Source organism: Vipera berus (genome assembly GCF_964194415.1).
Source record: "Vipera berus genome assembly, chromosome: 2".
Lineage (NCBI taxonomy): Eukaryota > Metazoa > Chordata > Lepidosauria > Squamata > Viperidae > Vipera > Vipera berus.
In genome coordinates this window covers 66,027,424-66,171,602 of record NC_138203.1, presented here as the reverse complement: position 1 = coordinate 66,171,602, position 144,179 = coordinate 66,027,424, and the positions used below count along the sequence as shown (strand labels likewise).

Here is a 144,179-nt window from a genome sequence, read left to right as displayed (position 1 = left end):
ACTTTATTGGAAGACCACCTTAATAGAATGCTGCTGGTCTCCCCCCACCCTTTTTTATAGCCTGATAAGTTAAAGTCCTTTCTGACTTTACTTCTTTGCCTGTAATGCAGCTGTGGACTCCCCCCACTTTCTCTAATCATTTCCTAGGCAGCATTACTTTTCACTCACCTCCATCTCCCAAGGTCATTCGCACATACCAGAAATTTATTAAGTGCCATTAGAGCTTCGGTCCAGTCTTAGAAACTGTATATATCTTCTGGATGATCAGTATGCAATTTTGTCTTTCAGATCTTCCAACAGTGCATCTGTTGCTGCTGTAATCTTCATCTACCTTGCTACTAGTCATCCTTTTCCTTTCTTTCCTTCCATCTTTCCAGCCTCATAGACTTCTTGAGAGAGGTAAATCCTTCTGTAATATATTCAAAATATGATAATTTGAGCCTGGTCAATTATGTCTCAAGTAAGACCATTGTTGAACAATTATAGTTCTATAATTCATCAGATTGCTGTCTTGACTATTAGTGGTGTACTCAGGAGTCTTCTTCAACACCAAAGTTCAACAATGTCACTGCTCTTTTTATCCTGCTTCTTTAGAGTCCAGTGTTTGCCTCCATAGAGGGGAAGCCATTGCCTGCACAATTTTGGCCTTTGCAGTGCAGACCTCTAGTAGCATATGAATATCTGTTCTGTACCAGCCTACTACCGGCCCTGCAGAAAAGGCAGGGACAACCCCTTTTACAAAACGGCAAGAGGCTGGAACTAAGCCTGCCAAATTTATTAACATAAAACAGAGCAAAGAGAGCAAACACGAACCATGAAACAGGAGCTATTCAAACGGTTGCCTTCAGCAAATCAGCCCTCCCACACATTCCCCTTTTAAACAGTTCAGGGCGTGGCTTCTCTCTGCCTCCTTCCGAGGTGCCCCATTGCCTTCCTCTGTTTACTCCTGATTGACTGCCTCCTGTGTCGGGCGTCCTTGAACAGGGCCAGATGTGGGTCATCTTCATCCACGCTGTCAGGCTCACACAGCTGGGTCTGCATCGTGACCAGATGGGAAGGGCCTGGCTGAGGGCTCTGCAGAGCCTCAATACTATCCTCAGCAAGGTCTCCAACACCCCCCTCCTCCTCCTCTGAATCATCCGACCCAACTGCCAAACCCACAGGCTGACCCTGAATCACAACAATATATTTTGGCTTCCAGGTGCTAGTCTGTCGTAGTCAACATCGTGACTGCTGATTATTTTGCTTTGGAAAGCCCATCCTAAAAGGCAGAAGCTGTTCAGCTCTTCAGTATCTTCATTGTCAATGCTAACCCTGGATGCTGGATCTGTTATCATTAGTTTGGTCTTTACATTTAACGTTAATCTTTTTTTTTCCTACTGTGATCCTCAACTTTCCGGACTAGACGGTTTTGCTTATAGATTATTTGCATTTTCAGCTATCACAATATCATCATTGGCACAGTACAGTTTGTTTTTTTCTTCCTCCACACATCTTCTTGCAATCCAGCCTCTTTCTGTATACAGGTAGTCCTCAACTTACAACAGTTCATTTACTGACTGTTCAAAGTTACAACGGCACTGAAAAAAATGACTTATGACTGTTTTTCACACTTACGACCGTTGCAATATCCCCATGGTCATGTGATTAAAATTCAGATGCTTGGAAACTGACTCATATTTATGATGGTTGCCATGTCTAGGGGTCATGAGATCCCCTTTGTGACCTTCTGACAAGCAAAGTCAATGGGAAACCCAGATTCACTAACAACAGGGTCAATAACTCAATAACTGCAGTGATTCACATAACAACTATGGCAAGAAAAGTCATAAAATGGGGTAAAACTCATTTAACAAATGTCTCACTTAGCAACATAATTTTTGGGCTCAATTGTGGTCATAACTATATTGATCATATTGTTTGAATAAATAAGGGAACAGTATGCAGCCTTGTCTCACTCCTTTGCTGATCTGGAGCCAGTTTGTTTCACCATGTTATATCTGTATTGTGTATAAGTTCACATAAGAACAATGAGATGTTGTGGGATTCCTGTTCTTTTAAAAGACATTCCACATCTTCACATGATAAACACAAGCAAAGGCCTTTCTATAATCTAAGCATTAACTTCCTACTGTATGAAATTAAAGGTAGTTTATTTTCTTTGGCATTAGTACTGTATCTAAACTAATCTTTTCCAATCTATTGGTCACTGTGTCATTCTCCTTCACTATTTCTCCTTCTGTTCTTTGCCATATTTGTGTAGATGTTCTATCAATTTTTTAATGACTGGTCTAATTTTGTCTTTTATACTAGAAGTGCTTGTAAATAGGGAATATCTTCTACAGAATCTTTAACATTGACATCTCTATTCTGCAGAATTTCAATATACTTCCATTTTTATTGGCTCTTTTTTTTAATCAGTTACTACCACAGATTCTTCTCTGTCTCAATACATTGTCTGGCCAACTCGTAGCACATCTAGGACAACTCCCTGCAGCCAACTTGCCCCAGCCAACTCATCACAGCCACCTCACCATGGGACAACTCACTGCACAACAAGAGTTACACCAATATCAAAGAAATGGTGGAATAGAATAATGAAAGAAAGAATGCAAAAGGAGGGACAAAATGAAATGTGAATGACAAAAAATAAAATATTTTTAAATGATTTTAAATAATTAAATTTAATTGCTGAATTGTCCCATGGTGAGTTGGTCCGTGGCAGGTTGGCCGTGGCAAGTTGGCTACAATAAGTTGAACGTGGTGAGTTGTCCAACTCCACTCCTTTTTTCAAGAAGAATTGGCTTTGGAGCTGTTAAGAGAGCATGAAAAAGCTTTTGATTTATTTATTTTTCTTTCTAGAAAAAAATAAGAACTCAAATAATTATGATTTACATTTTACCACAATCAGAGGGATAGAGCTAGGTACTCTATAAAACACATTTGCTCAGATAATACCTAACATTTTTATAGGACACAGTGTGAAAGAGGTAATAGTACTTCAGAAAATTTACAAAGATACATAGAAATCCATTTTTAAAATACTGCTGGATGGATTTTTTTAAAAAAATCTCATAATTACAACCATCTTAATTAGAATTAACTTGGCTCGTACAGCCAAAGTAGAAGCAGTTTTGGTCTATGTTTCTTTGTATAAAAGCATTCACTTTGGAAAGTTTGAATATCTGTGAGAATATCAAATGTGATGCACATAAAATCAGACATATATAATGAATGCAGTATATAAGATGTGTGTGTGTGTGTGTGTGTGTGTGTGTGTGCTCACACATGCATTCTGGGTGCTTCATTATTTCTAAATCAATTACTTTATCACCTATGTGCATATATTATTTGGATTTACTATCTGCATTATTTTCTAAAATACTAATCAGCCCAGGAATACACAAATCTCTGAGGAGAAATAATTATCTTTCAGGATAAAATTCTCAGATGATGTGTTATTTAGCAATGCAGCGCATCAGAAATGAACAAGCTAAAAATAATTTTCCTTCCTTACAGTGTTCTTCAAAGTCCACAATCAGAATTACTCCAGTTGGTATTCTGACCTCATTTTTGCTACTGTTTGAATTGGCTGACCCAAGTCAGTCTAACATGCATTAATAAAAAACAGCAAATTGGGGGGGGGGAGCATAGCTATCTTTAGTCCAGTCAGCTATTCTTCCTCTCTTGTATTAAGCTTTCCCCCACCACCACAACAGCTATGAAGTTAAGCAGATGTATTATTAAATGTGTGCATATTGCTCTGTAATTATCAAACACTATTTGCAGAACAAAAAATAAGTAAAGAATCCAGAATCAAACTGGGTCACTCTTTTGAGGACAACAAAGTCCACATTCTGGATAGAAAGGACCATTGTTTTGAAAGAAGGGTAAAAGAGTACATGTATGTTAGAACTGAACAGCCCTCCCTCAACGGGTTGGGAGGGGGAGGAGAGAAGATTTGAACATCACCTACCAGTATCTCCAGTGTACAATGCAGTCCTTTTGTGAACTTTGTGAACCTTGTGAACTCTAAAGCTTCCTCCTTCCGTTATGTATTCAAGATGGACAGTGAATAATATTTACATGTTACTTATATGTAAGGGTGTAGGTCTATACATATGTTGTATATAGTATGTTTTAAATGTGTTATGTATGTGTACACTTTACGAGGAAGCAACCAAATTTCATTTTTAATGTGTGCCATTGTGTCCACTGGGGAAAAAATGACAATAAAGGTCACCAATCTATCTATCTTTTGGCTGTTGCTACAAGATTCCACACACTGATTCAGGTGACCCCTGAGGGCACAGATAAAACCCCAAGTAGCCTCAATGGCTCTCAGAGAGTGTTAAGAACAGATGATTGTGCAAAGAAGCACAATCCTTCCATTTCCCCCCTCCCCCCCACACCCACCATTCTATCAGAACCTATCCTTCTATTCCACCTCCCACACTATCTCAATTGTCAGTATCTTCCATCTCCCCAGTGCTTCCGGGATGGGAAGCGAAACATCTTTTTTTTTCTTTCTCCTCAAAAAATCAGTGGAGTTGCCTTTTCAAACAACAACAACAACTTTGAAACAATTATGGCCTGGATGACTGATAATCTTCATAGACACTTGAATCAAACTGGTTTTTTTTATTGCCTGGCAGTATACTGACACTGTGGTGTTGTTGTTTTTTCAGATCTGACACACCTGAAATTACACTGAAATAGAACAAAATAGTTTTCTGCCTTGTAGTCCTTGTTTCTCTCTCTTTCTTTGTTACCAAAAAGCTGAGCTGCCCTCGTGTTTATGAGATACCCGACTATATTTCAATTCTGAAATTTCAATTTTTGTTTTTAGCTTTAGCACAGCTGAAGAGCCACTGTTTGCATCACAGGCAGCATATGTAACTAAAATCATCAACAGCAATATTGGTGACCCTTTGAGAGCTGTATGCAATGAAATTTCATTTTGATGTATGCCAATTGGTGTACATTCAAAGTGACAATAAAGTTATCATTATCATTATCAATAGCTTCCACAACTTTTGCTAGACATGCATAACTCTGCATTAAAAATAGCAATATAACAGTCAGCAATTACGGCTTGTGAAGTATACTTTATGGTTTATGTGATACCTAATTGAGGCTAAACATACGGCAGCTCAATGTGTCACCTGAGCATCACACAGATAACCTTGTGCACAATGAGTGCATTTCCATTAAGTACCTATATTACATTTGCTATTACAGGTTGGAGACAGAGATTTGCCAACTTTCACAGAGTTTCAAGTCTGACGATAATGGTTTTTGTTACAAGTATTAAAAAGAAAATCAAGTAACTGATGTTCAAATCCATACGATTAGTGCTCCTTTGACACCTCTCCTGTGATTATTAGCAAGAGGTGAGGAATCTTTCACCTCTGATATTGAATGTCGGTCCAATTCTTACTATAAAAAGAATGTAACTTTTGACTTCAGTCATCCTTGGAAAATTCCTGTCGGAACAGTTTGCAGCTTCAGCAAATGTAAATTCTTGAGAACTGACACTTGAGAAATTATAATTGTAAAAATAACAATTTCACAAGCTGCCAAGCAAGGTTAAGGATAATGAAAGGTTAGACTTTTTTTTCCACCAACCCAGCCAAAAAGGTTGAAATTAATTGAAATAATCATTGCCATGAGGTTAGAGCAAAGAGGAAAGATTAGAAGGATCTCCCAGACAAAGCATACAATAAATTTGTGCCCAGTTTGAAAGAAGGCATTAGATGAGACAATCTAGAAAATTCTATGAGTATTGTATTTATGCTGACTTATACCAATTCTCAGATAGTATAGAGCAGAGGTCTCCAACTTTTTTGGTCTGGCGGCCCAGAAGGGAGGCAGGCACTGCTGTGTGCATGCACACAAATGGGCTGTGTGTCTGCACATGCAAAAATGAGCCCCACATGCGCACACAAATGGGCCACATGCAAGCGCATGTGCACATGCAAACGGGGCTGTGCAGCCTGGAGTGCTGCAAATGGGGCAGCGCTAGCACCAGCAGGATGCTTGGAGCAGCACTAGTGCTGGTGGGATGCTCAGAGCAGGGTGGTGCTAGTACTGGTGGGATGCTCGGGGCGGCACAAGTGTGAGTGTGTGGGGGTGACTGCACGCATGTGTGTGCATGCACTGGCCATCTCTTCACACGGCCTGGTGGCCAAGCGGCCATGGCCTGGTAGTGGGCCATGGCCCACAGGTTGGGGACCCCAGTTATAGAGCCCAAACTGATTTCATATTAAATTTCTGGTAGTATAGTAGCCCATATTATAGTACTCATACTTATTTCCTACAGTACAGTGATATCTTGGTACTCAACTTTTTTGAAACTCATCAGGATTGATACTCAGTGCATTTTGAATGAAATTTTTGTCCCGGTACTCATTGTTTGTTTGATACTCAATGCACAAGATAGAATTGGTTGGTGTCGGCTGCCTTGTGACTCACTACATTAGTCCTTATGGGAAAAAATTGTTTGGTACTCATCATTTTTGGTACGCTTTGTGCCTTCCAGAACCAATTAAGGATGTGTACAGAAGTACCTTCAGTGATGAAGCACCCACAACTTCTGAAGACAAACTGTTCCATTACTCACTTGCTCTCACCATTAGGAAATTTCTCCTTAGTTCGAGGTTGCTTCTCTCCTTGGTTAGTTTCTTGTCTTGCCTTTTGGTGCTTTGGAAAACAGTAGGAGCCCCTTGTTGTTGTAGGAGCCCCTAAAATATTGGAACACTGCTATCATGTCCCTCCTAGTCCTTTTTTTCATTAGACTAGACATACCCAACTCCTGTAACTCTTCTTCATACATTTTAGCCTCCAGCCCCCTAATCGTTTTTGTTGATCTTCTTTGCAATCTTTCCAGAATCTAGACATCTTTTTTGTATTGTGGTGATCAGAATTGGATGTGGTATTTCTAGTGTGGTCTTACATTTGGAACTACTGTATACACATGCTCATCTAGCTGTCCCCTAAGACTAATTCTTAAAAAGTATTCTTAAAATACTTTTTAAAGGTTTTTTTATCTTTTAAGTATTTTATTTTAAGCATTTTAATTCTTAAAAAAGGAGGAATAATATGATAAAGATTCCGTGGTTAACCAGCATTCTAGTGTGTGTGAGGGGGGTGTAACTTGAGACTTTTCCTTGGCTGCCGATGCAATGGATGTGTGCTCTGAAGTTCAGGCTTTAGACTATAAGTACTGTATTCTAACTGCAAAGTAAACATGTGAATGGGAAAGTGGTTTAACCAATTTTATCTAGTCCATGTTCTTAAATGGATTATGTCATAATCCTACTGAATTTTAAGCACTGACTGCAAGGAGCAGCAATTAAATCTCTTTACTAGAATAATAAATGTTAATTTAACAAATGAAATAGGTGGATAAAATGAAATCTGCATGTCTCAACGCAATATGCTAGGTTACCTATCTTCTTTTCACCGCCCTCTGCATATTTTGTACGGGAAGAAAGATCCTCTGAGTCATGCAGTAAATCTTTGTTTATTGCTTGCTGTGTTTAAAAGATACCGAGCTCCAGAAAAGCAAAGAAAATATTTACCCTAAGTTAATATGGCAATGGCATGTGTGAATCACATTTCCTTTTTCAAATGCCTGATGCTCTTTGGATACTTGTTATTTAAGCGTCTGCAGCGTTATGAAGGGCTTCATGCAAATCATAAACTTTTCTTTTAAAAGAAATATTTCATCCACTTCTAGAACCACAATCTTAAAAAGAGATTAAAAAAAATCAAAGATAAAACAGAAGGCTGACTATTTAAAGGCTCTTGTTTCATGTAAAGGATAATCTGCTGCTTAAATTCTAAATATTTGGCATTAAAAAAAGAAAAAAATCCATAATATTTGGAAAGCATGTATTGGAGAAATAAAAATCAGTTTTCCTCCTAAATTAAGTACCAATGAGGAAGTGAGATGCGTGGTTTGAGCTGACATTATTAAATGCAGTGAGAACACATAACAGGGAAAAGAATAGGTGGAAACTGTGCCCATTAGAGCCTTTACAGAGTTACACCTATTATACCAGTTACATCCTGCCCTTCTGTACAGTCATGCCCTTATCATTCATAGCTGAAGTACTGCAACTTGTGATAGATGAAATGCCCTTGAAGGTCCTTGAAGTTAAAACAGGAACAGCATGGGGCTATTTAGATAGTTACGGACATATCTAAAGTCAGCCATCTAACACGTCTGCCAATAGTAGAAGTGCTGGCAACCATTGAGCATCCAGATGTACTTGAAGATATTAGTTATGACCTCTGAAGCAAACGAACCTGTTGTCCAGTGATGTTAGGGAGAGAAGGCCTCTTGAAGGTTTCATCGCCAAGGATTATTTCTATATACAAAGACATGTCAGGATCTTCTCAGTGGTGGCCCCACTTTTGCTCATACATCCAAACCAATCTGCCTGCTCCATTTTGACAAGCCTACAAAAACTTCGGTATTTAGTAAAGCCTTTGCCAAATCTTAACCTAGGCCTTATCCCATGGCATGACAGCTTTATTACAGTATTACTTTTCTCTTTTGATTTTTCTACTATTTTAATGCATTTAAATTAAAAGTGCATTTAATGTACATATATACATTAAATTGTCATTATCATCAGCTTTTCAGTAATGTCGGACCCTTGGCCACTCTCAGTTGCCCTCTGATCCCTCTGATTTCATTACTTCTTTCCGATCCGCCATGGTCATCCCAGTGCCATCAATGGATACTAGAGCAGATACTTCTCCTTTGTCTGCTGATCACTCCCAGCATGATTGACTTTTCAAGTGAGTCAACATGCATGATATCCTTTGTTTGACCATCTTGGCTTCAAGTGATATTTTTGGTCTAGGATTTCTTTGTGATTTTAGCAGTCCATGGCATCGTAATAGTTGTCTCCAGCACCACAATTCAAAGGCATCGCCCCTTCTCCTATCTGCCTTTTTCAGAATCCAAGTTTCACAGTCATAAGTAGCAATTAGAAAAAAAATATTGCATTAATATTGTATTTGGTTAATTTCCACTCTACCCTTCCAGATATTATTCATGCCAGACACTGTAATTCTTCCAAGTGCTATACATCTTCTGATCTCAAGGCTGCAGCCACCACATTGGCTGACATTAGAGCCCAGGAAGTTGACTTCCTTTATTGTTTTGATGGTCTCATTGTCGATCTACACTCTGACCTGTGTGTTCTCTGCAGTCATCATTATCTTTGTTTTCTTGATGTTGAAATGTTAACCTTTCTTGATATTTTGATGTCTTAACCTTTCTTCATAACAGGAAAATCCTAGTAATAGCTGAATGAATAACATTTTAAAAATGCAGCATAACAAAGCTTTCAATTTCTTGTTTCAAAATTCAGAATGTAAACTCTTTTAAGAGGGATATTGTAATAGCAATAGTGTATATGCATGCATCTGGGTGCAATTTCTTGAATTATATGGATAGCCATGCTTTCCATTCCCTAATTTCAAAAATCAAAGTCTACCATGCCTGCATTATTTTTACCATATTGAATTTGATATAAGTCTGATATTTGTGTGAATACATTTTCCTCTCCTGTTTCAAGATATGTAGATATTTCCCACATCATGTGAACCAATAATATGTATTATCTTCAGCTGTACTCTAGTTCAAAAGTAGAAATAAAATATTGTTTTGAAAAGCTCCACTTCAAACAAAGGCTCATGTAAGCAAATTGTCATTTTACATTATTTGAATAATAGGGAAATCAGAAATACTCCTAACCCATCAAAAAGCAGATGTAGAGGAGAAAGGTCTGACAGCTGATGGAGAAAAGATTGCCCAGATAAGAATCCTTGCTCAAACACCCTTGTTTGAATAACTGAGCAAGTAGGTGATGAGTGAATAGAGGAAACCAGAAGGGACATAGGTGATACTGCTTACCTGCAGGGAGAAGTGGGGGAACCAAGCATACTAGAAAAAGGCAAACTGGTCTAATGTCAGGCCCAATATCAAAGATGACACTGTGATACCAATTGAGTTCAGTTCTTTATTTGCTTATACCTAATAGACAGAAAAAGGGATGCGGTGGCTCAGTGGGTTAGGACGCTGAGCTTGTTGATCAGAAGATCGGCAGTTTGGCAGGTCGAATCCCAAGTGCAGCGTAACAGAGTGAGCACCTGTTACTCATCCCAGCTTCTGCCAACCTAGCAGTTCGAAAGCATGTAAAAATGCAAGTAGAAAAATAGGGACCACTATGGTGGGAAGGTAACAGTGTTCCGTGCACCTTTGGCATCTAGTCATGCCGGCCACATGACCACGAAGACATACTCGGACAAACGCTGGCTCTTCGGCTTTGAAACGGAGATGAGCACTGGCCCCTAGAGTTGGAAACAACTAGCACGCATGTGCAGGGGAAACTTTACCTTTACCTTTAATAGACAGAATCTTACCAGACTAAAGCTACATAAGCTTCTAATCAAATAGATATACCCTGAGAGATTCTAGATTGTGGCTAGTCTGAACCTCTTCCTCTCTCCCTTATCCAGCTCAGGACTATGCAGTCTTTTGTTCTGGGCCCTTCTCTGGAATGTGCTGTCTTTCCCCTGCTATTGCTGACATTCCCTCATATTTGGTCTTCCATTATGCTATAGTTGCAAAGAGTTAAAAGAAGACCAGTTGCCATCATTGTATAAATATATTCATGTTGGTTCTCAAAGAAAGTTCAATGACTTTTTGAAGTTTAGCCTCATTATTAAATGGAGGCAAATTTAACTTATAATGAGCCAGGAATATGGTAAGTGCTTGAACACAATTTTATTATTTCTTTGATGGTGTATATTTTTTTAAAATGCCCAATAGCCCTAGTTGGGTTTTATTAATGTGTTTTAACCTACTTTTTAATGTATTTTAACTTATTGTAAGAGTTGTGGGCATTTTGTTTAATCTTTTTTAATTTTTTAATTTTGTCTTTTAACATATACTGCCCTGTTCACCGCCCTGAATCCTTCGGGAGAAGGGCAGTATACAAATAAAATTAATAATAATAATAATAATAATAATAATAATAGTTTTCTGGATGCTTCAATATAACACATCAAGAAAGCAAAGCAAAGCAAAATGCAATTCAGATTAAAACATATACATTAAAATAAAATCAGATGCACAATAAACTTGGTAGCATCAGGGCAGTTACCAAAATTTAAAATTATATGAATTAAAACAGGAGTAGAATACAATTAAAATACCCTTGCAGAGCTTGGGAAACTATAAAGGTGTTTAACTAGTGCTGGAATGATGCTTATGTGGGCACCAACTGAGCTTTAGAGGAGGGGCATTCCAAAAATAGGGTTAGGGTTAGGGCCAGCATTAGGGTTAGGGTCACGGTTGGGAGTAGGATTGGGATTGGGATGAGATTGGGGTTAGGTTTCAGGTTAGGGTTAGAATTACATTTGGGGTTGGGGTTGGGGTTAGGGGGCTAAAGTTTGGTGGGAGGACCTGAAGAAGATTTAATTTCAAGATCTTAAGGAGGGGTATGTCCATCTGAGTGAAGCTATTGCTTTAGGTAATCTGGTCCTAAACCACCTTCAAGAGCTTCAAAGGTCAAAATCAGTACTCTGAATTAGACCTGGAAATGATGGTGAATAGTGACATAATATCATCCTATTAGCAGTTCAGCTGCTCCGTTTTAAATTAATTGAAGTTTTCAGACTGTTGTCAAAGGCTACCCCACATACAGCACACACCCTTACAGACTTGTCTAACCAATCCCCAAGTGGGCTTTTTAAAAGCCCAATATTTGTAGCTGCACAATTGTAGTTCTAAAGCCAGACCCTGTGAGCAGGAATCCAGAGCGCAAGAACTTTGAACTCAGGTATAATTCATTGACACCCCCGCACACACACACACACACACACAAAGGGTCAACACAAGTATCCAAAGGCTACCGACACCTTTGTCTACAAGGCTGACAACCAGCATAAGGGTAGAATTACCACACTTCAGTCCAACTTGACACCCTTAGCAAAACAGAAAAGTACTTCAAGGGTTCAGGGCAAGATTTTACAGACAGAACCGTCAGTCATCCAGGGAGTGTTTTTTTTTTTAAATTTCAACATCACTTTGAACATGTCTACATAGGCTCTTTGCCCAGTGCCAGAAGCAACTCTGCACTGTATAATCTCCTCATCGGTATTTGGCTTCAGAGTTAATTTATTTCTTGCTTTGCTGCAATGCATTTAGAATGGCAGAAAAAGACTTTTTCTCCCCTTTTACAGCCATGAAACTGCTGAGTCTGTGAGGTGGCCATTTTCTTATTGGTGCTCTCTCTCTCTGCCTCCTGGCCCCTGTCCAGCTACTGCCTCTGTGTCAGTTATAGTGCTGTTATCACAATCATAATTTTTCCCCTCATAACAACAGCAGATTTTTTTTTAATTTACCAAATGCATGCCAATCTATAAAATACAAACTGTTTTTTAAAAAAAGATTTGGAAGAAAGAGGAATTGCCGACCATAGAAGAGTGGACTTTAAAGGTTTCCGACCTGGCAGAGATGGCGAAGATTTCGGCCTATTTGAAAGATCATTCGCAAGAACACTATATTATGGAATGGAGAAAATGGATTGAGTTTATCCAGAACAAGTATAGGGTTAAGAAGTTTTATGTAGCATTCGAATAAGTCTTCTTTCGTTTTTTTTTCTTTTTTATTCTAGTTTTTTATATATAGTTAATATTGTTAAGGTGTGTCTTATCCTATATAAGCTAGAGAGTAATGGATTTTAGATTTTATAGTGGGTAGTATATGGTTGTTTATGATTGCCTTTTTATAGATATATACCTTGTATTTAGCTCTGGGAAGTCGGGGGGGGGAGGGGGGGATGGAGGGAGGGGAGGAGGGAGGGAGGTTGGGGGGAGGTAGGGGGGGGAGCAGGGAGGGGGAAGGGGTTTTTTTTAAAGGAAAACTGTATTTTAAAACTTTTCAATAAAAAAAAAAAGATTTCCCTATTGTTTGGGGTGGGGAGAGAGGACTTTTGCTGCTCTCATGTGTATAATTGTTATGGAGACAGGACAGTGATTGGATTACTTTTTTTTTAACATCCTACCATTGGTCAACTGAATGTGAGCACTGATTGGCTCATGGTGATCCCTGGGAGTTCTCAGGGGTTCTAGGTCAGCAGAAATGCAATACTGTAGGTCCAAGTTACTTTGTGAGCAATTAGGGAGCAGAAATGGAAATGTTGCGTGCTTTTTGCCTTAAATTAGGGGTGAAAAGTCTTCTGCTATCCAACACCAAATCTCATTCCTGGCCTCAAAACTTCCCATTTTCCATTGCTGAAAAACTAATCTCCTATTTTCTTGTCTGCTGGGATCACAAAGTGCATACATATGTAGTAAGGCTAAAAGAGGCTTATCGTATGTAGAAAGCAAAAAATAAAATCCACATCTATTAAAATGGGGAAACAATCCCAAATCCTGCCTTAACTAATATATAGCACATGGTACAACCCTGCCCACCTAGCACTGTGTTTGCCTAAAAGTAAGTATCTCTCCAGCCACACAAAATTAACCGTTTTTGTGTTGTGTAGAAACAAATCTAACAGGTTAAGTAGTCGCCACATGTATCCCTCCACGTTTTTCTTGCAAGGCCAGTATTAAAACATACAAGCACACTTCCTTGCAGGCTTGCAATCCTGAGTTTGTGCAAGTCATAGAGTTGGTAGTCAACGAAACTCATAAATGTTCATAAGGTATCTTCTGATTGCGTTTATATTTAGCTTTTAAGCAATATTTTATGACCCTTTTCCTTTTGGCCTCTTTCTTACTGGTATTTACTTATACATGCAATCCTCTTTGCTCAACAAATGACATGAGATGCCAGTGACATTAGGTTCTTATCATATCAGCCAATATCTTCCTTCAGTTTATATCTTCCTTGTGAAAGAGCTGTTCTATTGGGAAAAACTTTTGACAAGCTGGGTGTATAAAGCATATTTTCTAGATCCTTGTCACTCACATAACCTAATGGAAGCCAGTATCTTTCAAACTTCAATACCATTAAACATACACCAGCAAAACAATATTCAATTTTAATAATAGCTGGAATTTGTCAAAATCCCAACAAAGCAAAATTGTTTTTGAAATGCTTGAAATTATGAAACACTCAGAAGAAATGTTCACCTTAATTCAGGGCACCCGGTGCAGGTTTTTGACTCCAGTTAGTAATCCAAAGATATAACGTATCCTGTAACCACAAATAAAATAGATGATGACTCAGCAGAAATCAAATACAAGCAAACGCTTTCCTTCACTCATCTGTTCTAAGGCTTGTGGGATCTGTTTATTCATTCCACAAAATATATGTTGAAAGATTCAACAGGAGTTGGCTGCCATTCAGGAAGACAAATGTAAAGGAGACTCATTTTTTACCTCACTTAACCTTGAAGGATTGGCAATAAAAATGGGGAGAGCAGACGGTGTGGGAAATTCCAGTCAATGAGATTTTTATATGAGATTTTTTTTAATACATGTAAATATATATTACACACAGAGAGAAAATTTTTACATGGGGACCCTTATCTATATGTAGCTGTATGTAGTATGAACTCATTGGATCCAGATGTTTGTGTTATATATATTCAACACACACACACACTCCCCTCACAATTATAAGGAATCCCCGGCAGCCGTTGACAGCCGTCAAAAGGCTGCCGCGGCATTCCCCCCTCACACTCGTGGCAAGCGGCCGATTCTGACAGCTGTCAAACTGCCGCGCATGCGCAGTACACTGACAGCTGTCAAACTCCAGAGAACCGCGCATGCACAGTTCAGCCGGAGCTGTCAAAGCTGCCAGCTGGCCCCGGCAACAAGCCGCTAACAGCCGCGCCTACCTTTAGCCGGTCTCCTTCTTATTGGGCGTCCTTGTTAGGCGGGAGAACCCCGCCTGTTTATTGGTTCTTGATATTGTTGTTGTTGTCCCTGTTCACTATAAATACGGGGGATTCCCGGCGGTGTTTCGCCTGGGACCTCTGCCCAATAAATGTTTTGTTTGGACCGTGCCTACTGTCTCCTGTCGTCCCTCAAGACAGTCCACCTGGCGACGAAGGTGGGATACGGGTCTGCTTGTTAGCTGAAGTCACTAGCTGAAGCCACAAGTGAAGGAGGGAAGCCGTCCCACCAGCCGACACCGCTGAAGTCACTTGCTGGTCGGGAGAGCCCTCCACGCACACCACCCTAAGCAGACCCGCGGACCTGACAGTATGGCCAATCTTGGGCATGTCCGAGAATTCGATGTCTCCCAGTCCGAGGGCTGGGAATCACATCTCGGGCAAGTGGTGGGTACCTCCTCGTCAACAACATTGTCGAGGATCGCCCCAAAGCTGCGGCGCTCCTCTGCCTCAGCGGCCCGGCAGTCTATGATGTCGCCGTAGGGCTCTGCGACCCTGCTCCGGTGGCTACTGTGCCATACGCCGAGCTAGTCGACCGCCTCAATCAACACTTCTTGCCGAGACGGTCCGAGTTGTACTGGCGCCTGAACTTCGCCCACCAGTACCAACGACCAGGCGAGCCAGCCAAAGTGTTCATAGCGACGGTCCGACAAGCGGCCCGACGCTGCCGATTCCCGGACCTCGAGGACCGCATAAGGGACCAGGTCATCGTCGGTCTGAGAAACCTGAAGCTTCAGAAGAAACTCATCACTAAGCCGACGATGGACCTGGCCGAATTAACAATTGAAATAATGGCGTACGAAGATAGCCATCGGGAAGACGCGCTGCCAGCGGGAAATCCCTTCACAGGGTCAGTCCACCACGACTGCCCTAGAAATGCCGACCCAGGAACGGCCGAGCAGAAGACCGAAGTGGATGCCATCCGTCTGAGACCGGCCAACCCCCAGGCTCGCCGTGAGGGTGACAAAAGACCAGATCGTACGGCCGGAGGCTCAAGGGAGACCACCAACCGCTCCAAGTGCGCCAGCTGCGGTGGCAACCATGCCAGGGCATCATGCAAATTTCGCAATGCCAAGTGCCACGGCTGCGGCAAAACCGGCCACATTCGCTCCGCCTGCCGCAGCACCGGCCGCGAGACCCTTCACGACCTGGAGGCGGCCCTGGAAGGTAATATGCCCTCCCCCAAATTGCCAGGGAAGTCCCTATGGTCATCTGTCATGACCACTAGCACGGACCAGGGGCCCTTAACCACCAGCTTTATCCGCCCCAAAATTAAAATTCAGGTCTGGATTCAAGGAATCCCCTGCGAGATGGAGGTGGACTCTGGGTCCTCAGTCTCCATTCTATCCTGGGACACTCTACAAAGAATCGCGCGTCAGTGCAGACGCCGGTTCCCTATTACCCCCTCAAAAATTCTTCTAGCCGATTTCCAGGGCGCCCCTATCAAATTAAAAGGGGTAACTAGGCTCTCTATTAATTATCAGCAATTCCAGGGAGAACTAACAGCCCAGATCGCAACAGGTAACCAAGCCAGCCTCATTGGCCTTGATTGGTTCGAACCCCTAGGGATAAAAATTACGGGCGTGAACCACTCTCAGCCTCACCAATTACAAGCCGTCTGCCAACAATACGCAGACGTTTTTGACGGGTCGCTGGGGAAATTCAATGGCCCCCCCATTGACCTAAAACTAAACCCAGAGGTCCTGCCCATCAGGATTAAGGCAAGAAGAGTCCCTTTCGCTCTCAAATCTAAGATAGAGGCAGAGCTCGACAGGCTAATTGGACTGGGAGTCATAGAACCCACGGAAGGGGGCACTTGGGAAACCCCCATAGTCACCCCTGTCAAGCCTAACGGGGAGGTCCGCCTCTGCGCGGACTATAAAGCCACCCTGAATCGTGCTTTGAACCCCCACGCATACCCAGTCCCAGCTGTCAGGGACGTGCTTTCCTCTATTCAGGCAGGCACTATATTTGCCAAATTAGACTTAGCCCATGCATTCTTGCAGCTGCCAGTCTCAGAGCAAACGGCCAATGCCCAAACCATAGTCACCCACCACGGAGCGTTCAGGGTGAACCGCCTGCAGTTCGGGATCGCAGTAGCACCTGGAATATTCCAGGAAACCATGGAGCGAACCCTTAAGGGAATCCCTGGGGTCTGCCCTTACTTCGATGACGTGCTCATCGTGGGGGAATCCGAGGAAATACTAGCTGACAGGCTGCGAGAGGTGCTTCAAAGATTCCGCACCGCCGGCCTCAAATTAAAGAAAGAAAAGTGCTCCATAGGAGTCCCTTCCACTGAATTTCTTGGTTACAAAATTGACGCCAACGGAATCCACCCCACGGATTCTAAAGTCAGAGCCATCAGGGCAGCACCACCCCCCCAAAATAAGGCAGAACTACAAGCCTTTTTGGGTCTCATAAACTTTTATCATGCCTTCCTCCCCCACAAAGCTTCCATAGCAGAGCCGCTCCATAGGCTTTTAGACAAAGGAGCCCAGTGGCTCTGGACCCAAGCCCACGACGACAGTTTTAACAAATTAAAACAACTCCTTTCAAGCAAATCAACTGTCACCCACTACAAAGAAAAAATGCCCCTCTGTGTCACTTGCAACGCCTCTCCCTATGGCATAGGCGCCGTCCTCAGCCACCTCCACAGCGATGGAACTCAATCCCCCATCGCATACTACTCCAGGACCTTGTCCAAAGCCGAGCGCAATTACGCACAAATTGACAAGGAGGCCCTAGCATTAGTGGCGAGCGTGAAGAAATTTCACTATTACTTATACGGTCGGCACTTCACAATTTTTACTGACCATAAACCCCTGCTAGGGCTCTTCACCTGGGACAAATTGACCCCACAAATTTTATCCCCCAGAATGCTTCGCTGGACCACATTCCTAGCAGCATACTCCTTTAAAATTGAACACAAACCAGGCAAGGAAATGGGTCACGCAGACGGTCTTAGCAGACTGCCCCTGCCCAACTTCGACCCAGACCCCGCACCAGCCGGCCAAATCCTGGCTATCCAGGAACTGCCTGACCGCCCCGTATCTGCAAAAGAAATAGCTACAGCGACCAGCAAGGACAAACTCCTGGGAAGGGTTCTAACCTGGGTCTTAACCGGCTGGCAATCCACCTCCCCGGGTCCAGAATTTCAGCCTTAATTCCTAAGGCGCCATGAACTGTCAACCCACCTCGGCTGCATCCTCTGGGGCAGCCGTGTCATTATACCCACCCCGCACAGACAACAAGCTCTAACCTCCCTTCACGATGGCCACCCCGGGGTGGTCAAGATGAAATCCCTCGCCCGCAGTTACTTATGGTGGCCGGGGCTCGATGCAGACATCGAAAACTTTGTAGCTACCTGCAACATGTGCCAGCAGACCAGGCCACCCCTCCCACATGCCCCTGTCCACAAGTGGGAGGTGACTAAGAACCCCTGGTCCAGGGTTCATATTGATTACGCCGGCCCCTTCCAAGGACAAAATTTTCTTATAATAGTGGATAGTTTTTCCAAATGGCTCGAGGTCATCCCGGTAGCCAGCACAACCTCAGCAGCCACAATCAGGGGATTGAGGAAGGTATTTGCCACCCACGGGTTGCCTGATGTCATTGTATCCAACAACGGCCCCCAATTTACCTCTCATGACTTCCAGATTTTCACCAGGGCCAACTTGATTAGGCACTCCACCTCCGCGCCCTTTCACCCCTCCACGAACGGTCTCGCAGAGGCCATGATGAAGGCGACTAAAGAAGCCCTAAAGAAAATCATCTCCGGCGACTGGCACTGCAGACTGGCAAAATACCTCCTGGCCCAACACTCCACGCCTTGCACCACCACTGGCAAGTCTCCGGCTGAGCTCCGTTGGGGGCGCTGCCTGGTCACCAAACTGGACCGTTTGCACCCCGACAGGGCAGCCGCCGAACCAATCCACGCGCCATCAGTCAAAGTCTTCCCTCCCGGCCAGCCCATTTGGGCAAAGAACTTCGGGGCCGGCGACAAGTGGCTACAAGGCGTGATCTCCAACCAGACTGGCCCAGTCTGCTACCTCATCGACTTAGGAGACGGAAGGCTCATCCGGCGACATGCCGACCAACTGAGATCGCGGGTGCCACAGGACTGCAGTTCCCGAGCTCAACCAGGCACGCTAATTCCCCCAGCGGCACCAACAACGCCACCTAGCCCAGTACCACACGTTCCAGATATCGCCGACGACCCCCAACCTCCAAACCCCGAAACTTTCCCCGCCGAGGAAAGGGAAGACCAGCCCAGCACAAACCAGCCCAGCCCAAGCCTTTGCCGCTCCACCAGACTGCGGAAAGCCCCCTCGTACTTGGCGGACTATGAATGGGCCGGCAGCAGAAATAGCGGAGCCGACCCCAGCTGAACTTCCAGGGGCAAGGGGGGAAGGGGTGTTATATATATTCAACACACACACACACTCCCCTCACAATTATAAGGAATCCCCGGCAGCCGTTGACAGCCGTCAAAAGGCTGCCGCGGCATTCCCCCCTCACACTCGCGGCAAGCGGCCGATTCTGACAGCTGTCAAACTGCCGTGCATGCGCAGTACACTGACAGCTGTCAAACCGGCCGACTCTGACAGCTGTCAAACTGCCGCGCATGCGCAGTACACTGACAGCTGTCAAACTCCAGAGAACCGCGCATGCGCAGTTCAGCCAGAGCTGTCAAAGCTGCCAGCTGGCCCCGGCAACAAGCCGCTAACAGCCGCACCTACCTTTAGCCGGTCTCCTTCTTATTGGGCATCCTTGTTAGGCGGGAGAACCCCGCCTGTTTATTGGTTCTTGATATTGTTGTTGTTGTCCCTGTTCACTATAAATACGGGGGATTCCCGGCGGTGTTTCGCCCGGGACCTCTGCCCAATAAATGTTTTGTTTGGACCGTGCCTACTGTCTCCTGTCGTCCCTCAAGACAGTCCAGTTTGTTTGTTCATTCATTTATTCATTCATTCATCTATCTATCTATAGGGATTCTCAGTTATCCAGGTCATGGTTATCCCAAAGGTGCTTTTTTTCCAAGAGGCAACTGGACTTTCTTTGTTTTTCTTTGAAGATGTTTCACTTCTCATCCAAGAAAATTCTTCAGTTCTGAAGTTTAGTTTAGAACTAAAGAAGCTTCTTGGATGAGAAGTGAAACATCTTCAAGGAAAAACAAATAAAGTCTAGTTGCCTCTTGGGGAAAAAAAGCACCTTTGGGACATTGATTCACTCACTCACTCATTCATTCATTCATTCATTGGATTTCTATGCCACCCATGTCACTAATACAGTGACTCAGGGCAGCTTGCAATATAATAAAAGTTAGAAAGCACAAAAATAATTTGAATAGAAAGTCAAGATTAAAATTAAAAACCAAGATGATGAGCTGCCTGGAAGTGAGAATCTTCTCTGTCCCACCCCTAATGTAGCAGGCCTCTATAGTTGCCCCAGGCCAGGTAATAAGGCCACGTTTTTAGGCTCTTCCAGAAAGCCAGGAGTGGGGGGGTGGATCTCACCTCTGATGGGAGAATATTCCAGAGAGTGGAGGCCAGATATTGATGGATCCCTTTTATTTGAAATAGCAGAGAGACTGGAAATAAAAAAAAATTAGACTGTAGAGTTTGGATTTTATTAACAGAGAAGGGTTCAAATGTCCTAAAGCCTCACTTTATACATGGCTCCCTCCCTCTGCCGACAAGAGAATTTGAATGAGAAACAATGAAGGCCTTGAAGTGGAAAATGCCAGTTGTAGTGGTCATTTGCAACCTTTTGGCAGGCAGCATGCTTAACCTTTGCTCAGCTGCTGCTTGTTAACACCTTCTATAGCTCTCTACAAATCTTCCTATCTGCTCAGGCCAGCTGAAGAACTAAACATATCATACCAGGAAGAATTATTTGAAATAAATAAATAATTGGCAAGAGACTTTTCACTTTCTGCTTGCAATGCAGATATAGTTGTGCTAGCTTGGGTCCTCTGCTAGATGCTTTCATTTAGAAGAGGTGTGTGTGTGTGTGTGTGTGTGTGTGTGTGTGTGTGTGTGTGTGTGTGTGTGTGACTTTGAACCAACCACTAGATCTCTACTGAACTACCACGTAGTTTTGTGGTTGGGAGAACAACAAAAAAAGGGGGTCCCTTAAATGCCTAGAGGAAAAGTAGAGTATAAATGTATTTTTTAAAATGCAAAAATAAATAAGGCATCCTCCACAGCCATTTGGTGCTTTCCAGATGTCTGGACTTCAGCTCCCAAAGTTCTTCAGCCTAGAGGGCCATTGCTGAGAATACTGAATGTTGATGTTCACACATCTCGATTGGGAAAGGCTGAAATAAAGCATGCAATTTTGCTAGCTTTTCTTTTTTTAAAAAAATGTTGAAATTTTATGCAACCAGCATAAGTAAAGAGTGTCTGAAATGATTTGGCTGACAAGCAGTTTATCTTAGATTTTTCTGGGTTTCTAGGTTAGAAAGAGATTCGTCCTGTGGTTTGGAAATACTAGAATATTTCCTAATATGTGTATGTGTACAGAGCAAATACTGAATACATTTGGCCTCTCTCAACAGAGGCAGCCAATATTAAGAACTGTGAAGAAAGGAAAAGAAACAGAAAAAAGATCTTGTTTTTGATGGGATTGCTTTTCTACTGTTTTAAAAAAAGCAGCCATGCATTTTATTTATCATTCTAATCATATTTCTGTATATTGAGTAAGCAGCAATAGTTAGAAGTAAATTTTCCTGCTGTGTAACATCTACCCTTTTCTTCAGAAACCATCCTGACTTGTCAGTGACCATTTGCTAAATTTCTCCTTAATCTCTAAACAGACTGCTATCTGGGGGAATGCCAGCAATGAGTTCAAATAGTTATGGAGCCGGATTTAAAGCTAGAACTTTTTTGGCATTCTATCCACATCTAATTTCATTGACCAAAAACAGACCAATGTTTCAAGGAAAAGATGGTGTTTATCAGGCACAGATGACAGAGTTATTGTCCCAGTTCAAACCTGAATCACGTATTGCAGGGAGATTTCCACAAGAGAGGATCCCACAAATCAATTCAGTACTGGACAGTCTTTGACAGAATGGTGAATATTTTAGATTGAGGGACGCGGTGGCTCAGTGGGTTAGGACGCTGAACTTGTCGATCGGAAGGTTGGCAGTTTGGCGGGTCGAATCCCGAGTGCCGCGTAGCAGAGTGAGCGCCTGTTACTCGTCCCAGCTTCTGCCAACCTAGCAGTTCAAAAGCATGTAAAAATGCAAGTAGAAAAATAGGGACCACTACGGTGGGAAGGTAACAGCGTTCCGTGTGCCTTTGGCATCTAGTCATGCCGGCCACATGACCACGGAGACGTCCTCGGACAAGCGCTGGCTCTTCGGCTTTGAAACGGAGATGAGCACCGCCCCCTAGAGTCGGAAACGACTAGCACGCATGTGCGGGGGAACCTTTACCTTTACCTTAGTATCTGCAGGAGGAAAAAAAAGATGTTGGCAGGTACAATTTATTTTCATATCAATTTCAAGCTAAGAGAGAGCCAGTTTGGTGTCTAAGTAGTCCTTGGATAACAACCACTCATTCAGTGACTGTCTGAAGTGATGACAGTACCGAATGAGTGGTACTTATGACCTACAGTATCTTCAAAGTTGCAGCTTTTGCAACACACACCCCCCATAGTCATATGATCTGGCTTTGGGCACTTGGCAATTAGCTTGCATTTATCATAGTTCCCACAATCACGTGATTGCCATTTGCAATCTTTCATGCCAGCCTCCCACAAGGAAAGCCATCAGGAAGTTGTAAGCCCTGGTCATAGGTGGCTCACAAGTAGACTGACAGGTGGGTGAGTCCTAAGAATGGTGAGTGGGATAAATGTGGGTGGGCGGGGTTGCTGATTTTGGCCAGGTTAGGGAGTGCTGAGGTGCAGTGTGACAAGGGCCGGGTGTGGTGCTTCATCCTGGTATAGGCATAGCTGGGCAAGCATTATGGAGTGCAGGTGAGGGAACTGCTTTAGATAGGTGTTATGGTCACATGAGATTCTTGTGTAATGACAATGGAGGTCTACCAAGATTGTGATCACTAAGCAGTGCAGTCACTTGATGTTTCACTTTACAATCTCACTGCTTAGTGGCAGAAATTCCAGTCCCAATTACCATCCAGATTCAGTCACAGATTTGTTCCATACAGTATCAATCTTGTGAATGCTCAAGCTTCCTCTTTCCACTATGTATTCAAGATGGACAGTAATTAATGTTTATATGTATTTATATGTAAGGGTGTAGGTATATACATATGTATGTATATAGCATGTTTATATGTGTGTTGTGTATGTGTACACTTTGGAGAGCAGCTAACAGAATTTCATTTTTAATGTGTGCCAGTATGCCCACAATAAAAAATGACAATAAAGGTCATTTATGTATTATCATTAACCAAGAACTACTCAAAGTGATTAAAGCACCAGGCTAGAAAGTGGGAAACCATATGTTCCTTAGGCACAAAGCTAGCTAGGTGACTTTAGACCAGTCATTTTCTCTCAGCCTTAAGGAGGAGGAAATGAAAAGTACTTCCCAAATTTTCCTAAGAAAACTGCAGGACTAGCCCAGGCAGTCACTTGGAATCAACACTGACTCAAAGAATCTCCCCTCCTCTCCTAAAAAAATGAATATAGAAGCTATGGAGCATTATGGATATTATGGTTATCATTTGATTACTTTATCATATCATTGGGAGGCAGTTAGCTGAGGTCAGATCCTTGATTCATGATCACAATATGGGACTTTAGATCAGTTGGAAAATATTGAGGTCTAACAGCAGGTTCAAATAGGGCTCATAATTCATAGTCATAGAAGGGTGGATGAACATAGATACATTTTAAAACAGCTTATTTTTATAAGTGTTGCTCGGGTAAAATTTATTAAAATGATATCATTTTGCTGAAAGGTACCACCTTAATTTTTTCTGATATGGTCTAAGGCAGGGGTCCCCAACTCCCAGTCCGTGGACTGGCACGGGGCACGGCATGCCAGAAACCAGTCCATGCAAAAAAGCAAAGCCCCATCTGTGGGATGCAGATAGTACATGAAACCATATCCCCTTCAGTCCGCAGAAATACCTCTCTCCACAGAACCAGTTCCTGGTGCCCAAAAGTTGGGGATCTCTGGTCTAAGCAAGAAGTGTGGCCTAGAAGGAATTTGATGTGAAAACAAAAGATGTTTGCCAAGACTAGAAATAAACTCATGATCTATTGATTATGTTATAAAAAATTGTTATAAAAAATTGCCTTAATCAAATCACAATCAGCTTGTCAATTCTGAAGCCTGAGTCATTCCACCTAGATGCCATGAATAGAAGTTTCAAAGGGTATCGTTGGTCTGGTGGCTTTTTTCCAGTGAATGGGAATTCCTGTCTCTCTGCAAAAAGCCCTTTTAAGCAGGTGGCATGTGGTGCTTTAAAGCAGAGCACATTTCCACTTGAGGCTCAGTTTCAAAGGATGTGCTTGGACCAAGTTCCATTAAATCATATGGCCCCTTTGAAACTCTGCATACTTGTAGACATTAATAGGAATGAGGAACACTCTATGATTGGTTGGGGTGTAGTAATCTCCCCTCCCAGAATTGTGTGTTCCTTGCAGTACCCTTGTCACAGTCACTGTAATAACTTGCTATCAAAAGGGAACATCCTTCTCAGTAATCTACAGTGGTGCCTATAGATACCTATACTGGGTGATGTGAACAGGATTACAAAGACAGAGAGAATGACAGAGATATACCCTCCATCATTCCAACTGTCTGTGAAAGCCTGTGGTCTCCCATTAACAAATCCATCCATCTATGACTGGTTACTCTTATTTCTAAACATCACTGAACTTTGCCTCCACTCATTGTTTCATCTGTCATTAAGATGCTGACCATATGCCTTCCAGTGTAGGGTTCAACTTTTGTGTTTGGTTTCTGTCTGTCTTCTGTCAAAACAACACTTAAAAAGTCAAAGGCCATGACAGGCTAGATGTATTTGCTGAATTATACCATCCCAACCTAGCTTCACTTAGGTTTGTCTGATTGCATACGTATGGAACAGTTCGTAGACTCAACCAAGAGGAACCTGTTTGGCCTAGCATGCCCTTGTACTACACAAAGGATATAACCAACAACTTGCTGTCAACGAATTTTGACAACCATGAAAAAGCAGCTCCTTTCTCAGATTGTAATCCTTTTTTTGTTGATCCCTGAAAAATTGTAATTTATGTCAACTGTATCCAAATATTGTTAACCAGTTTATACATGTTCAAAACAGCAGCTCTCCCCTACTCAAAATTCAAACTTTTGAGCAATGCAAATAATATTTCACTCTTAAAACATTGTGGATCAAGAAAAATAAAGTGTTGCAAGTCAATTGTCTCAAACAAGCTTTACAAATCAGAGTGCTGTATCAGAAATTGAAGTGATATAATAAGCTCATTCAACAAGTTTTGGAATTTAGATGAATTAGCATGGATTCCCCACGCATTCTCTCCAATAATTCATTAGGAGCAACACTATGTCACAATATAGCATAATTCCAGGGAACATCATATTTGGGTTCAAATCAGCCTTGGAAGTGACATCCAAGCCTTCTTCTAAATCAATCAGGGACATCACCAAGCAGTTTCTATCACATGACAGCATCCTCCTGTTATAATGATATATTATCACTAACAACCTGCATAAACATTTTTAAATGTAAAGATCACTAGAATCAACAATATTCTAGACATTGTTGTTTTCAGGAATATTTTATTTGCTGCCTTTACCCATTTGCTAAATTGTCTGGATGCTACAGAACTTCTTTTTTAAAAAAATCATTTTTGACAACTGCCTTATTGCTGATGTAGTAATAGAGAGAGCTGCCTAAAGCATCTCATTGGCTGACCTCATGCTGAGAGGTCTGAATAGACAGAAATCACCTTTTGTTCTGCTGCCCCCTCCATCCCTGCCCAAGCCTTTCCTTTTCATATAATGGCACAGCTGGTGAAAAGTAGTAAGCATCTTTACCATTCAACCACGAAGTCATTAACAAGTTGAGCTCAGCCAATGGGTAATTTTCTGATAAATCCATGGGCTTCAAGATGGAAGAGTTTTGCTTAATCCAGCAGAGTAAGAGAAGCTGGATTTTCATTCCTTCCGGGTTGTCTAAGGAGAGAAAAGGAAAGAGAGACCACTACAATGAACCCCAAACACAGGGTGAAATAAAAGAGCATATTCAAGGGAAGTAAGAGCCAGTTTGGTGCAGTGATTAAGGCATCAGGCTAGGGTGCCAGCTTTAGGCACCAAGACAGCTGGGTGACCTTGGGCCAGTCACTTTATTTCAGCCCTAGAAAGGAGGAAGTGGCAAAGTGACTCTGAAAAACCTTGCCAAAAATCCTGCAGGAACCTGTCCAGGCAGTTTCTAAGAATCAGACATGATTGAATAGAAAGGAGAGGGGGGGATTCAAGGAGGCAATAAGTAACTAGTTTAGCTAGGCTAATACTCATTTTATTTGCATTAGTCTTGACCTAACCCCTAAGCACTTTTCTTAACCTTTTTACAGTTCACCAAAACTTCCTCATCCCATTGTTTTCCTTTCCTTATCAACTGAATTTAGAGAATAGGAGATAATGTAGCAGGAAGAGTCCCAGAGCTATTAGCCTTAGGAAAAGAAAACCCAAGCTGAAAGTAGCATTGTTTATGCTGGTGACATTAATGATCCTAACCAATCAGCATGTATTCACTCAATTAGGTTGCCTTCCATACAGTGTCAACTTCTTGCTGCTGAAAAAGACAGCTGTGGGAATTCCTTCCCAATCTTTTGGGGAATTTGCTTATTTTATAGGAAGCCCAGATATATTCAATGAATTAGAAAATAAGAATACTGCAATCTTGGATCAGCCCCCAGGGATGTTTGTTATGGAGACAGACAAACTCAGCATCCAATATTATCATTTCCTACTTATTACCCTCATCTGCTAGAAAGAATCCTTTAAATTCAATATTTCTTTTTGTGGTTAATAAATCCACATGAATCCTATTTGCTTCTATGGAAAGGTACTATTCAGAGGCAAATGACTGTATTCTCCTCCTACCAGTCAAGACTATAATTATCCCTGTCAGTAGCCATATTGCACTTATTATACACTAGTATTTTACTGTCAAAAGTTGCATACAGTTGTTCCATAGATATCCAGATCTGGATTTAATATAGAAAAATACTCTTTAAAAATAGGTGGCTTTGACCTGCCTAATCTTAAGCACCTGATGTGTGTGTGTGTGTGTGTATGTGTGCAGGGTGCATGTATGTATGCATGTATGTATAAAAGATATAGGTTGACATTCAAGAGTTTGAGCTATACATTAATATTGCATTAGAGGGAGAAAATCCACAATGTGGCTCTAATGAATTTACTGGAAACCATTTGCATTTTGAAGTACGCCTAAAATGGTACCATATGTGTCAGGTTTTAACAGCTCTGGTCCATTTATGGCAGTACCAAAAATTTGGAAATTACCAGTCCAAGTAAAGATGAATTAATTCCAGAATATTTAAAACCGTATTAACCTAGGATAACCTACTTCAGAATACTTGTTATGCTTCTCCCAAGTAAAACAAAGTTGATTGATTTGTGTGGTGAGCACAAATAAATATTAAAAACTTGACATCAGATCATCCAAAAAGAATTTCAGCTGCTCCCTTCTTATAAAGGCATTCACTTAATTATAGGCTCTTTGACAACCCTGCCTCCATGCTTTCAGTACCTATTTCCTACAAATAGATCTATATTATAAAAAAAATAAGTGAACCATTCAAAAGTTCTTCCTACACATTATGATCCATAGCAATAAAGGCAACAGTGGGGAAAAATGTTCTATATGCAACATCTAAGCAGATTTTTAAACTTTTACCTTCTCAACCTAGGCCATAAACAAAACTTTTGATGATCAGCAGAATAAATGCATGTAGCTATGACACCTTGTCACAAAGATCAGATATATAGTATTGATATGTGTTAAATGAGCAAAGTGCAAGATCATAAAGTGAGTTTATGAAGGTATTATTATCGATTTGAAACATATGGCACCTTCCGGTTTCATAGCAGTGGTTTTTGGATTCTGATCTCATGCTTGAAAGCTAATATGATTTGGAAGTCTTCGAATGCTCTGTCTAAAACTTTATTCTTTCCTATTGTTTAGCACCAAAAACAAGTGATTTCTCCTTGGCAGAATAAGAGAAAGTTTCAGGTGCAATGACAACATTCAGACAAATAGTTAAAGAAGGGTTTTGGTTTTTTGGTTTGGTTTTGCTTTGATGCTCTAGGAGACTTACATTTCATTTTTTTAAAAAAGTGAAATTACAGCCTTTTTTCTCCTTCTAAGAAGATCAAGTTGGACAAGTTTCAGAGTTTGAAGTTTAGGGGTGGTGATGGTGGTTAAGTTTTTCTCTATCAGTTTGTGAGCAATTGTTATGAAAATTCCAGCAGCATGGAAATGGCTTTCACAACATTTCAGATATATACTGTAGCAGATTTTTTTTCCTTGAAGAGGGAATCTCCGAATTATTTGCAAGTGAAGAAAAAACAGCTAGCTTTCTCAACCTCTCTCCCTGGGTTGTATTTATTGATTTATTTATTAGCAATATGTATGAAAATGGTAAGTAACACACTTGACAAAAAACAAACAAACAACCACCTTGCAACATTTCAGAATAAGCACTGGAGTTAGGGAAATGTGATGAATGCACAGTTCTGGTTGCTTTTTTCTGTGTATTCAGTTGGCTCCAAAATGAAAGTGGAAGTGGATGGTGGAGTGTACAGTGACTGTAGCAGAAGGAGTTTGTACATCCAGCTTTTTCTGATTGAGTTTGGTCCAGTTTGGTCCAGTTCAGGGGTCTTCAAACCTGACAACTTTGTGAACTTCAACTCCCAGAATTCCCCAGCCAGCATGACTGGCTGAGTGAGGACTTTGGGGAGTTGAAATCCACAAGTCTTAAAGTTGGAGTCCCCTGATCTAGTGGTTAAGGAACCAGGTTAGAAAGCAAGAGAATGTGAGTTCAAGTTCTGCCTTAGCCATTAATAGGTGACCTTGGGCCAGTTGCTCTGTCTCAGATCAATTCACCTCACAGGTTTGTTGTTATGAGGAAAATAGGAGGAGGAAGGTATGTTGGATATGTTCTCCACCTTGAGTTATTTCTAAAAATAAGAAAGGTGGGTTATGAGGGAATAAATGAGTGTATGAAGGAATGAATGAGTGTATGAAGGAATGAATGAGTTCGTAAAGCTCTGTCTTCTTTTAGAAAATCAAGATGATGGGCAGCACTTTGTTTGGAAGCATGCCCATTTGTCTCGAAAAGACAAGAAAGCAAGACTAGAAAAAAAAGTTGAATGGGATGAGAAACGAAGATGGCAGACTTTATGCTGCAAAGTCAATGCTTCAGAACTGATTCTGTTTCTCGTCACAACTATTGTGTGGGGGATTCCCCCATTTTAAAAAGGACCTACAGGAGCTTTCCAAAATCCCAAATGTGCCACCACCTCTCCCAAAATGTGGGATTCCTGGCATAATGCACAATTAATAGTTGTTGGCTTTTTTGCGGGGGGGGGGGGAACAGCTGAAGTTGAAACATTTCAAACCCTAGTCTGGAAAATGTACATATAAAACAAACAAACCCAAAAGGTTGATTTTTGTCAGCACAAATCCCTCTCCGCCTTGATAGAGACCTGATTCAGCAGAAAGCAAACAACAGCAGGAAAAAAAATATATCTATTTTGTCTAAAGTGCACATGGCAGGTCATCGCTTCTTTTTGTTTATAGTATAGCTGCCCTTGACACTCTTAGAGCAGTTTGTTCAGCTGTATCTACAAATAAAATGATGTGCTGTGTTCCCTCTTTGGCCATATTTTCAACTTTCTGGCAAGAGCCATACTTTTTAATATAGCCTCTCTCTGTCTCTGTCTCTCTCTGTCTCTGACTCTCTGTCTCTCTGTCTCTCTGTCTCTCTGTCTCCATCTCTCTCTCTCTCTCTCTCTCTCTCTCTCTCTCTCTCTCTCTCTCTCTCTCTCTCTCTCTCTCTCTCTCTCTCTCTCTCTCTCTCTCTCTCTCTCTCTCTCTCTCTCTCCCACACACACACTTTCAGAAAAGGAGTGATAACTCCTGTAGTTTAACTGTGTTAGACCACAATAGAATGCTTACAAAAGTCAATGCTACATCGAAGTAGAGAGTCAGGAACACATAGTCCATTCTTTGTTGATGAATGCACTACTTATGAAGTCCTCAGCAGCATGGGTCCTAAATCACTTCATTTTAATGGCCCTGCACAATCTCTGCAATCCATTATGACTGAGCATATTAATGGATCTTCTATAGAGTGCCCAAGGCACAGTCAGCACAGAGATGGGCTCTCGTCAGTTGCCTCCTGCTTTGCCAAGTCCAGGGATTTCTTAATGGCAATTCAGACCTCACTGTGGACTTTTCATTACATTTACGGTTTACATCATTATAGAGTAGATGCTAAAAGGAGCTTGAATGTGGGGAACCAAATCCTCACTTAACTAAAAGTCTACTGGGTGGCCTTGGACAAATTCCTTATTCCTGCAGCTTAGCTTATATTATAGAGAAGTTGCAAGGCTGAAATTCTGCTTTGAATTACATGACAGAAGACCTGAATACCAATGTGGCAAATAAAGGATAAAGGCACTTTACGTTATTGTATTAGGTCTGTAATTGTTGCACTGAACACCAAGAGAAGAAGCAGATAAATGATGTGGTTAATTCATAATATGCAAAGCAGCTTTATTTAAAAAAAAATAGGTTGCCAATTGACTAAGAAAACTTTTTAAGTTTCACACACACACACATACACACAGAGACAATGAAATGGCATCTTTATTCATAACAAGTAAAAACAATTTTAGTAAATTATCACCTCTTTCACAAACTAGACTGAGCAAAAGATGGAATAAAAATCAATGGCGCCTATTTAAGTCACTTAAAATTTGCAGATGATGTTCTTTTTTCACAAGACCCAGAAGAGCTACAAAGACACATACACAAAGCAAGGAAACCATTTGGCTTAAAAATAAACCTGAAAAAGAGCCAGGTTATGTTTAATAAATTCACCAAAGAAAGTAACATTTTTATATCTGGAGAAGAACTAAATGTAGTAAACCACTACATAGACCTTGGCCAACACATCTCAATGGAAGGTGATACAATAAAGCAGAGGTCACCAACCTTTCTTGGTTGGCGGACTGGAGGGAAAAGGAGGGGGAAGCATTTTACACATGCTCATGTGTGCGAGCACAGGGCTGTGAGCACACACGTGATGCAAACAGGGCAGGGCTGGTGCCTGCATGATACTCACTAGCCCTGCCCTGTTCTTGCGTGGCACAGTGCCCCATTTCCGCACCCCGCAGTGCATTGTCATCCTGTTTTTGCACTCTGAAGTATGGTGGTGGCCCATTTTTGTGCCCCACGGTGCAGCAGCATCCTGTTTTTGCACCCCACAATGCAGTGACAGCCTGTTTTCTCACTCCTGAGGTGCAGTGGCAACAGCTCATTTTTGCATCCCAAGGTGCAGTGTCTTGTTTTTGCACCCCACGACCATAGGACTAGCACGAGTGGGGAGGTGCATGCACACATGCACACATTAACCAGCCTGTCCCACAGCCTAGTGGCCAGTAGGCCATGGCCCACTACCAGGCCATGGCTGACAAGTTGGGGACCCCTGCAATAAAGGAAATTGAAAGGTGTGTTAAATGTGGTTGGCAGGCATTTGGCAAGCTAAGCATAATTGTCAAGAACAACCTCCCCCTATGCCTGAAGAGAAATGTTTTTGATCAGTCTGTGCTACCTACACTAACATATGCTAGCGAAACATGGACACTAATACAATTGATAGGAAAGCTATTAGTGGTACAAAGAGCCATGGATACATGCTCAGCCTCACAAGACAAACAGAAAGAACTGCACATGGATTAGAGAACAAACAAAAGTATACAGTCTCATCAAGAGAGTAAAAGAATTAAAATGGAAATGAGCTGGTCACATAGCAAGAAGAACTGATGGCCGGTGGACCAAGGCAGTCATAGAATGGATCCCACTTGATAAAAAGCATCCATGAAAGAGACCTAAAACAAGTTGGATCAATGACATCAGCAAGTATTGCAGGCCCAATTGGCAAAAGAAAGCTCAGGACCGTATTGGTTGGAAACATGCAGAAGATGTCTTCATCCTGCAGTGGATAGACAATGGCTAAAAATGATGATGAATGATAAAATGATCACCTTTTCTTAAAATACAATAAATGATCTTCCCATGTCCCATCTCTTATCTATGAACAAAACCTTAAAAACCTCATAATTTCATTTGGATCAACAAAAGTCCATTGAGGAATACTAGGAATAACAACGTGTCTATTTTAACCTTGATCATATAAAACTTTATGGTTTTTTTTCCTTTTCCTTTTTCTTTTTAACAATCTTGATCTTTGATCCTTTTAAATAGAGTTTGATTTCTTTTCATTTTTCCTTTGACCCTTCCCACATAAGGGGAATATGTGTGCATGTAATCTGGCATTTCTTAAATCATTAAAAATTAAATTCATACAAAAGGGTGTTCAGAGTGGTTTGAACTGTAGATCTGTGCCTTATTTAGGCTGGATTTTATGTGCATTCCTAGGTTTAACTAAATCACTGAATGATTAAACTGGAATCCAGTAGAAAAATCAAAAGAGAACAATATAAGCTTCCAGGAATCTGCCCTGCCAAATATTCCCAAGCGCCACTTGTGGGACTAAGGAACAGAAAGGTTATCGGTTGCTTTATTATAACAGGGAATACTCGGGAAAGGATTATGGGGAATGGATGCCAAATCAATAATTATTGGGAATTCCAGTACTGTCCACTCAACAGGAAGATCTGAGCAACTGAACCTGCTTGATTTTCACATTTTGCTTATGTAAGCAATAACTATTTGGAGAGTAGCATTTAAAAACCACAAACACACAAGAAACATAAAAATTAGTGGTAGTTTGGTTGTCCCTGATGCATTCATTGGGGGACGTTTCTTTTCTTTTCTTTTTTTTAACACTGTGAATATTTGACTGCCTAAATGGGCATGTGATGGCCTCCTGGCTCAAAGAAAATCATTTTCTGCTATTTTGTTTCTGCAATGTGCTACAGTCTGTGTTTATAACAAGGATTTCTCACTGTGCTCCTACTTTAAAATCTCGAGGTTTATCCATAGCAATTTCCCACATTTTTCGTGCAAAGCCTTGAAAAGATGCCTCAAGCAAAGACATGCAATCAAAAATAAAACATGCCAGTTATTGACTGTGTCTCCAGCTCCTTAGGGGGCAGCTTCCGGCTACACTAGTCTGAAGAAACCCGTGTTATGAAAAGCAAAATTGAAAGAAAGCAGAAATTAAAGCCAGCAGCTTTGTCTGGGCCTCCCACGGCAATATATATATGGTGTTTTTTTAAAAAAAAAACAGCAACATCACAACCTTAAAAGTTCAAAGCCTCTCTTACTTCCCCCTGACCCAATTAGGTCATTTCTCATTTGGTCCTATATGAACTGTAAATTCTAGGCAAAAGGAAAGGCTCCCAAGGTTGATCGCAGAATACTTACTGCACACATTATATTGGTAATGAATAGCAAAGATCTTTGAAATGTACACCTAAATTGAATACAGGATGCAAGGTGAATACAGGATGCAAGGTGACACGGACTTCCAGAGGTCCGTGACTGGCTATGGTTTCTTGCTGAGAGGACACTCTCTCCCAGAATATGCTTGTTTTCAGGTACCATAAATCAAGATTCATAACTTTTACTACACTTGAGGGCTGCACCTGACCACTGGGGAGGGTACACTCCAAAACGTTGTGAGTAGAAGCAGGGCAAAAATACCAGATTTCATCTGAATTGAAATATTCTATAGGTTTATTTTCAGGCTTCTTTCAAGCTGATGGTAGACTAGAATCTCCGCCCATGGTGATTCAAGGATCAGACCGTATTCCAAAAACTGTGAAAACTGTTATAGAAATCTGAAAGTAACAGCTTTAAAATGCAGTATTTCTGCTGTGGGTAAAACAGAGTTCATGTTTTGGGGGTTTTCCCCTCCCTGCAGGATGTAATGAGTGAAAATGTTCAAACTTTGGCCAGGAGGCACAGTTGCCACTAGTGCTTGTTCTGCTAGAAAGATCTAGTACTCGCACTTATGAATTTTGTAATTTCCCTGGGCTAGCCTATTAAAAAGTACTACTCTGGGCCAGCAGTCTCATAACTGCGGTCAACCTGACCTTTGGTCTTCAAGGTTGGCTCTTTCTGTTGTAGCTGGACACTTGAGATGCTTTAAAAATCACCAGAGCTGGGCAAAGTCTTTGAAACAGGCATTAGATTATTTCATAAATCATTTGATGAATAACAATGGAAAAGGAAAAGAACTGTTATTTTTTGAGTCATGGAAGCAATAGCCCCAAACAAACAATAAGGAACAGTAGTGAGAATGTATTTTAATGTTTGATATAAGTAGGAGAGGGACGCGGTGGCTCAGTGGGTTAGGATGCTGAGCTTGTCGATCAGAAGATCAGCAGTTTGGCAGGTTGAATCCCGAGTACCGCGTAACAGAGTGAGCGCCTGTTACTCATCCCAGCTTCTGCCAACATAGCAGTTCGAAAGCACGTAAAAATGCAAGTAGAAAAATAGGGACCACTACGGTGGGAAGGTAACAGCGTTCCGTGTGCCTTTTGGGGTCTAGTCATGCCGGCCACATGACCATGGAGATGTCCTTGGACAAATGCTGGGTCTTTGGCTTTGAAACAGAGATGAGCACCGGCCCCTAGAGTTGGAAACGACTAGCACGCATGTGCGGGGGAACCTTTACCTTTACCTATAAGTAGGAGATGGTAACTGGGAGTGGCAGGATAACAACAATTTCTGCTTGTATATAAATCTGAATTAAAGAAGAATTCCAGAGATTCAAAGATTCACTTGTTTTAGAACTTGTAGAGTTGGTTTCTGATTGTGTCCCAAAGATGCTCTTTCATGAGGCAACTGGACTTTCTCGTTTCACTTCTTCACTTCAGCTCTGAAAAAGAGATAAAGAAGCTTCTTGGATGAGAAGCAAAACGTCTTCAAAGAAAAACAAGAAAGTCCAGTTTCCTCGTGAAAAAGCATCTTTGGGATAACTATGACCTGGATGACTGAGAATCTCCATAGACGTTTCTGATTGTGGCTAGAAGAAATTTTGCTGGCTTTGCTAAAATCACAAAGTAAATGTGTAGGGTAAGCAATGGCTCAGTTGAAAGGGTAGTCCTTCTTCAGAATAGTCAATAGACTTTACTGTGGTTAGTCTGCAACAGATTTAAGCACTCTGTTCCAAAAGGGCAGAAAGTGTTCTTCATAAGCAGACAGAGAAACTTACCCTGAAGCAACTCTGAAGGTGAGTGGGAATTAATAAAGAGCTATGTTGATCATTTCTGCCCTCCAAAAACAGTGGCCTGCCTATTCTGGAGATGGGGCAATGAGATGGCACAGGTAACTCTGCCATTAAATGTGCATTTCCTTTCCATGAAAAAGGACATTTAATTCTATACAATTTTCTATCAGTTGTAGGGGAAGGCAGGAGAACCAGAAACATCTGCTTTTCTCATCTGGAAAGCTATAAAGATATAGCAAGTATTTGAAAATGGCATGCAGGACAGGAAAACACCCTGACTGAGAATTGTGTAAACAGAGGAGGATCTATTGGTTGTGAATGTAAACCATACTTAGTAGTCATAGCCATCACAACCATCTTCTTCTAATGAGTCATTTGAGATTCAGAGGATTTCACTGGAATGAAAGTAATGAAACATTTGTAGTTATTTTAACATACTAAAATTCTAGTTCATGTTTATTAAATATAGAAATCTAAAACTATTCATGTAAGGCATTTAGATTTCTGCAACAAAATTATTGTGGTAGAATTTTGTATAACATTTTGACATTGAGATCCTAGCTGATTAAGATTTACTGTCTATTTTGAATGTGCAATCCTATCAGGATCTGGGGTTTTTTTTTTAAAATTGTTTGTTTTTGTTTTTTGTTTATATATCTTTCTTCCAGGCTGGTCTTCACGATAGCCCTATGAACTCATCATGGCTGAATGAAAGTCTAAATTATTTCATAGTTCATAACTTCATCTCGGTAAAATGAGAGGCATCTATGAATTTAGCCTCAACATAAGATTTTTAACCAATACATTTATAGGTCTATTTTATTTATTTTAATTCCATTTATATCCCACCCTTCTCCGAAGACTCAGGGCGGCTTACAAGCTTAGCAATAGCCTTCATTCTATGTATATGCCTGCTTATTAGCCCATACCAACCTCTCTGCTTATTAAAATCTGATGAACATTGTCAAGAAAGCTTTTCCTGGGACTTCTAATATTGTCCTTTGAGATGTTCATGGGATGTCTTTTTAGCCTCCATTGCCAGACTCTTCTGATGGACTCACTGTAACATTTGACATTTTAAACTGACTCTTCACTGTCTGTTCTTCTTTGTCTTTACTTGTTCATTCTTTTATTGTGCTCTGAATAAGTGTAGTCATCATGACCACCACTTCAGGAGGTGAGAAAACTGAATATGCAGCAGCCAATGAATATTGAACATCAAGAAACATTTCTGCAGTTATTTATTCAAAGAGGTGTACTTCTGATGATAAAATTAAAACCTCATTAATACAAATCTGGTTACATTTTGCTGCACTGGGATAGCAGAAGCATCTATTTTCCTTCCATTCATACTGAAGCCATCCTAATATAAGTTGCACTGATACTTCAGGGATATTTAATAATTCATTCTCTTGTTCAATAATTCAATAAGTACTAGCTAAGATTTGCTGAATGATCCTAATGACTTCTCACTATAACTGTCCTGGTCCTGCCAGGAAGGGAATCATGATCCTTTCTCCATTTTGTTCCAGCTTTGTTGGTGTAGGAAGTTGAGGTTATCTTGATATTAAGGATCATGCTCAGCAAAGCCATTATGGATAATCACAGCAAGTAGTTATCTGGAATCTCCACATGACTGAAATTATGTTCACAGGATTACAGTAAATTAGATTGGTCCTAAATATATATCCTTATAGGGATCCTTGTATATGTTTTAAAATTACTTATTTTAATAATATAACTGATGCCTAGACTTTAATGTCAGTAATTTCCTTCTATTCTTCATGGATTGGCATGGATTCTGATTTATCAAGATTCAAAACATTCTCTCTTTTCCACTAAGAATGAAAGAAGGGACTGTTGAGTATCATTAGTGTAATGAATTGGGATTTTACTTGAACTGTGTTTATGTGTCTTTTGAATGCTGCTTAAGGTTGCTCAATTGAGGTGTCTGTGTAATGGTCGCTGACTAGCCAGACATGCAGTCTCCAAAAAGATCATTGGATGATTTGGGGTGGGAATGAGTTCCTTTAAACCTATTGGCTGCCACCTAGTGGCCAACCATATAAGTAGCTGCGCAGAAGCCTCTGATTCAGTTCTGTTCTTGTTTGCCTCAATAAAGAAATGTTCCTGTTTGAAACGTCTCGTCTTGCTTCCTGCCTCCAAAGAACTCACTACACAACAGTTAGATGCATTATTTTTCTGCTTAGACTAGGAAGATTTTTTCAAACTGAATGTTCTTAAGACATTTGCTATAGAAGAAATCACTCCTGACATATGGATTACCGGTACATACTTAATAGGCATTCAACATATATGTCAGCTTTTGTTTGGTTTTCACTTTGTGTTCTGTGTGAACATCGCTATTGTGTTTCTTAAAACATTTTTTTGGTTAGCATGACATGTGAACCTTGCCACTATGGCATATTTAACAAGCCCAAGTTAATATATGTGAGATTGTGGTGTTAATTTAGCCAATGTGACAATGTGGAAGAAACAAATCCAAGTTGACTTTATATGGATTCCACTAGTGATCTTGAAGCAGATGTTCTTTTAGAATAAAACATACAAAATGCCTAGCTATATAGATCAATATTTTTTGGTTCTACCCATAGGCCCATGGGATACCAAAGAGGTATGAACCCAACCTATCTCAGAAGTATTTGAGGATAAAAATGGATAAGGGTATACATCTCAAATTGAGGGCACTCATGCATAATTTTATAAATAGCACTTAAGCATGTCAGGTTTAGGTAGCATAGCAATAACTGTAAAACCTATAGATGCCAATCAATACTCATTTCCCCCTGAAACACATCAGGTTTCAGAATGATCAGATATGTTACAAGTGTATATTCGGTGCAAAGAAATTTTTATTGGACATCATTGGAGGTCCTAACATTGGGGAAGGGAAAGAGAAGAAATGGTAGATTAAAATTGTAATTGTCAATCAACCGAAGTATTATTTTATTTCCTATGTATTGAGTGTTTAGGTATCTAGGAAGTAATTATTCATCCAACTGAGGGAAATGAGAAGCATGCATTAGATTCTCCATGTCACTGCTCTGGACAGGTGTCTCTTCCTGTGTGCCAACTTAGCCTTAATATTGCCAGTCAGTTTCTTATTATAAAGAATGTAAGGATGAAGCAGGTGAACTCAGCTCATTATATACTAAGACACTGAAGGGATCTACAAAAACCAGGAAGCTATCTGGCATTTTCTATCTGCAGAGATAAGTAAATGTTTTTTTTTAATCCCAATGTATTAAAAATTAACTTCTGTTTAGTATGCTTAGGCTTATTTTCAGTTACATGGAGAGGGATTACAGACTATTATTTTCCAAAGGAAGAATATTTGATATAATAAACCTTTTAAAAATCCCATAAAATCTGTCCTTAAGAATGTCCACATTCTAGTAATATCTACTAGTAGTCCTTAAGAATGTAGTCTTTAGGAATGTAGACTACTCAGTCTTAAGTAGTCCTTAAGAATGTCTTAGTTCTAGTAGTATCAATCAATCAGCCAGGGTCTTCCCTGGCAATGGTGATGGAAGTAGAATGGTGAAGGAAGCAGCTGTAGCAAGTTTGTTTTAACATTCAAATCACAGGAGAAAGGAAGAAAAAGCAGAGAGGGATCAGTCTTCACTAAGCGGGTGCCCTGATATATACGTATACAATTTTGAATTTTTAAAAGTTACAATAAACCCAAGAATTCTTCCAGCCTGCCTTTCGAGAGGTTTTATGCTCCAGGCCCTAAACAGTTCTTTTCTGCCATTTCCAAGATCCAAAGAAGAGGAACACTTAAAAGCTCAGCAAAGCAGGATGGCTACCCACGTAGTGGGGATAATAATTTGTACCTTCCCGCAACCACACATAATACAGCCTTTATTCAATAAATAGCAAAGCCGTTTCACACCAAGCCAAAGGTCAGCTTTTGCTGTATTAATAGCTGCTCTGGGAGGGTCACTGTTGTGCTATCCTACTTTTTTTTCCCAGGGCCTGGAGATGCAATTTCCTACAATCTGCAGGCAATTTCCCACCAATTTTCTTGGGGAGCTAATAGGCTGTGACAGGAGATGGAGCTAGCAAGCAGCAGGCGGCTTCAGAAGAGACAAATTGCATCTCTGCCACCTAACTGGGCAATCTAGATCGACAGAGTTTATAGCTTTGTAGTGTTATTGGGCCCCATGCTAACACCAAATCACTCAAGCTGCTATCTGAATTTCATATTCTCCTTCCATCTGAATTTGCCGTCACCACATATCACCCACAGTTACAAAATAGATTGCATGCGATTAGTGGTTTAACGGCCTTTCAAATAGCTTCCTAGACATTGTTCAGATTCAAAATAGGGAAATGCAGAGTCTGGACATTCAGATATCATAGTCATATTGTCCTATCGGTTTTCTGAAGAGGCAGCAAGTCATTCCCTGAGGGGATTTACAACCACCGTCAAAATTAATTGTATTGTCATTTAATGGCGAAAGCTGAATTTTTAAAGACTTATGGCACAGGCAAAAAGATGGGGAGCTATGTAGAACAGAGTTGTGTAGGAGCACAGAAGAACAGAGTTATCTGACAAGACAGAATTTATGTTGTTCAGAATCTGGATTGCATTAATTCCTAAATACATATAATTATTGTTTTCTTGGATTAGATAAAATAACAGGTAGTCCTCGACTTACGCCAGTTTGTTTAGAGACCGTTTGAAGTTACAGTGGCAATGAGAAAAGTGGCTGACCACTTTTCACACTTTTCACACTTGCAGCAACCCCACAGTCAGGTGATCAAAATTCAGATGTTTGGCAACTGGCTCATATTTATGACAGTTGAGTGTCCCAGGATCATGGGAACACCTTTTGCAACAGTGGCAAATATCTTTAGCTGAAGGTTCAAATTGGTTTGTCCTACCAATTCTATGTGGGACAAACTGCTGTGATTCAGGGTCAGCCTGTGGGTTCGGCAGTTGGGTCGGACGATTCAGAGGAGGAGGAGGGGGGTGTTGGAGAGCTTGATGAGAATAATATTGAGGCTCCACAGAGCCCTCAGCCAGGCCCCTCCCATCTGGTCATGACGCAGACCCAGCTGTGTGAGCCTGACAGCGTGGATGAAGATGACCCACAGCTGGCCCTGTTCAAGGACGCCCGACGCAGGAGGCAGTCAAGCAGGAGTAAACAGAGGAAGGCAATGGGGCACCTCGGAAGGAGGCAGAGAGAAGCCACACCCTGAACTGTATAAAAGGGGAATGCGTGGGAGGGCTGGTTTGCTGAAGGCAACCGTTTGAATAGCTCCTGTTTCATGGTTTGTGTTTTGTTTTGCTCTGTTTTACGTTAATAAATTTGGCAGGCTTAGTTCCAGCCTCTTGCCGTTTGTAAAGGGGTTGTCCCTGCCTTTTCTGCAGGGCCGGTAGTAGGCTGGTACAGAACACAAACATCACGTCAATTAAAAGCCAGGATCCATAAACACCAGCTGGCAGTCAAACGCCACAATCCCAAATCCTTAATCTCTACTCAGACCAACCCGAAAGAAGCACCCATTCGATTGGAGCAGCACAAAAATCATTGGTCATGCTACCACCCACCATGCTCATGAGTTCATTGAAGTCTGACGCTCCACAAACAATTCCATTGACAGACACATTGACCTACAACCAGCCTACGAACCCCTCAGAAACTAAATCAACCACACAGCCAACCAGAGACAGCACCGACCCTCAACCAACCCACACAAGCCCCCTCCCCACACCAGTTCACCTTCCAATGACCTTGACCTGATGTAACCTCCCCTTCACAAGACCCATCACAGACCCTTACTTGACCTGAAGCCCTTATAAACAGAAGAACACTGACACTGACATCCCCTAAACTCCGCTGAAGATGTTACCTAGCCTGGTTAGGAAATGATCAGAAACCAACCCACAAGCTTGGAGAACGAACCTTCACAACCTCACCTTTTGCAACATTCTGACAAGCAAAGTCAAGGGGGAAGCCAGATTAATCTAGCAACTGTATTACTAACTGCAGTGATTCACTTAACAACTGTGGCAAGAAAGATCATAAAATGGGGAAAATTCACTTAACAAATGTCTCACTTAGCAACCGAAGCTTTGGGCTCAGTTGTGATCCTAAGCTGAGGACTACCCGTATCAAAAAGTCCCAAATATAAAAAAAAAAGAAAAGAAAATTGAAGTCAGTTATGGAATTAGTATTGATGATGTTCAAGAGCAAAGGATGTTCTGTGGGCTGGGAAGACCATGGTATGAAATGGCTGAACATCAATCAATTTTATCAGGAAACTCTTGCACAATTTCATTGAGCCTATGTGGATTCCAAGTTAAAAACTGGAAACATTTCCTGGATGGTGTGGAAAGCTTTCTATTTTTACTGCTAGCATTATTATTTCCCCTTTCTGTTCAGTGTGAACACGTGACTGGTAATTCAGAGAAACAGCCTATGTATTTCATAGTGAATCCTGCCCTATAAAAGCCTATGACTTTAGCAAGAATATTAGTTTTCAGCATTTATATCATTAAATCAGTTTAGTAAATATCTGCAAAAGAAGTATTTATATTAACTTTTTAATATGAATTTATGTTAAAGTTCAATTCTATGCATGCTTAAGAGGAAGGAAGCATATAGTAGAGCATACTTCTTTGGGGCAGAAAACAGGGCTTGTAAATTGAATAGAAGCATGAGAATCTATTACTCAGATCTTCAGACAAAGGAAATGAGCCAAAGTAAGTTTTTTTTCCCCACAGAATAAATATTTCCTATTGAGAACGAAAAACACAAAATTACACCACATTTTATCTTTAGGAGCCTAATTACTTCACCAATGAAAAATACAAAGTTATAATGAAGACATCAAAAAACCCCTTTCATACCAGTTCTTCTGTTTTAAATCATGCAGCATTTAATATCCTGTTTTGTATTTGGATGGAGTTTTTTTTTAATGAAGTGCTGTTCCTTCAAAGCATGGAAAAGTTAGTGACTTGCACTCGAACACCATTAAGAGGCAATCTATAATTACCATTCTAAATGCAATTATTAAAAAAACACACAAACAGCTGCACTTGCAGAGAAGCCTATAGGAAACTGGAGTTGGGAGCTGAAATGAAATGAAATGATCATGGTTAATGGAATAAACATCTGGAGTAATTTGCATTTTGGCTCACCTGCAGCTGGAAGTCCTTCACATTAACAAGTCTTGAAGCATCCCTGTTAAACATGATGGAGAATACAGCAACTTTCCTAGAGTAGTTCCAATATAGCTGTAACCCCCCACCCACCCACCCACCCCCAGGGGCACAGCAATGCCCTTAGTACAAAGTAGTGGCAGTATTAGGACAACTAACCACACCCTCACTTCTGTACACTTCAAGTAAAACTCTTAAGAACCAAGAGCCCTCAAGGCACAGTATTGGAAGCAGAGTCTGGAGTTTGATCCTGACAGAGTTTGAGGTTGACCTATCCTTCCATCCTTCTGAGGTAGGTAAAATGAGGGGGGCAATATACAAATAATGCTGACTTTTTAAACAGCACACAGAGTGTGGTAAAGCAGTATGGAGCAGTATATAAGTCTAAGTGCTATTGGGGACACAGTGGATCAAAGAGTTAAATCTTCACATGCTAGGTTCCCCATCAAGTCCACTAAGTGTTGGATTTATTTATTTAAAACATTTGTATACCTACCCCTATTCTAACAACTCTTGGGGGGGGGGCTCCCAATCAACAGTTAAAACAGCATGTAAAACCATATTAAAACTATAGAACTAAACACATGAACATGTTAAAAATAACAAAAACCTGGCTCCAAGTCAAACGTCTAATGTGCAGTATTCCAATCGGATCCCAGCACTCGGTGGTGGGGAGCCAGGTCTTTTCAAAGCTTTAGGGAACACTAGGAGGGTGGGGGGGCTGCCGAGCTTCAGGGGGCAGAGTGACTCATAGGGCAGAGACTGCTATGGAAAAGACACACCTTCTAGCTCCCATTGGGTGGCAATATTTAGGGAAAGGGACTACTGTAGGAGCAGGCCCATTCTATCTGACCTGGTGGGATGGGTAGAGGTCATTAGGGAAAGGTGATTGGGCAGATAAACTGAGCCTGTGCCCTATAGCAGCGTTTCCCAACCTTAGGAACTTGAAGATGCGTGGACTTCAACTCCCAGAATAGCTGGCTGGGGAATTCTGGGAGTTGAAGTCCACGCATCTTCAAGTTCCTAAGGTTGGGAAACGCTGCCCTATAGGACTTTAAAGGTGATAAAGATAACCAGCATCTTGAATTGCACCTGAATAGAAACAATGGGCCCCATTACTGTGCCTGCTGCTGCATTCTGGACCAGTTGAGGTTTTTTTTTTGTTTTTTTTTATTTTAATTCCATTTATATCCCGCCCTTCTCCAAAGACTCAGGGCGGCTTACAAGCTTAGCAGTAGCCTTCATTCTATGTATATGCCTGCTTATTAGGGCTTTCACACACACCCCCAAGCGGCATTATTACAAAGTCAGCTTATTGCCCCCAACAATCTGGGTCCTCATTTTACCTACCTCGGAAGGATGGAGGGCTGAGTCAACCTTGAGCCTGGTGGGACGCGAACCTGCACTAATTGCAGGCAGCTGGTGTTACTGAAGGAGGCATTAGCCCACTGCTCCACCAAGGCTCAGTTTCCTGGTAGTCTTCAAGGGGCATCCCATATAGAGTGCATTGCAGTGGTAAGAGAAATCATTTTTTAGCTTTCCGTAAATACATTTAACTAAATAAATTTCCACAGGCACAACGCTGGCGAGAACTAACTTTGCAGGAGGAAGGGGCACAATACAAGAAATTGATGTTTAAAGAGTGAGATGTGTTTGAACCGGATGAGTAAAATCTTAATGTGCAATTTTCTCCAGTAATACATGAACGACATTTCCAAACACCAGTCTGATATTAAGGTTATGCTCACATTAAGAGGAAATACATGGCTGATTAATTAGGAGCAAGTAACTGAATGACAGCATTAATATAGAATTTATAAATATTAAAATTGGGCATTAATTTTAAACCTAGTTTTTCAGTGAACACTTGGCCCAATAGATGATTTGGATAATTCTGAAGAATGAGCTGAAAGCTTGGAAGTGATCCAAATATCTTGATGCAGTTAACCACAAAATAAAGAGTTATTAGCTTATCATAATTGCAGCCAATTTTAAAGTAACAGAGTACTCCGCTGTGGATTGCTGCAAGGAAGTGGAACAAAGCGTGTGAAATGAACAGATGGATTTGATTTTAAACAAATTAAGCTCACTCCCTGGGATGTAACAAGTGATTTTGTAGTTTTCCATGTTATGGGTTAACTTCCCACTGTGACCTTCTCATGCTGCTTGGTAATTTTTTTTTCTTGACATTAAGCACAATCATTGAAAGAAGATGAGGGCTTTATTATATTCAGTTCTAAAACTCTCATCTTCAGCTTTCAGGTCTACAAGGACTACTTCATACAAGATAAACTTTACCTACAGCAAAACGAATGTGCCTGAGCTGGTTCTCATTTGCTAAATTGCATAATTTCCTGCGTGGGATTTGATTTGTGAGTAGATAATCCATCTTGTGTGAACTGGCCCCTAAAACACCCTGAAACATGAACAGGCAGTGAATTCAGCCATTGCATGGTGGTACTGGTTTTCATCCTCATGTATTCAAGACAAAAAAAGTAGAGCTAACTATGATCACACCAGACATCTAACAAGGGCAATGGGTTTATGACTATCAAATCCTCATATGAAGTTGGATCAATACTGTATTATCTAAAAATTAACATGTCTGTTGCTTTGTGATGCTTCCTGCAAACCAGGGAATAGAATTTCCACTGGTATTTTCTAAAATTTCGTAATAATAATAATAATAATTTTATTTGTATAATGATCATAAGTGTAAAGAATGCATGGAATACAGTTTCTTTAAGAGGTGGCAGAGATCACAAAAAAATGTTTTATTTAGTAACTTTAACGAGCACCAGTCTTTCTACTCCATTCTTTTCTTATTAGTGCAAGTTTCTATTAAAAATCAGTAATCAATAAATTTAAACTACAAACCACAGAAGGACAAAGAATACCAAATTAAACGCTATAATTACAGAAAGTCTCTTCCAAACTTTAGGTATTGCCACATTAAATGTTCATGTGTACCAATACCTTATCATCAAGAAACCACGTAATAGTACTTAGATTGACAGAATCTCACAATCTGATTCTAAATCACTTAGAGAAGTGCTGGCTGGGGAATTCTGGGAGCTGAGGTCCACAAATCTTAAAGGTTTTCAAGGTTGGACACCCCTGAGTTAGAGCTTTACAGCACAAGACCAGCATCTGATTTAAGCAGATCTCAACACAACACAAAAGACTATATATAGCCTTTATAGAAGAGAAAAACAGGAAAAGTCTGATGTTTACTCTGAACATTAGAAAGGAAGACTTGCCTCCTTAAGTCAACTAATCTGGTTCAGGAAAGTCAAGTGGCATTGTACAAAAATGCTTCTGAGAACTACAGTACATAAGTATGACAGTTCACATGTAAGTTAAAGAGATAAAACTTAGCTAAATTGGAGAACATTCAAATCAGCCTTATTTGATCCAGAAATGTCAATTGTTGGTCTACCTCCCCAAATTAAAGAATGTTGACTAGAAGTTTGAGTGTGAGTGAGAAGAAGACATTGCTACTAGCATCAGCAGAAGTACATACTGGATATCTGAAATCAACGTAGTTATGTATATGCTTTACATGGGATAAGTCTCCCGCTGCTATGTTCTGCTACTTTCTGGTAGCAGAAACGGGGAGTGGCAGAAACAATGGGGCCCTTTCTACTGCTAGTAAGTGGCTGTTCAGGAATAGTTGTGATAGAACCAGACAACTATAGGTAAAAGATAAGAATGGGCGCACCACTAAGCTAGTCTGCACAGGGACCTCTGACTGGTATCTATCCTTCTATCTGCATATTGGAGTTCTATTGTCCCACACTTTGATGATCACATAACAAATCTTTGGTAAGAACCTTGAATTTCAGAGGGAATTTGGGCATCATCTCCCTCCTTTGTTTTGTTTCCATTTGTTTATTTACTTATTTTCATTAAGGAAGCAGTATTTTATATCCTTTTAATAAGTAAACAGTAAGTTTGTTTACTTTTTATATTTATCACATTTCTATGCTGCCCATCCCACCTGAGTGACTCCATCTACTCCTCTCCCCTCCAAATTGGGTTGTATTCTGTAACATTACCTACAGAAGACCATTTGCCCCATTGTTGCATATTATGCTAACCTTTTAGTAGTATATTTAGGGACCTCAGTCCATTAGAGAAAAAATAACTGCAAAAACAAGCAAATCTACAACTCCATTTCTGCAACTAAAAAAAAAATTCTGCAAGCAGAACAGTTACATGCTGATTTAAGCTGCCTAAGTCAGTGGATATCATCTTCATATTTGTTCATCCGAAGAACCAACACTCCCAACATAATAAAAATAAAATAAAAACCATAAACTCTTTTTAAGGTTTTAAGTACAGTGTATGTACAAACACACTGAAAAAAAGAGGCCATCAGTTCAAAAGCAGTAAATAGTGGGGAAAAGGAAAAAAAGAACTAGCTTGGAATATTTACTTCTTTATAGCCTGATACAGAGCAGGATTTGAAAGTGGCTGAAATGTGGGAACTCCATGCAACAAAAATGGCATATCAAATGAAAAACTCACCCATTTTCATATAGATGCACATCAGATACGAGTCTGTTGATATGTAGATATTGTGCTCATTTTAAAGACAATGCATCTAGGACATTAAGAATGCTTAATGTTTTATATTCCAGATGTGAACTAATATATATTAGGACTATTATCATTTCATGCTGCTATAAAATGGATTCAGCAGAATGAGCATGTAAATTGAAAAAAAAAACCTAATGTCTTTTCAGGCTCTGGATGCAAGAAAGAAAATTCGCTCCCAAATGGAAGAACATTGTCCGTAGTTAAACCAACATTGCTCTGAGGTCTTTCTTATATTTGATTTTCAGATGACGGTCTTTTAAATCAGTACAGAGAAGCTGGTTACATATCACAAATTGAGGCAATTATATTTAAGAAACAAGATTTAACATAAAAAGCCAAATGTTCTCTTTTTCTTCTAATACGCTTAAATTTATCTTGTGTACTAGCTGTACAAAATGCACATTAACTTTTGCAAGAGATGCATTTTGGATTCAAAAAGATCATTCAGATTGGGAATAGACCCATACTCCTTATCTCTTAGCACCCCTTTGGAGGAGCTATGTCATTTCCTGCGCTGCCCAGGTAGTCCTAATAACTCTGCATTTTAGCTCAACTTTTCAGCTTCAGATCTGAAGCACGGTACATCTGCAGTTAATATTATACCCAAATTCTTCTTAAAACATTAACTGTATTTATATCCTTTCAAACTAGCAAACCTTGTGTAAGATTGAAATAGCTCAAAAGGAGGAAAAGTCTCAACTACAGGTAATCCTCAACTTACAGCCATTCATTTAGTGACCGTTCAAAGTTACAATGACGTGACATTTTCCCCACTTATCACCATTGCAGCATCCCTGGGGGTCACATGATCAAAATTCAGATGCTTGGCAACTGGCATGTATTTAGGACGGTTGCAGTGTCCTGGTGTCGTGTGATCACCTTTTGTGACTTTTTGACAAGCAAAGTCAGCGGGGAAGCCAGATTCACTTAACAAGCACGTTACCAACTTAACAACTGCAGGGATTCATTTGTGGCAAGAAAGATCATAATATGGGGCAAAATTCACTTAACAACTGTCTTGCTTAGTAAGGTAAATTTTGGGTACGATTTTGTTGTAAGTTAAGAACTCCCTGTACTGCTTTTCTGCTGCAGCATGGTGAACCACTATTTTCCATCAGTAATAGTACTACACTTTACAAATATGTTTCTGAACAGATCTGTACTATTTTCGTTCGTTGTCAACATGAACTATGAATTCTTATACAAAATCCCTAAATAAACTTTACAGGTGCTCAAAATAGAAAACCTATGGTTCCCAGTTTTAGCCTAGCTTATAAGTTTTAAACCATATTGTTGTTGTTTTTTTTTCTTTTAAATTATTTAAGGAGCATCGGTGGGGGAAAGAAAGGAGACTGTTTATTGATACTAAAGCCTTTACTGTAATAAACCAAATATATTTACAATTTGTACAAATGTTTGATCTTCAACAAAACATACAAAAACCCATATCCCAAGAGGCAAAACCAGGAAACAAGTTTATCCAAGATACCACTGTTCTACACAAGACAGGATGCAGGTGGAATCGCAAGTGCTGAAACGTCATCCCACATCGTCAAGCAATGAGCATGATTCTACGATGCCATAAAGGAAGGGCCCAAAAGGCTGCAATAATCTTCAGCAGGCTCTGCTGTGAAAATCCATTAAAGCTACGCTACACAAGTCCTTCTCGCTAGATGTTGAGAAGCATCACGGGAAGATGTGGGAACCAAGTTCTTCGTTTCATCATTTTAAAAAGTAGAGTCTTTCTACATCTACAGTTTAAAATCATTTTGGCCCAGTTCAACTCTTTTAAGTTTCCAACACAATTTCTCAGTAGATAACTTCATAGACAGTAGCCTTCTTGTCTCCAGACCCAGTAACTATGTATTTATCATCAACGGAGATATCACAGCTGAGCACAGAAGATGACTCTTTGGACTAGGAGAGAAGAAAGAGAAGTATAAGGGTCTATTTGTGAACACACACCTATGCACACACCTTCCCTTGCTCCTATCCACAATGTATCAAGTTTTGGGTTTAAATTCTAATGTGAGTGTAACATATTATTTTTTTAAAGTTGAAATAAAGCCAACCCATGCTCAGTTCCTTGAACCTTCTGGCATAGCAGAAGAGATACTGGAACTACTAACACCCCACCTCAAAGAATTCCATTTTAAAATTTATTTCATACACAAATTATAGTTCTTACCTGGAATATACTGGCTCCATATGGGGTCCTCCAGGCATTTAGGAGATTATCTTTCCCGGTACTTACAAACCATTTGCCTGGAAAATGATCATTAATGAGAACTGTTAGACATACTACATAGGCATACACTGTATTCATAAAAGCTCTCTTCTGAATTGGTTCCAGGTTTACTTAATACGAGCATCCCTGTGACTCAAACATCACAAGGGAGAGGAGAGGACAAGGGGAACTGAAAGTATGAAAAAGCGTCAAAGAATACTCCACAAAACATACTACAACTTTTCATTTTGACAAATGCTTGCTGGCATAAGTAACCCATGGAGTGTCTGAAAAGGACAGTGTTAAATACAAACTCTACAAGTTGCAATGTATGGCAGTGAAAGCTGGACCATAAGAAAGGCTGAGCGCCAAAGAATTGAAGCCTTTGAACTCTGGTGCTGGAGAAGACTCCTGCGAGTTCCTTGGACTGCAAAGCGATCAAACCGGTCAGTCCTAGAGGAGATCAACCCTGACTGCTCTTTAGAAGGCCAGATCCTGAAGCTAAAACTCAAATACTTTGGCCACCTAATGAGAAGGAAGGACTCACTGGAGAAGAGCCTAATGCTGGGAAAGATTGAGGGCAATAGAAGAAGGGGACGACAGAGAATGAGGTGGCTGGATGGAGTCACTGAAGCAGTAGGCGTGAGCTTAAATGGACTCCAGAAGATGGTAGAGGACAGGAAGGCCTGGAGGAACAGTGTCCATAGGGTCGCGATGGGTCGGACACGACTTCGCAACTAACAAAAACAAGTAGTCCTCCCAGATGGCCAGCAACATCACTGGGGGGAAAAGGGGCTCCAAGTTGAGTACTTGCGGCACTTTAGCTGGTTATAAGGACATGAACCACTGTAGCCATGCCATCTATTCCAAGCAATGCTGTAACTGGCACGCCAGCTAAAATTGGCAAAAGATTCCACGTACTGATCCAGCAGGAACTGCAAGTCAAAGAGTACTCCAAATTGGTAGACTTCCTGCAGGTGGTTAAGAATACCATATGGTGACCCTATCCACTACATTATTATTTTATAAGCCTTCTCACATCCTTGCTGGAAGAACCACCAAGAAGAGAGCTACATTTATTTTCTACTTCTTAAAGCAAAGTGGAATGAAAATATTCAAGGGCCTTGCCTTCTTCTAAGGGCAGCTGAGGCTAATTTATACAAATGTTGATGGCTGTTAGACATTATTCCTCTAACTTACCACAGTATGCAAACTTGAGCGATAGCACACAGCTTTCATGTAGATGAAGCTGGTATTTGTCTGGCTTATTTACATGCAGTACTTCCACGTTGCTGCTTTCCATTCCCACAGCCAGCCATTCACCAGTGGGACAATAGCCAAGGGAAAATATCTTTAAAATAAAAAGAGAGAGCTATTTACAATCCCAGCAAAAAGAGTAAACAGAGAGAGAAGAGAGAGAGAGAGAGAGAGATGGGGAAGAGGGAGAGAGAAATAGAAACTGTTTTACATATATTCTGAAACATAGGATGATGATTTAGAGCTGGAAATCAGGGCCAATATACATTTATAATATGTATATATGAATTCCAGAATATGTGGACTAGGGATAAACGGGCTTGTTACCTATGAAGGCATTGCTGCATTTTATCCTCCTTTGATTTTATCTCTCTAGCCTAAGTGAAAATGCCAAATAAGATTTGTATAGGTACTCACAGTTTTAAAGATTCTATAGGAAATGCTCTTTTTTTCTCAAAGTAATTGTTACAGACAGGTGGTATAAATTCCTAAATACATCCTTGTTAGAAGTGATTTTATCCCCTAATAAATGGCTTCCCTAATAGTAGCTTGAGGCTATGACAACCTATATAGGTAACAAGATTAAATTGTGAACACAGTTAAGCAGTACTTCTGAGACAAATGTTTGGTATCCTCTCAGAGTTACTAAATGTACCCAGTATACGAAGGATTTGAAATGTGCATTATTCACTGTCTTAGAAATGCTTTAAGAAAATAAAAGACACCTGGGATGTGAAGTCATGCTGCTGGAGCTGCCTTCCTTCTCTCAAGTCCCAGGATCTGACAGTGTTGTCCAAGCCTCCTGTCCAGAGCTTGGTACCATCATTAGAAATGTCAATACAGCTGGCTCCATCTGTGTGGCCTTGGAATTGCCTGATAAAACAAACCAGATTGAATAATGATTTCCTGCCAGAACTCAAGGTAAACACTGTTGTGCTGTTAGTTTTGGATTCTGCCTGAGTATCATCTTCTCTGCATTAGCTAATGTGCATGAAGGAGCAAACTTGCACCCTTCCCTACTGTGAAATTAGCTCCCTGTATGCAAGCTTTTTTTTTTGCAAGTGCCAAAGGACATGGAATGAACCAAGAATTTGGATAACAAGAACCAAACATATGTGTGCATTGATCTGTAAAAGGTGGAAGACTCTTTCAAAAGCTGTAATTCACTACTGCAACACCTGGAAATAAAATAGAACAGATTACCAAGCTAAACTCAATATACAAAAGGCAAATTGGCTCACAGAGAGCCAGTTATTTATAGGCTTTGTCGAGCTGCGAATCAAGGACATTTTTAAAAAATGCTTAAAAGATTTGGCTACATAAACACAAGGAGGAAGCTATCCAGAAACACAGCCTGACTAAGCCTTGCAAAACTCTGACCTAAGCCTGTCATCATTATTCAACGTTTTACATTTTAAACAGTTATAATTTTAATATAAATTTTATATGTGAAATCCCTGTTCTCAGTAATAAAAACTTATTCAAGTATATATTAAACCCTAAGCTTGAATGTTTAAAGGGCTTGCCTTTTTTTTCATCAGCAATTTTAGCTTTAGTTCCATGTCATAACAGCAGCTGAAGAAGAACTACTATCCTGGGATAAGCTATAAATCAGCTTGATAGGCCCTAGAGCAGGCATGTCAAACTGCCGGCCCGCAGGCCGGATGCATCACAATGAAACTGCGCCCTCCCCATTGCCGGCAATGGGGGAAAAGTCGTGATACGTAACACGACGTCATGAGTTTGACATGCCTGCCCTAGAGGCTCTCCCTCTGAAAGTGAAAGGGGTTATCAGTGTACTCCTTTCATTTTCTACAACTTGTACTGACTGCCGGTAAGGCTGAATGAATCACAACAAGTCCAACCAATATTTATGTTCAGAAAACCTGGCAAGAACTCTGGTGTTCAACAATTGGGTTGAATAGCCCTTTAGAAATAATTTTTAAAAAGTGCAGCTCTATGATTCTGAAAAAGATGCAGTTGCTTTAAAAGGCTGAAGGCAATGCTATGTTTGTATTTCAAAATAATTATCCAAATTATTCCCAAAGCACAACTCAAATATGTTATATGAAGTGAGCAGAGACCTTTGCTAAAAAAAGCTCATTCTGGGGATTTAACTTTATTTTTCTGTTGGACACATAAATTAAAATAGAAGTATTTTTCCCCAAACTTCATACATGTAGAATATATATCATTTAAATAGAGTCATATCCAACTATTAATTGCTTGTACTTTGGAGTCATGTTTTGAGTTAACTTCATGACAAAATGATTTTTAGGTTCATTCCTCTTGTACCCATTCACTCAATTGGCTTAGTCATATAATTGACAACTATTTGTAGTAAACACCAACATGAAAAAGCTTCATACGTTTTGTGCTACTATTGTATAAGTGTTGGCTTCCCTCATCCTACACACAATGTGAGAGCACCTGTGTCGCTTTATTAAGAGCATGGTTAAAAATATACTAAAAAATTGGCATTCCAAGCAGGGTGAACATTAAAGCCAACACTTGAGGCCATGTCAGATATTGTTCTTAGTTGCATTTTAAAAATAAAACAATCAAGTTACGGATGTCAATGCTAAATCAGATTGTTTTTCTAATGTAATGAAAAAGTTCCAAGGCTATGAAAGGAAAGTAACAATTATCCAAAAAGGAGAGCCATGACAGAATTTGAAAAATCTCTTATTGCTGTTTTGTCTTTTTTCCAATATACACATCTTATTTCTCAGTACCACACTCCATTTTCAAAGGATCTGATCTACTGTGTAATTAGCACTTGCATAAGTAAAGCCCAAACCCATTTGTAATTATAGATGAAGGGAAAAAGAGATACAAAAGATAAAGGGAGATACAAATAATAATTTCCGATTGAAATCTTGCCCAAAATTTCACTGTATAAATCACAGTGCCATGTAAATTATATTCAAAGTTGGTAACTGGACACTATTTCATGTTAACCTGATTTCAATAGTACTTAGGCAAGTCAAACATCTAAATGTATTGGACTTCCAAAGACAACTATTGATGCTACAGCTTATAAATTAGCCTGCACACAAGTATCATATACTGTATGTGTCTGAAAATTTGGCATTGCAAAAGTAGAAATGCATAGCATTGGCTAATAGCATCAATACTATCAAATAACTTTATAAATATGGGTATCATCCAGGAACCAAAGGCGGGGGTGGGAAGAGCGAGAGAAAGAGAGAAATTGAAGTAAGGGACTGAGTTTTCAACATCTTTACTTTTTGTTCTTCTACTTTATAGGCAGAAAAAAGTCTAAATTAAATATAGAGCTGTCCATTTTCTTAAAAAAAAAACACAAGCGGCAGAACTTAAATTAATTTGATTTTTGGCCCATCACTGAAGGGTTCACAGTCCTGCTTGTAATTAAGATGACTCATTCAGTCTGTAAGTGTCCAGAGATGCTTAAGTGGCCAAATGCCGATACTTTAAATAGCCTCTCATTATGAAGGCAGGTGCAAATGTCAGCTGTGCTTGCTGAGATTTATTGTGCATCACTGCCAGGTTTTTTTGTGATATATGAATAGTTGGTTTTGTGGTCCACCAAACACTCATATTACAAAACTATTTTGAACTGTTAAAAGTTGCTACCTTGCCAAAGCATTCCCACCAAGGTGTACCAAAACATTCTTTTCTTTAATCTTGAAGGCCTGAAAGGAAATTACTTATGTGAGCATTATGCTAATTACACACCCGGCCTTGCAAGCTTGGAAATTTTAGATGTTGTCTGCAAAAAGAAACCGCATAACCTAGAAGAGGGAACAGGGAGAAACCCCTGACTAGAAACCAACAAAGGCACTAAGAAAAGCAGAAAATTATATGGGCTAATTTTTATTTTTATTTATTCTTTGGGTAAGCGAATGGTTTAATAGCTGTTCCATTCATTTACACTTACCGTATATACTTGAGTATAAGCCGACTCGAGTATAAGCCGAGACCCCCAATTTCACCCCCCAAAACTGGAAAAAGTTATTGACTCGAGTATAAGCCGATCCGCCGTTCTGCAAGCCTGAATACACAGGAATACCCTGTGTGGCCGCGGCTCGTCGGCAGGTCTCCGTTCCTCCTGCCGACCTTTGGGGAGGTTTGGGCGCCTCCCCAAACCTCCCCAAACGTCGGCAGGTCTCCGTTCCTCCTGCCGACCTTTGGGGAGGTTTGGGCGCCTCCCCAAACCTCCCCAAACCTCGGCAGGTCTCCGTTCCTCCTGCCGACCTTTGGGGAGGTTTGGGCGCCTCCCCAAACCTCCCCAAACCTCGGCAAGTCTCCGTTCCTCCTGCCGACCTTTGGGGAGGTTTGGGCGCCTCCCCAAACCTCGGCAGGTCTCCGTTCCTCCGCGCAGACCTGCCGACCTTTGGGGAGGTTTGGGCGCCTCCCCAAACGTCCCCAAACCTCGGCAGGTCTCCGTTCCTGTTTGGGGAGGTTTGGGCGCCTCCCCAAACCTCCCCAAACCTCGGCAGGTCTCCGTTCCTCCGCGCAGACCTGCCGACGTTTGGGGAGGTTTGGGCGCCTCCCCAAACCTCCCCAAACCTCGGCAGGTCTCCGTTCCTGTTTGGGGAGGTTTGGGCGCCTCCCCAAACCTCCCCAAACCTCGGCAGGTCTCCGTTCCTCCGCGCAGACCTGCCGACCTTTGGGGAGGTTTGGGCGCCTCCCCAAACGTCCCCAAACCTCGGCAGGTCTCCGTTCCTGTTTGGGGAGGTTTGGGCGCCTCCCCAAACCTCCCCAAACCTCGGCAGGTCTCCGTTCCTCCGCGCAGACCTGCCGACCTTTGGGGAGGTTTGGGCGCCTCCCCAAACGTCCCCAAACCTCGGCAGGTCTCCGTTCCTGTTTGGGGAGGTTTGGGCGCCTCCCCAAACCTCCCCAAACCTCGGCAGGTCTCCGTTCCTGTTTGGGGAGGTTTGGGCGCCTCCCCAAACCTCCCCAAACCTCGGCAGGTCTCCGTTCCTCCGCGCAGACCTGCCGACCTTTGGGGAGGTTTGGGCGCCTCCCCAAACCTCCCCAAACCTCGGCAGGTCTCCGTTCCTGTTTGGGGAGGTTTGGGCGCCTCCCCAAACCTCCCCAAACCTCGGCAGGTCTCCGTTCCTCCGCGCAGACCTGCCGACCTTTGGGGAGGTTTGGGCGCCTCCCCAAACGTCCCCAAACCTCGGCAGGTCTCCGTTCCTGTTTGGGGAGGTTTGGGCGCCTCCCCAAACCTCCCCAAACCTCGGCAGGTCTCCGTTCCTCCGCGCAGACCTGCCGACCTTTGGGGAGGTTTGGGCGCCTCCCCAAACCTCCCCAAACCTCGGCAGGTCTCCGTTCCTGTTTGGGGAGGTTTGGGCGCCTCCCCAAACCTCCCCAAACCTCGGCAGGTCTCCGTTCCTCCGCGCAGACCTGCCGACGTTTGGGGAGGTTTGGGGAGGCGCCCAAACCTCCCCAAAGGTCGGCAGGAAGAACGGAGACCTGCCGAGGTTTGGGGAGGTTTGGGGAGGCGCCCAAACCTCCCCAAAGGTCGGCAGGTCTGCGCGGAGGAACGGAGACCTGCCGAGGTTTGGGGACGTTTGGGGAGGCGCCCAAACCTCCCCAAACAGGAACGGAGACCTGCCGAGGTTTGGGGACGTTTGGGGAGGCGCCCAAACCTCCCCAAAGGTCGGCAGGTCTGCGCGGAGGAACGGAGACCTGCCGAGGTTTGGGGAGGTTTGGGGAGGCGCCCAAACCTCCCCAAACAGGAACGGAGACCTGCCGAGGTTTGGGGACGTTTGGGGAGGCGCCCAAACCTCCCCAAAGGTCGGCAGGTCTGCGCGGAGGAACGGAGACCTGCCGAGGTTTGGGGAGGTTTGGGGAGGCGCCCAAACCTCCCCAAACAGGAACGGAGACCTGCCGAGGTTTGGGGAGGTTTGGGGAGGCGCCCAAACCTCCCCAAAGGTCGGCAGGTCTGCGCGGAGGAACGGAGACCTGCCGAGGTTTGGGGACGTTTGGGGAGGCGCCCAAACCTCCCCAAACAGGAACGGAGACCTGCCGAGGTTTGGGGACGTTTGGGGAGGCGCCCAAACCTCCCCAAAGGTCGGCAGGTCTGCGCGGAGGAACGGAGACCTGCCGAGGTTTGGGGAGGTTTGGGGAGGCGCCCAAACCTCCCCAAACAGGAACGGAGACCTGCCGAGGTTTGGGGACGTTTGGGGAGGCGCCCAAACCTCCCCAAAGGTCGGCAGGTCTGCGCGGAGGAACGGAGACCTGCCGAGGTTTGGGGAGGTTTGGGGAGGCGCCCAAACCTCCCCAAACAGGAACGGAGACCTGCCGAGGTTTGGGGACGTTTGGGGAGGCGCCCAAACCTCCCCAAAGGTCGGCAGGTCTGCGCGGAGGAACGGAGACCTGCCGAGGTTTGGGGAGGCGCCCAAACCTCCCCAAACAGGAACGGAGACCTGCCGAGGTTTGGGGAGGCGCCCAAACCTCCCCAAAGGTCGGCAGGTCTGCGCGGAGGAACGGAGACCTGCCGAGGTTTGGGGAGGTTTGGGGAGGCGCCCAAACCTCCCCAAACAGGAACGGAGACCTGCCGAGGTTTGGGGACGTTTGGGGAGGCGCCCAAACCTCCCCAAAGGTCGGCAGGTCTGCGCGGAGGAACGGAGACCTGCCGAGGTTTGGGGAGGTTTGGGGAGGCGCCCAAACCTCCCCAAACAGGAACGGAGACCTGCCGAGGTTTGGGGAGGCGCCCAAACCTCCCCAAAGGTCGGCAGGAGGAACGGAGACCTGCCGAGGTTTGGGGAGGCGCCCAAACCTCCCCAAAGGTCGGCAGGAGGAACGGAGACCTGGGGAGGTTTGGGGAGGCGCCCAAACCTCCCCAAAGGTCGGCAGGAGGAACGGAGACCTGCCGACGTTTGGGGAGGTTTGGGGAGGCGCCCAAACCTCCCCAAACGTCGGCAGGTCTGCGCGGAGGAACGGAGACCTGCCGAGGTTTGGGGAGGCGCCCAAACCTCCCCAAACGTCGGCAAGTCTCCGTTCCTCCGCGCCCTGCCTGCCTGCTTCTTTCCGCTGCGGAAAGAAGCAGGCAGGCAAGGCGCGGAGTTTGGGGAGGTGCGCGCGCACCTCCCCAAACCTCCCCAAACTTCGGCAGGTCTCGGACGGCGGTGGCTTGGGAGAGGTGCGGGCGATCCCGGAAGCACCAAAGCCTCGGCCGCGCACAAGTCCTCGGTAAGTTTTTTTTGTTGACTGGAGTATAAGCCGAAGTGGAATTTTTCAGCCCAAAAAGTGGGCTGAAAAATTCGGCTTATACTCAAGTATATACGGTAAGTTGCAATTATTTGAGGATAGTCTTAAATTTAATATAACAAACTGAAGGGGGGGAGAGAGAGAGAGAGATTGACCTACCACAATACACAGTATTTAATGCCAGGAGACTAAAGCTCCTAGACCACCAAGATCCAACTAGCATTCAAAGCATCATGACAAAAAGGTTGCTGATTTCACACTAAGGCAACAGAAAGTGAGTTCTGACAAGTCTAAAGCAGGCATTTCAAACTGCTGGCCCATGGGCCGGATGCATCACTCCGAAACCGTGCCCACCCCATTGCCAGCAATGGGGAAAAAGTCACGATACATCGTGTGATCTCACGAGTTTGACATGTCTGGTCTAAAAGTATAATTTTAAAATTTCAATAAACTTCATTAAATAGGGTAGGCCAAACAATGAGAGTGGTGCCAGAATACAGTGTAGGTAAAAGGAAGTTTTGGTTTAGTTTTTAATCACCTTGGATAGAAGCTGTTTTAGCTAGCAAGCGGGTTAGGGTTGAATTACGCATCCAGCCTAATTTTCAGGGAGGATTTGTAGGAATGGGGTGGGGGGCAGGGAGAAAAGCATATGAGAGAATGAGTAATGTTAAATGTTATGAGAAGTTGTTGACAGAAGATCAGGCCAAACTGTGGTGAATGGTGGATGTGTTATTGGAGATTCATGGTCACAAAATTGAAGCATGAGGCTTGGGCATAAGATTTGGAGAGCTGTCATCCCCAGATAGTGGTGAGGAAATTAGGGGTAATTCAGGTTAGCAATTTCCTGATGGCCTCAGACACCAAGGTTATAAATGGAAAATATGGCAGCTTGCCATTATTATTTCAGCAGTCACTAAAGAGAAAAAGGAGACCCAATCAGGAAAAAGATAGACCCTCCCCCCCTCTTTCTGGCAGAGGTTGGTAAAAGAGGTAGAAGATGTGATAAAGAGTTGACAGCTGAAACTAAGAGACCCAAGCTCTTGTGGTTTTAATTTAGTTTCAATTTTTGTTGACACTAATATAAAAATATAGATGAATCAATCAAATGGATTACGTATTGTTCTTAAGAATGTGTAATCAGGAATAGCATATGTCAACAAACAAAGCTGCAGAATGGCCTGAAGCCAGCATCAGTAAGTTCAAAATAAGCAGAAAGCCCACACGTATCTGAATTAAGAACGATGATTGAGGAATTAAGAGGTCAGGTGGAGTAGAAACTCAAATTAAAAGAGCCCACTAGAGAATGAAAAGCTATTAAAGTATGATGGAAAAATGGATGAAGAATGTCAACAGAGGATCCACTCTTGATCAGGCACATTATAAAAGAGGCTAATTATGTAACAAGTTTGCCATCATTTCACTCTTAATGTTATCAGCTATCCCTGGTGGAGACTAATTGAATGGGAAATCCTTCAGTCATTGATTATTTTTACTTACATACCAATAGATTTTTGTTGTATTTTATACAGGTACTCCTTGACTTACAACCACACTGGGGACTAGAATTTTAGAATTTTAGTTGCTAAGGGATTCAGTTGTTAAGCGAGTCCAGATCCAATTTTATGGGCATTTTAGCAAATCACAACAGTAAATGATACAGTCATTTATTTATTTATTTATTTTATTACATTTATATACCGCCCTTTCCCGAAGGACTCAGGGCGGTTTACAGGGTGATTAAAAAACCAAAATACAAAAGTTAAAAACAAGTTTAAAAAAAATATATATGTGTCCCTGCCTAAATAAAACCCCAGTTAAAATAAGATTAAGCAAATCCGGAGTCCCCAACTGACTTTGCTTGTCAGAAGCCAGATGTGAAGGCCACAAATCGTGATCACATGACCACAAATGTTGCAGATGTGGGCTAGTTGCCAAGAGCCCTAATTGTGATCACATTGGTGTGACTATTGTACTTTTTCTTGAGGCCATCATAACTTTGAACTGTTGTTAAACGAAGGGTCATAGGTCAAGAACTACCTGTACTTTTCCTTGATACAAGGTATGCCTTGTGCAATCGAAGATAACTAGATAACCTGAAAATAAACTATTAATATTCTTAGCACTCAGCATTTTCAGGTGTTTGCAGAGCACACCTGTGGTGTTTCTGGAGAACAAGATGGCTAACAGCCTGCTTTCTTTTTTTAAGACAGGAATGTCACTTATTTACAAATGGTGACAGATAAACACTCTCTAAAATAAAACCCACTCCCTGCCTTGGTCAGACAAGTACAACAATCACCAAAAAATTAATCTTTGCTCAAAGCAAGTGCAGAAATTGAAAATTTGTATTAGTTTCCATTCTATGTAAGATAACTAAGGCTGTAAATAAACTATATAAAAGAAGCTAATGATTTACCTTCTCAAATGTTCCAATTTTTTTTTTAAAAAAAAAGAAACAGGAAGGAGTAGGACATTGTACTTCTGGCTTTACAGTTCAATTTGAAGTTACAACAATATGATTTGTCAGTTTCAAACAAAATCGTGTCAATCATACAACTCCCTTTTCATACTGCTTATAATTATTTTGATAGCATTAGAAAATATCAACCACGTTCCTGATTGTTGGGGAAAATTTTTTTTGCAATCATCTCATTGGCTTTTGAGATTTCAGAAGACATTATCAACAAAAATACAGCTTTCCACTTGTATCGTACCCCACTCGTATTAAAACATGCAGACAATTGAATGCTGTAGATTTTCTTGTGAAACTGAAACACACACACAATCCTGAAAAGACAGGTTTGAAAAATGAGGCAGACTCAACTTTCGATGTACTCAAACTTTTCATTCTGAAAAATCAGTGGAAGAGGACACAGTGTTGTGACTCAGGGCCAGCCGGTGGGTCCGACAGCCGGGTCCGATGTATCGGAGGACTCAGATGTGGGGGAGGAGGGAAACGAACCGGCTGATGATGATTTGGAGGCTTTGCAGAGTCCTCAGCCGGGGACCTCTTCTCAGCTGTGTGAGCCCGAGAGTGCGGAGGATGATGACCCACAGCTGGCCCTGTTCAAGGACGCCCGACGTAGGAGGCAGACGAGCAGGGACAAACAAAGAAAGACTATGGGACTCCTCGGGAGGAGGCACAGGGAGACCACGCCCTGAGCTCTCTATAAAAGAAGTGTTTGGGGAGGGGCTAGTTGCTGAAAGCAACTTTTTCGTTTGAGAAGACAAGCTCTTGTGTTTTGTTATCTGCGTAATTAAACCTTGGCAGAAGCCTTTTAGCCTTGGACGCTTTCCAGACTCGTCTCTTAATTAGGGGTTGGGAGAAGAGGGCTGGTTCAGAACAGTTTGCTTTCAGCCAGTCACCCCTTAATACTACGATGGAGCAGCTTCTTGCCGAGAATGCCCAGCTCAACCAGCAACTCACCTTGCTGGCCACTCAGGTGGCACAACTGCAGGCTCAGGTACATGCTGCCCCCCCACCCAGGAGGAAATGTCAGTTAGCTATGCCGGATAAGTTTGCTGGTAAACCAGAACTGTTTCCTGCCTTCCTGGGACAATGCCAGCTTTATATCAGCGTGAGAGCAGCTGATTTCCCCACTGACCGTGATAAGGTGGGATTCGTGTTGAGCCTTCTGTCGGGAGATGCAGCTCGTTGGGGCACGCCTCTGTTGGCACAGCCTAGCCCTTTGTTGGATAACTTTGGGGGGTTTTGTGACCATATGCGCCTCATGTACGAGGACCCGATTAAGGCGCAGACCGCCACCCGACGTCTGAAAGCTTTGAGGCAGGGTCAGCGCCCCCTACAGGCCTATATCAGCGATTTCCGGCTGCTTAGCCAGGATTCCGCCTGGAATGAGGCTGCGCTCGTGGATGCCTTTCAGGATGGCTTGTCAGAGGAGATGTTGGATGAGCTGGCCCGCGTGGACATTCCCTCAGACCTGAATGGGCTGATCCATCTTTGTCTGCGGATCGATGCCCGGCTGCAGCAGCGTAAGAGTCGCCGTGCCACCCCACAGACCCCTGCCGCCCCTGTTGTGCGTGAGCCCCCAGTCCAGAGGGAGGAGCCAATGGAGCTGGGTGCCGCCAGGTCCCGTCTATCGGTGACGGAACTGGACAGACGACGATCGGAGGGGTTGTGTTTTTACTGTGGGGACCCTGGACATTTGGCTGCTTCTTGCCCGAAGAAGCGTCAGCGGGCGTCAGTGACCAAGCCTGCCCCGAGAAAGTCCCCTGCTTTGCTATCGGGAATACGGTCCGAGCCCGATCTAGACGGTGTGAAAGATCGGGCGACCCACAACGATCACGCCGAGCGACGCCGTTCCGACGGTGCCTGTGAACCTCCACGGCATTTGATTTTGGAGGCACGACTGATCCTTCCTGGCAAGCCAGAGGGGATTCCGGTCCATGCCTTAATTGACTCTGGGGCTACCACTAACTTTATGGATTCGGCCTTTGTGGCCAAATGGGCTGTTCCCCAGTGTCCGGTGGATCCGCCCATGCTTGTGGAGACCATCGATGGTCGAGTGCTCCTGTCCGGGCCTATCACGGCCGCCACGCAACCCGTGTGTATGGCCATCAGTACCCATGTGGAGGCCATTCAGTTTTACGTCACTTCGGATCTGCACTTCCCCGTGGTCTTGGGACTGGCGTGGCTCCGGGCGCATGATCCACAGATCTATTGGTCTCAGAACTTGGTCACCTTCCCAAGTTTGCAGTGCGTGGACCACACCCGCCATATCTGTGCCGGCCAGGTGGAGGGTTCCTCAGGGGTTTCCTTGCCTCCCGTACTGTCCGACTTTGCTGACGTGTTCAGCGAGTCAGAGGCGGACCAATTACCCCCGCACAGGCCCTACGACTGCTCCATTGACCTAGTCCCTGATGCGCCTCTCCCAGTGGGGCGTTTGTACTCCATGTCGGAGCCCGAGTTGGCCGCATTGCGGGACTTCCTGACAAAGAACTTGGCTCGTGGATTCATCCGGCCCTCGTCCTCGCCAGTGTCTGCGCCCGTGCTCTTCGTCAAAAAGAAGTCGGGCGAGTTACGGCTTTGCTGTGACTACCGGAAACTCAACGCTATCACGGTGCGTAACCGCTACCCGCTGCCCCTCATCCCCGAGCTCTTGGACCGACTCCGGGAGGCTAAGATCTTCACGAAACTGGACCTGCGTGGAGCTTACAACCTCGTCAGGGTTCGGCCGGGTGATGAGTGGAAGACAGCGTTTGGTACTCGCTATGGACATTTCGAGTACACGGTGATGCCGTTTGGCCTGACCAACGCCCCCGCTGTGTTTCAGCATTTTATGAACGACATCTTTCGGGATCTGTTGGACCAGTTTGTTGTGATTTACCTGGACGACATCCTGATTTACTCCCCGTCGCGTGAAGCGCATCATCAGCATCTCCGTCAGGTCCTGCAGCGCCTCCGGAAACATCGGCTGTTTGCCAAGTTGGAGAAGTGCCAGTTCTACCAGGTGACCATTGATTTCTTGGGCCACCGCATTTCTCCCGAGGGCATCGCCATGGATCCAAGTAAAGTTGAGTCGTTGCAGAGTTGGCAACCCCCGCGTCGCGTGAAGGATGTTCAGCGACTTCTTGGATTTGCCAACTACTATCGGACATTCATCCCTGGCTTTGCTGCCTTGACAGCCCCCCTCACCCGGCTCCTGCAGAAGAAGACTCGGTTCCAGTGGAACGCCCCCGAACAACAGGCGTTCCAAGCTTTGAAGGACGCCTTCATGAAGGAGCCCATCTTGAAGCATCCTGACCCGCAACGGCCGTTTGTCGTGGAGGCGGACGCCTCCGACATTGCCATTGGGGCCGTGTTACTCCAGGCAGCGACGCCCAACGGTACCCTTTTCCCTTGCGCGTATCACTCTCGGAAATTGAATCCCTCGGAGCGCAACTATACCATCTGGGAGAAGGAGCTGCTGGCCATCAAGGCGGCGTTCGAGGCTTGGAGGCATCATCTGGAGGGGGCGCGGCATCAAATCGAGGTCCGGACGGACCACAAGAATCTGGAAAGTCTGCAGACCGCTCGGAATTTGAACCAACGCCAGATCCGGTGGTCCCTCTTCTTTGCGAGGTTTGACTTTCGGGTGCGGTATATACCAAGCGGGCACAACCAGAGAGCGGATGCTCTGTCCAGGAAGCCCGAGTACACCCGAGTGGAAGACAAGCTTCCGCCCAGGACAGTGATCCCCGTCGAGTCTTTTGCTGCGGTACGGGAGCCGGTGGATATACGGGCTCGGATCCGGGAGGCGCAGCAGCAGGAGGCGTGGGTGGCTCAGCGGAAGGAAGAGGTGGGGCCAGATTCGCCTTGGTCGGTCACGGATGGACTCCTGTATTATCGTGACCGGCTCTATGTTCCAGGAGGGCCACTCAGGGGACTCGTCCTCAGCCAATGTCATGATAACCCGGCTGCGGGGCATTTTGGCCTGTTCAAGACTCTGAACCTGGTCTCCCGTACTTTCTGGTGGCCCCGAGTCCGACACGATGTCCAGTCTTATGTCACCTCCTGCGTCCCATGCAGGCAGGCCAAGTCAGCGACAGGGGCCCCGCCTGGTTTACTGCAGCCTTTGCCAACGCCCAAGAGACCCTGGGGGGCTGTGTCCATGGACTTTCTGACGGATCTACCCCCATCCTCCGGCTTCACGACAGTGTTTGTGGTGGTGGACATGTTGACCAAGATGGCGCACTTCATCCCCTGTCGCGGCTTACCGTCAGCTCGTGCCACTAGTCGCATGTTCATCCAACAGGTGTTCCGGCTGCACGGCCTTCCCGACAGGGTCGTCTCTGATAGGGGGGCCCAGTTTACAGCCCGCTTCTGGCAGGAGTTGATGCGGGCGTTGGACATTAAGGTTTGCCTCTCGTCCGCGCATCATCCTCAGACCGACGGGGGTACCGAGAAGGTCATCGGCATCTTAGAGCAGTATCTGCGCTGCTATGTTAACCTGCAGCAGGACAACTGGGTGGACTATTTGGCCATAGCCGAGTTTGCCTTTAATAACTCGCAACACACCTCCACGCAGATGACACCGTTCTTGGCCAACGTGGGTTATCACCCCAGGTTCTTCCCTCTTTCTCTCGTGGACTCACCGGAGCCGGCAGCGAACGAATTCATGGCGGAGTTACAGGCGATCCATCGGTTGGTGCGACGGCAGCTGGAGAAGGCCAAGGCCGACTACAAGAGGTTCGCCGATCGGTCGAGAAGGGATACGCCTCCACTATCGGTGGGGGATCGGGTCTGGCTGTCCACCAGGAACCTACCATCCACTCGGCCGGCGAGGAAGCTGGACCACCGTTACCTTGGACCGTTCCCAGTCGAGGCCGTCATCAACCCGGTCGCCTATCGTTTAACTCTGCCACGTTCCCTGCGCGTGCACCCCGTCTTCCATCGGTCCTTGTTGGTCCCCGAACAACCGGCCTGTCCACTTCGCCAAGCGGAACCTCCCCCATCAGGAACTCGTGATGGAGGCAGCACCCCCGAGTACGAGGTCGCCAGCATCAGGGATTCCCGCTGGCTGAAAGGTCGCTTCCAGTACCTGATCGAGTGGAAAGGGTACGGGCCGGAGGACTTCACATGGGAAGACGCGACCGCCGTTCATGCCCCTGCGTTGGTGACTGCTTTTCACGAACAGTTCCCATCCCGACCGCATCCGGATCGGCAGACCCGAGGGAAGGGCCCTGCGGTGCGGGATAGTGTTGTGACTCAGGGCCAGCCGGTGGGTCCGACAGCCGGGTCCGATGTATCGGAGGACTCAGATGTGGGGGAGGAGGGAAACGAACCGGCTGATGATGATTTGGAGGCTTTGCAGAGTCCTCAGCCGGGGACCTCTTCTCAGCTGTGTGAGCCCGAGAGTGCGGAGGATGATGACCCACAGCTGGCCCTGTTCAAGGACGCCCGACGTAGGAGGCAGACGAGCAGGGACAAACAAAGAAAGACTATGGGACTCCTCGGGAGGAGGCACAGGGAGACCACGCCCTGAGCTCTCTATAAAAGAAGTGTTTGGGGAGGGGCTAGTTGCTGAAAGCAACTTTTTCGTTTGAGAAGACAAGCTCTTGTGTTTTGTTATCTGCGTAATTAAACCTTGGCAGAAGCCTTTTAGCCTTGGACGCTTTCCAGACTCGTCTCTTAATTAGGGGTTGGGAGAAGAGGGCTGGTTCAGAACACACGTCTACATAAAAGTAGCTTTCAGAGCAGTTCGAAATGGATAAAAGTACAGCAACTAACCTGACCAGGGTCTGATTGTGCAGGTCCCATACTGCAATGTTCCCATCGCTACAGCAGGAGAAGCACACCTTGGAATCGGGGCTGATTGCTAGAGCATAGCAGGCCGGAGCTGAGGATGTCAACTCTGCTTTTATACGTGGGGTGGGCGCCGCCAGGTCCCAAATGGATAACGTGCTGGCTTCCCCACCGACGATCAGGGTGCATCCATCGGGGAGTAGCTTACAAGACCGAATGTAGTTATCTCTATTCTGGAGAAAAACACATGGCCTCAAAAATATATACTGCACTAATGGGCTATTGACACTTTTCTTATTGAAAACCACTTCAAGAAAGATGGCATTTGTTAAGAGGTTATAGGGACTCTCTTCTACAGTTTAATAATCCAAAAATAAAACAGAGTGGGAAAAGTAAGGGGTTATTATAGATTCCAATCTATAAACTAAAACAATTGTCAACATTTTCACTTTTAAAACACATTAGAATAGCAAAACTTGAGTAGCAGCTAGGAAATACAGTGCTATAAACAATTCCAGAAGCGGCAATACGATTTTTCTTCTCTGGGGCAGATGCATTGGATTTTAAGTTAAGTCACTTGAAGCACTGCAACTGAAAAATGTGTGTTTTTGTCATTATTGGTATCCTGTAATATGGTGGAAGTAAAGATACAGTGGCACAAATTATTTATAACTTGCTTCTAACTACATTTTATCAAAATTATTATTTTTATAAGGCTCTCGTACTTTTAAAAAGTGCCTGGTTATGTCACTATTGCACAATTCTAAAGAATGTTTAATTTGAAAAAAATAATAGTATGTCATACATGCAGTCCTCGGCTAATGACTGGTCACTTAGCAACCATTCAAAGTTACGACAGATCTCCATGGAGGTAGTTATGACTAGGTCCCAAATTTCCAATTCCCCCCCTCCCCATGATCAGGTGCACAGCAACCATTTACGGCCATTTGCATAATTATATGAACAAGTTTTACAACAGTTTATCTAGAAATTGGGTTTTACTTCTGGTTTTTGGCGAAATCGGCCTATAGCAAACCATTAATTGGGTAGGGTACCCAATTTATAACTGCTATGACTTACGACCATGATTACAGTCATAAGGACTATCTATAAAGCTTCTTCCAAATAACTATTTGCTGCAATGTATCTAATTCATTGTGAAAGTTGATAAGATGTTTAAACAACCATTTGTTTTACCAAAAAATTAAGTTCAAATAATTAGATTGAAAATAAACTATTCCTAACAAGAATAAAAACTTGGATTTGCCTGGCTGAGGAATTCTGGGAGTTGAAGTGCACAAGTCATAAAAGGGCCAAGTTTGAAGACCCCTGGACTAGATGGTTCTTGCTCTTAAATTGTGTTCATTTGTTGCTGAGTTCTTCATTTACATATAGAGAGACAGAGAGAGAGAGAGAGAGAGAGAGAGAGACAGAGAGAGAGAGAGAGACAGAGAGAGAGAGAGAGACAGAGAGAGAGAGAAAGAAAGAGAGAGAGAGAGAGAGAGAGACAGAGAGAGACAGAGAGAGACAGAGGGAGAGAGAGAGACAGAGAGACAGAGAGAGACAGAGAGAGAGAGAGACAGACACACACACACACACACACACACACACACACACAGAGAGAGAGAGAGAGAGAGAGAGAGAGAGAGAGAGAGAGAGAGAGAGAGAGAGAGAGAGAGAGAGAGAGGGAGAGAGGAGTGATAGATCCAGAAATAAAGAGTAAACTAAATTCATCTGAGCTGAGATTTTAGTACTGGACTTCAGTGAAACCATCTTATTTGAAATCTCTTACCAGACAGTCCAGTTGAGAAACAGGGCTCTTATTGCCAGGTTGGCTGATATCCCAGACTTTGACGCACCCTTTTCCACCAGTATACACATGTCTTGTTGGATTGCTTATGGTAACAGCACACACCACTTCCCCATGGTTCAAAGTATTGATCTGGCGAGCATGGCGAGGTATTCCAGGTCCAATGAGAGCATCTGGAGGGAAAGGAACTGGCTGCATTTGGCCATCTGCGGTAACATGAAACGAATATGCTCTGGTAGAGAAGAGAAGAAAGGGGCAGCCAATAGGGGAAGAAAAGCAGTGGTCAAATCATTGACACATTTCAGACTGTGAGTATAAGTCTATCTGCAACATGCTATGGAATACAGGTACTCTTCAACTTATGACTTAACTATTCAAAATTATGGTGGCACTGAAAAGTGAATTACAATTGGTCCTCACGTTTGCGATCACTGCAGAGTCCCTGGGGTCCTGTGATCAAAAATCAGGCACTTGGCAGCTGGTATGCATTTATGATAGTTGTAACACTCTGGGGACTCAGGTGACTGGCATTTACAACTTTCCCAGAGGGCTTCTGACACAGTCAACAACCACCACAATAAAGATCATTGGGCATGACTCACTTAATGACCACATCACTTAGTGACAGAAGTTCTGGTCTCAGTTGTGGTTTTAAGTCAAGGATTCCTTATAGCTGTTTCCATCTGAACAAAGGCAACCAATAGCACAGAAGAGATAACAGTGTTATTTTTCACAGTGACACTACTCGGGAGTAGCTGCAGTTATATCTCAGGTGAATTCTGAGCTGATGTGCTTTTTCAGTTCCAATAATTTTCCTCCCCTGTCCTCAGTTTTATAGTTTCATTAACCAGTTCCTAGATGCTAAATACATAGAATAGAATGTATTTATTCAGGGAATGACTGCCTGCATTTTTCAATGAACATCACTGAAATTTGATCTTATCCTAATTCTAAGAGTTCTGATATATTATACACACACACACACACACACACACACACACACACGAGACATATTTCCTTCCCTAGTCTCTTCTCTCCCTGATGCAGTTGACAAAGGCCTGTGGCCTAGAAGTTAAAACAACTGCCTAACATGCAAACTGCCCAGGTTTGAATCTCAGAAGGGTGTGGCTGGCTGACGAGAGCAAAGAAGCTTGAAATAGATATAGATATACGTTTCATGCAAAAATGGGCATGATAAAGGACCAAAATGGCAGGGACCTAACAGAGACAGAAGAGATTAAGAAGAGATGGCAAAATTACACAGAAGAACTATACAAGAATGAGCTTAACTTCCCTGATAATCACAATGAGGTGGTCACTGACCTCGAGCCAGACATCCTAGAATGTGAAGTGAAGTGGGACTTAGAAAAGCTGAGCAACAACAAAGCTAGTGGAGGTGACAGTATTCCAGCTGAGCTATTCAAAATCTTAAAAGACGATGCAGTAAAAGTGCTACACTCAATTTGCCAGCAAATTTGGAAAACTCAACAGTGGCCACAGGATTGGAAAAGATCAGTTTACATTCCAATTCCAAAGAAAGGCAGTGCCAAAGAATGTTCAAACTATCGCACCATTGCACTCATTTCTCATGCTAGTAAAGTTATGCTTAAAATTCTACAAGCTAGACTCCAGCAGTATGTGGATCGAGAACTACCAGAAGTACAGGCAGGATTTCGAAGAGGCAGAGGAACTAGAGATCAAATTGCTAACATACGCTGGATCATGGAGAAAGCTAGAGAGTTCCAGAAAAACATCTACTTCTGCTTCATTGACTATGCTAAAGCCTTTGATTGTGTGGATCATAACAAACTGTGGCAAGTCCTTAAAGAGATGGGCATACCAGACCATCTTATTTGTCTCTTGAGAAATCTATATGCGGGCCAAGAAGCAACAGTGAGAACTGGACACGGAACCACTGATTGGTTCAAAATTGGGAAAGGAGTCCGGCAAGGCTGTATACTGTCGCCTTGCCTATTTAACTTATATGCAGAGCACATCATGAGAAAGGCAGGGCTAGATGAATCAAAAGTTGGAATTAAGATTGCCGGAAGAAACATCAACAACCTAAGATATGCAGATGATACCACTCTAATGGCAGAAAGTGAAGAAGAACTAAAGAGCCTTGTGTTGCGGGTGAAGAAGGAGAGTGCAAAACTTGGGTTGAAACTAAACATTAAGAAAACCAAGATCATGGCATCTGGCCCTCTCAATTCCTGGCAAATAGATGGGGAAGAAATGGAGGTAGTGACAGATTTTATTTTCCTGGGCTCGAAGATCACTGCAGATGGGGACTGTAGCCAAGAAATTAAAAGACGCTTGCTCCTTGGGAGGAAAGCCATGGCAAATCTAGACAGCACACTAAAAAGCAGAGACATCACCCTGTCAACAAAAGTGCGTATAGTCAAGGCTATGGTCTTCCCAGTTGCAATGTATGGCAGTGAAAGCTGGACCATAAGAAAGGCTGAGCGCCAAAGAATTGAAGCCTTTGAACTATGGTGCTGGAGAAGACTCCTGCGAGTTCCTTGGACTGCAAGGCGATCAAACCGGTCAGTCCTAGAGGAGATCAACCCTGACTGCTCTTTAGAAGGCCAGATCCTGAAGCTAAAACTCAAATACTTTGGCCACCTAATGAGAAGGAAGGACTCACTGGAGAAGAGCCTAATGCTGGGAAAGATTGAGGGCAATAGAAGAAGGGGACGACAGAGAATGAGGTGGCTGGATGGAGTCACTGAAGCAGTAGGCGTGAGCTTAGATGGACTCCAGAAGATGGTAGAGGACAGGAAGGCCTGGAGGAACATTGTCCATAGGGTCGCGATGGGTCGGACACGACTTCGCAACTAACAACAACAACAACAAAATGCCCCCTCTAATAAGTCAAATCTTATGTTTTTTTAAAATCTAACTTTCTTTCTTTCTTTCTTTGCCAAGTAGCTTTCCAAACCAGGACAATTAAATTACCGAGAAATTTTCTTTCTATTTTTGTAGAAGACAATTTAGGAAGCATATTTTTTGGGGGGGAAATTGTGTCCATTTATATTCCTTAAGGAACTCCCACTTTCCTTCTCCCTCAATTTCTCTTTTCATTTTTTGTCTCCCAAGTTGTGACATTTTCCCTGAAAGCACTATATTCCATTTTTTAAAAATCTTCTTCCTTATCATCAGGTGTATTTTGTATACCTAAGGGGTAAAACATCTTTTCCATTTTCACTGTTATGGCTAAGTCTTGCAGTATTTTATATGTACTGTATATGGTAGTTTATATTTCCCTTCATCTCTTCCACTTCTAAATCCATTTCCTCTGCTTCATCTTCTGATTTCTGGTTTATTTGTTCATACTTTGTAGTCGTTGTCTAGGAATTTTCTAGTTGTAGATTTAATTTGGAGTTTTGTTCATTTACATTATCTAAATTATTTTTTAGTCTCATTATGGTTTCTATTTTGTCCTCTTTGTGTGCGACAATTGTTTGGTGAATTAGTTTAGCGTAGAGTATATTTCTTTCTGAAAGGTGTTTATTTTTTCTTGAAGCATCATTCTTGGAGATCCTCTAGTATCAGCAATCTTAATAAGAGTAGAACAAAGTTTCATCTAGTTTTCTGGTCTTTATGTGCAGCCTTTATAACCCAATAGGTTCCAGAATATGGGTCCAGTCCTAAAAGCAATATTTTGTAGTGATCCTTTGTTTCAGGTGTCCAAAAATTGTCTGTCAGGCAAGGTTGTAATCCACATGTTCAAAGTGTTCAAAATGTTCAACCACCCTGAAAGCAGCTCAAAAGTCTCTCCCAGCCAGACTTAGTCAAAAGTCAATTTTTTCTTCTTCTCCCAATAGTTCTTGAGATTAAAAGTCCAAGCTCAGTAGGTGTTTATAGTCCAAGAAGGTCAGGATGATACATATGCCAAAATATTTTCCTTTATTACCAGCTGTTCTCCATTAAGGTAGGAGTCACCAAGCAGCCAGGAAGCTAGTTGTAGTGCTATACTCAAATTTTATTTTTATTTTTATTTTTATTCCATTTATATCCCGCCCTTCTCCGAAGACTCAGGGCGGCTTACAAGCTTAGCAGTAGCCTTCATTCTATGCATATGCCTGCTTATTAGGGCTTTCACACACCCTCCCAAGCGGCATTATTACAAAGTCAGCTTAATTGCCCCCAACAATCTGGGTCCTCATTTTACCTACCTCGGAAGGATGGAAGGCTGAGTCAACCTTGAGCCTGGTGGGATGCAAACCTGCACTAATTGCAGGCAGCTGGTGTTACTTAAGGAGGCATTTGCCCACTGCTCCACCACTAGATGTCATTCAAAATCCATTTCCCACTCTTAAGACAAAGGATTGATTTCTTATATTTCACCCCAATGTTTTTTTAAAAAACAGAAAATCTTAACAATTATCTCAGTTCTCAAATTTGTCAAAACTGTAGCTTTATGTTACTTTCCACTTCAGTATTATGTATTTCTGTCCCCCATAAAAGAAATTAAAACGCCACTTCCATTCACGTTTGGAGGTTTTACCTTCTTGTGAGCCTTTCCCAGGAAATTCAGTTGTAAAATAGTGAAGAAAGGATCAATATTTTCACCCAGTTCCAAGAATGCTGTTTACAATGCTAATTAGTGCTTTTCTTCTTTGGTTGTCAGCAGCTAATGGCTGACCACAGGAATGTGGCAGTCTTTCCCCTGCCAGTTTGGAGGGTTTTCCTCAGATCAAACAGAAAGACCGCCATCTCTCCATGATCGAAGAGGCAACCCTCCTTCTTCATCACCTCTTTGGAGCGATTTTAGGTCCTTTCAGGGTCCCCAGCAGGGCAAAATCGGGCATGGAAGGTGGAGCCCTGCCTTCCTGCATCCGTCTCACCATGACACAAAACTGGAAGTCCATTTGAAAATCATAACAAACAGAACCATATAACTATCATCTTCAACATATAAATAAAAATAAATTTCCTTCCAGACATATGTCTAAAGATTTTGCAGATTTTTAATCGGTTGATCAAGCATGAAACATTGGCCCTTTTCAGACATAAGATCTGAACATTATTCATGATCTTACCAAGATCTGAACATTATTCATGATCTTACCACATGACTATAATACAATTTTTCAGCACTAATACAATCAAAATGTATCATTAAAGCAACTGGGAAATTGTTGTCTTTTATATGCTTAGGAACCAGGATATGATCCTGATTGTACATTCTAGTTTATAAACATAAATTAAGCCAACTTCTTTGTGCAGATGAAAAGTGTTTAATCAATCTTAACTGAAATATCAAAATGTGACATGAGCAAGGAATGGACAATAATGGAGCAAAGAGCGATAAAATACATTCTCAATCCAAGAACTTCAAACTATATTAGATATTATGTTTAGTCTAAAACACTATCCTTCATCCTAAAATATCACCACTACCACATGCCGCTTCCTTCATCCAATGAAATGCATACAAGAACATTTTAAGATCACAATTTAAATGGAATACAAAAAAGTGTATTAGTATAAATTAGCAGCTACAAGTCATATGGTGATGGAATTTCTGCAGTTCTACATGTTGTTGGATTCCAATTTTTATCAGCCCTTGTCCCAGCATAGTCAGTGGTCAGGAATATGTTTGTAAGCTATTCATAGTCATTTGTCAGTGTGTGTGTGTGTGGGGGGCATATAAATGTAATAAATAAGTAAAAATAAATGAAAAAATGATAGTTGAAATTAAGTAGCTCTGGAAGCCCACAAATTGGGGGAGGAGGAGGAGTATAATAGCAGCAACAGTCATGTGCCTTAGTTTCTCTTAGAATCTTGTCAAACAAATTCACACCCATGTACACACACTCCACCCTATTGACTTCTTGAACTATGAAAGAAAGTGGCGAAGCTCCTTCAGTCAAGAAGAGACATACAGTAGCAAGGATCCTGCATTTCATTTGCCAAATAAATTCAATGTGACATCCTGATTTGTGCGTTTGAAAGGAACTAGTTTTCAAACTCAAGCTGAAAGCTCTCCTGCTGTCAATATAAATTTGCAGTAGACAGGGCATTATCTTAACTCCTACACCAGAAATTTTCAATAGACTTATCTATCACAGATAAGGCTATGCCATCAGAAAGTTGCTATGGGTAACTGAAGACATCCTGCTGCCTTGGGGTGATCAGGCATAGCGTCAGTTTGGTTTCAAAAGCAAATAATGAAAGGAGATCAACTCAGCACCCAGGATTTTCAAAGTTATCTTGTCTATTTATATAGTACACAAAGGCTAAGAAAGAAGCAGGTTTTTTTAAGGCAGAAAGAATATACATTGGGTATATATTTGTAGGAGACAGAAAGAAAGGAATCAGGTAGTATTTTTTTTTTAGTTCAATCAAAGAAACAAGATTGGGGAATAATAGCCAGGAGAACTGACCCTAAAGTTCTCAGCTCCCGATTCATGAAGGTTTTACTTTTCAACTTAACTGAATATTTTGCAGCCACACTGTCAAAAAAGGAAATCCCCCATCAAAGGTCTGAACATTAGGATTTTAAATAAAATTTTAAAAAATGCTATCAAAATCCAGAATATGTACATAGTATATAGAAACTTGCCTTCTGATGAGAGAGACACGCAATTGAAGAAAACAAAACAGAATTATGTTATAATGATTTGGGTGTGTATGCTTATTGTAGGTAACTGAGAACTGATAGGATGCATATATTTCACATTTACAGGGTAAGCCCAGATCAAATCTCAGAAAGGATCCTAGAAAACAGGACTTCAGTTCTTTTATGTCTCCAGGGATACTAAAACCACACTGCATCAAATAACTAACAAGATGTAAATAACAGGCCTTTGCAAATTAGTTTTGATATGATTTGGTGGTCTGATTCAAGACACTTTGTGATTTGATTTGGGAAAGAAATCATCCATAGGCTATAAAGGAAAGGCATATAAATACCCACAGCTGTTTATTTATTTATTTTTTGGCAAAAGGGGTTTTTAAAAGATAAGGATGATAAGGTTCTTTAGAGAATATTGATCCTGCCTAACTTTTGTTGAACATTTTATAGGGTTTCGCAGGAAGTTGTTTTTTTTTTAAAAAAAAATAAATAATCCCTCATTTTTTTCTAAAGCTGAGATCACCAAGAACAAGAATTTAGCAAAGTAGCCCTGAAATTATATCTCAGAGTTTAGGCCAACCTGTGCATGGGTAATGGGCCGTGGCCTCCTGGCCACTGTGCGCGTGTGCATACATCCTCTCACTTGTGCTAGCGCCGTAGCTGTGGGGTGCAAAAACAGGATGCCATGCCACGGGGCACAAAAATGGGCCGCTGCCACGTTGCAGGGCACAGAAACAATGTGCTGCACTATGCAAGAATGTTAAGAGTTAGTATCACGCGGGCGCTAGCCCCAACCCATGCACATGCACGCACATGTAAAATGCTTACTCCTCCCTTTTCCTCTGGTCCGCCAACCGACAAAGGTTGGTGACCTCTGGTCTAGGCTACAGATCCAAGGATGTTTACAGAGATTCCTGGGGGGTGGGGGAGAGGGGGGGAGAGAGAGACTCAAGCAAAGAGTTCCCTTGCTGTTGACTTTTACAGGAAAAACCTGAGCTCGTCTAGGCAGGGAACAGAAGAATAATACTGACTGAGACAGCTGCTTCTGAGTTCCCTTTTCTTTGTGTGTGGCAATACTGTCAGGAGTTCTTTTTAAACCACACTCAGTCATTACATTGACTCAGACCTAGGAGAGACACAAAAGCACTGGATCCTACATTAGTGGGTTTCCATTATATCTCCCTATAAGGAAAGAATGAAGAAACTTTTATTTTGCAAGAGTGTTTTATAAAAGTCATGCATAAGATATATGCAAACGTACACTTCCTATTACCTCTGTCCTTTATTCTATTACTATAACAATGTTTGCTTTGTGTTCTACCTATTATATAGCTCTCTGTTTTCTTCTTACAGAGCTAGTTCTATCTTAATTCTCTGGGATTTTTTCTACTTTTCTTTCTTCTTTATTGTTGGTTTTTAATGGCCAGCATGTACAGCCCTTGCACCTTTCCAAGTTGTTCTTTCTCTTGCTGTGCCTCTCTACTAGGGGTGTTAAACTGCCGGCCCACAGGCCAGATGCGTCATCAGGAAACCGCACCCACCCCATTGCCAGCAATGGAGAAAAAGCTCCGATACGTCGCGCGATGTCACATGACGTCGTGAGCTTGACATGTCTGCTCTATACTTTTTCTGTGGACCATCCACTCCCTCTGAAGGAAAAACACCTTCTTTCATTTGGCTGTGTACTCTAATTACTTGTGGCTGCAGAACTCTAAGGCTCACAATTTCCCTGTTCTCTCCCACACCTGCGTCAAAGTTGCAGCTTTATTGGCAACTCTGCTGTCCTGCAGCTGGGGAAAAGGCTCAGATGGGACGCAAGAAAGGTAGCACAGGTGCCTGCAATTTTGTCAAGGAGACTGCTCTTCTCCAGACACCGGTACTTTGCAAACTGGGACTCTCCTAGATAACTCTCTTCTCTAGACGTAGGACTCAGTTGTGTTAGGATTGTGTGTGCTGCTATTATTTTATATTAATTAGAGAAGCAGCAAAGCCAGGCTAGCACAATCGGTTACAGAGACAGGCAGAGCATAGATAAAGAAGGCTACTTAAGATGATCTGGCTCTGCCACAACTTGTTCTTAAGGGTAGCTAACATTTAGGCCAACCTTTGTGTTAGTCTAGTATTCATTCATTCATTTTTGAGAGATTTAAGCTATTTCAGGCAGCATTTAAAAGTATAGTTTGATCCAAATTGCTTATTGAACTGACTGGTCTTCTTTTCTGATTAACCTGAGCAAAGAAGCTGAGAACTGAGAGAGTAAATGGCACCCAATTGCTATTAACCTCACAAGTTCTTACAGAGTGTGCAGTAATGTGAGTGTGAGTGACAATAAAACTCAAAGGGCAGCCACTCAAATCTGTCAGAGAGCTCATCACAGCCGCTCAATCAACCCTAACCCTCCCTTTCTCTCAAGTTGCAACATTACATACTTTCCATAATACCCTGTAAGCATCAGAAAAGCCATTAATTCTGAAAAATGTTGTGAAAGACCACAAAACATTTCAAAACCAAAAGTTTCAAGCAAGTACTCTCTTTGACTGGTGAATTAGCATTAGTCCTTGAAGCTTGGCATAGCTCTAATAAGCACACTTTATTTTGCAGAGAACTACCTAGGTTGCAGAACTACTTTTCAAATGTGGCATTTGGATTTTGCTTCAGAATATGTACATTAGGAATGAAACATGCAAAGCAAACATTTTGTAAAGAATTGAAATGTGACTGACAGATTTTGTTTTTGAACTCTGAAATGGAATATTTGCCTTGCATTCCTATCTTGTAACATAGGAACAAATGAGTAAATAATGTATTCAAATATTCTAAAATTATTTGAAACTTTAAAATGAAATTATCTTTTAAGTCCCCTTCATGGATTACTGCCTTGCCGTGGCGAAGGGGCTTGCATAATTCAATGAAGCTATGAGCTATGCCGTGCAGGGCCACCCAAGATGGACAGGTCATAGCCGAGAGTTCTGACAAAACGTGATCCACTGGAGAAGGAAATGGCAACCCACTCCAGTATCTTTGCCATGAAAACCCTATGGACAGTACCAAAAGGCAAAACGATATGACGCTGGAAGATGAGCCCCTCAGGTCGGAAGGCGTCCAATATGCTACTGGGGAAGAGCAGAGGGCTAGTACTAGTAGCGCCAGAAAGAATGAAGCGACTGGGCCAAAGCCGAAAGGACGCTCAGCTGTGGATGTGTCTGGTGGTGAAAGGAAAGTCCGATGCTGTAAAGATTTTTTCTCCATAGGAACCTGGAATGTAAGATCCATGAATCAAGGAAAGCTGGACGTGGTCAAACAAGAGATGACAAGACTGAACATCGACATCTTAGGTATCAGCGAACTAAAATGGACAGGAATGGGTGAATTTAATTCAGATGACCATCAGGTATACTACTGCGGGCAAGAATCCCTCAGAAGAAATGGAGTAGCCTTCATAGTCAATAAAAGAGTAGGAAAAGCAATACTGGGATACAATCCTCAAAATGACAGAATGATCTCAGTTCGAATCCAAGGCAAACCATTCAATATCACAGTAGTCCAAGTCTATGCCCCAACCACCAGTGCTGAAGAGGATGAAATTGACCGGTTCTATGAAGCCCTACAGCACCTTATAGAACTAACACCAAAAAATGATGTCCTTATCATCATGGGGGATTGGAATGCTAAAGTAGGAAGCCAAAAGATAACCGGAATAACAGGCAAGTTTGGCCTTGGAGTACAAAATGAAGCAGGGCACAGGCTGATAGAATTTTGTCAAGAGAATACGATGGTCATAGCAAACACTCTTTTCCAACAACCCAAGAGATGGCTCTACACATGGACATCACCAGACGGTCATCACAGAAATCAGATTGACTATATGCTCTGCAGCCAAAGATGGAGAAGCTCTATACAGTCAGTAAAAACAAGACCAGGAGCTGACTGTGGCTCAGACCATGAGCTTCTCCTTGCAAAGTTTAAGCTTAAACTGAAGAAAGTAGGGAAAAGCACTAGGCCACTCAGGTATGAATTAAATCATATCCCTGTTGAATATACAGTAGAGGTGACAAATAGATTTAAGGAATTAGATCTGATAGACAGAGTGCCTGAAGAACTATGGACAGAGGTTCGCAACATTGTACAACAGGTAGCAACCAAAACCATCCCAAAGAAAAAGAAATGCAAGAAAGCAAAATGGCTGTCTGAGGAAGCTTTGCAAATAGCTAAGGAAAGGAGGGAAGCGAAAGGCAAGGGAGAAAAACATAGATATGCCCAATTGAATGCAGAATTCCAGAGAATAGCTAGAAGAGATAAGAATGCCTTCTTAAATGAACAGTGCAAAGAAATAGAAGAAAACAATAGAATAGGGAGGACCAGAGATCTTTTCAAGAAAATTGGAGAGATGAAGGGAACGTTTAATGCAAAAATGGGCATGATAAAGGACCAAAATGGCAGGGACCTAACAGAGGCAGAAGAGATTAAGAAGAGGTGGCAAAATTACACAGAAGAACTATACAAGAATGAGCTTAATGTCCCTGATAATCACAATGAGGTGGTCACTGACCTCGAGCCAGACATCCTAGAATGTGAAGTGAAGTGGGCTTTAGAAAAGCTGAGCAACAACAAAGCTAGTGGAGGTGACAGTATTCCAGCTGAGCTATTCAAAATCTTAAAAGACAGTGCAGTAAAAGTGCTATACTCAATTTGCCAGCAAATTTGGAAAACTCAACAGTGGCCACAGGATTGGAAAAGATCAGTTTACATTCCAATTCCAAAGAAAGGCAGTGCCAAAGAATGTTCAAACTATCGCACCATTGCACTCATTTCTCATGCTAGTAAAGTCATGCTTAAAATCCTACAAGCTAGACTTCAGCAGTATGTGGATCGAGAACTACCAGAAGTACAGGCAGGATTTCGAAGAGGCAGAGGAACTAGAGATCAAATTGCCAACATACGCTGGATCATGGAGAAAGCTAGGGAGTTCCAGAAAAACATCTACTTCTGCTTCATTGACTATGCTAAAGCCTTTGATTGTGTGGATCATAACAAACTGTGGCAAGTTCTTAAAGAGATGGGAGTACCAGACCATCTTATTTGTCTCTTGAGAAACCTATATGCGGGTCAAGAAGCAACAGTGAGAACTGGACATGGAACCACTGATTGGTTCAAAATTGGGAAAGGAGTCCGGCAAGGCTGTATACTGTCGCCCTGCCTATTTAACTTATATGCAGAGCACATCATGAGAAAGGCAGGGCTAGATGAATCAAAAGTTGGAATTAAGATTGCCGGAAGAAATATCAACAACCTAAGATACGCAGATGATACCACTCTAATGGCAGAAAGTGAAGAAGAACTAAAGAGCCTCTTGTTGCGGGTGAAGAAGGAGAGTGCAAAACTTGGGTTGAAACTTAACATTAAGAAAATCAAGATCATGGCATCTGGCCCTCTCAATTCCTGGCAAATAGATGGGGAAGAAATGGAGGTAGTGACAGATTTTATTTTCCTGGGCTCCAAGATCACTGCAGATGGGGACTGTAGCCAAGAAATTAAAAGACGCTTGCTCCTGGGGAGGAAAGCCATGACAAATCTAGACAGCACACTAAAAAGCAGAGACATCACCCTGTCAACAAAAGTGCGTATAGTCAAGGCTATGGTCTTCCCAGTTGCAATGTATGGCAGTGAAAGTTGGACCATAAGAAAGGCTGAGCGCCAAAGAATTGAGGCCTTTGAACTATGGTGCTGGAGAAGACTCCTGCGAGTCCCTTGGACTGCAAGGCGATCAAACCGGTCAGTCCTAGAGGAGATCAATCCTGACTGCTCTTTAGAAGGCCAGATCCTGAAGCTAAAACTCAAATACTTTGGCCACCTAATGAGAAGGAAGGACTCACTGGAGAAGAGCCTAATGCTGGGAAAGATCGAGGGCAATAGAAGAAGGGGACGACAGAGAATGAGGTGGCTGGATGGAGTCACTGAAGCAGTAGGCGTGAGCTTAAATGGATTCCAGAAGATGGTAGACGACAGAAAGGCCTGGAGGAATGTTGTCCATAGGGTCGCGATGGGTCGGACACGACTTCGCAGCTAACAACAACATCTTTTAAGTCATACTAAACTTAGAAGTGGGAATCACCATGGTTTTTTTAGCACATACGTCTTAGCTTAAATGCAAATTAAAACAGTATGTGTCAGAATCCATTTATATCATATTCATAAATGGAATGTTTCAAACATATCTCATGGATTCTGCCATCTCCCGAAGAGAAGAGGATAGATGTGTATTGAACCGGCAATAGGCATTTCAAAGGAAAGGAGAAGCCTTTTGAACTGGGGAAACAAAAGGGGGGGCTAGCATCTGGCTTTTGTCACGGTAGACAGCAATAAACAAAAGGGTCCTAACTTCCTTTTTCCCACGAGAGGAAGGATGGGGGGACTGACCAAATGGGAATTAAGGGGGGGGTTAAACCGGGAACTCTTTATAAGGATTTACATCGTGGAACCATTAAGCCCTGTCTCATTTCCTACAACCGAGCATGTCATAGTAAAGATTTCTTTTGGACTAAAAACCTGGCTCCAAGAGTTTTTGTCTTCCTAAGACGTGGTTTGGGGTGGGTCCTGACATTAGACAGGGCTTGCAACGAAAGTCAACCCGGGAAGAAGAACCTTACCGGGGGACTTTGCAAATAAATATGATGTCTGACGATGAAGCAAGAAGGGAAGGAAGCCCCACGGAGAAGGACCCTTCCTCCCAGCCGAACTCCCAGAAACATTGGGAAACTGAAGCATCATATTCCTCCTGGGAGGAAACGGCGGAGCAGCACGAACAAAAACCCCGGTGGTCGATGGGCGTTGGAAGGAAAAGTGAGTGGGAAAAGGCTTCGAGAGAAGTGACCCTGAGACGGAGCGACCACCAACCGGAATGGAAACAAGAGATGGAGAACTCCCTGCACGCCAGTGAGGAAGAGCGGATTCTGGAAAAAGCTATTGACTTGATGAAAACAACCCTGAGCTCACTAAGGGAGGAGAGAGCTGGAAACCACAACACCTGGGGTCGCAACTGGAGGGGTAACGGAAGGAATCCAACACCTGAAACCCCAGGGCTGTCCAATGGAACAGGAGCCGCTGACTCAGCGGTACCCACCCCCCCCAGACCCACAGATGGGGATCGAGATGAGGAGCGATACACTCTGCGGCGCAGACAACGATCCAGCCAAAGATTCCCACCCCTGGAAGCAAAATTCAAGGGAGAGCCATCACGACTGGGATTTTTCCTAACCCAAGTCCTCAGCTACATGGAAGAGTACGGACGGGACATCCCCAGTGACAAAACACGCATCCGAATTGTGCAATCTGCCCTGGACGGGACGGCCGCAGACTGGGTGGTGAACCTGCATGACTCCAACGCCCCAGAACTCAACGACTTCAACCGATTCATGTCATCCTTGAGGCGACGATTCGAGGACCCTTTGGCTGACCGGAAGGCCCGGGAGAGAATCAAGACGGTGAGGCAGGGCAGGAGAACAGTGGCCGAATATACCCAAGAATTCCGAGCCATCGCCAGCAAGCTGAACTGGCCAGAAGACATCCTCCTCAGCCATTTCAAAGACGGTCTAAACTACGACCTGTATGACGCTTGCCTGCCTCGGGGAGACCCCTACCATCTCGATGACTGGTATGTCCTGGCAGAGGAAGTGGAAATAGACCTATTGAAAAGACAACGCAGAGGAAAACCATGGGGCCGCCCGCCACTCGAGCAAACACGTGAGGGGGAAAACCCACCGGCCACGGCTAAAAAATCAAAGGGATGTTTCAATTGCGGGAGAGAGGGCCACCGTGCTGCAGAATGTCGTTCGAAAGCCCCTCCACGCAAAACAGAGGCACCATCTTCCAAAAAGCTGGGGAAGTCTCAAGGCAACCCAAAAGAATCTTCCATGAAGGGGACAGAGGCTGTAGAGTCCACAATTTCTGCCAAAACCTGGGATTGGACTCCGGCCTACACTGCAGGGGCGGTGGACACCTCGGAAGACAGCTCAAGTGGACCTCTTCCACCCATACTTAAGACAGTAACTATATTAGCTTCCTCTGCACCAAAAGCCAATGAAATAAAAGCTTTGATAGACTCTGGCTGCATCCGCTGCCTCATCAGCCCAACGCTGGTGGAGGAACTGAGCATCCCAGTGAGGAGGCTAAAACAACCAATCTCCTTCAGTCAATTAGACGGGTCTATAGCAGGGGGGGGACCAGCTACCCTAGCCACTCTACCACTCCACATGTCCCTGGGGTCCCATGAGGAAGACATAACATTTATAGTGGCCCCAGGCATGGCATGCCCAATGATTTTAGGACTGGAATGGCTGAAGAAATGGAACCCCGGGATAAACTGGAGGACTGCAGAACTCAACTTCCCAAAAGGGGAACAGGAAAACGTAAAACCCCCAAACACCCCCCCAACCCAGAGGGAGGAAAAAGCAGCAGTGGGGGAAGAGAAGGGGCTAACAGAGATACCGGAGGAATACAGGGACCTGGCTGAGGTTTTCAGTGAGGAAAGAGCAGATGAGCTCCCCCCCCACCGCCCCACAGACTGCACCATAGAATTCAAACCTGGGGCAAAACTCCCAAAACCCAGGATGTATGCCATGAGCCCAAGGGAAATGGCAGAAATGGAAAGATTCATAAAGAAAAACTTAGAAAGAGGATTTATTGAGCCCGCCAAACCCAAAGTAGCCGCCCCGGTTCTGTTCAGGGAGAAGAAGGATGGTTCCTTTCGTTTGGTTGTGGATTACCGGAACCTAAATACAATTAGTGAATGTAATCTATACCCCCTTCCCCTAATGAAGGATATGCTATCCCACCTATCGAAAGGAAAGATTTTTACCAAACTAGACCTGAGGGAAGCATACTACCGTATTAGGATTAAGGAAGGAGACGAATGGAAAACTGCATTCAACTGCCCAATGGGGTGCTATCAATTCAAAGTATTGCCATTTGGACTGCAAGGGGCCCCCGCAGTCTTTATGCAATTAATTAATGACGTACTGAGAGAGCACCTATATAAGGGGGTCCTGGTTTACCTCGATGACATCCTTATCTTCACAGAAACCAAAGAGGAACATATCAAACTAGTCAGAGCAGTCCTGAAGAAATTGCGAGCTGCCCATTTATATGCTAAATTATCGAAGTGTGAATTTCATCAGGAAAAAATCGACTACCTGGGATATCGCATATCCCCAGAGGGCATCGAAATGGACCCAGAGAAGGTCAGGACAGTACTAGAGTGGGCACCCCCCCGCACACGGAAGCAATTGCAAAGTTTCCTGGGGTTTGCAAATTTCTACCGCCAATTCATCCCTGCATTTGGCCAAATAGCCATGCCCCTCACAAATTTGTTGAAAACGAAGGGGGGGTCACCCGTGAAACCCAGCCAGCCTCTGAAATGGTCAATGGAATGTCAAGCAGCATTTGAGAGGCTAAAGAGACTCTTTTCTGCGGAACCTGTACTTAAACACCCAGATCCCAACAAACCTTTTGTAATACAGGCAGATGCGAGCGACGTAGCAGTCGGAGCCGTATTACTACAAGAAAATGATGAGGGGGCGTTGCAACCTTGCGCATATACATCCAGGAAACTTACAGAAACTGAACAACGATGGCCAATATGGGAGAAGGAAGCATTCTCATTAAGGTGGTCATTATTAACTTGGCGTCAATTTTTGGAAGGAAATAAAATACCTTTCCAAGTCTGGACTGACCACAAAAATTTAGAAACACTAAAAACGCCCAGGAAGCTCACTCCTAAGCAAGCCCGCTGGTCCCAACACTTTCACCGATTCAATTTCACTCTCAAACACTTACCGGGGGGGAAGAACTTCCTGGCAGATGCATTATCCCGCATGCCCCAATATAACAGCACAAGAGTTACTGACTTTAAACCACTTGTACCGGAACAACAACTGGCAGCACCAGTCACCACCAGGGCACAAGAAAAAATGAAGCCGAAGGTAGATAGCCAAACTGGAATAGAATTCAGGAAATCTTTGGAAAGTGATGAATGGTTCCAGAAAAATAAACATGTGTGCACAATTAAAGATGGACTGCCGTGGGTGGGGGAGAAGCTATATATACCGGCCACACAGAGAATCAATTTCATGCAACTGTGCCATGATACAAAATCAGCAGGACACTTTGGCTTTGTAAAAACCTTACACTTAACTAAAAGGCAATTTTGGTGGCCATCTATGAAAAAGGACATAGAAAGCTATGTGGGTAGCTGTCAAATTTGCGCAATGGCCAAAAGACTGCAAGGGAAACCACCAGGTCTGTTACAACCGGTGGCGAATCCCTCAGCCCCATGGAAAGAAATAGCCATGGATTTTATTGTGGAACTACCAGAAAGCAACGGAAACACCGTTATCTGGACTGTTACTGATCTGTTCTCTAAGCAAGTCCATTTCATACCTTGCCCAAAAATTCCTACTGCAAAAGCATTAGCAAAACTTTTTGTACAACATATTTACAGATTGCATGGGGCACCACAACGCATCATATCTGACAGGGGGGTGCAATTTACCTCAGCATTCTGGAAGGAATTTTTATCTCTGTTAGGAACCACCCAAGGACTGACATCTAGTCATCACCCTCAGGGTAATGGGCAATCGGAAAGGGCTAACTCTGTACTTGAACAATATTTAAGATGTTATGTACATTTTCAGCAGAACAATTGGACAGACCTGCTGCCTTTCGCAGAAGTGGCATATAACAACGCAATTCACTCCAGCACAGGTTACACTCCTTTTCAAGTAGCCACAGGCCAGAGCTTCAACCCCATACCTGATCTAACTCCAAAAGAACCGGTAATTCCAGAACTAAAGGAATGGATTGCTCAGTTACAATACACCTGGCCTATTGTCAGAAAAGCATTAACAGAGGCTAGATTAGCACACAAGACACAGGCAGACAAGAAAAGATCTGATCCCACACCGTTCAAGGTGGGAGAGATGGTATATCTGTCTACAAAATACCTTAAGTCTCTCCAACCCTGTAAAAAACTAGGACCAAAATACATTGGACCTTTTCCAATTAAAAGAATCATAAACCCAGTAACAGTTGAATTAGAACTACCTAAAAATCTTAGACGAATACACCCAATCTTTCACTGCAGTCTAATAAAGAGAGAACAACAATCTCCCCTACGAACAAAAATTCCACCACCACCACCTCCCATCATGGTGGAAGGAGAACAACATTTCGAGGTGAAAGAAATTCTGGATTCCAGGAGACATCATGGAACAACTCAATATCTAGTGGCTTGGAAACACCTCCCCTCCTCAGAAAATGAATGGGTCAGCAAACACCACGTTAAAGCACCAAAGCTGCTTAAGAGATTTCATACAGAATATCCAAACAAACCGAGTTAACATTTACACATGTTTTTTTTTTCCTTCTCTTTTCTTTTCTCCCCCTACAGATGGACACATCTTTCTTCTAAGGAGAGCGGACTGTCAGAATCCATTTATATCATATTCATAAATGGAATGTTTCAAACATATCTCATGGATTCTGCCATCTCCCGAAGAGAAGAGGATAGATGTGTATTGAACCGGCAATAGGCATTTCAAAGGAAAGGAGAAGCCTTTTGAACTGGGGAAACAAAAGGGGGGGCTAGCATCTGGCTTTTGTCACGGTAGACAGCAATAAACAAAAGGGTCCTAACTTCCTTTTTCCCACGAGAGGAAGGATGGGGGGACTGACCAAATGGGAATTAAGGGGGGGGGGGTTAAACCGGGAACTCTTTATAAGGATTTACATCGTGGAACCATTAAGCCCTGTCTCATTTCCTACAACCGAGCATGTCATAGTAAAGATTTCTTTTGGACTAAAAACCTGGCTCCAAGAGTTTTTGTCTTCCTAAGACGTGGTTTGGGGTGGGTCCTGACAGTATGTTTTATTTATCAGCCAGTATTAACATCCACTTTCCTTCAACCTTGTGGTGATGAAAAATTCTGAAAAAGAGAGAACATATCTTGCCAATATCTTCTGCCAACTAACTGGCATAAAACCCAGTATAAAGTGCTCTTTGCAAGAATGGTAAAAATATAGTACAGGTAGTCCTTGAATTATGACAACTGAGCCTCAAATTTCTGGTACTAAGTGAGACAATTGTTAAGTGATTTTTTCCCCTATTTTACAACTTTTCTTGCTACAATTGTTAAGCGAATCTCTGCAGCTGTTAAGTCAGTAATATGGTTATTCAGTGAATCTGGCTTCCCCATTGATTTTGCTTGTCAGAAGATGGCAAAAGTTGATCACATGACCCCAGGACACTGCAACCGTCATACATATGAGTCAGTTGCCAAATATCTGAATTTTGATCACATGACCAAGGGGATACTGTAGTGATCATAAGTGTGAAAAATGGTCATAAGTAACTTTTTTTAGTGATGATGTAACTGAATGAATTGTTGTAAGTCAGGGGTGTCAAACTGTCGGCCCATGGGCCAGATGCGTCACAAGGAAACCGCGCCCACCCCATTGTCGATACATCGTGCGATGTTATGTGACATCGTGAGTTTGACATGTCTGTTGTAAGCCAAGGCCTTGCTTCTTGGGGTGCTCATCTCTTACTATAAACATTGTGCTCTGGCTAATATAAATTTCAAGATGATTGTCAGAAATTACTCACGGTTTTCCACCAGGGATCCCAGCCAGATTAGGAGGGATTCCAGGTACTCTCATATGAGGGGGAGGATCAAACCCAACCTGATAAAATGAACAAAGAAATAGGCCAATCAGTTAGAAAAAGTACAAGACTACTGACTTTGAACATAGTAGATTTCACAAAATACAGGTTTACCAAAATTAGATAGTCATCCATTTGATGGATAAGCATGCCCTCATAATAAATCCACCATCATAATATATACTTCCTGCCTCATCTTTAAATGGAGGGAGAAAGTCTGTCCATTTAAGGAAAGAAATATTCAATACAGCTATGAGCTTTTTGTATGTTAACTAATGGTAACATTTTAAAAATGAAGGAACGGAGACATTATTTTTCAAATAAGGGGAAATAATATTTTGTGTAGGAACATGTAACATAGTAGGGGACAAAAATCCCATCTCTAAAACTGCATTAAATATTCTTTAATGCTTAAAGACATGTGTTAATATTATATCCCCATTCAACAAGACTGCAAACCTACCATAGGGGAGCGTCCATAGGCAACTACTGCAGCTGCCGCTGCAGCAGCACTCATTTGGGGGGACATGTTGTGGAGACTAGCATAGGCAGCTCCTGGACTAGTCAGCTCTCCATTCATGCCAGCATGAGGTACCATTCCAAAGGGAGCAGGGTAGGGACCTGGTACAGCCAGAGGTGTTCTCAAGCCAGCAGCTGCAGGAAAAGGAGACAATATCTGTATATTATTTTATACAGCTCATTTTTTCATATTAATCAACCTGCACAGAAAAATAAGTTTTTCAATTTAGCAACCTCTTGTTGAGAAATGCAGAGTGAGAAATTCAGCCCTTCCAAAATAACACTGACAAGCATTTCTCTACATTTGACCTCACAACCATCCTTTTTTTTAAATTATTCCAATCAATTATATTTGCAGTTTGCTATTATACAAGTGTACAAATGGCTATAATAAATTCATTTAGCCAGTCTGGAATCTGATAATTTTTAACATTATCACTATGTTTATTATGTTAATAAATGTGGCCAAAATGCAAATGAAAAGTATTAGTCACCATGCACAATCCTTTCCTTAAAACCCCTTCCTAGACTCCTTATACAGTTAGTCCTCCAATTACAACAGTAACAAGGACTGGAGTTTGTGACACTAAGTGATGTGGCTGTAGCATGATATCTCATAGCTACATCGCTTAGTGATGGCAATCTCAGCACTCCACATTTCCATTGTTAACTGAATGCCACCCTTCATTTGGCAAGAATACACCCCAATCTAAGCCATTTCTGGATTGGTCCCTCCCACTTCCAAGCCTCACTAAGATAAGGGACTACCTCCTCTTCAACTCACCTATCTTCCACTATCTATTCCCTTTTATGCCTCCCACATCTATGCTCCCTCACCAGCGGGGTGGGGAGAGAGAATTATAATCCTCAGATACATCACAACCACATCAAATTATATTAGTAGTAATAATTCAGTGCATGTCAGAAGTTTTTTTTATTATTTTACCAGCTTGGTTGACCAAAGGGTCCATAGTTGAAGGTTTAGCAAGACCTGGACGAAGACCTGGTGTAGCACTAGTTCCTGGAGTTGGGACATCACTTCGTGGAGTTGGTGTGCTGGATTTAAGGACTGGTGTGCTAGCCTTTTCATGCTGGCATCATTAAACAAATCAAATAAGTACTGTTAGTAATCCAGGCAATTCTTGAGTATTCAATTTCAACACCATGTTGAATTTTGAAATTAAATTTATTTGGGCAATCTCCTATAATTCAATATTAGTAGTGTCTGCCCTCTCTATTTCTGCTTTAAAAAAAGAATGATATGCAACATTCTTTAGTTGTATATATTATTGGCAAGATGTGAAACTTACTAGTTAATTGTAATTTTAAAGTCTTCAACTATTTTAATTCAAATATAGGACTTTGAAGGAGGTAAATGAAGAGTAAGTCCGATCACAAAGATATATTTAACAAACCAGTTGAAAAAAGAAACAAAAGGCAAATGTTATGCTTCAACTAGAACTCAAAAGGATGGTGATTTATTACAGAAGACCTGTTCTCTCTGCCATAAACTTCATGAGGAAGAAAGGATTCAAAAAATTGTTCCAGATTAGAAGAAAATAAATTATCCTTATGACCTCATTAAGAATGGATACAGAGTGAGCAATTTTCAACCTTTTATTTTAACAGATATACAACTTAGAAACTAGAGAAATGAATAAAAGAGAAATTAAAAACAGATATACAACCTGTGTTAAATTGAATACTGTAAGTAGGTTCAATAGAATATTAGATTAACACTACATGTAAAATACTTTCATCATATTTGATTATTTTTAAAAGGAAATCAATAATAACTAATTAACAAAGGCAACCATTATGATAAAAATGATCAGCCAGAATAAATGATTAACAGGGATTTCCAAATAATTTTTAACAGTTTACCTACACAAATGAAGGGAAATATGTGTGTCCCATGGTAATGATGTGAGATCGAAAGCTGGAGCCCATTCTTCGGTTTACCCTCATTATAATAAGTTTATTATTATGTTTAATATTTTAAAGAGAAATATAAATTTGTATGTCACACAAGTCCATGGTTAGAATTATACTCCATCAATGGCTTCAACATTAATTTGATTTCTCAATCAGACTTGATTTTTAAATACAAAGTGTTTTTTGACACTACAGCATCCTTCTGCCTAGTTTTCAATTCTTCTAAGGAAAGAATTCCATGCCATTTCCAGTAAGACACATAAAGTATACTGACAGCTGATATAATTTATGAAGGCAACAATCTATGCTTTGTAGGAATACAAGACTTAGAAATAACAGAAAAATAGCTAGCAGAGGAGTTAAATTATAGGGTGATTTACAGGACAATATGAAACTGATAGATGCTAATGGGATTCTACTTCACCTGTTGTCCAGTTTTTAAATAGGGAAATACTACTTTCTATTAACCAAACTTTAGAACAGAATGTCAAACAGCTGCACACTAAAAAATGAATACATTTGTAATTTTAGTAAAATGAACTCAGTTAAAATTACTTTAATTAAATGCACAATACAATTGTTCCATGTTATGCTTCTCTTCTATCAAAATTAAGCAACAACTTTTCATGCCACAACCAAAGCCAAATACAGATCACATATTTTAATCCACATTTGGGCTATTTTGTGTGGAATGTGAAAAAGCTGCAGAAACCCACAAATCAAATCCTAACTGAAATCCCAACATTGGTTTTATTATCAGATTTCATGATGTGGACAGTGCATCAAAAATGGAAAAAAGGGGAACATTGTCCAATAATTAATGAGGAGATAGGTTTTTCTGTTAATAATGAACTGCTACTACAGTTCTGATCTGTATCACTATGAAAACTATGGTCAAGTCATGAAGTTTACACACAATGCAATAATAAATAATGATTAGTTGTCAAAATATAATACAAATGAGAAGAATACTTACCAAACCTATTTCTTTGGATTTCATGGAAGCAGAACTTCCAGAAGAGGCAGTAGATGCTGGGCTACTTGAGGCATCTTTCTTCAAGATACGGGTTTTATCTATGCCATTCTCTCGTGGGGAATGAGCAGGACTTGCCCGGGGAGACGAAGGGTCCTTGATGGACCAGGGTAGTAACAAAAACATACAGTAAGTTATTAATTTACGTGCAGTAAATGTGTACCCACAGTTGGAAAGCTTTGGCATTTAATGTATATTATGTTAAATATATGACTGTATTGTAATTTATTTTACAACACTTATATGCATCTACCACGTGGAAAAATTATCTATGCTTTAAATGATGAACAGCATTATTTCAAACCATTAAGAACGTTTGGTGCATTTCAGATCAATTTCCTGGAAACAAAAGGAGGCAGTAAGCAGGATATATAATTTTGCGTATTATTACAGCCTCCTAAAAAGGCATAAGTAGTGAGAGGGAAAAAGCAAAAGTACTGTATTAAATTTAGCTTTCTACTGATTATAAATAAGCATTATTTTCTGCTTTCACATCACACCGAAAAGATCAGAATTGTTCTTTAAAGGGCTTCCTTCCTTTCCAGCATATTTCCTGCATACCATCCCCTCCTTTAATATATCCAGAATAAACATTGTTCATTTATTGTTGATCATATGCACAGTAAGAAGAGTAAGCAAATAGCATCATTGTACCATTTGCAGAGCCACAAAAATACTGGTGATAATTTCTATGATATTTTTTCCTTCCCATGTGTTTAGTCTCCTCAGTTCCACTCTCAAATTTATTTATTTATTTAGTTACATTTATATACCGCCCTTTCCCTGAGGACTCAGGGCGGTTTACAGGGAATTAAAAAATCCAACATACAAAAGTTAAAACCGAATTAAAAAATATTAAATTGACCCTGTACACAATTAAAACCCCAATTAAAAATTTCTCCTCAGCCTGGGCCCGAGAGCTCAAAGAGCCAGGTCTTCAGGCCCCGGCGGAATGATCGGAGGTCGGGGGCAGTTCTCAGCTCCACCGGCAGCTGGTTCCAGAGGGCAGGCGCTCCCACTGAGAAGGCCCTATCCCTGGGTGTCACCCGCCGGCAATCTCTCACCGGCGGAACCCTGAGTAGACCCTCCCTGTGGGAGCGCACTGGGCGAAGGGCATTTGATGCCGGCAGCAGGTGTTCCCTCAAATAACCCGGACCCAGGCCATGTAGGGCTTTATAGGTAATAACCAGCACCTTGAATTTCACCCGGAGGGCAACCGGAAGCCAATGCAGCTCGCGGAGTAGAGGTGTTACATGGGAGTATCGGGAGACCCCCATTACAACTCGCGCGGCCGCATTCTGCACCAGTTGAAGCCTCCGTGTGGTCTTCAAGGGCAGCCCCATGTAGAGAGCGTTACAGTAGTCCAAACGGGAGGTCACAAGCGCATGAGTAACTGTGCGTAGGGCGTCTCGGTCCAGATAGGGACGCAACTGGCGCACCAGGCAAACCTGTGCAAAAGCCCCCCTGGTCACGGCTCCTATATGGTCTTCAAAATTGAGCCGTGAATCCAGGAGGACGCCCAAGTTGCGAGCCCTATCAACGGGGGGTAACACCTCACCCCCCATCATTAAGGATGGAATAACTTGGTTAACCCGAGATGCCGATATGCACAGCCACTCAGTCTTGGCGGGATTGAGACAAAGCCTGTTTCTCCCCATCCAGACCTGAACCGCCTCCAGGCACCGGGACATCACGGAGAGGGCATCACTGGGTTGGTTCGGGGTGGAAAGAAAAAGTTGGGTATCATCAGCGTATCATCAATACTGACAGAATAAACACAGAGATCAAGGACTCCTAAACATCCATGAGCCATGGGACAGATGCATTGGTTTCTAGAGTCTGTAATAAATATGAATTTAATAATATTGTAACTCCTCCCAACATTTTTCATTGGCTTCTGCAATGAAAAAATATTACTAATTGCGTGTTTATTTGTTAAATTTATATGTCACCCATTCTACCATCAGGTGACTCTAAGCAGCTTACAGCACAATAAAAACAATATGAAACACTAAAGTACTAAAATGTTAAATATTAACATTAAAATTAACAAAGATGCATATTTCTAATGAAAAATTCACCCTATAGTCTAAAATATTTATATTCCTTTCAGCTTCAGCTACAGTAAAAGAAACATTTAAGCAAGTTACCTCATTAGATACATCCACAACTAAGTTGTCATCACTTTTGTCTCCATCGCTGTCCTAAATTTAAAAACAATACTTAGTTCAGTTAGTGTTTTGGACTTTAATAGTCTACTCACTGTAACCAACAACAAAACAAAAATCAAGGGCACCCACTCATAACTCCTTTAATATACTACCTTCAGCAGAGTATATGTAAGTGGGTACCCAGGGCTTTTTTTTCTCATAGAACGCTCAGAACGGAGTTCCGGCACCTTTTTTGGATGGAACCTTGTAGGGTAGGCAAGGCGGGTTGAATGACATGTGTGAGTTCCAGCACCTTTTTCTTTTACAAAAAAAGCACTGTGGGTACCCATGGCAGAGTTTCACCAACATTTGGATTGACTGAATGACAAATTGCAGGTCAGGAGGTTCTTCATGTCTGGGACTGTCAGAACAGCACTGTCCAAAAATAGCCAAACTGATAGGTCATAGGTGCAGAGAAGGCATACAACATATAGTGAGAAAAAGCCCTCCTGGGTAGTGGCCCGTTTGCCCTGCTTGCACATGTTCACTCCTTTTTACTCTGTTCCTTGCCATCTCACATACTCATTATACCAGTTTCATGTTCACATGCCCTTTATTGCTCTCTCTCTCTCGTTTGCTTATATAGCTCAAGACAGTTATACTGTAGACTTACTTTTTGAATACAAGTCTAGTGTGTTTTTAAAGAGTGCTAAACCTGCATATACAAGGAAGATATATATATATATATATATATATATATATATATATATATATATATATATATATATATATATATATATATATATATATATATATATATATATATATATATATATATATATATATATATATATATATATATATATATATATATATATATATATATATATATATATATATATATACACACACATATACATACACACACATATACATATACATATACACATACACACACGTAAGATCTAGCAAGGATAGATCTATCAGATAATGTATGTTAAGATAACTCTGTGACAGGAAGGTCCAGTCTTTCCGGTAGACCAAGACCAAACCTCACAGAGAATAGTGCTCAGCCACCACAGAGGGGGACATGTCCACTGCAGGCTACAGTGGCTAATAGGAACTGGGCAGAATTTAGTCTCTGACCATGTCACCAACCTATTATTAAAACATCCTAAATTGTGTCCATAGTCAATTGTGTTAGGAGGAAGGAGGTATTGCTTCAAAATGGAACATCCAATGTTGACTCATGGGCTGAGAATGAGGTAAAGATAATGTCATGAAGACGTGGCATTTAAAAATAGACATGTTTGTGCTGCTGTTAAAGGAACATAAAGATCAATACTGAAGATATTTTCCAGTAAAAATTATATTCCTTCCTTTTTCTCAGCAGGAATACCTCCTATTTCAGGATATTTAAAAACTAAGATTTTAAAACATAATGCCATACAAGCAAATATATGTAACTCCAAATGCTAGTTTGACAATGATGTTCCTATTAGATGATTTATAAATAACTGTTTCTATTTTGCTATCAGCAGATGGCAAATTAATTAACACATAAATACCGTATCTTTCATCACCCTCTCCCCATTCCTCAGCTTCTTGTGAAAAGAAAAAAAAAACAGCTAGGAAATCAGCAGCTACGTTAGATTGGTAATAAGATGATGAATAATCTTATACGTAAGATCATGGAAGGTTAAATATATAGCCAACCCAAAGGAAGTGCCTTGAAAGGGGTGATGACTATTGTGAAACTGGCTACAGCTTCTTACATAATGGCTTGAGTCCTTATCATCCACTTTTCTTTTCTTCATGTCATTGGAATACTCCGGTCCATTCCTTCGTTTATCGGTGTTCCTCAGACTCTCTGGAACCAAGAGTGAATTACTCTGCAAATACATAAAGATCATCATGTTTAGAATCCTTTTATATGGATATTTCCAACAAGCACAAGTTGTTGTCTTTTAAATTCACAACACAAATGCTAAAAAAAAACTGCAAGTGTTGTTTTGCAAGAAACTTGTTTCAGACCTGCTACATAAAGGATACTACCTAAGGCAATCTACTCTATACAGTTTTCTTCATACGGCTTCTAGGGAACAAAGTAATGGTGGGAACAAGACCATTTGTTCATGAAAACATTGATCTCTTTCTATATGAAAACTATTGAAAACATAGTTTAGCTTTTATCTTCTTTTACTGATTATTAACATGCTTTGGATGGGTAAGTGTATCTTTGGGTCAGTATTGAATCCTGATAACTACAAGCTCAAGTCCTTACCATTTTTTCCTGGTGATTTGGCATTGTTTGCTTTCTAGGCCTGAGACAGAATGACTGGTTACCCAGCTGCTTTTATGGCAAAAGTGGAACTAAAAATCACAGCATCCTGGTTTCTAGATTCATTACACCAAACTGAGTCTCTATTAACCCATTAATAATATTCATTTTAAACATAAAGTAAAGGGAGAAAAGACTTTGAAGGCATTCCCTTTCAGCTACATAAGCATGCTATCCTCCAGCCCAGGCGTCATCAGAAAATGCCCTCTCAAGTATAATTTTTTTAAAAAATAAAATGAAATGGCTATGCAGAAACTCTTGTCAGCAGAACAGAAACTCTGTAGTGCATTCACAGGGGACAGAATAAATCAACTTTTTGTGTATGACAGGATTATGTTACTCACAAGAGAACACCAGTTTTATTTTATTTTTTAAAAAGTACACCTGAATCACTTTCAAAGCAACCCATGCATATGAAAGATCTAACATGTAGTTCAAGGCATGTGAATCAGGCATTATGGTGGCAAATAACATTTGGCTGGCTGAGGAATTCTGGGAGTTGAAGTCCACAAGTCTTAAAGTTGCCAAGTTTGAAGACCCCTGATCCACATGAATACCTACAGTACTGGAGCCCAAAGTGGCTAAGAGACCTGGGTAGATCCTAGTTCCTGTTCCCACCACCACCATTGTCAATGAAACACTCCAGATTATATCCATGTTGGGAAAATATATTTTTGAAACTCAAACAGCTCCAAGTAACTTGGAAGCTATGTCCATTGTAGCTTGGGCTGAAGGGAAAGCATCATCTTTTATATTTAGATAATTTAGATAAAATATTAGTGGGCCACATTAGTGCAACAATGTGAGAAAAATGATTTCTGAAGTCCTGAGTTTTATATCATTGTATTTGTCTGTTTAGGAACCTGTTGAACTACTGGAGTGGTTTGGGATCAATACAAATTTAATTTGTTTGAATCTCTTATTATTCAAAGTGACATTTCTTAGTGTCAGAAATTGCCCAGTATATTGAATTGTAAGAAAATAAACATAAGCGTTCATTTGCATCTATTTAACTAGAATAAAATGAAGCCTAAATAAAAAGTGACCTCTATTACTTTATCTGGGGTTTGTTGGCTTCTCCTAATTTACTGCTAATGCCTCCCCCCCTTAAATTCCAACATCCAACTCTTAATCTGAAAGAAAGGCCAAAAAACAAGAGCAAGGACTAATCGTGCCCGCAATCTGCAGGCTACTTTCTTTAGACAATGTTAAGTACAAACTGTTGACCCAAAGGGGAAAAAAGGCATTTTAGATATTTCTGGGTCACATGATAATTTGACATGCCTCCAATTCTCATCTTCCCTCCAGCTAAAGCATTAAACATGTCACAATGGGTTCTTTTAAATTCAGGATTAGCATATGCAAGAAGGGCAATTTGTTCAGTGGTGTGTTAATGCCATGAACAGTGCTGAATGCAGGGCTGAGCGGTAGGATAGAGTGGAAGATAGCTCTTTTCACAAAGGCCTGACAAACCTTTCTAAAAGCCGCTTGCATAAGAGCGCATCATGCCGACGTGCTTTCTGGAATTTACACAAAAATTGCAAGATGCCTCACCACCTTACTCCAGGGAATACATTTGTATACATTCAAGTACTTAAGAAGCAAAATCAAAAGCAGAATTCAGCTAAAGAGCTGCCCTCCCCAGTCAAATCATGAGGATCAACTATGTTAAAGAATTATGGACATCTTAGCTGTATCCTATAATAAAAGGAAATCGTGACCCATACTGCCTAAAGTAATGTGAAGCATTTATTATGGCACCATGTATTGCATTTTGAAGGCAAACTGCAAACTCCTTTATTTCTGCTTCCTCAACCTCAAGGCACATGTATGGCTTTTTCAAAGGGGCCTTCTGAAAGTAGCTGAAAAGCAGCAATGTTTCTTGATTGAAAAGGTGGTTTTGCTGGGTCACTGAACTCATTAATCTGAGATGTGAGTTTGGATTCCACCCCTTTTAAATCTCTTGATGGACCAAGACAAATCAAAAGCAGCAGGGGGAAAATGAGAACAAATACTATTTCAGATTTGAAAATGGTTTTCACTACTAACATGAACATGAAAATACTTTACAGGAAGTTAGCAGTATATGAAAAAGGGGTTGAGTGGTCATATTGCACTAACCTATAAATTAACTTGGTTGGGTTTAGTAGGATGTGCTAACTGGGTTGCTGTAGCTTATTCTACAAACCATGTTTTGTTCTGTTTTGTTTTTAAAAGAAGGCTTGCTTTGCATGTATGCATATCCAGCCAGTATTATAATTCTGGCAGAAAGATAAAACCTAAGAACAATTAAGATGTAAAAATATTTTGGTGTTGTTGCAGTAAACTGCACCAGAAGTATAAATAATCATATTAATGACCTCAAGGGAAGGGTGAAAATGAAGTATATCAGCTGTGTATCTGGGAAGAGGGATGTTTTTATTAATTTTAATTGCTTTAATTAATTCATTTATATTTATTTGTATTACATTTTTATTATTTTTACAAATAATTCAAGGCAGCAAACATCCAACATACCTTCCTATTTTCCCCAGAACTCACAGCCTCCAGCTTTCTAGTCTGGTGCCTTAACCACTAGACCAAACTGCTTCTATATACAAATAACAACAGAATAAATGCTGTATATTCATGATATTAGCCTTGATATAGTTGTTTCATTATGGCAGGCAAAAAATGTGGATTGATTTGTCAAGGCATTGTATGAATTTAAATCACCCAAATGCTTGGATACTGTTCATTGCCATTTTAGAAGAATTGTCCTATGCACAATCTGGAATTTAGAAAAATATCTCTCTAAGCTACAGACTTGGGTTTCTGTGACCTACTGGGACAAGTCCAATGTTGTTGAGCCTGGGATCTTTATGTAATGAATTAAGCTCAACTTTGGGTGAGTAAATGGAAATGTCAATTATTGACAACAGGACCATAGTGTTTTTTTTAAATCCCATTTATATCCCGCCCTTCTCCAAAGTCTCAGGGCGGCTTACAATCTAAGCACAAATCAATGTGCTTAGCAATTCATGATATCTTTTCTGACCAGAATGATTAGTATTGTTTTATCAGCAGCAAGAAAAGCCAAATCTTCTTCCGTCTCTAGGGTTCAAAGCTCTTGACCATTTCAGAACTTTTTAGAAATGTTTGTATTATTTCCAACTAATGAAATCTTGGAAAGAAAGTGTTTAACAATGTCACTTTCTATCTGTCAAAGACTAATTCTTCAAAAGGTAAAGTGAATGGAACCAAATCTGCTTCAATGGGAAAATCCAGAAAAAAAAGATGGATGTTCAAAAATGGCCCATATGAGGCCAGAGATTGCCTCAATGATTCATGGGGACAGGCAGTTGGGCAACTGCTCAGAACTTTTAAGCCTCTATTCCTCTTCTGTCCAGTATGGAACTTATGCAATCTGTCCTGTATTTTTCAGTGTATGCATGCACAAGCATAGCAATACAGCAAAAGGGAGAGCAGAATAATTACATAGGGATTTGTTTGCTATTTGTTTATTTATTCATTAAGTGCTGTCTGGTTCCAAAGAAACTCTGAGTGGCACACAATAGAATAAGGAACAAAAATACAATGCAAAGCATCAGATTGGATCTGACGGCTCTGTACAGTATAGTGACATAAAGGAAAAACACAGTAAGGAGGAACATCCAATCTGGGAGAGCAGACAGGTCTTTAAAGCTTTCCAGAATACCATCAAAATGGGAACCATATAGATTTCTGGAAGCATCTTGGTCCAGAAGGAAGGTGCAGAAATTTTCAGCCCCACCAGGTAGACTGGACCAGAAACCAACTCCATTGGAAAGTTAAAACTATTTCTATGGTGTTTGTAGTAACAGAATCTCGTAAGACCGATTGTACTGTACCTTTCCCCCTTCTTATACTCAGATGAATTAGGAAGGTGTCTGTTTGAGCTTCTTCCCTGTATTTTCTGCTTTTTGTGATTTACTATATATTTCTTTCCCTTGTTGCTTTGGTAATAGATCTTGCCTGTGTCTATTAAGGTCTTCTTCCTTACTCTTTATGACATACTTCCTGGGTCCTGATAAATGGCAGTATTAATTAATTAATTTATTTATTTATTTTATTTTAATTCCATTTATATCCCGCCCTTCTCCAAAGACTCAGGGCGGCTTACAAGCTTAGCAGTAGCCTTCATTCTATGTATATGCCTGCTTATTAGGGCTTTCACACACACCCCAAGCGGCATTATTACAAAGTCAGCTTAATTGCCCCCAACAATCTGGGTCCTCATTTTACCTACCTCGGAAGGATGGAAGGCTGAGTCAACCTTGAGCCTGGTGGGATGCGAACCTGCACTAATTGCAGGCAGCTGGTGTTACTTAAGGAGGCATCAGCCCACTGCTCCACCAAGGCTTTGAAGGAAACCTGGAATGTGCCAATTCTGCCAGCACATACCATCTTGGCAGAAACCATGGGAGATATGCAGTTCCTCAAATAACCTGATTCCATGCCATTTGGGGCTGTATAGATGACAAGCAGCACACTGAAGCATACTGACAATCAGCACAGCTCATGAAGCAGAGGTGCCATATGGACATAGCAAGGCATGACTTTCCCTGCCTGCACTGCTACATTCTGGATCCACTAAAACATCCAATTGGTTTTCAAGATCAGCCTAGGGTATGGTTCACTGAAGTAGTCAAGCTGTGATATGACTAGGGCAGGAGTGACTGAAGGGCCTCCCAATTCAGGAAGGGTGAAATTGGTACCTTTAGATTGAGTTGGCAAAGGCCATTGGACCACAGCTGTCCCCCTGCTGTTTTACAAACACCTGTTTTGTCTTTTTGTAAATGTATGTATTATGGTTGGACATACAGTAATGGTAGTCAAAATGTACTCAAAATTTCAGTACACCCATTGACCTTAAAAAGTGTGACTCCTGTTTTATTGTAGTTTTGACAAAGAGCAAATCTTTCCAATAGTTTTGAATTCCAGGGCCCAAGAGATAGAATACTATAATGTAAGCAGGTAAATCAGGAAAATGAGTTTGATCATATAGAATTAATGAAAACAGAAGGACAGTAAAATGGAAATTTATAAAACCTAGTCACAATGGGCAGGATAACAGAAAAAAACTGCTCCTGTGTTTGTGAGTGTATTCAATTCAATTTTTAAAAAACCCAAATTGTTTAGTGCAGGAGATAATTCTCTCCACATTGACAGATTTAGAGCACCTTGCAAGGGAAAGTGGGCAAAGATTCTCAAGTCAAGATGTGCCATGCTGACAGGCTCTACCCCAAAAGACTGAATGCTGTCATAAAATAAAAAGGTGTTTCAGCAAAGGATTAGTTTAGGGCAGGGGTCTTCAAACTTGGCCCTTTTATGACTTATGGACTTCAACTCCCAGAATTCCTCAGCCAGTGTGCCTGGCTGAGGAATTCTGGGAGTTGAAGTCCACAAGTCATAAAAGGGCCAAGTTTAAAGACCCCTGGTTTAGGAGCTTGCACTTTTATGCAACTAAGTTATTGTAATTTTTTTATTCATATTTCCCCCCCAAAAAGATATGTTTGTTTTCAATTGAATTGTACAGCTTTTATGTTATATTAAAGGTGGAAAAAATCTGATTTATCTTGGTCTGATATTTTAGATCTCAAAAACCTAGCATTTTAACAGGGATGTGTGGATTCTCTACATTCAGTGTAGAAAAGGAGCACAGGTAATTATCCTATTCCATGGCACTGCATTGCCCATGACCCATATTGAACGTATGCCAGGAAAATGTTAAAAGCTATAGAATAGTACTTAAGACTTACAGAGTCAGCATATTGCTGGGTCCTCATTTTATTGACCCCCAGAAAGATGAAAGATTGAGTCAACTTGACTGAACTCCTGGCTTTGGGGAGAGTTAGCCTGCAATACTGCATTCTAACCACAGCTACACCTATTTTAAGTAAGAAATTTGATACTTCACCATGGATTGCATTTAACATTTCTGCTTATCTCTTTAAAAATCGTCACTCCATATGTAATGTCCATCTGAAGTTGCTTATAAGCTATAGTTGCAATATACTGGCATGAACCTACCTGCTGTTCACTATTATGAAAAAAACAACAACCCTCATTGGCTTCATTTCATGCAACTAAGACCCTGCCTCCAACACATACACACTTTATGTCCATTCATCCCCTTCACCTTTTAATTCACTGGCATCACAAATTATTTTCAGGAATGAAGATTTGAAGCTATTTTTTTTAAAAAAAATTCCACAGAAATATCAAGCACCATAAGCAACAACACTGCAACTTAATCTCATTTATTCACTCGCAGAATTGTGTCTTTGTTCCTGAAGTATCACAACATTCATGTAGGCAAAACTAGCATTCTCATGTTTTATTTGTTTGTTTATAAAACTTATAGGCCACCCCTCTTACCTCAAGATAACTTATTATTGCTAATACATCCCATTTGTTTAGGGTTGCAATAGTAGTCACATTACCCAAATATACTGAGATAACCGTTTCCCTCACATTTACACAGACATATGCAATTACTGAAAACTGGCTCTAAGCTCAATTAGAGCTTATTAAAATCCACAGTTTGGGTCAACTTATTTTGTCCTCAAATGCCTCTTCCTATAAGACCAGACTTCATGATCTAAGAAAGATATACTTTCTATTCTGCATTATCTATTATGTTCTGACAGTGAGGAATCGAAAGTGAGATTTGAGGGATACAAGGTTCCCCATGGGATGACTTAATGCATTAATCTACTGCATTCTAGAAGTTTCTGCAACATCTTCATTTGTGCAGACTGTCTGCCCTGACTTTATCTGTGGGAGTTATTTTTTTCTACTCCTGCATCAGAAATTGTATTCCACAGTACAAAATCATCCACAGAAGTTGTAGACTATATTTCAATTCAATTATTATTTTTCCTCAGTCCAAGAGGAAATTATGTGTTGGAACAATCCCATCATTTTTATAACAGCCACAAGTACTTTCCTTAGGGACACAGCTCTGATAAGATCTCTAAACACTGGTAGATATAAATGCAGTTTTCTCAGTCAAGAAATCTTAACAACTAATGCCTTGGCAGACATCCTGACAGAAATGGAAAGTCCAAATATAAAGACATAATATTGATAATGTTCTCCAGGATTCAATCTATTTCCTGAAGTTGATTGTTTTACATCAAGACAGGCAAACTTTGAACCACTGGTTTCATGCAGTTGTTTAAGCTTAACTATATAAACCTTGCTTGCCTGTGTTCCTTCAGATATGGTGAAATTCCATAATGGAAAGTGAAATCCACTATATCTGAAAATTGTCAAGGTGTGTGAAACTGATTCAAGTCAATATGTTATGACTTATGTGATGAAGCAACATACACTTTAAATCTAAAAGCTCATTTAAAAATTAGAATATTGTTCTTGGGGGGGGGAATCCACTTGGAAATTTAAAAAAAATACAGGTAGTCCTCCACTTAGGATGAGCCCAAATTTTATGTTATTAAGTGAGAAATTTATTAAGTAAATTTTGCTCCATTTTACAACTTTTCTTGCCACATTTGTTAAGTGAATTACACACATTAACTAAATTAATACCTGTTCAAATTGTCTATAAATAAGGAAACAACTTTATGAAAGTCAAAGTTATATATATTAGCCATCTTCACATATATACAACATATGAGAATACTGTTGTCCTACCTTTCAGAGGAGGATGATTAAGGATGGGGATGAGGCAAGAGGAAGAAATAAGTAGACAGAAAAAGAAAAAGGGAGATACTTGGCAACTCCATGGATTCACCATATAATTAGTTGCTAAAGAACAAGTTGAAATTAAATCCAGAAAAGATAGGTGTGGCCAGGCATACTTTCAAACAATTACATCTAGTGTTCCAGTCATTCTCCCTAACTGACCAGATTTGGTATTGACCATACCTAGATGTTGATTGCCCTAGAATACTTCTGTCTTGGCTGCTACAATGTACTCTTCACGGAGCTACCATTAAAAAAACCCTCTAATAAATGAAAATGTAATTGCTAGGGGCTGCTGATCTATACAAGAAACAGAGATCATATGGTTCCTATACTGGTTGTCAGCAGTGTAATATTTATAGTGTTTAATGGTTTAAGGCCTGATTACCTAATGGGCACTTCTCCTGTTATAAATCTGTCTTGTGGATTAAATCAATGGGAACAGCCACTAGATGGTCCTGCTATTAAAATTTCATCTTTCTGGAAGGCTTTCTGCTTAGTTCTTCCCAGGTTGTGGAATGCATTCTCTTGGAGTTATACTATTAGGGTTTAAGAAAGGATTTAAAAAGCACCTCTTTCACCAAGTTTGACTGGATGATTTTAATATTTACTGTTCATCTTAATCAGTATTTTTATATATTTTTTGTTTTTAAGTTTGGTTAACAGTCCTGAGTGTTCACCAGAGAAGGAAAGGATTGGTAGGTGGCTTTTACACAAGCTATCAAAATAATACAGGTTCATTAGGGAATACACAGCTCGATGATATTTTTCACCGCATATAACATTATCTCTTTATTACAGACCATTTAGAACATTTTCTCCACATCAGCGTTCCCCAAGCTAGTACTTGCCAGAATGTCCAGCTAGCATGACCAGTGGGAAGCTATTATCCAACACCTTAGAAAGGATCAGACAGGCTCATTTTGTCACATTTCATAAATACTGCCGTAAGGAGGGAATATCCAAATATACTTTATCAATTTTGCTCTCAGTGTGCTATAATATTGATAAAACACCACCGCTCTATTCCAAGTGTCTTTTCAACTGACTATTATTTTGGTAAGTAAAAGAAAAGTTGCAGTTCTACAATTGTCATTTTTTTTTTCTCAACAAACCCACTTTTATATAGAAGGAAAGTATATATGAGAATACGAAATGGGGATTTATTTCTTAGCTGTCATCCTTTACTATTCTAACTTTATATAACTATGTATTATCTTCTGCTGCAATCTGGTTACAAATAACTTTTTAGGTGCCTCCTAGGCAGTTTTGACTCCTGGTGACTGGCTGGACAAATTCACAGTTTTCTTGGCAAGGTTTCAGAAGTATTTTGCCATTGCTTCTTTCTTAGGGCTGAGAGAGAGTGACTGGCCCAAAGTCACCCAGCTGGATTCATATCTAAAACAGGACTAGAACTAGTTTCTAGACTAGTGACTTAACCACTATATCAAAATGACTCTTGCTAACATGATAGTAGACATTAAAACAGGTAAGATTAAGATAAGATGGAAGGAAACCAAATATAGTCAGTCCCTGATTTATGATTGGTCACTTAGCAACCATTCAAAATTACAATGGATTCCCCCCCAAAGGTACTTATGACTCAAATTCAAAGTTATGACAGCCGCCTCCCTTCAAGGTCACATGACCACATTTTGGGCACTCAGCAATTGATCACATTATGACCTGCTTAATGACCATCACAACTTATGACTGTAGGGTAGTTGGTGCACTGATGTTACCTAGTTTGGTAATGAAACGTCTGCAAGAAAACTAGCTCAGAGACCACCAAGGACCCCACAGTCCTGAGCTACAAATATTCTTTTCTAACTCTATGACTGTAATCGCAGGGTCAATCATAGTCGTAAATTGAGGGATACTTATACTGGTGGTCCTCCAGTTACAACCATTCATTCAGTGAACCTTCAAACTTACAACAGCACTAAAACAGAAAAGGGTGCAAAAGAAGAGGAAATTCAGTAGAATTTGCCACCTTCACTTCTCTATCAGGAGCAAACTCAGAATTCCAAACTGTATGATTAGACTGAGAAACCCACCTACCCATGCAGGACAATAGGCAGAACCCTTTTTTGGCCTACCTCATCTTGTTACCTCTTTAGGAAACCTACATAATGTTTACTAACATTTACAGGTATCTTATTTTTCTTCTTCTATCTTTTGTTTTAATTTTTATTGGTAAGCTGCCCAGGGTCACCATGGAATCAGAGTGGCCTTGAAGACGATGATGGAGGAAAACCTTATAGAGCAGCTTTAATAGCATGTATACTCATAAAAGACTGATTCACTTTTTAAAATCCCACACTTTAAAATTCAGCATTCAGCTTCTACTCTGAAAAAAGTATGTGAAGACAGAGGAGCACATTCATTTTGTCTCTCACAAACCACTTTCAAACCAGAATAAAAGTTCTGAGAAATCCCTTTGCAAAGGGTATAAGAAAATCAAATTTTAAAAACTATATAATGTGTTACTCAATATAATAATTGTCCAGAGGGTGTAACTACCACACATTATCTCCATAAGGCCAATTTTTTAAAAAAAGAGGATGACTTCTGATGTGCCTTGAATAGCATTGTTCTATATTGCTAAGGAATTTTATATATGTGAATAACGTATATTATTGTTTTTAAATATATTTTAAAACAGTAGGACTCTTCAAAAAGATATTACAAAATATACATAACATTTATTTTTTAAATTAATGATACATATTGAATCAACATAGCTAACTCTGATTAGATGTGTAATGTCTGATCACACACTTAAGAGTCAGGTTTGTGAAGATAAAATTATCAAAATGTTCTCATTCCTGTTGACAATATCATATAATAGCTGATATTGTTTTCCAAGCACATATTAGTTATAGAATTAGAAAAAAGCTGTGTCCTGAAACCAGATTAATTTGCAGGGATTTTATCCCCATAGCCACAGGGGCTATTAAAAATAAATAGTATTTTTTTTTAAATTCTCCCAACACAGCACTGAGGTATCCAAATAGGAGAAACTGTGATCATTATCTAAACTAGGAGAGAGAAGCAGAAAGTAAGTTTATAGGGAAGAAAAGGTGAGTATCTAGCCTATCAACTACCATAATTATGAAAATGTTAACATTAGCAGGAATATTGGTACTTACAGTGCCTGGATCCCTGTCTGTTCCCGTAGTAACCAAGAAATGCACAGACATGCCCGTTCAGACACAGAGGCAAGAACAGAAATAAAAAAGGGGGAAGAAATTAGAACAGAAGCCGCAAACAGTTTTAAAATGGCTTTTATTTATATAAGTCATTGCACATTCCTAATACAGTGATTTCCTGAAAATTACATTTTGTAAACATGATTTACAGTTTAACCATACACAAGGCCTAGTTCTTTCCATGACAGAATAAATTAATTTTTATTCTTCAAAAATTATTCAAGTGCAATTCGCCCAATATTTAAAGGTGTCCTAAACAAAACTACAAAAAAGGAGCAATGCTTAAAATCTTTCATTTCAACTCATTCAACTCAGTTTTTTTATTCTTCATTTGCCCACTCTTTCACCTCTTGCCCCCTTTCCATTAAAGATTTCTTTAATTAAAAAAAAGAAACAAAAATATTGCCCACTTATTCTGGTGTAAGGATCATCCACAATATTGTGCTGGCCACTGAGGTTACAACTAAGCATCTGTAGGGATGTTAAAATGCCCTGCATTTCATCAAAGCAGAGAACCCTAGTGCACTCCAGGCTCAAAAAATAAGTACTTCAAGCTAAATTTTGCTTCAGTGGTATAAATGCAGAACAATTTATTCTTAAATGTTTGGCATTATAATTGTTCTTGGCTTTCATTCTAAATAGCTCCTTAGGATTCTTTAGAGATGCCCACCATTTTCAGCAACGTGTGAACACTTATTTGAAATGTCCTAATCAGGCTTCCCATGCCTCTCACCTCTGTGGTGGTCTGCATCGTGATGCTTCTTGTCATCTTTCATTGCCAAGTGAGACTGCCCACCCAGAGCGCTTGAGAGGGCAAGAAGGCCAGCACTGCTTCCAAGTGGAGGGATCCCAGGAGGCTGAAGTCCTGATGGGTGTGGAGTAAGAGGCACTGGAGGTCCATGGCCATGAGAGAGATGCTGAGCCTGCAACTGCTGTTGCTGTTATTGATTGTGGTATTTCCAGATAGAACCAGCAGGCAATTGGGAGGAAGGAAGGAAGGAAGGAAGGAAGGAAGGAAAGAAAGAAAGAAAATGAGGACTGGTTAGCCAATGAACATAACACCATTTCTTGTCTCAACCTGTACCCTACTTCAGCCTGGCTAAGGTAACCCACCCTGCGCTAAGTTTCACAACTCTAAGAATACTGCCTTGGATACTGATTCTTTTTTTCACTACAGAACTAAGCCATGCAATTTAATCTACAGCCCAACTAACAGATTTGTGTAGTCTAGACTCTGGTAGACAGCTGGCACCTTTCAAATCCATCTCCGTATTAAAAGAATTAGTGCTGACAGAGATATCATTGCTCTCACCTTCCTGTCTCCAAATGCTTGTTTTCACAACTGCTTCGAATAAAGATGAAAACCAACAACTTGAAAGGGCCCTACCTAAAATAAGTCTCTGTTACAGCTTCTACTAGGAACAGTTCCAATACTTGAATCACCAATTGGAAAAGTGACCAAGCAAATGTTCTTTTCACTTCATTCTTGTTGTAGATGTATGCTTGACATTAAGACTGACAGAATCCAAACAGAGTATTGATCTGATTAGTCTTCCCCTCAGGGCACTATGAGATTTACTTCAACAATTTCAAATCTATGTACCTATTCCCAAATTCAGCTGAAGACCAGAATGATCTTTGCCAGATCACAATATATGCTAGCCTTTCCCAACCTCAATGCCCTCCAGATGTTCAGACTTCATGTCTCAGAATTCCCCAGATCACAGCTGAAAATTCTGGGACTGAAGCTCGTGGTTCTGGAAGGCGCCTTGTTTGGAGAAGATGCAGTTATATATACATAGCAAATATATATGTTTTTCCCTTCCCTTCTACCTCAGTTTGAATGTTAACACTAGGGATAACATAATCAATTTGACTGAGTCCAAACAGAAGGCAAGAGATTGACTTAAGCTGCAAGGCTTCAAGTTACTATTTATCTTCTCAAAAATAAGCCCCTCTATGAACAATGACACATATTTTCAGATAAGCATGTATTACAGCCTTCCCTAACTTAGCACTCTCTCCAGATAGACTGAAACTGGGATTCTAGAATTCCCAGTATAGTTAGTGCCAGGTTGGAGAAGGTTAGTGCATAGAACTGCAGCCCACACCTTGTATCTTAGCAGCCAAAAAGTCTACTTAGCCCTTTCCAATTTTGAAAGAATTGTTCAAAGTGCTTACATTTGTAAGCAAGGGTCTCTGCAATATGACTTCAGCCAAGCTGCAACTCTCAAGAGCTGATAGCATTACCAGGTCCTGTGTTTGACACATGGTACAATCATATCAATTACATTTATCACCTCAATAGGGTAGTACTTACTGATTTTTTTAAAAAAAGAAAAAGATAATCATTACTACTGTGCTTATAAATAACATTTAACAAAATGTTAAGAGGCACTTAAAGGAAAGTACGCGTTTCATTTGTATCTTAGAACAAGAAAGTGAAACACCTGCTTTTCTGAGTTATTCATATTGTTTTCAGTTAAATTTTGTGTAGCAACCAGAGAAGACACATTTAAAATCTGTCTCAAATATGTTCATTAGAAAGCTTTGGGCTATTTAATCTTTTTAGCAGTGCTTCCTATCATCATAAAGCTGACCCAATCCATACAGTCATTGTGAGAACATGTATTACAAAACACTTTCATATTATAAAAATTATAAAGTATATATTTTTACCAAATTTTTTACCATGTCTAAATGTACTCTGTGCATTCTAGCAAAGGACATCTGATATTATATATATATATATATATATATATATATATATATATATATATATATATATATATATATATATATATATATATATCACAAACTAACAAGTAACAGGTAACATGCCAAACAAAGCACAGCACAATTTATGCTCTTTTCACAAGAGAAGCATCTCTTCGAGTTTAGGTATGATATACTTTTATAAATAAATTGGCATGTAGCAAATAAACCCAGGGATTCTATTTTTCCATAATTAAACAAAAAATTTAAAATGGTTACAACTGTGAACTCTGCCATGCCACCTTGAATTCAAGATCAAAAGATCTCAAACACTGTTTTATACAACTGTTTATATTTAGAGCTTCCAAGGAACACGTCCAAAAAAGGGGGGCATGGTTTTTTTTTTAAAGTAATTTTATTAAAAATATAAAAACTAATGCAAAGAAGTGCAGAAAAGAAAAAACAGAAATTACCTTCCCCCTCATCGAAATAGCTTTAAACATAGTAATTTACCACCTTCTATTAACACAGGTGGGTTAAAAAAAATTAAGAAATCCCTCTTTCTCCCATTACCTATCTCTTATCAATATACAGATCCTAAAAGGGCAAGGGAATCTAGCATTTTAAGGTGGAGCACTAACCTTGTGTAATACTTATTTGTAATGTTCTACATGGAAATGAGAACTCAAGATATTTCCATAATGATTATTTTTATGTCACTTCAATTATTTCACCACTAATCGGTTCACAAATGCATATGTTGAAAGAGTGTATGAAAGGATTTCCCACAGTATGCACACATTCCACTTCCTAGCTGTCACCAAAATATGTGAGGGGGTTCTACGCACATATAATGTGTGAAGGAACTTTCTGCTGATCAAGATGCATGTAGTAACTCTCCCTTAGTATCAAGTGTGGAAAATGGGATACAATGGCTGTTGCATACATCCTTGTCATTCATTGTTGAGCGAAGCTGGAAATACTCATTTTCTACTTTTTTAAAAGGAATTTCCATTTGAAGTTTTGTTGTTGTTGTTGTGGATTCAAAGAAACAAGATATTATGATTGAAGGATTAAACAATGCTGAGAACTCAATTCAGTGTAGCACAAAAAGCTGCGTGTTTCATCAGGTGGTTTGGAAGAAGTATAATCATTTGGAAAAAGTGTTGACTTACTAGAGTAATAATGAACAAGTAAGACTCATTTTGTCTTTATTTAGTAAACTTGAGATATTATTGTGCAAACTGAACCAGATTCATGCAGATTCTGCATGAATTATCAAGCCAGCTTGCAATAAATGATAGATTCATTCCCTCCTTTTCTCTTCTTTTTACATCACTCATAATTTTTAGATTACAAACTTGAATTTAGGTACTTTAAACACTGCACAAAAATGTGTTGAAAGTACAGTATAATGTGATTTTAGGTGTTTATTAATGCTTACAATGTTATCTTTACAATAGCATCCAACTTTCAACTCATAGAAATGATAAAATTAAATGCTCAAATGCTAAAATTATGTTTATAAAATAAACAATATTTTGCCAACAGAAAAGTCCAGGCTTGGTTGTTAACTTGCATTATAAAAAGAATGAATAGGAGTATGTAATTAAACAACAATTCAACATTACAACACGGTAGTAAAACATTATTGAATACTGTATATCAGAGAAGGCTTTTTAAAAAAGTGTTGTTTTTCTGCTTGCTGTGAAGTGCAGTGTCAGTAGAATTGGCATTCTGATGCTTGCATATACAGAATAAAACAATATTTCAATAAATAAGTTTTACTTGATACAAAAGCTGAATTTAGATGATCTCATCTCAGCTGGAGAGATTATGCTTAGATTATCAGAGTGAGCATATATTTCCAATCAACTAGAGTTGCAATCTCATATGAACCAGGAAACTATGCTAAGCACAACTTAGTATATTGGACCATGACTTGAATATTTTTAACCCTAGACGATTCCAAAACTGTCAAACTCAGTTTTCTAATTCAGAAAAAAATGCAAAGTAGAGTTAATTTTGGAAGACTTCCTGATGTCTTTGCCAGAAACAATATGTATCTGAGAGTTTGGTACATAGACAGAAGCTATATGGTATTATAAATCTTTCATACATCAGAGTAACAGTTACTTACTTTTTTAGTCTCCTAAAACTCATATTCACAAGTCAAATTGGGCAATGATTCAATGTGAAAACATTATATGCTAGTATCACTAATTTGGGGTGACAGAATTACAATAGCATCATTAATTCAGATATGAAGAAATGGATGTGAGATCAGTCATGTGCCCCATTAAATGATGAACATGGTACACAAAATCTTATATATTTACTTAAATGGTTAAAGGAGTTCTTTAGTTTCAATCATGTGAAGCAAACCACTATATTTACAGCAAATGTGTTTTAAACCACTTTTATTCTCTGCTCCAAAGACAGAAAGGTGAAGTAGTCAAACTAACTTAATATCAGTTTCAAATATTTAAAGGAATGTCAGTAACATTCCTAAGCCTTACCTTTAGCAAGGTTCATTACAGAAATTTCTATTTGTAGACTTTTGTGTTTTTTAAAAAAACTCTTTATGAGGATATGTATAAGTTTATTCGGCATTTTATATTTATTTATTTATTTTTATTTTTCCATTTCTTCCACAAACAAGTCAACACATATACCGCAATACATAAATACATACTCCTAAGTTTGGGTGCTGCTCGCCCATTTCCTTCACTGTATCCACCCTCCTTCTCTCTTTCCTCTTCTCTTTCTTTTTCCCTTTCTCCTTTCTTTCCTACTTCTTCTTCCTCTCCTCTCCTCTTTCCTTCACCACTCCCCTCCCGTTTCTCCCCACTTCTCCTCCTCTTTTCCTCTAATCTTCCTACTTCCTTCCCCCTCCTCTACTCTCTTCTCTCTCTCCTCTCCTTTCTTCCCTCCCATTCTTCTTCCGATACAATTCAAGGGTAAAGTCCGAGCAGCTCCTCTCCTTAGATTTTCAATATCTATATTAGGTAGGATAACATTAATTTTCTATTACATCATTATTTCTATAAATCTGACCTTCTCAGTATTTACTTCTATAAATTTTATACTACCTCCGGTTATGCAATACTGTGTCGCCTGGGTCTCCCTCCTTATCTCCTCCTTTTTCTTCCATCTAAATTAGTATTAGCCATCTTTTAGGCATATTCTCTTTTTCACCCACTCATAAAATTTTCCCCAGATTTCATAATACTCTGACTCTGTCTTATCTTTAATTATCATTGTTAATCCGTTCATTTCCGCACATTCCATTATTTTCCTGATCACCTCTTCTTCTGGAGGAGCTTTCAGTGCCTTCCAGTTTTGTGCAAACACAATCCTAGCTGCAGTGGTTATATAAATAATCAAATATGTGTTCTCTTTACTATATTTCTCTGGTAAAATACCCAACAGGCATATTTCTGGTCTTAGTTCTATACGTTGTTTTATCATCTTTTCTATCCATGTTCTAATTATATTCCAATAGGTTTGAGTCTAATATAAGCCCTACTCCAAAAACAAGCTCTAATTAGGACCCCACCCAGTCCGTCCCACCTGGCTGCCGCAATGGGGCAGGAGGCCATGTGGCATATCGCACCACTGCCACTATGAGGCGAGGCAGGTGGGGGAGGGGTAGAGCTGTCCCACGTGTCCACCCACTTCCTTCAGCCCCCCCCCCATCCAGGCCATTCCTTGCTCCCTCTCACTCCCCTCCCGACCTGGACTGCCATGCTACCCTACAGAGGATGGGTGGGGTAGGCCTGGTCCTCTCTGCCATTTTAGAGCTGGGGGGGAGTGATGGCAAAAGGTTTCACTGCTGCTGTGCGCCGCTGCTGGGGCTTTCTTCATGTTCTGCCCCACAGATCACCTGTCCAGCGGCAGCCGCCACCTCCTTCTCCTCCGCCATCTCTCCCATGGCTTGCGCCGTGACCGGGCAGCACAAGCCTCCCCTGACGTCTCCCTCTGTCAGCCCTCTGTTGCCGCCACTGTAGAGAACAGAGAATGGTAAGCAGAGCAGCTCTGTGCAGTGATGCAGAGCAGAGAAAAGCACTTGCTTGCTGTCCTGTATCGCCCTGCGTCTTCATTCTCCATTCTCAAAATGGCCATTCTCGTTTCCTGCCATTTCTCCTCCCGAAAGCAAAAAATTTCAACACTAACCTGCTTTCCAGCTCTGGAGCATTTCTCTCCTGCTGAAACGGAGTTCATGGGACTAAACAAAATTCAGTCAGAGCTTCCAACTTCTTGTGAATAAACAAAGCTCCAACCCCTCCCCCACCTGCCTCGTGTCGTGGCAGCAGTTGCGCAATGTGCCACACAGCCTCTTGCTACGAGCTGCCACAGCAGAAGTAGGCCAGCAGCCATGCGGGCTCCTAGTGGATGGGGCTGTTGGTGCTGCCACCGCAAGGCAAGGCAGGTGTCACAAAAAATATAAGACACTGCCTGAAAATAAGACTCTTTTGGAGGCAAAAATAACATAAGGCCGGGTCTTACTTTCAGGGAAACACGGTACATCATGATATTGGTGTTCTAAAACTTTATTGTAACTAATTTAATTAATTTAAAACCATATTCTAAATCAAGAAAGTAGCATATTTACTGCAAAAGGAGAAAATAATATTCAAATTAAATTGTACAATTTAATAAGACATTATTTTATTATTATACTTGCAATTAATTCAGCTAAGTGACCTTTAAATCCCACTTCAGAGTAGCATCACTATTAACCAAATATTTTTTTAGCCAGGATGACTAGTGAAATGCAGCAACAAATGTAAATAAAGGAGAAAAAAATATGCTGTCTCAAGAGGCTTAGTTCTTTCGACAGGAATTTAAAAGTTGCAGCACAGTTATATCATTATAATTGAGTAATTTCATGTTTGGTTTTATGCTTTGGAATATTTTCTAGTTTACATCAAATCTTCGTTCAATGGGAAAGGGAAAGAAAAAAATAAACTCAAAATTGCAATCTGACCCTCACATATACAGTGAAGTAATTCTAGAAAAAACACTTAGAGCAATAGCACTTAGACTTTTATACTGCTCCATAGTGTTTTACAGCACTAAATGATTTACAAATGTCACATATTGCCCCCAACAATCTGGGATCTTGGAAGGATGGAAGGCTGAGTCAACCTTGAGCTCCATCAGAATCAAACACGTGGCAGTCGGCAGAGTTAGCTTGCAATATTGCATTCTAACTACTGTGCCACCAAAGCTCCTCAAAACTATGATCAAAATTAATCATGTATAGTACACTTCAACTTGCACTTCTGAAATAATTATTAGCACAGGGAATAAAGCACAATAGCATGAGTTTAAACAAGAACAGAAAAACATCAAACTAAAAAATGGAAATTCTGGAATAGACAGATAACAGATTTTATAGTTATCTGAATAAATTTATTTTATGTCTCTGCATGCTCCTATATCTGACCTTTATGGCTCTTTAGCACTTATTTCTATTTCTAAATTCATACCACCCATTGTCAAACAGCAAGCATGCATCTTATTCCAAAAGCATAGGTTAGTATTTAAAATGTAATATGCAAGGCACACATAGGGAGAAAGCAGAATTTTAAGACATACATACCAGACTCTGGTTTTTAGCATACTTTGTAATTTAAATCCCCCTAAATAGATAAATCCTTCTATTTGTTCAGCATCTTTTTTTGAGTTTAAATCTGCAGTATATTCCTCAGATGAAAAAAAAATTCTTGTAATCTTCAATCAGTATTAACCAGTAGCGGTGGGGGGAGGGGCAAATGGCAGCTGGAATTTGTGCACATGTGCAGAAGGGATGACCTATGTATCCCCAATGCTCCACCCATCATCTTTTTTCCCCCACCACTTCACCCCCAGATAACTCTAATTTTAACAGCTAGAGGTTTAGTGGGTTGTGATTAGGTAAATTGTAGCCTAAAGCATTTGGACATCAGGCTGGGGAAAACACTTTTTTCCAATGTTTTTTAAAAGACTTTTGACATTTTATCTCTGTGGTGGCCCCTTCTCCCCATCAACTCTAAGTCAGAATTGCAGATGATGATTCCAAAACTTCTGCAATAAAAAGCTGCAGCAGCAAATTTTTGTCTCCATATTTCTATTTTACAGGAAAAGATATATTCTAGTAATTTATAGGCAGTCAGAAGATTAACTACAGACTCATAATAAACCCTCAAGAGGTTAACCTCATCCTCTTAAGCTTCACACAGTACCGTCTCAGAGATACCACAGCCAAGGAAAGGAAAAATAATCCAGTGGTTTGCTAATCCTTTAGTCAATCACCTCATGCAATGACACAAAGCCCTTTAGATGCCAACAACTCAATCTGTCTCACCAATACCATCAATCCAACTGATACATTTCACAGAAGCACGAACAGCACACCTCAAAAGGGTAAGAGGAAACCCTTCTATCATTAAAGTACTAAATTCTTTTTCACCTCAACTCTTGTGGATCCAAAAGATACTGTTAAAGATGTATTTCTACAGTTCATTCAAAAAAAAAAATCTGCAAATCTCTATCAATCTTTGAAAGTCATCTAATTATCTATCAGTGTGACCTAATTATGATTCTAATACTAACTTCCTTTAATTTTCCTAACTGCTGTTTATCTTTAATCTCTAATCTCTTGAAACTTTACTAAGAAATCTATTTAAATGTCCACTCCAAGAAAACATTTAACATCGCACTTGAACATTGAAACAGGAAGAGAAGGATTGCTTTACTTGCCAATTTGTGAGTTCACATTGTAACATTTAAAATTGGAAATTTCAGTTTCACTATCCTTCAAACCAAGCGTGTGTGAAGGTATTCTGCCTATGAGCGTTTTGCCGTATGTTCAGATAAGCACTATACAATCTGAACTACCCAACTGCATGACGTTGAAGGTGTGCATCCACCATACTGGACCAGACTCCTGAAAAAGGAACCTGGATGCTTTTCAAGAGCATTACACCCGGGGGAGGGGTGATTGTGGGGTTGTTGGAATTTGTTCTATCAGGATTAAAAACACACAGCTCCAGATCTGCTTTACAGATTTTTTATGAGAACAAACCTTTCCCCCCCAAAAAATTTTTCTTAACGGAATGTTTCCCAACACACCTTTCTCACACAACCTGTGCCTTAATTCTTGTGTCAAATGGAATACAGATCTAGACTTCCAGTAGAAGGTCATTCCCAACAAAGAAGTAAGGGCACCATTTAGAAGCAATTATTTCCCGTGTCAAGCAATGAAGCTCTTTAAAAAAAAAAACCAACCAAATCTCATTAAGCCTTACTAAACACACAAATCTTAAATATTCCCATACACTTCTTAGGAATATACTTTTCCCTCAATTTGTTGCCTCTCTACTGCGTCTTTTACTTTCATGCAACTCAAATTTCTTGGGCCTCGCTTAGCCACTGGCTCCTTGATTTGTGTTTGTTGTTGTTGTTAGTTGCGAAGTCGTGTCCGACCCATCGTGACCCTATGGACAATGTTCCTCCAGGGCTTCCTGTCCTCTACCATCTTCTGGAGTCCATTTAGGCTCACGCCTACTGCTTCAGTGACTCCATCCAGCCACCTCATTCTCTGTCGTCCCCTTCTTCTCTTTCCCAGCATTAGGCTCTTCTCCAGTGAGTCCTTCCTTCTCATTAGGTGGCCAAAGTATTTGAGTTTTAGCTTCAGGATCTGGCCTTCTAAAGAGCAGTCAGGGTTGATCTCCTCTAGGAGTGACCGGTTTGATCGCCTTGCAGTCCAAGGGACTCGCAGGAGTCTTCTCCAGCACCATAGATCAAAGGCTTCAATTCTTTGGCGCTCAGCCTTTCTTATGGTCCAGCTTTCACTGCCATTTGTGTTTAATGTTGGAGAATTCAGCAGCCGACTTGCATTTTGAAAAGACTCTCTCATGATGTTTCAGGCTCACAATAGATGTCTAAACCGTTAAATTACTATTTCTTTTATTAGCCTGAAAGACACTGCAGTTTAAGAGCATGGCCTCCACTATTGTTCTTTATACTAAGTTGGGTCTCTGAACAATACCGACAGCTGCTATTAAACTGAGCTGGCGTTTACTTTAGTGCAGCTGCTGCTTGTACGAACAGACCGACTCCTGATGCTTCCTCCCCTCTAGGGACACAGGCTGACACAGTGAATGTTCAATGAAGAGGAGCAAAGGGCCAGTGAATTGTCAACCCAATTTTATGCTACTCCAATTTTCCAGAGTGCACCCAATCCCTTTCAAAGAAATCAAGCATATGTCAGAGCATGAAACTTATTGTGCAGCACGGGATAATTATTTGTGTATACAAATCTGCAGTGGAAGAGATGATCTCTTACTGGACCAATATCTATGTGTAAAATGAGACTGCAGTTGCACAACACTTCTTGGATTAAAAATACAACTTTTAGATCAGCTGTGCAAGGCACTTAGATTGAAGGAAAAGGCTGGACGGTATGATAAAAAAAATATAATGCTTTGAAATAGTGAAAAATAAGATATATTTTGGTTGACCATAACATATTAATGCCTCAGTTTATTACAGGGCTAATATCCTATTGCATACATGCCATCGAGGGGGCCATGGCTGAAATGCCTAAAGTCATGAATAGCTTGCAGAAAATAGACCGGAAAGAGGTTTATTTCCTGTTCACAAATTTCCAGGAATTGTCCAATGGAAAGAGATTTAAAACAAATTATATAGAAGTCCATCTTCACAAGCTGGAAGTTAGTCAGAACTAACCCATTGAATTCATTCCACAAGATATGATGGGGGTAGATACATCCACCAAGGAGTGATTTACCAAAAACTATTAGACCTGAAGATGGAATGTTACCTTAGGATTTAAAGCAGCATGCCTCCAAATAACATTGGCTTCCAGGGAAGCAACTGCAAGAAAGAGGCAAACTTCAGTCTCATGTCTGTGATCACCCTACTTTGATTTAGTCCAGCATTTTATCACATTGATAAAATGCTGGACTAAATTGATCCAATTTGGCAGTGCAAATCTCATTTTCTTGCTATTATACTTGCAATTATTTTTCAGGAGGAATTCATTGCACATGAGGCAAAAAAATGCTGCTGTTTCACTTGAAATGAAATCAGCATATTAAATAAATGGATGGTAGTCTTGATCCTTTAAAAATACACACACACAAAATAAAAAAGCAGGGTTTGCACTGAACGTCTAACAGGCAGGCATTCAACTGGAGGTAATCTGCAAATGAATCAGTATTGTTCTCTTGGCTGCTGGGCACTCTTAAGGAAAAGGTATAAAAAGATATAAGCCAGATGCTTCACAAAATATTCATTGTCCAATATAAACATTTCCAATTTATTTTAAAAGCTATTTTGAGCTGTGTTAGCTAAACACACTTACACACATAGAAAATACCCAGTTGAACTTCTGAACTAAATTCCAAGTAGAGACATCATAGGGACAAGTTAGGGGTCATGAAGACAAAGACTTTAGGGGGAAAAAGTAGTTGACTGGATGGGGAAAACAGGAGGAACAAGGACCTAGTTTAAAGGGGGAGGTGTGTTTATGCAAAGCTAATCTGTGGGATATAATAAAACTTCCTGAATAAAATTTAAGTTGAAAATATAGTGACACTTGCAGGGAGGAATGGCTACTAAAAGGAAATGAAGGTCATTCTCTCACTTTATTTCACCTAATTGACTACCAATAGTTTACCAGAGATCTACAATTCAGAAATTGATTAAAACAGAGTTTTCAAGTGGAGGATCATCTTTTAATCCTCCTTAGGTCTTATGGGGATGGGGGGAGTTCCCCCATCTCCAATTGGGATGTAATTTTAAGCACAGATGGATTAACCGGTGCCATTGTTTGAACACGTCACTAGACTATTGCACTGTTAATCCATACAGCAGCATGTCTAATTATCATTACAAAGTGTCTCTGGGAACTATAAAGACCAGCAGGGCATCTTCTCACAAGCAATTAACATAAACTAGTAAATGAATAATTTGAATTTCTCATAGTACTTGCACATGAATAAATATCAGAAGGAATAGGACTTGTTTCCAAGTTCTTTTGCCTACTACAGAAGCAACAAGAGGGAAATACAAGTGATATTTCTTCAGCATTATAAAATGTATATGACAAGCAAAATGTCTGGTGCATGATGCTCATAAATGTAAAGCAAGTTATCTACTTGTTTTCATATATTAGCAGATGATTTTCCCATGAAGCTAAACTTTGTATAAACATGACAGGTACACAAATTCTGGCAAATCTACAGATTGTCTCCTATCTTTTCTCATTTTTTTCCTATAATGTCAGGAGGAAGAGTTTAGATAACTATTTCTACTTTTATTTAAATATAACTTGTTGTGTTATTTTGGGGCATAACTATGACATTAGTATTACCATAGTATATTAATTGGGATGATACAGCACACCATAGTTAAGCAAAAGCAGAAATAAACATTTCTTAATCTTTTCACCCAGTCATTTTTTCACTTATAAATGTGAACAAAATTACTTTTATAACATTCTAAATTATTATTTTTAAATGTAGATATTCAGATTATCAAATGACTCAAGATACCACAAAAGTCTGTCAATCCTTACAAAATATATCAGTCCTAATCAGTTTGGTTTCTTTTTTCAACTCACTCCAAATATTAATTTACAATTCATAATCATTCCACACATAAAACTGGTCTTTGATATATATCAGGGATGTCCAACCTTGAGAACTTTAAGACTTGTGGACTTCAACACCCAGAATTCACCTGTCAGCCATGGTTGGCTGGTGACTTCTGGGAATTGAAGTCCATAAGTCTTTAAGTTGCCAAGGTTGGACATCCCTGATATATAGGATAAAGCAATATAAATTAAGCTTTTAGGAATGCTACCAGTTTAAAATGCATAGGTGCCAAGAAAATGAATACTTAAAATGTAGCCATTAATGATCAAAGATATTATTTACATGTCAAACATTAAAACATCAAAACTGCCAAAAGCAATAAGAAAGGAAAGCTGGTTATACACACTGTAGGAGGTAGACCTGGAAGGCCACGTACCCCGATGATGGCATTCAGCTCAGCCATGGTCACTTGTTTGGCACGTTCCACTGCTTGAGCCACTTGTTGTTGATGCTGGAAGGACAAATAAATATCTATTATCAGAGCAACCACTGCTTGCAAGAGAAAAAGGCATTTTTTTAAAAAAAACACAAAAACAAATAGTAACTATATTTCAAACTAGCAAACTGAGATGCAACTTCCTTTCAAATGCATAAATATATAGTTTTTATTATAGTTTATTCGCAAGTTAACCTTCTTCCAAAGCTGATAAGTAACGCTTCTGTTGTGCATACTGTGCTAAACCATACTATTGCCTGATGTTGGTCACAATCTCAGTCCTTGCCTTAATACTATCTGATCATTCAAAGCACCCTTGGGTGCCATGTGTGAGCTAGGAAAGTGTGTGTGAGAAGGCCTTAGGGCAGGATGTCTGGGCCACTCATGTTGTGTTAATAGGCATTCCCCCAATGCCCTGGTATAAATTTAGTCACCAGGTTTTTCCATACACAATAAATACATCTATGCCAGTAACCTGGTTTTCCTACTCCCCAAAATTCACACCTGTCCTTTACTGTGTGTCACGGCACAATCCTATAGAAGTTGCTACATAAATGCTCATAAATGTTTGTCAAGAAATTTAGCACAGATTACAACTCAGGCCTTTTTCTTAGACTTAGACTTTTGTTAGACTTCTGCTTTCTTAGACTTTAATGTTTCAAATGAAACATAAAAATGTTTTCAGAATTTCAACCAATTCTTAGAAGTTTTTTAAAAATGCTTTTGCAAATGCCACTCAAAAAGTTTAGTGTGCTATTGAGCACTATCATTTGTATTTACAGAGGATTTAACAAATGGCTAGACTAGCAGCTGCTAAGCTAATGCTAGCATTAAAAAAAATCTTGATAATCTTTTTAGACTGCCTCCTCCTGTGTTGGAAAGAATAATTTTGTGGTTGAGCTATTTCACCAGTTATACAGTTGGTGTATCTCATCTCCTCTGCTAGACTAAATTAACAGGGGGCCCCGCGCATACTTCAACTACAACAGATGTTCCTCATTCTTCTGCATTTTTATAAAATTAACATTTTAAAAACTAATTTACAAAGATGCAACATAATTTCACTTTAAACAGCTGAACATTTGTACTTACTTCTTGAGACAAAAATGGGATGACTTGTGCACAGATTGTATTCAATCTCTTGGCAATTTCAGTCTATAGAGAAAAGTAAATATTTGGATTAAAACACACACATTATATTTTAGTTTACAAGATCATGTGAAAGACAAATGTTATAAAAATGTGAAGTACCCCAATATTATCTCAAATACCTAGAATATGTAGTTAAGCTGATAAGAGTTCAGCTTACTGAAGAACATCTGCTACAACTCCACATGTATTCAAACAAATGTATTTTTACTACATAGTCATTAATAATCAGTTCAAATCTAGCATGAGATCAGTAAATCCATTGTTCCTCCCTCTTTTTTTTATTATTTGAAGTCTTCCGAGTCCCAAAAAAGGAGAAATAAGTTGCAGTGGATATCCTCACAAACTGATACCCAAGTAGGTACTTTATAACAATCTATGCTTAGTTCTTGTGTTAACACAAGCTGATAAGGGCATCCTATATCACTGCCATACATAAGTGAGATATTTTAAAGAGAATTTTGCCCCATTTTGCTACCTTTTTAGTAGAGTTGTTAAGTGAATCACTGCAGTTTTAAGCTAGTAACACTGTTGTTAAATGAATCTGGTTTCCCCATTGATTTTGCTTGTCAGAAGGTCACAAAAGGTGATCACATGCCCCTAGGACATCATAGATATCAACCAGCTGTCAAGCATCTGAACTTTGATGATGTGACCATGGAGATGCTGCAACAGTTTTAAGTGTGAAAAACAGTCATAGGTCACTTTTTTGGTGCTGTTGTAACTTTGAATGGTCACTAAATGAACGGTTGTAACTCAGAGACTATCTGTATTTGTCCACTTTTTACTATGTATGATTGTGTGGCACTGATGCAAAGTCTCTTGTTCAAACCACGTGTGAGCCAGAAAAATTTACACTCTTTAATTTATGACATCCTATCCTTTTTTTGACTAAGAACTCAATCTATTTTCAAATGTTCTACACCTAGCAATGAGAGCTCCAGAAATTAAATGAGGACAAGCTTGCAGCATTTAAAAAAAAATTCCAAAGAAATACTCACGAGGCCAGAATCCAACCTTTAAAAAGATGGTTGGGGGATGAATAGCCCCAAACCAGTCAATCAATCAAAAATATAAGCTATGCTTTAGGAATATGCAATATAGATGGCATTAAATCTCTGAAATGCCTGACACAAGCCCTCAGTTTCATGTAATATTCATGAATTCTGAGCTGTCGGGTAGCTGGCTTGACACAGCTTATCACTAGATTTCTGATCTCCAAATACAGAGGACAGTTAAAACAATGTGGGATAAAAGAAACCATCCCTTGCAGACAGCAGATACATCAACACTAATTGCCCATATTCTCTTTGCTCACCACCAAAGCAGATCTGCAGGGCTGGTGCCTCATGTGAAAGCCGCTCAAGTACCCGTAATTGTTTATGTTCTTAATGTTAAGGCCTCTTGAATGCATTCATTTTTAATAGCAGGTTGAGTGTGGGGCCTATCAAAGAGCACAACAGCAACCCCAGTCATTAGTCCTTTGCTATGGCAATGATGAGCTTTTGATTTATTTGCAAATGACAAGCTTGCTGGGGCTCCAGACTCAATCAGTGCCCTCCTTTCTAAAGCACCATAAACATGATGGGAGGATTCAAGATAAAGTTGAGACTGAAATTGTTTGCATTCTGTGGGAGGTATGCGTATTATTTTTTTTCTAACTTAAAGTGTTTTGATCTGAAACACAGTCAGCTTCAAGTGTTGTTATTTGTCATTTTGTCAACATTTCATACTGAACTGAGTGATTAAGGGGGGAAGAGGCAGGTGCTTAAACAGTTTCAAAAATGCCTGCTTCAAATTCTGTAAATGTTTGATCAGAGATTTTCTTTTCTTTTTCTCTGCTTTCTACTGAAGGAAAAAGGACATATTTAACCAAGATTAAAATATATGATACTTGAGCTTCCCCCCCCCACCTCCCCAGAAGAATATAATATACATTGTTTCCTAATTCAGCAGTTTCCATGGGTCATTTTTCCCATTAAAAGTGAATTCTCATTCAAAATTTAAAAGCAACATTAAAGTTAAGGTATTTCCTTGTATAAACTGGAAGCTTAGATAAATAATCACACTACTGAGAGCCAGTGTAACCAATAATCATCAGACACCGTGACCTAGAGCAGGAAATGTTTGCTCAGTCTTTTAGCACAGAAAGTTAACAAGTTTCCAAACCTATCCTTGAGTGATGCCTTTGTTAGAATGACCAAAAAAGGTGTGAATGCTTCTGAGTTCTCCATTAGCAAAAATGTTATAAAAAAAAGATGGAGCAGGGAAGTACCAGACTCCCCTACCACATGCACAAATTAGGCCAATTTTTTCCAAGCATAAGGACCGTAGTGCTAAGAATGAATTATTTTACACCTTTAAAAAAAAATCCATCCCCAGTAACTCCCACTGTGCCATCTAGTTCCTGGCTTGACAAGTGTATGAAATTAGCCAAAAAGTAACAATAAGCTTGCACTTTTGCTTCAGATCAACCAAAAAAAAACCCAGACAACATCAAGAAGATAAAAAAAAGTACTGTTTTCAATCTTATTTTTTAACTACTTGAAAATAGAATTAGGCCAACTTTCTCCCATATTTCTACACAGGAATATTCAAAATTCCACTCTATGTTAAAACAGTTGGATTTAGTCTATTTAGAACTGGAAAGTTGCAAGGACTTCAATCATCTTTAATAATTTCTGAAACTGGGATTACAGCTGTTAGTATTCACTCCAAATCTGTTTACTATGGCGTATTAATAAAAACAATAAATCCAGGATGAAATATATGAACCAGTCTTTCCCTATTTGTCTGTAACCTGTTTTTACTTATGTGAATTATCTTTTCCTGTCACAATCACCAAACTGCCATTGTAATTTCAACAACTGTATATGATAAAAAGGTGTTGCTACACTTCAGGCAGAAGACCAAACCTTTTCAGGGATTATCCATGATGTGATTAAAATAACATTTTGTGGTAGAAGAAAAGTAGTAAGTGCTTCTCACAACTCAAATACAAATTAGAGATGTATAAAAATCTAGATGCAATTTCATCATGTTAATGAAATAGGGTATCATGGAAACCTTTTACTTTCAGCTACTTTTTTGTGAGAAGCAATGTTTTATTATCTGAAAGGCAATCCAGTTTCCTGACTTCAAAAGGCACCATCATCATTGTTCTGGGTTAGATGGGAGAAATTAAACTAAATACTCCATTCAAATCCTCAAAAATTCATCTCACCAATTAGTTCTTATAAAAGAAATTCTTATGTGGAAGTAGTCTGTAATATTAATTTCTAATGCATCTCAGAATAAATTAAAAAGCTTTCTTCATGCATAATTACAAATGACATCTGTAACTTCACTAAAGATGTGTAGAGTTCCTGTGAGTCAGGTGACAAATACATTATAAAGCAATTATTTTTATTATGATGTATAACATCCATCATTCCCTTCTCTTATTGCCTACTGAACAATATACCAAATATTTGATGCTTTTGTGTCTCCATTTTCTCATATATATATATATGTGTGTGTGTGTGTGTGTGTAATTTTTTATTTTTAGATTGGTAACAAAGAATTAAAAGGAGACTGATATGCATTTCAAACTTATTTGTTTTCATCAGTCAGCCATACCCTTCTGAGATTCGAACCTGGGCTGATTGCACATTAGGCAGTTGTTTTAACCTGTGGATGGCCTTCGGTTAGGCCGAAACAGGAAATAAATATTTGTCCCATGTTTGGGGCCTAGCAAGGTAATCTAAATAGTTAACAAGCATTTAACACACACACACACACACACACACACACATATATATATATACATACATATATATATATATATATATATATATATATATATATATATATATATATATATATATATATATATATATATATATATATACAAATGTATACACTACTGTTAAATTAGGTTCTGTTATATACAGAAAAAATATTTACAAACATTTGGTAGTTTTCACCTTTGACAAAAAATGCTTGCAGAACCACAACTATCAAGGAAGTGGGACTATACCCTCACTGTTGAAACAAACAAGACCGATGTTCCCAAGTGTCTCCTACTGACAATGATGCTATTCAAAGAATCCACATGAACTCAGTCAGCCAGAGATGTCATCCCAAAACATCTCACTCTGTGCATAGACAGCAGCTCCCACAGGAAAGGAATATATATCTCCTGCTGTCAAGAACTATCTTCCACCATCTCCAAGTGGCAGCAAATTGAGGAAACAAGAACACCCCCACAGCCCGTACATAAATAGGGGACAGTGAGGAAGGAAAGGCATGCAAACTTTGTTACGCCTACCAAAATGACAGCTTCACAGAAAAATAAGGAAGCTCATGAAAATTCAATGCAGCTCTAATATGTCCATTGTTAGAACGTGTACTTAGTTCAATCTGACAGCACCCTTTTTATGATTAATGTAATTCTTAAGGTCCTCTTAAGCTGAAGTGGTTCCTGTACCTATTTGGATTACAGAGCCCTGAAAAATCCTGACAGCCTTATGACATGCTTGTCATTATCATGCCATTTCCAGAAAAGCCAGTCTAGAAGTGGCATGAACTGTGTATCCTAGACATGAAACCCCAGGGGAAAACTCAGTGTGCCTTGGATTAAAATCAACAGCACTCCCACATTTTTTAATTGTTTGCCACTTTAGGAATGTATGGGTAGGAAAGCAAGGTCTAATCATGAAACAAAGCATGCATTTTCCATCCCCCCATATTATTTTACGCAAATAGCAACATTTGCATAATAATAAGCTTGGCTGTTTCGAGATGCATAGTTTTGAATGTTCCAGTTGCTCATAGCACCGTAATTGGACTGTTGTTTTGTGACTACTTTCTTTCTTCCAGCATAGCCAATACCACAGCAGGGACCAGTCATATCTTTGCCGCTACTGCTTTAGATTGAATAAGGTGATGTGGGAGTGGAGTGTTGAATGGAGAAAAGCAATTAAACACATGGTCAGAGAGGAGAAAACTGCTTGTAGCTGCTTGACTGCCTAGTAAATTATTGCTTTTTTCCCTAATGCTAGGGAGAAGTTAAAAATTCAAGTGGGTGGTTGTATGGGCTCTCCAAATGTTGTGCTGTGCACTTGTTTTGCTTCTGTTTTTTTTACAAGCAAGTAATGTAAAATATCATGCACATTTTGTGCACACATTAGTTTGCTTCACATATAAGTGTTGCTGAGGTTGTATAAATGTAGATTATTAGTGCAAGGAGGATTTGGTAAGCTGATTGAACTTTTGTGTATGTGTTCACCCTACATATACGTTCTTATGTCTTACAGTAATGATTTTTATTTTAATTTTTTCACCCTTTATTATTTTTATAGTTCAAGGTGCCACACATGCCTAATGTTCCTGTTTTCCCCACAACAGCAACCCTGTGAGATGAGTTCAGCTGGGAGACAATGATTAGCCCAAAGTCACCCAGCAGGCTTTCATGTCTAAGGCAGGACTAGAACTCAGTCGCCTGGTTTCTAGCTTTGTGCCTTAAACTGGCTAATAATATTCACACAATTAAGCGATATCAGCAGGCCTTTTTTTCCATAGCTTCCACCCCTATGTGCAGGCAAAAATTTACAGAAAGAACAATGAAGATTTTTTTTTTGTTTGGCCGACAGCTAGCAAGTAGACTGCTACAAAACCAAGTAACAGTGCCTAAAGAAAAACTGAGATAATTTAAGGCACATCGGAATTATTTTTCCTCCTCTTCAATCATGTCCAGTTCTTAGAGAAGGCCCAGACAAGTCCCTGCAATTTTCTTGACAAGGTTTTTCTGAAGTGGTTTGCCACTGCCTTCTTCCAAGGTCTGAGAGACACGAGAATGAGAAGCCCAGCTGCATTTGTGCCTCAGATGGGACTAGAACTTGGTCTCCCAGTTTCCATCTTGATGCCCTAATCACTACACCAAACTGGTGCTCATCAAAACTCTTCATCAGAAATTAGCTGATCTCAATTTCCCATGGCGAAAGGACAGAAGAGGCTTATTAAAATAAACAGTGGGGAAAAACACCTGTCCTTGTAGGAAGGATTTGTTTTTTTCTTTAACAACACACTAACTTGCATATATTTTTTCCAATATATTTTTGTATTTCAACTGTGTTCTCTCTCTTTTTCATTATATTGATGTGTTCAAAACGGTTTAAAAATAGTATCTTTAGCTTCCTGCAATCCAAATGGCAGATAGCATTGATCATGAACAAGCACCACGTAGCCCCTGCAACTGGAGTAGAAGAGCAAAGCAGCAACAGCTGTCCTCAAGTTGTAATGTTGGAATACTCAACACATTGAATAATTTTGCTCCAATGGAATAACAGACAACTTGTAATTTTTCAACAGAGTATTACAATTCTGATTCTAGAAACAAAGTACATTTTCTACTGACCAACCCTTGGTTGAATAATTCCTATACTGCATTGTTTGAGTGGATTTTTGTATGGTATGGAAACTGTGGAAAAGCAACCACAGAGAGGAAAAAAACAAATCATATCTACATTACTTCTATTTCCTGTATCGTTCAAATTCAAAGCAAACCTAGACTCTTTATACAATCTTTTTTCTGGCTATCAGAGCAATAGAATTTCAACCATAGATGCAATTGTAATCTATTCTGGCCTTATAGTTGTTCTTATTTATGATGAGCAACTATTAGCTCTCATTTATTATATAAATTGGCCAAAAACAATCTATTGAGCTTAGCTAGTTATCCAGCTGACTATTATTCACAGTGAACGTAACATTCTTATTATTTAAAAAAAATCACCCTACAACCTAGATTACCAAATAATGAACATCCTTTAATCTCTAATAATCTATGCATTATAATCTTGAAATATGATATGTCATAAAGGGTATATTTTTTAAAAAAAAATCCATATCAAACCGTTTGCCAAAATAAGGGAAGAAAAACTTTACGGAAAAATTAAATGTCGCAAACATAAGAAAGGAAATATTTAAAGCATTAGTAGTAAGAATTAAAATACAAACTTCTGCCAACTTTATTTACTATCAGCATTTTTAAAAAAACAAAACAGTTTTTTTGAAAAAGGAACATGACTCAAAGTCCCAAGGCAGGGGGAAAAAAAAAAACCTTTCAGAACAGTATGATCACCTAACTGAAACTGAAACTATATATTTATCTTTTCCACAAAACAAGCAGCCAACTGCTCCCTGCACTGGTGCTATAGAGATTTCAACAAAATAGAGCTGAAAACTCCATCTGAATGAGCAAAATGTTCTTGCCATTTATACAGTGTAACAGTAATCCACCAGGGAATAAAAGGTCAAGGCTGCCCTTTTGGTCATTACCGAATCATTTGAGATGATCTGTGGTAAGGAAAATCGAAGGCTGTGAGTATGCTGCAAATGGCTTGACCTCAGTCCAATTTTTGTCTCCATCTGTCTAACCGATATGAGGATGAAAGCTTTTTGCAGGGTTCTTTTTAAATCCACGTTGTAAGGCATGAATCGGCTTGATACAGCGTTAATAAGGGGGAAAGTAGGCTTCTCTGACACAGAAACACATTTAGATTGTTATTCTTTATCACATGAAGTATCTCCTCCTCTCAGAAGTTACTAAAATGGCTTAGAGATACCTTCACTTTGCCAGGAAGGGCAGAAAGCATCCAATTTGCAGCCTTCCACAAGACTGACTTGCAGGACAAAAGAGTCTTCCAGAAAGACAGTAAGTGGAACCGACAGTGGAAGTTACTTTTGTACAACATAAAAACTTTTTTTTAAAAAAAGGTTTCATTTGCTCTGGGGGGAAAAAATGGTTTTCAGGATAACCTGAAAGAGCCAACATAAACCCAGTCCAAAGGATATGATCAGGGTAATGGCCATCATAACTTGTTTGCCTTTAAAGAGCTGCAAGAAAAGTTGTCATACATTTAAAATTGAGATGTTCAATAGTCACCAGGCATACAAAGTCACTGCAATTTCACTTATTCAAAGATACAGTATACAGATAGCCTTCGACTTACAACCATTCATTTAGTGACCATTCAAAGTTACAATGGCAATGAAAAAGGTGACTTACAACTATTTTTCACTTATTGCAGTATCCCCATAGTCATGTGATCAAAATTTGGATGTTTGACAAGTGGCTCATATTTATGACAGTTGCAGCATCCCAAGGTCATGGGATCACCTCTTGAGACTTTCTGACAAGCAAAGTCAATGGGGAAGCAATGATTCACATAACAACCAGTAACTTCACAACTGCAGCAACTGTGTTACTAATAACTGTGGCAAGAAAGGTCATAAAATAGAGCAAAACTCACTTAACAACTGTCTTGCTTAGCATCAGAATTTTGGGCTCAACTGTGGTCACAGATTGAGGACTACCTGCACAACTATTGCTGTATTACCTACCTCACAGTGCCTTTATTAACCACCTTATTTTTAAAGCTAATATGCTGGCTAGGATGATGGGAACGGAAATCCTTCACCTCTGGAAGGTGCCAGTTGGAAAAAGGCAGTATTATTTTCTTATTTTGGCCATGAGAGCAACGTATTAAGAGGCTCCATGCCATATCTGGAGGTTTAAGCCCCCACAGTATATCAATGTCAAGCAACAGCATGTCAAACTAAGATTCAATTCAGGTAAGTGCCATTGCCAAATGTTCTTGTTCCCAGACATGCTTTAAGATTATTTTTATTGCTTAAAATTTAATTTGTTCCAACTCACATCTCCATGGCAACACCGGCTAGCCCTGCAAATCATTTGGGTAATTGGATACCTTATCTCTCTATTGCTCTCAAATCGAATGATTCTGCTAGAATTGTAACAGCCAATCATGTTTACAGGCCTCCTGAGTAATAGACTTTAAAAAGTAGCCACATTCATCTCCTATTTACAGCCATATTAACCATTACACAAAGAAGTTGTGAAAGTGGCCTCCCAGTATATTTCATGTTATCAGTATTGTCACCATTAATATTGCAATCAACAGAAAAAGTTGTGAAGCCATAATCAAACAGATTAAATTCAGATAGAGATGTGTGTGTACACATAAACTAGATGAGTTTGATCAATGACTGTCTACAAATATTAGAAAAATGGTGCATCACTTCAGCAATCTTATATCCAATAGAACTGTGCATGCACTTTAAAAATGGTTGCTGCGCTGTAATTATATATCATGACTCCATGTTAAAACAAAATCAAATATGCACACAATACAGATCTTGATATGTCAGAAACAAAACCTACATGTTCTGGGCAGCACCAATGCAAGTGGGTACTAAATTCAAAAAGCCACCCACATCTTTGAGTAATTCATTCATATTTTGAATTCAAAAGAAGTTGACATGTAATTTGACTGTTAATTGATACCTTTTTACTTCATACCATACTATGAGTTCTGCACATTCTGTTCTTTATCAGAACAGCTTCACTGATTCAGTGAATTGTGGGTCAAGTCACATGCCAATACCTTCCAAATCCTTAAAGTAAGAGGAACATGGGAATTTTTTTTTTTTTGGGGGGGGGAAATCATATATATTTTCGTATATATTATAAATAACTGCATATATGCTGGCATGTCTTTTCTTGACAAGCATGGGAAATAATTAAGAGAACTATTTTCTCTATTCTTAGCATATGGTACGTAGTATCTTTTCCAATCTTTTACTAAGCAACTTCATACACGTTTTATATGAGATATTGCTACTGCTGTTAAAGACAACTATAATGGGTTTTCTACCCAGATCCATTCTATGAGTTCATCTATTTCAAAGTATTATGCATATAATTAAAATTAATTATATTATGCATGTAATTAAATATACTCTTCAGTTCAGATCAACTGCAGATGACTACATGAGCAAATCCATGGAAGTATATTGAAATGGGTTGCTACTTCTGTTTTCTGGAGTGTTTGTGTGTGCGTGTGTGTGTGTACACATACATATGTATACACACAGCTTTACAACAATTTTTAATGGAAAAAACCTGCTGAATTGCTAAGCATTTTGCTCTACTAATATCATTCTTGAAAGTAGGCCAATATATAAACTTTTGCATAAACAAATAACCACTATTGTTTCATGCAGAGTCTGATTACATATTTGAATATAAAATATTTTATCCCCCATTTTTAGAGCAGAATGTGTGAACTGCCTCACCCCCTTAAAGGTGCAGCACTTGAGATTAAAAAAAGCAGCATGAGACTATCTCTTTGGCTTTGATTGCACAAGCTTCTAAGAATGAAATGATTAAATGGGGAACTCACCCCATGTACAACATCTGTCTCCTCCCATTAACAGCAAAGGCGGAGTTGCTTGAAAGTTATCACTGTGGTTTGAAAACCAGTTAAGTGGGGAATCCAAATTTAGAATGACACTACATCAAGTATATTATAGCTTAATCCTAAACTGATGTGCCACAACCATGGGTAATAGCTCTGGTTTTCAATTAAGCCAATTGTAATATTAGTTACAGAGTTGGTTAGAATATCAAAATTGAATAAATCATCACCATCATCTTGTTAGGGACATCCATTTCCTACATGTGTAAACAAGTTTGAAAACTACAAAGGTGATTTGCAGGTCATGTTATTTTGGCTGCAGAAAAGTGATAGTGATAATTCTATATTGAATTCTAATAAAGCACATTTACTGCCAAGTCATTTTATGGCTATACATGAACCATACCTTTTATGCTGTAAGATGTCAAATATTAAATATAGATCTATGAAAGGACCTTAAGTATTTTTTATCAAGTGTTAAATAGGAACTCAATTAACTTAAGTTTTGAGAAAACACACACATGACCAGGTTGAAAGGGCAGGAGGGAGGGAAGGAGCAATATTATGTGCAGCTTTGATTTGTTTATGTAGATTTTCTTAACACAAAGTGAAAATGAATTTGTTAATTTAGGCTAGCTCTATTTAATCTAAGTAGAATAATCCAAAGAATGCCTTATAATAGATTGGGGATAGTCTTCATACATTTTTAAGCTTAGCATCCTAGCCAGACAGCAAACAAAATCCTTTTTGCTCTGTTCTTCCACAAAATGGAAATCTACCTTTTGTTTTCATTCAGTAATCCACAGAAGTTTTAAAATGGCTCAAAACAGAAGCTGCAGCAGTATGTTCTTTAAATCCATTCTCTTCTTAACCATCCACTAGATGTTCCAGCACAGAGAAAGAACAGTCCTTCCCTTCTAATGCAAAAATCCATACTGCCATTGCCCTTGCAAACTGCTAAACAAGCAGTATTGGCAATTCACTTGTGTTCAGTAATATATTTACTCCAAATCCCAATGGCTTGTCTCTTAATGCAGTTTTCTTCCTATTGTGTATGTTCTTGTCAATACACTGACTGGTCACCTTATTCCATAAGCTACTTTGACCAATTGTTTACCTAAGATAACAAAAGACTGAAAACAAGGCAGGGGATTTTCCTTGATTTTCTCTCCAACAATTTCTGTCACCAGTCCAAAAGGAGCATGCTACACAAGAGATCAGGCATATCCTAACTGGAATCACTTTTAATCAGTTTAATTTGGGAGCTATTCTGATTAACCAAGATAAGACTAAGATAACTATGCTGTAAACATACTGACCAGTATGTAATAACTACATTCCAAACTGTGGTTTCAAGAAGCAGAGCGAACTACAAAAAATTCCTCTTTTCAAACAAAGATGTGGTTCATTTCATTTAGACGTTTATTTAAACTTTTGTTAAGGGGTACTGATAGAAACCTCTGCTATGAATATAACAAATGCCAGTGATGAATTAATAGTGCAAAGGATTGTCTTATTTGCTAAAAATTACACAAAATACTATAAAGATTTAACATCTAAAAAACAGGAGTTTAAGATCAAAATGTGAAGAAAAACTAGAACTGAAGAGGTGAAATTGTATTTACTGCAACCTGTTCTCCAACACTAGGCTTCTGATATGACCTTTGGGGTGTGGAAAAATGACAAAATTCATTAGTGCTCAAATGTGTTCACCAAATATCTTGATGACAGAAAATCAAGATACCAAGAAAGTCAGAAAGCAAGTCATGTCAATAACTGAAATGCAAGCAGCCAAGCAAAAGGAAATCTGTATTTAGAAAGCCAATCTTTTGCTGAGATGCTTATTCTGGGTCTGAGAATATATTACATCACAATTCAGAAAGATACCTTGATTTATGCTACTCCACACAAAACTATTTCCATGCATTAAAAAGGCAATATTTAAAATTAATATGTGCCTGACATTAACTTGCTATAAAGAAGTTATTAGTTTCACAAATTCATTTGGGTTCCTGTTTGCAATCTAAATTAATGAAGCCACATTAAAACATACATGGATGAAGACTAGTCCAATATTGTGACCATTCCTATTCAAAGAACTGTGCGAAATCAAGAAAACCTCTAAGCATCATTTACTACCTATGATGTCAAGAGCAACCATCAGGAGATACGGCTGTTGAACACAGACAGCTTTGTGAGTGGCTCCTTAAAAGAAAAGACTGGCACTGTTAGCAGCACTATGCTCCATTTTCGAAGTTATAATTATTTGGAAGTGAGAAGGCAGCAAGCCAAACAGAAAACCTCAGCAGGGCAGAGTGACAAGCTTGCCTGAAGGCAGGTCAGAGAGATCATTGCTGTCCCCTCAGAGGAGACAAAGGCCCACCTGTCACTTTCAGAATGACAGGAACTCAAACACTGTATAGTAGTTTATATAGTCTGTCTGTGGGTTCAGTAGTGATCAATCTTTATTTGGCTGACTGCCACTGAACTAAGGCTAACCTTACCCCTAAACAATTGAGGTTTTAACACATAAGAAGGTTTACTTTCTGGTTTACTCTGAAGGCCATCAGACAGGAATGATGAGAATGACACAGAGAAAACATTTCCCAGGCAGCTACTAATATATCCAAGAAACCCTGTATCTTGGCAGCAAATTTACCACAGTAATCATTGCTAACCCCAACTGCCATAATGAGTAAGTTTTTTTTAATAAAAATGAAACTCACAACCTTTAAGCAATTCCCTAGAAAGATCCATATCAGCCCTAGACTGACTACCAGCATAGTTTCTGAAATGCTAATACAGTAGAGAAGCAAAAGAAAGGAATAAAGTACTACTATAAACTGGCATGGTTTAAAATCATATATACATAAGCAAAACATGCAATCTAAAGGGTGAAAAACACTTGCTGCAACTCTGGGTCAGATCAAGGATGAAGCTTACTACTGGTTAAATTAAAGCAAGACTTCATTTCCTGCACTATTCCCCTGTTCTCTCTACTTTTGTCCCGAATAAAAGGAAACGTGGATCCAGAGATCCCACAAGCAGTAAAGAATTCCCATGGCCATCCACTGATGAGGAAGATAGAGGAATTTTTGCCTGCTTCCATAGTCTTACCAAAGCAAAGGTATCCTTGCATGGCACCCAACTCTTGATGGCTATATTCACACAGTACAGAAGTGGTTTGCAAGTGGAATGAGTTTTTAAGAACCGTGAGAGCATCAAGGACTCCATAGCTCAACCCTGAGCTATAGGCACTCTCTTCCATTATTTTACTTTAACTTCCCAATGTATTCAAAGAGATTTGGAATTACACCACTCGCTTATCCAAGTACTAACCAGGGCTGACCCCGTTTAGGTTGAAATCAGATAAAGGTAGTTACATGTTGACACCTGTTTAGGTGCATTTGTCTCATGCCCTAAATAATCCATTCCAAAAGGTTGGAGAGGAACATTTCCCACACATAAGACTAACTACAATAGAAGATCAGTGAAATTTGCTCTTCTCCTTGATGGATCCTGCAAACAAAATTTCTACCATGTATCAAAGGCCAAAGAAAACCGTGCATTAGTCAGCCCAATAAATAACTGTAATCAGTAGAAACTCGTTTACAAGTACCAGGTTTTTGTCTGAGTTATTATGTTGGCCCTTAGCTCATTGCTCTCATAACAAGTCTAAATACAAAAAAAATCACAATGTTTCTGGAAATCCTGCTAACTTGGACATCCAGCTTATTTTATGCCCACAACAATCCTTTGAGGCAGGTGACATGACAATGATTGATTCAAAGCTATCCACTAACTCTGAGGTTGAGTGGGGGTCTTGCCCAGTCCATTACACCATATAAATGGAAATAAGTAATGGCATATTAAATAAGCGAGTAATATGAGTGGAAAATAATCTTAATTTACAAAAGATAGCCAGAATCTGAAACATAGTTTCCTGGATACCATCCACTTTGCTTAAAGGCAAAAGACATGCAAAGAGGGAATAGAAAAAGCTTGCCTACATCAAATTATGTTCCTACCATGCAGGTAGAAGCCTGTTCAAGCAATGTTAATTTTCACTTTTGGAAAATACTGCCAACATGAAATAACAGCTATGGAAACAAGGACACACAAAATAATCCTCAAGATTAACATGACTTTCTGTGGTTGTTGTTTTGCCATGCTACTGCAATTTCCTTTCCTAAAGTTTGGAGTTCAGGGACATAGATCTCTGAAGGCATCTATTCACATTTATAACATTAGATGCATACATCGGTAACATTTCAATCAATGGAAAAAAAAATCCCATCACTACACTTTGTATTAAAAAAATGTTGTCAGTTGTGACTTCTTTTATTTCTCCTGATGGTGCCTTGCTAAGCATTTGGTTATAAGCCATAAAACAGGAATAATTTTCAGCCTGTCAGGAGTCTAGCTAATGCCCAGTTTCCCCCTAGAGAGAATTCCTGTCAAATGTAATGAGAGCTCTGAAGGCCCTCTCTACAACATAATGAGCACTTAGGCCAGGCTTGTGATCAGCCAGCAAAAAGCATCAATTGGAGCCTAGCTACTCCCTAGGGGATACACATCAACAGTTTTAATAAGAATTATGATTACTCTCCAGCAAATGCCTAAGAACATACTGTTCATGTTTAAATCATGAAATTCTCACATACACACATCCTCTTTTCCAGGATGAATTCATTTTCTTTTTTTCAACAAGATTGTTAAGATAGAGAAATAGTTAACTCTGTCGTACATGAAAAGTATATGGCAAAATCAATACTACCTCTGTTGCATACTATAAAAACCATGGCAAACCTCTACCAAATATATTATTTTGGCAATTTCCTTTTTACAGAAATAATATAGGCCATGCTTGTTGTATCTGAAAATGTTATTTATAAATTTCATATTCAGACTAAATAAAATTTGGTACAGTAATGCACAGGCTAAAATAACATTCCCAGTTCCAAAGCTCTTTCTGTTTTCTTTGTTTAATCTTTAAATAAATCCAGTTTTCAATTCTAGTTTCCAATTTGCACATTTGGTTTCCTGTTAAAGAAGAAATTTTTAAAGCTAGTCACAATAGTAGATGAAAGTATGACCAATTAAGCTCATAAAACCTGTGATCTGTAACAAGCTATTAGTAAGTTTTAAGCAAATGGCAGCCTACACATTTTGGGGTGGGGGTTTTTTGGGGAAAAACATTAGTATTTAGTACAATGTAATAATACAATTTCCAAAGCAAATAAAGAAAATTATGAAAGGAAAAATGAGAATTCTTAATAGCTAAATTTCAACAATTTAGTTAAGGCTTGAAAGCTGCCATTTATTTATGTGACCAAATGTTTAATATGTAAATTTCAAATAAACTACCTATATCTAAAAAGCATCCATTTTTGAGAGAATCATAATTCTGGATTACCAAATGTTCTTGCATCTGATGGATTTTACACATACTCCCCCCAAATCAAAGAGTTCAGAACTACAAAAGCAGAATTCAGCATTCAAGCACACTTGCTTAATGGGAGCCTTTGAATACACTGAAGATGTGAAACCTGAACGAATCAATTTCTTCACTTTGCCTTAGCTGGTCAGCCATGCTCCTTAATTTAATGAAACAAGAGTTTCAGATGAAATAGCCCATATACATCAAGAAAGAATTGTATTGTTGCACTTTGAAATGTATCCAACTGTGCAACTTCATCTAATGATAATTTTTTTAAGAGGCCATCGATTTCTGAAAGACTTATTGTACCAGCATCTTGATGAAAAAGTGGATGTCAGCATATCTATAGAATATTTACACCCTGCCATTAATGCTTTCTTTGGCAGACAATAACTACTCAATTGAAGGTCCTTTGGGCTGAGCAATCATTTAGCTTTCTTTCTCTTATGAGGTCCTTAGTGCCTTGTTCCAGTTCAATACTCTTTTTATTCACCATTATAGTAGCCATAAGTGTGAATTTTATGGGAACTTGCAAACTCAGTCATAAGGAATGCTTTCCAAGACACTAATCTTTTGATGCTTTTAAATGGCTTGGATTTGAGCAACCATCAACATATGCTGCCTAGACATAAAATACTGGTTAGGCAGATTCAAGGATGTGCCACCCCAAATATCCTTCTAGAAAACTATTTCCCTGAAAATATTTAATTTTAAGCATCTCTCATATATAACGGTGAAGGCCAAGATAGTATTTATAAAACTAAATGGAAATTGATAGGAAAAATTTTCCTATATTTCTCCAACCTTTTAGATATTTGTCTAATGTAATATAGCAAAATTGCTTGCATTTTGAACAACACAGAATTCAATCATAACAATTTCTTACCTGTTTGTGCATTTCGATATTTAATCCATATGACATTTCATAGTACTGTGAATAAAGCAGAGAAAAGTTTAATTAAAACACAGATACAAACACACAAACAGCAGTTCTGTCATGTCCAGAATTTCATTTTCTCTTGTTCCAAACAAGCAGAAGTAAACCAACACATTAAAACTGCGGTAAAGCTGATTTTAATGAACAACAGGGTATGTCCTAAAGTGTATTCAGCAGTGGAGCAAGCTGCTAAGGGAGATCCTGAGTCTTTTACTGGAGGAAGTTAAACAGAAGCTGGACTACCATCTGTCAGGGACACTGGAGTGTATCCTGCTCTTAACAGGTTAGACTATTCTCCCTGGTTTCTTCCAATTCTGATTTTACATTTTAATAAAGCATATAGATAAACAAGATTGTACTTACCATAACATAGTGCCTTTGCATTTCTGTCTTTTCACTTGCCAACTTCTCACATTCCAACTTAAGGCTATAAAGATAAAGTTTATATTTGTTTTAAATATATGAATTTAAGATATGCTTTTATTTCCATTCTGAAAAGATGCTAGTTATGGAAACTGTCCTGGGATCTCAAAGTAAAAAAACAGAGATGTTTAGCAACCCACTTTAATAGATGAGGACATTTGAACAGGAGATCAGAACAGATAAAGGATTCCTAACATATAGAAATAATATAGTGGGAAAGTATGTTGTTTAAAAGGTATTAACATAGAATTCCAGCATTCCTATGAAATATTCAGGGGGTTGGACTAGATGACCTCCAAGGTCCCTTCCAACTTTATATTATTATTATTAAGGACATTTCTATAGAAATCCATGTAAATTATTAACAAATAACACTTCAGTTTGTCTTTTCACAAAATCAATTTTTCAAATATAACCAAACTAAAGGCTCTGGCCCATCATGGCCCTACTCAGTAATAATGAAAACTGTAATTTATGGCAGCACACATATACTTTTAATTAGACCCAAACATAAATTATTTATGGCTTTCAGTTGAAGTAAAATAACTTAAATCAAGCTGCCAAGCTTCAAATTCATTTACAAATTATCTCCAATGGAAATTTACTTCTAGGATTGGGGTTGTAATTCTATTAATTCAAAATAAAAGCCTGAAGGTCATCAAGCCAAATCCTTTAGATAATTAAAGCTTTTCAGTTTGGCTGCTATGATTAAAGGGTATTTGTAGGTGTGTAGCATTAATTCCCCAGACTCTCACACTATTGTAAAAATTCTACTGTTTGAATACTACTTATTTGAACAGGCTTGATCTTTGCAGTTATGACTGTGTACACAGTGTGCTTGAGCTATAGAACAGCTGAGCTCAATTTTATATATGTTTGTTTGTACAAACCAAATCAAGATAATATACTAACCGTCTGGCCCTGGAACATGTTTACTTTAAAGATGTATTGCTCAGATTTTTATTAGACGGGTATTTTACTTACATGTACATACATGTTAATGTTTCAATAAATCATCCTAACTTTATTTCTTGTTTGCAAATTACGCATTTGAGAACTTTTAGGCATGCTATCTTTGGAATATTTTTCAAAAAACATAATTCTAGGCAGACACACACAGAATCAAATAATGGCCAAAATAAGCATGCAAACACTATTTTTGTTTGTAAAAATGTTTTTTTAAAAACCCTTTCACTGAGCATGCAAATAATTTCTATTCTCTTGGGAGCTGTTAAATAGGCTTTTTATTATTTTATTTAATGATGGATTGCTGGAATATGAGGAGAGGAACCCTGGTTCACCAAATGTCATCTCAGTCTCTTAAAACTTTCCAGAGCAAAAATATTGACAGTTCTTGTAAAGCTCTGAAAGCACATAGGGAGATGGAGGTAGCAAGAGAGCAGCTCATACACCTAAACTGTATTAACTTACACAAATAAAAACAATAGCTGGGTCCACCAGCCTGCTGCACACTCACACCTTCAGTGTGTGAGTGACAAGACTTTTCCCTGCCTCCTCACGCCACCACCTGGGCATAACTACTAAATACATTTGGAAGAAGCAAAACACACCCTATGTACTAAGGGGCACATTATGGAGCGCCTTGAAATTCTCAGCCCAGAAGAAAAGTCTTCCTTCCCAAGAGCAGGGGGGGAGGGGAGAAAAAAAGCGAGGCTGTTTCAAAGCTGACCTGAGCCATTCTCACCTGTGATACTGAGCTTGGAGAAACTGGAACTCTTCCTTGATTCGGTCTAGAGACTCTGGGATGGTGAACTTAAAGGGCTGTCCTGCAGCTTGGTGTGGCGTCTGAAGGGGACAGAAGGAAAGGAAGGGGGAAGGAGGGAAAGGAGGGAAGGAAGGAAGGAAGGAGGGAAGGAAGGAAGGAAGGAAGGAAGGAAGGAAGGAAGGAAGGAAGGAAGGAAGGAAGGAAGGAAGGAAGGAAGGGAGTTGTGAGAGAACTGTTAAGATAACAGGCAAAGTTGTAGCTACTGAGGGAACAATGCCACCTGGCCCAGAAAGAGCACGTGGCAGGGCAAAGGCAAAATCCCCACGAAACCGCATTTACAAGGGATGCCCCATCTAGGACTCGCTATTATTCATTTAAAAACCACCGCAAAGGCCACTGGCGTGCAAAGAGAGCGCTCCCTCCGTCCTTGCCCTTCCAGGAAATGGAAGCAGCGGTGTCTCGCATTCGGTCTGGGTGGGGGGAGGGAGGGAGGGAGGGTGAGGCTCTCCGCCTCACAGGCTGGGTCCTGAGAACAAGGAAAGGCAACCCAAGCGGCCCGGCCCGGTTTAGACGGCCGCGAGTAAACAAAAGGGGAAGCCGCACGCGTCCCTCCCCCCCCCACACACACACTTCTTCCCCTCCCTTTCCCCGCCCGTCGCTCCCCAAAAGCCAACCGAGGCTTTTCAAACCAGCCTCGGCCAGGCCAGCTGACGAGGCAGAAGTTTCCCAGGCCTTTCCCTCGCTCGCCCACACCCCCGCTTCCCCCCCAAAGCTCGTGTGTTGTTGTTGTGTTTTTTTTTCCGGCCCCGGAAGAGTCAGGCAGACGGTCGACAGAAGCAGCCGCTTCCACTTTCCGACTCCTGCGTTAGCCCCAGAACCCACCGCGCGTTACTTTTTTTTTGTGTGTGCCCGGGAAAAGGGGTCGTGGGAAGGGGGGTTTTGTTGTTGGGGAGGGTGAGGAAGCCAAGGGCTCACTTACGGGATGCCGGCTCTGAGGAAACATGGCTCTGGCCGCCGCTTTCCTCTTTCGCAGGTCTGGCCTCGCCTCGACCCCTGAACTTTTCGATTCCGCGGAAGCTCCAGAGCAAACGCCAGGTGGGAGGCAAGCGGGGAGGGCGCTACTCCGCTTCTTGGCTCAGCTGCAGGCTCATCCTCTCCCCCCCACACACACACGCGGCTTCCCTCCAGCCCCAGCCCAGCCGCTTCCTTTGTTGTTAGCTGGAGAGAGCGAGGGAAGGGGAAAAAAAAAGTCACCGGGGATCTGCCCGAGCAAGCACAAGCGATGGACAGTCCGGGATGGGTCCTCCTTCCTCGCCGCGCCGTTCTTCTTCTTGTCGCTGCCGCTGTCGCTTCTTGGGTTTTTCTGTTTCTTTCCCCCGTCTTTTTCTTTTCTTTTCTTTTTTTCCCCCCAGGAAATAACCTTCCTTTCCTCGGCCGCCAAACGCACTTAGAAAAGACCCAACAAACAAACAACCGCCCGAAAGATCGATGGCTTTCGAGTCGAGCGGAGGAGAAAATCCAAACAAGTCAAGGGCTCTTTTCCGACGGTCGGCTGCGGGGCTAGAGCCGCGGAAGTCACCCCCTGCCGAAAGGCCGCGCTCTTCTTCTTACCCGCCTCGGGAGATCGAGTCAAGGCCAGATCGGGCGCGGGACGCGAGGAAGAAAATCGAAAGGGGAGGGAGGGGAAGGGGAAGAGGGAGGGTTACGAGGACAGGAGCCGGACTGGAAAAAAAAGAGAGTCCTGAGTTACACGGGGGGGAAAAAAACCACCCCACCCCCCTTCTTCTCCTTCCTGGTACCCACTCTTCCCAGCGCAGTCGGTCTCCAACTCAAGAACCGCTTCCCCCTCGGAGTCGTGCCGTGGCGGTCTTCCTAGGCCCGCAGCGCATCGACGACCAAGGATCCTCTCACGTTAGAAACCCGAAACGAAACCTCCTATTTGGAGCAGAAGCATCCCGGGCAGACTTCTTCTTGAGGCGGCCTCTGCTTTCCCTTCCGCTGCTTTTCTTTCTCTCTTGCTCAATCCCGGGCCAAAGTTCTTCTTTGCGAGAAGATCCCTCGAGGAACCATCCAGGCGGGGGTGGGGAGAAGGCGAGACCTTCTCCTCCCCCCTCCCCAAAATTATCGTAAGGCTTTTTCTTCCATGGAGACAAGACCAGCAGTAATAAGAAAACTCCGCAGGATACACAGCCCGGCTCGGCTCGGCGGCGGCGGCGGCGGCGGCGGCAGGATCTCAATAAACGGGACACAATGTATCCGCCCGCGCTGGTTACATTAACACGCGGTTTCACACTCCTCGAGCTAACCAGCCTCTTGGCTCCGCCCCGAGCGAGAAGGAGGAGGGCGTTGGGCCAATCGTCTGCTTGGGAACCAACGTGGGGCAATGACATCAGGCCAATGGCAGCTGGCTCTGGTGAGCGTCGCCTCCCCTTCTGCCTCGCTCCCCCTTTCCTAGGAAGCCTTTCTAGTTGAGCTGCAGGACCCCTCTGAGCGAGCCAATGGGAGGCAGCGGAACGTTCAGGCAGGCAGGGAGAATAGGAAGGTCGGGGAGAAGGAGAGTGGAAAGGCTGGGCTGTCAATCAAAGTAACGTGGGGTAGAATATGCGAAAGAGAGAGAGAGAGAGAGAGAGAGAAATGACTGCTAGGCGCTCGCTTCCTCCCCCCCCCCCTCTCTGTCTTTTATTCTTCCTTTATCTTGCCCCACTCTTTCCAGAAATCTGTGAAAATAACGTAGAGAGATAAATAATGCATTCCTCATTCAGGACGGGCAGTACCTACAGTTAGATGGATGCTTCCCTGTTTAAGCTAATAGGAGGTTGGGAGGGGGGCACGGTGTCGCCTTGGAGGATGAAGTGTTCACAGCGATCTGTATCAAAGTTTCCTAGGAACAAGTCTTCTGTAGTGCTTCCGGAAATGTAGCCTCTTCTCACAACAGTTTTCTCTTTAATTTTGTCAGATCGGGGAGAGTGTAGGCTGAAGTGCCCCAGGTAGCCATAAAGACTAGGAGGCAGGTTGGTATCCATAGATTTAAATATATTCAGCAAATATCACAGATGTGAAGTGGCCGGCTTGTTTCCTACGGCCTGCTGGAGGTCTTCTTATCGGGTGATTTTAAACTGCTATTTCAACTCAGGCTGATGCCCAGTTCTTTGAAAGTTTCCGAGTGACAGCTATTGTGATAACTCCTCTTAGGAAACTCTAGCGTGTTTTGTTAAAGATAGCCCGTAACAAGAGGCTGAGGCTCCATTCCAGTTTGGCAAAGAAATCCCTCCATTACTGAAACTTTGGCAAGGCAGGTCCCCGGCAAAGTACTTGAGCTTTTGCAAACATCTTTGGTGGGCTCTATTGTCTTTTTTTTTTTAGGGTTTCAACCCATGATTATCATGCTAAGGAATGTCCTTATTCATTCCTGTCCCTTCAGTTGAGGAAGGAGAAAGAAGAAGCAGAATACTTTCTTTCTGATACCTTATTTTGATGGTTCCTCAAGTCTACTTGGGACATCCTGAAGTGAGGAGTTTGTTTTCTTTTACTTTGCTAAATTTCCTGGTAAAGGCTTGAAAAGACCCTCATTGGTTCAAAATGGGGAGCAGAACAAGGACTCCTGCTGCCGTTTCTTCAGAAGAAGCTTGGCCAATCCAATCCTCTAGTGCAGGGGTCTTCAAACTTGGCCCTTTTATGACTTGTGGACTTCAACTCCCAGAATTCCTCAGCCAGGCAAGCCTGGCTGAGGAATTCTGGGAGTTGAAGTCCACAAGTCATAAAAGGGGCAAGTTTGAAGACCCCTGCTCTAGTGCACCCAAGCCAGCAGACAAGGACAAGTTTACTTTTGTACATTCTTCATTGTGTTCCCTGAACCATCTAACATCTAATTGCTTTCGCTTTTTTCTTAAATTTTCACTATGAAACTAACCTCTGCATACTCTCTTTAAAGTTTGCAGCTGACAGGTCTTTTAACTCCTTCTTGTATGAGTTGTTTCCATTTCTGGGATTAGATTAGTTGCTAGGCTTCCTTTTCCCCATATTCCTCAATCAAACTTACAAATCCTACTCTTTATGCTTATTGTATGATTCTAAATCCCCTGATTTAGAAACATTCTCAGTTTATGTTCAGATCTAATCCCCCTGAATTTATTTTATTTTTTCTGAAGTTCATGGGTGGTTTTTTCTTCTTCTTTCTTTTGGCTTTAGGCTTTTATCAGGGTTCACCAAGCCACAAGATACTTTATATGTGGGCTTAATTTACATATATTATACATAGTGAGCATCCATGCTGGTAAATGAAAGTATTTACAGACTG

At 40.7% G+C, this 144,179-nt stretch overlaps 1 protein-coding gene across 5 annotated transcripts; it reads right to left on the bottom strand.

Moving 5' to 3' along the window:
• Nucleotides 1–48,521: 48,521 nt before the first annotated feature.
• Nucleotides 48,522–142,159, bottom strand: TLE1 (TLE family member 1, transcriptional corepressor). 5 transcript variants are annotated; one of them, XM_081320840.1, is made up of 22 exons: nucleotides 141,686–142,159; nucleotides 140,862–141,604; nucleotides 139,862–139,962; nucleotides 138,097–138,160; nucleotides 137,683–137,727; nucleotides 121,038–121,100; nucleotides 119,856–119,960; nucleotides 108,306–108,380; nucleotides 106,858–107,062; nucleotides 106,065–106,081; nucleotides 94,619–94,735; nucleotides 92,844–92,897; nucleotides 90,637–90,789; nucleotides 88,672–88,816; nucleotides 87,670–87,860; nucleotides 87,150–87,226; nucleotides 67,891–68,140; nucleotides 66,084–66,331; nucleotides 51,376–51,523; nucleotides 50,594–50,744; nucleotides 49,355–49,431; nucleotides 48,522–49,083 (listed from the first exon to the last, which is right to left on the bottom strand). In XM_081320840.1, exons 2-22 carry the CDS (start codon nucleotides 140,883–140,885, stop codon nucleotides 48,976–48,978), a joined length of 2,418 nt encoding a protein of 805 aa, XP_081176966.1. In that variant the 5' UTR covers nucleotides 140,886–141,604; nucleotides 141,686–142,159; the 3' UTR covers nucleotides 48,522–48,975. The 5 variants fall into 5 exon arrangements, with proteins under 5 accessions (XP_081176966.1, XP_081176967.1, XP_081176968.1 ...); XM_081320841.1 differs by having other exon boundaries at nucleotides 119,886–119,960; XM_081320842.1 differs by lacking the exon at nucleotides 108,306–108,380.
• Between the last annotated feature and the right edge of the window lie 2,020 nt (nucleotides 142,160–144,179).

What these genes read in the sequence shown, in the direction of transcription:
- TLE1 (XM_081320840.1), bottom strand. Translation starts at nt 140,885, where the DNA reads ATGTTTCCTCAGAGCCGGCATCCC. An exon ending in ATATCGAAATGCACAAACAG is followed by an intron (nt 121,101 to 137,682) that starts GTAAGAAATTGT and finishes TTTTCTCTATAG; the next exon opens with ACTGAAATTGCCAAGAGATT. An exon ending in TTCCAGGTCTACCTCCTACA is followed by an intron (nt 108,381 to 119,855) that starts GTGTGTATAACC and finishes TGTCAAACACAG; the next exon opens with GACCTGGTAATGCTATCAGC.